The sequence below is a fragment of the Labeo rohita genome, unplaced genomic scaffold, assembly GCF_022985175.1.
Source record: "Labeo rohita strain BAU-BD-2019 unplaced genomic scaffold, IGBB_LRoh.1.0 scaffold_49, whole genome shotgun sequence".
NCBI lineage: Eukaryota > Metazoa > Chordata > Actinopteri > Cypriniformes > Cyprinidae > Labeo > Labeo rohita.
The window spans coordinates 542,848-664,954 of NW_026129410.1; the positions used below are offsets into that span (position 1 = coordinate 542,848).

Genomic DNA, 122,107 nt, shown 5'->3' on the forward strand with positions numbered 1-122,107 from the left:
GTGCGAGGTCTTGCTTTCCCGGTACAGTTACTCATCTCCCTGTGTCTGCTCTGATCAGGGAGCGCTAGCTCCGGCTGAAAGGAGCAGCATATTCCCATGACCACACGGCAGCTGACATAGATGTGAATGAGCTGCGCATGTGCAAACGGTGTTGCCACGGACCAATCACTTACCTGCTTCTCCTTTGCTTGAAATAAAACTATTTAATTTGACCGTTTCTTCTTATTTTTTCTTATTTATTTTTTCTTCTGATGCACTTATATTACTCACTGTTACAGAGCTTAAGTTCATTGCAGTTTCTGAACTCGTCTGAGATCGTTTACTGAGCTACATCTGATTGACTGTACATGATTCTACTTCATGATTCTACTCATACACAACGATAAACTTCATTAAACTTATTAAACTCATATGCACATAAAAAACATATATACGTATAATATAAATTTAAATCACTTTATTAAAGATATACAAAAAATAAAATACCAATAATAAAATATAAATACAGTATATAATACAAATATAAAAACATATACTCAATAAAAATAGAAATAGAAATACACACAGCTAAAATATTACACACATTTAAAATAGTGAACATGTCACACTCTAAAATATATTCCCAGAAGTATAGAAAAGAATGGGAGTTAATCCCCAAATTCAAGGGGTGGCTGAAGCCCTATGTGGGCAATGACACAAGGGCTTACTGTCTCTATTGCAAGACAGAATTTTGTGCCAAGCTGTCTGACATTAAAAAACATGCATCAACCCAGAAGCACACTAAAAAGTCCAAACCCTACAATCAAGCAAGTCCATCTACATTGCCATTTTTTTCTAAACAAATTGACTCTTTGAAACAGGCTGAGGCAACAATGGCAATAGCAATTGCAGAGCACTGCTCCATCCTCTCTTGTGACCATATTAAACATTTTCGGATGCACCGTACCAAGTGTACCGAAATGATTAATGGGGTGCTGGCACCATATTTTCTTAAAAGACTGGTGTCTGATATTGGGGACAGCAAATAGAGCCTCCTCCTTGATGAAAGCACTGATGTAAGTGTCTCAAAGTACCTTGGGATCGTGATTAGGTATTTCAGTGAGGACAAAGCAAATGTGGTGGCCACATACCTAGGCTTTGTTGAGCTGGAGGGAGGGGATGCTAAAACAATAGCCAGAGCAGTTCTAACTTTTCTGGAGAAATGCGGCCTCAAGCGGAAGAACTTGCTTGGCATTGGCACAGACAATGCATCAGTGATGACAGGAGTGTACAATGGTGTGCACAAAATTCTCCAGGAGCAGAGTGACCTAAAACATCTAGTCCTCATCCACTGTGTGTGTCACTCTCTACAGTTAGCCGTAAGCTCTGCCTCTAAAAACACTCTTCCACGTAGTGTGGAATTTCTTGTAAGGGAAACCTATAATTGGTTCTCTATTTCTCCCAAGCGCAGAGAGGCGTATAAGTCTGTCTATCAGATGATAAACTGTGGGGAGAAGCCTTTACTAATAACAAAGGTCTGTGCCACACGCTGGCTTTCCATAGAGCCAGCTGTGTCCAGAATTCTGGATCAGTGGGAGGAATTAAAATTACATTTCAGTCTCACCATGGCAAGTGAACACTGCTACATGGCAGATATTCTACATTCCATGTACAGTGACCCACAGAACCTCCTCTATCTCACTTATTTAAAATCTATAATTAGTGAGGTGCAGTCTGCGGTTAAGGCTTTTGAGGGAGAACAGTCTGCTGGACTGTTTAATGAGGGTTATAAAGTCTGTCTGTAGCAGAGTTATTAACCCAATGGCTAAAATTGATGTTCTTAAGGAACCAATTGATGGGCACATTTCTCCCAAGCCATACCTTGGCTATATATTTGAGTCAAAGGCAGCACAACTGAAACTTTCTCCTGAGGAGGAGGATTGTGTGCGAAGGAGATGTGTGACCTACACCATATCCTTAGGAAATGAGCTAAGATCAAGGCTCCCAGATAATGTGGAGATACTGCAGCACATGTCTTTGTTCAATGTGGGGGAGACTCTTAAGCACAACAAGAGCCTGACACAAATGACAAAACTTGCAGACCTTCTAGGATACTGCCCAGCCACAACTGACAAAATTATTAATCAGTGGAGGTCTATTCACCTTCAGAAATGGGATAAAATAACAAACACATTGGCTTTTTGGACTGAAGTTAAAAAATACAGGGATTCAGCAGACATAAACCCATATGAAGACTTGGCCTCTGCTGCAGTTTCTGTCCTCTCACTCTCACACTCAAATGCTGAGGTAGAAAGGCTTTTCAGTCAAATGGGTGTCATTAAAAACAAACTAAGGGACCGCATGACCCTGCAGACTCTTAGCTCTATTCTGTATATTAGGTATGGTTTGAGGTTGGCCGGAGATGCATGCTATGAGCACAAACTGCCAGATAAAGTGCTGCAGCTCTTTGGCACTTCAGCGGCTTATTCATTTAAGTCCTGTCCTGCAGCTGGTTCTAGCTCATCCTCTGCATCCAATATCGCCCCACAGGAGGAGAGCTTTGAGAGTGTGGATCTTGTGGATGATGATGATGAATTCCCTCTCAGCATTCTCATGGAGTGATCACAGATTCAGCAGCAATAAAAAAAAGTATCTTTTTTAAATTGCTATGTAAATATTTGTGGCACTCTTGTCTACCAGATTATCACATATATATAGTTCATTTTATCTATTTAGTTAAATGACCATATCAGAGTATTTGAATGTACTGTAGTTCAATGCCATTTTATGACGATTTCCATTTGTTAATTAAAATACTAAGTTTAATAAAATGCAAAGTTTTTTAGTTTTCTAATTTTATCATAAATAGGCACATATATGCACAATATAGTTAGTTTGTAAATAAGCACAGGCTTTTTGTAAATATGCACATAGTTCGTTAGTAAAGTGCAAAAGCTTATAAATATGCACATAGTTCATTTGTAAATGTGCAAAGGCTTTTTGTAAATATGCACATAGTTTGTTTGTAAAGTGCAAAAGCTTTTAAATATGCACGCAAGTTAGTTCGTTTGTAAATGTACACATGCTTTTTGTAAATATGCACATAGTTTGTTTGTAAATTTACAAATAGGCCTAATTCAACCAAAGGTTTATCCACTATGCGTCAGATTATCCTAATCATTCCTGAATATCATACGCTGTGTGAGAGAATAAGGAAAGCATTCTGTGGCATAAATTATATCTATTTTCATTTTACTTGTAAATATAACTGATAATATCACAACACATATGCTGTCTTTAACTTACCTAGTGATTTTGTCCAACACAGTTATAAATCCGGATTCCGGAATTATTTCATTGCAGAGGATGTAACTGCTGGTTAATATAATAATAAATAATAAATATATTAATAATAATAAATATGTAACGTCATTGATAACAGTTTTATATTGGACACGTGAGGAAGGATTAGGGAAAACACGCAGAATGCAAATATGACGTAATTACGTCATCAATATGCAAATATACGCATGACGTCATCTAGCGACATTTGGCGACTTTTCGAGCAGACTTTAGCTACTTTCCAATGAAAATAGTTGGCAACACTGTCGCACGCACACCATACTGTCAGTCTAATATATGTGAAGCTGAGCAGCGCGTGGGTCGATCGCTTCTCTCCGTGAAAAGGTCTGGTATGTCTTCATTTCTTGAAAATATGCATGATTTTCACTCTGTAAGCGTTATTGAGCAATAGCAGAACTATGCTGCGTCCGAAATCGCATACTTCCCTACTATATAGTACGCGAAAAACAGTATGCGAGGCGAGTAGTATGTCCGAATTCATAGTATTCGAAATTCAGTAGGCGAGAAGTACCCGGATGACCTACTGCTTCCGCCCGAATTCTGTAGTACGCATACCATGGACACTTTCCTATCCCATGAGGCTCCGGGAGAGGAGGCGTCATATTCGAAAAATGGCGGAAAGTGGAGACGCGGCTCATTTCAAGTGTAAGTACCTCAGGAAAAAACGTTGTTTATTGTGATTAAATTACACTTGTTTAACACAATCTAAGTAAACGGATGACTTATTGAAAGTTTAAACATTGTAAATCGATGAGGTGAGTTTGTGAATAAATAAAGTGTGTATATATTCATTCAAATTTATTCATTCTTGTTTTTTGTCCTGTGTATTCATTCATAACAATAAATTACTTTATTGTTGCTTCAAGTCAGCCTCTGGTGTTCACAGAGGTGTGTTTTTTTATTCTGAGGTAAAATTTGCTAGCTAAATAAGTAATTATACTTACGTTATTTGATAAATAATCTATAAGCTGTCTACGAAGGCGTGATCTGCGAGCAGCTGACCGACGCCTTCTCTGAGCTGTCTGTCCAATCAACGTTAAAACGCCGAACATTGCCGGTGCCGGTGTTCGTGCAGTGGAGCTGTCTCTTTAAATTTTCGCGCTGTTGTGACGACGCATGACACGTGACAACATCAATATGGTGGATGTAGTACGTCCGAATTCCATTCATACTACCCACATTCATACTATATAGAACGTACTTTTTAATGGTCGGGTAGTACGTTCATATTTAAATGTACTACCTACTTAAGCAGTATGCGATTTCTGACGCAGCACTAGACTGTGCTAGCTGTGATGACGTGAGTTAAGTTTTAATTTGAATTTTATTAAATCCATAATGGTGTTAACTAATTAGCATTTTGACCTCAGAGTGTCACCAGAATGAGAGAAGCGATGTCCTTTCGATTCACTGACGCTTTCTCTTAATTTCTTTAAGCTATGTTATTAAAATAGTTCCCCTTCAGTCGTTTCACTACGACGTTACATATGGGAACTCGCTTGAGAGTCCAATCATCTCCAAGCCTTATTCAAAAGGCCAATGAACATTCATGAACATTGGCGAGTGGTATTTGCATGCCGAGCCACTCCCCCCGTATATACGGGTATATAAGAGGGCGGCGTGCAACCACTCATTCAGACTTTTGCTTTTGGAGCCTCGTCTCTAAGCTAGAGAAAAAAAAAAAAAAAAGAAAAAGAGTTCCTGAGTTTCCACTCTCTCTGCTGGCGTGCTGCCAAACTTCTAAAAAAAGCTTTTACTAAAAGAGCGTTCGGCAGCCGCCAGCATAATCCTGCGGGCTGCCGTTTTCACGGCATCAACGCCTCCCGCACTCCAGCGAGCGCCCCGTCTGAGTGCACGGTTGTGCCGCGGTTCCTCCCTGGGCGGACCGGGATTTTAAAAAGAGTGAATTTCTCACGGCTGTTGAGGGCATCTTCCCGGTATGTCTCTCCGGCCGTGCGCTTCCGGGTGCGGCAGTTTTCTCGCTTCTGTGGACAGACATGATCGCTGTCTCACGTGCCTGGGCCGAGAGCACGCTGAGGCAGCATTTATGGATGGTACATGCGTTCATTGCGAACGTATGTCCATGGCCGCGTTAAAGTCCCGCCGCTCATTCATGAGCCGGCTCCCCTTGTCGTCTTCCTGCGGTAAGTCGTTGAGCCGTCAAGGTTTTTCGGCTACCGCGGCGAGGCACTTGGGGGACATTCAAGTGACAGTACAGAATGCTCCGTCAGCCCCTAAAGCCCCGCGGACTTCTGTGTCACGGCGCGGTCCCGTTGAGCTGCCAGAGCAGTACACCTCCCCGTACAGCGGGCTGGGTGTCTCCTTTGGCGCTCCCCAGGACGTCGAGATGTCTGCTGCAACATCAGAGGGAGAGCCAGGCGGTGAGGCTGACGACTCGGCGGATCGGTACCCCTCCGCGGTTGCCGCTCCGTCTGAGACGGATGCTGAACTGTCGGCTATGCTCCTCCGAGCCGCCAAGGAGATCGGTCTGGAGGTGCCCAAAACACCTCCGGCCGATCCCTCTAGGCTGGATGATTGGTTTCTGGGGAGGGCTCCCGCGGCGCTGCCGCGCTCTCCCCCAGTACCTTTCTTCCCGGAGGTGCATGAGGAGCTTGGCGAGCCCCGCACTCTTCTCGTCCGCGTCCCAGCTCCTCTCCCCTCGCCTCTCTCGATGGCGGTGCAGCCCGGGGTTATGAGGCGGTCCCTCAGGTCGAGCGCGCTGTCGCGGTGCCGCCACCTGGCGGGATCGGCCTCATCTCCCCTCCAGGGCGTGTAAGTTCTCGTCCGCTCTCACGGGCCGGGCTTATCACGCCGCTGGACACGCTGCCACCGCCTTGCACGCCATGGCCACCTTACAGGTGTACCAGGCCAAGGTGTTGAAACATCTGCACGAGAAAGGTTCTGACCAAGGTGCAATGGAGGAACTCCGCGCCGCCACCGACTTCGCCCTCCGGGCTACTAAGGTGACGGCGCGTTCCCTTGGTCAGGTGATGTCCACCATTGTGGTCCAGGAGCGACACCTATGGCTGACTCTGGCCCAGATGGCAGACGTCGACAAATCACGGTTTCTCGACGCTCCTATCTCCCAGAGCGGCCTATTCGGCGACACTGTCGAGGACAGTGCAGAGGATCTCTTTTCTCGGCGTGGAGCTGGACTCGGTCAGTATGACAGCCCGCCTCACCAACGAGCGCACGCAGTCAGTGCTGAAGTGTCTGGAGTCATTCAGACACAAAACAGTGGTCCCTCTCAAAACATTTCAGAGGCTCCTGGGGCATATGGCAGCCGCAGCCGCAGTGACGCCGCTCGGCCTGCTTCATATGAGACCGCTTCAGCGCTGGTTACACGATCGAGTCCCGAGATGGGCATGGCACCGTGGCACACTCCGGATTGGCGTTTCCCCGCAGTGTCGCCGCCTGTTCAGCCCGTGGTCAGACCCGGCCTTCCTTCAGGCTGGAGTCCCCCTGGGACAAGTCTCCAGGCATCTTGTGGTATACACGGATGCCTCTTCCACGGGTTGGGGTGCTGTATGCAACGGGCAAGCAGCATCGGGCTCCTGGACAGGACCTTGACTGCAATGGCATATCAATTGCCTAGAGTTGTTCGCTGTGCTTCTGGCCCTTCGTCGCTTCCGACCGACGTTGCGTCACAAGCACGTGCTTGTTCGCACCGACAGCACAGCGACTGTAGCCTACATCAACCGTCAGGGTGGTCTACGCTCCCGTCGCATGTCACAACTCGCCCGCCATCTGCTCCTATGGAGTCAAACGTGGCTGAAATCGCTACGTGCCGTTCACATTCCAGGAGAACTCAACCGTGCAGCCGACCAGCTCTCACGGCAGTCCACCCATCCTGGAGAATGGCGACTCCACCCCGAGACAGTTCAGCTGATTTCGAGCCATTTCGGGGAGGCCCAGATAGATCTGTTTGCTTCCCCCGAATCCTCCCACTGCCAGCGGTTCTACTCCCTCAACGAGGCTCCCAACAGCCTCGGCAGGGACGCACTGGCACACAGCTGGCCTCCGGGGCCCAAGTACGCCTTTCCCCCAGTGAGCCTCCTTGCACAGACACTGCAAGATCAGGGAGGACGAGGAGCAGGTTCTGCTGGTTGCGCCATACTGGCCCACCCGGACCTGGTTTCCAGAACTCATTTCCCTCGCAGCAGCCCCTCCCTGGAAAATCCCCTTGAGGAGAGACCTTCTTTCTCAGGGGATGGGCACAATTTGGCACCCGCACCCCGACCTGTGGAACCTGCACGTCTGGTTCCTGGACGGACGCGTCAGACCTCTCTGGCCTTCCACAGGCCGTGATAGAAACTATCACTCAGTCCAGAGCCTCCTCCACAAGGCAGGCTTATGCGCTGAGATGGGGTCTGTTCGTCGACTGGTGTTCCTCTCGCGGGGAGGACCCACAGAGATGTACGATTGCAGTAGTGCTTTCCTTCCTGCAGGAAAAGTTGGAGCGCAGGCTGTCCCCTTCAACTCTCAAAGTGTACGTTGCTGCCATTGCAGCGTACCACGATGCAGTGGATGGAACATCCCTACGTAAGCACCAACTCATCGTGAGGTTCCTGAGGGGTGCGAGAAGGGTTAATCCCCCCCAGGCCGCACCCCATACCCTCTTGGGACCTCTCCGTCGCCCTCCAGGGTCTGCGGGAGGCCCCATTTGAGCCACTTGCGTCAGTTGAGCTAAAATATCTGTCACTCAAGACAGCGCTCCTGACTGCACTGGCCTCCATCAAGAGGGTAGGGGACCTACAAGCTTTCTCTGTTGACGAAGTGTGCCTAGAATTCGGGCCCGGCGATTCTCACGTCATCCTGAGACCCCGGCCTGGTTATGTGCCCAAGGTTCCCACCACGCCTTTCCGCGATCAGGTGGTGAACCTGCAAGCTCTGCCCCTGGAGGAGGCAGACCCAGCCTCTGCGCTGCTGTGTCCAGTTCGCGCTCTGCGTATATACGTGGACCGCACTCGGCACTTCAGACGCACCGAGCAGCTCTTTGTCTGCTTTGGAGGTCAGCAGAAAGGGAATGCTGTCTCCAAACAGAGGTTGGCCCATTGGGTGGTAGATGCCATCTCCCTGTCGTACCAAAACCAGGGAGAGCCATGCCCCTTAGGTGTTCGTGCCCACTCCACACGGAGTGTTGCCTCATCCTATGCGTTGGCTCATGGCGCCTCACTAGCAGATATCTGTAGAGCTGCGGGTTGGGCGACACCTAATACCTTCGCAAGGTTCTACAACCTTCGTGTAGAGGCCGTATCCTCCCGTGTCTTAACATAGACATCACAGGCGAGCGGGAGCCCGGCTGGTGTCGGCTTGCTGCGCCATTCCTAATGGATCCGTGCGCTATTTCCCTCAGTTGTTCCCTCCGGCGAACCTGGGTCCTCCATGCCCCGCAGTCAGGCCTAGTGCGGAGTAGTGCTTGTCTGTGCTCCGGTTGGGTCTCCTTCGCCCAGCAGGTTGTGGCAACATGTTTCAGTATTTTTCCACGGTCAGCCAGAAGGCCGATGTTTCCCTCATATATCCCTAAAATCTATGGATATATTGAATTTCTTGTGTTCCACATGTAGAGATTTCATGTGCTCCCCCCCCCCCCAACTCCTGCTTCAGTACAACTGGCATCCCTGTGGGGCCCCCTATTGGCCCCCAGGGCGTTGGGAAGGTTACGCTCATATCCGTCTGCTGACACGTCCGCCTGTCGGCACGCGGTGTGTTGCGCCCTCTTATATACCCGTATATACGGGGGAGTGGCTCGGCATGCAAATACCACTCGCCAGTGTTCATGAATGTTCATTGGCCTTTTGAATAAGGCTTGGAGATGATTGGACTCTCAAGCGAGTTCCCATATGTAACGTCTCCGTTCCCTCCTTCAGGGAACGAGGGTTACGTACGTAACCTAGACGTTTTGTTTCATAAAGGAAGGAATTTCAGTTTGCTGTTAATGAACACAATGGGTTAACGTAATAATCTATACTGCGGTAAAGTTGGTTTTATATTCGCACATTCGGACTTCCGCGTTCAATAACTCCATGTTTTATTGTGCAATAAAGTAATTATTTGCTAATTCTATTCAGCGACATGATTTTCAACCTACTACATTTTTCACAATGGATCAAAACGGCCAAGCATTGTTTAAATGGCATACTTACCGGCAAACGTCCATTGAATGTCCAACGTAGTGTGGCAAACAAGATAGGGACTGCCTAAAAAGCTGCAATTTTTTTTCATTGCGTGCAAACAGACAACTACATTTTAGCCAACTACAGATGTACCAGCAATTATCACCCAAATTATGTCTTCTAATGCTATAGATTTTTCTTTAGCAACAGTACAAATAGGATTATAATAACGATATATATATATATAATGATATTTGATCTATTTCAGTAGGTTTTGAAAGCATGGGTCGACCGCTCCAAAGCAAGTTGGAACATGTTGTTTGGACGCTACAGAACATACTGCAGCACATGTCTTGCTTTTTTTCACTTCTGTTTCTCTGGTTTTAAGTATGATAAAGACTTAACAGTGTAACAGTGTTCTACGAAGTGTTCAATGAAAAGAATGGCTAAACTTTTATGTGTCCCTGTTGTATGAAATCTTCATTTAATATTAAACTCACAATATCACAATTTATGAGCCTTCGTTGATGTTTACAGTCCTGCAAAAATATTACTGTCCATAGTACTAATTCTGTCAGATTACTGACAAGTAGGCTACTCAGAAAGCATGACAGAAAACAGGATGTTTATTTTGGGTGAACACTTTCAAAAACTAGTGGAAACATTCTCCAAGATGTTTCATAAATAGTTTTTTTTTTTATTCTCATATTCAATTTCTTCCATCACTGTGTTTTATTGTTTTTTGTTTTTGTTTTTTTTCAGTGTCACAGCATCCAGTTCAGTAACTTTTGAAAAGAGGGTCACACCATTCCAAAACAAAATGCTAAATATTTATTTGACCCTAAAGAACATACTACAAGTCTTTAATGTACAATTATTTACTGTAGATGTTCAATTTCTGCCATCCCTTCGGGTTTTTTCATTGAGACACCTTCCAGTTCAATATCTTTTGAAGGTAGACACCAGGGTTGGGGCCATTCATGAATTGAATTGAGAATGAATGGTAAATTCCAATTCACTTCCTGGAATGGAATTGGAATTGGAATTGCATGCAGCTGACAGGAAATGGAATTGGAATGCCAGGAAACAGAATTGAAATCAAATGAATTCCACTAAATTCCACTTGAGATATTTAGGCCTGAGAGATGCAACCTTAGCGATGCCAAATTTCAGGAAATGATGATAATTCAATGCAATAAAAAGTGAATGAAATGCATGAATGAACATGACTAATTTTTTTGTGAGTTGAGACATATATTATGTGGTAATCATATATTGAATGTATAGTACATCCAGAAACTTATCACCACTGTCATTCAATTATTAATTCATAATGTACAGTTCTCATTTTTATTTACTTGCATTTGATCAACTCTATTTCATACATTACTTGGTATTTATAAAGCATCATAAATAAAGTTCAAATGTATGTCTCTAAATGCAATCACAAATAAATGCTCAGAAACAGAAATAAATGGTATTCAGTGGAATTTCCCTGAATTGAATTCCACTTCCTGTAATTCCAATTCAATTCCAACTCTGTTTCCTGTAATTGTTGTTGAATTCCAATTCCAATTTCATTTCCTTCTTTGAAATGACCCCAACCCTGGTAGACACTGACATACCCAGTACACATTGTATAATATTCATTTTTCATTAAAACACACAACACTTCTGCAACATTTTACTACAGCAAACTCTAAGATGTTTAGCTCAATTGAAAGAACATACTACAACTCTTTCTTTCTTGTGCGAGTTATTGCTTTATGCTCCCAGCGTGTTGCATTGGTTTCTTCATTGACACCTTACACAGTTAAATAGGTCTGGAAAAATCAGATCAAGTCATCCAAGGAAGATTGTAAATTCTTTATTTAGTCTCAAAGACCAAGCTACAATTCTTTATTGTACAAGTTTTTGCTTTATACCTATTAATGACTTTTTGTATAGGTTTCTCCACTGACACATTGTCCAGCTAAAGAAAAATGGGTTGTAGTGCTCCAGAACGAGTTGGAAAGTTGTTTATTTGACCTTATAGAGCATACTCTTTAGTATACATATACAGTATATGCCTTTTAAGTTTTTATCAATCACACATTATCCACTTTAATAGTTTTTGAAGGGAGTGAGCGACTGCTCTAAAACAAGCTACAAATCTTTATAAATGGTCTACAAAATACAAAACTACAGTCCAGATTTTCTTGTCTTTTCATCTCTGTTTTTGTAATATTGTGTGCTACTTTGTGTGAGCTGTGATCCTTATAATGAGGTATGCAACATCGTTGACAAGGTGTGGAATTATCAGAAATATATTATTATGTTTTGTTTATGCTGTTTTCTGTATTCATCCAACATTAAACTTACTTGCTATCATAATCCATGTTCACTGATGAATATTTACAGTCTTGCAGAATTGTCACTGTCCATGGTTCTGTTACTGAAAAACATGTTTGTTTGTTTTTTTCCCCATTTGATAAGAAGATAAGTGCATTGCTTTTTATAGCTGCACTAAAACAAACTCAGTATAGACTACCTACCACAGCACAAAGATTTGTTAATGGAAAGACTTAATTTTTCACAGCTTTTAAGCAAGCCTTGATTATGTGATTATTCACATAATGTGAAGTATTCAGCTGAATGGCTGGCATTTTTGGCCAACATGTCATTTACGTTTTAAGATGCAAATCTGCATGCTTTGCTGAAATGTGAACATATGCATGTAGTGCACCAGCAGACAAGATGACTTTCCAGGGGGCCCAGTTTATGAAATGGGCCCTCTCTAACTGCTATAGTGGAGGATGGTTTCTTACAATTTGATTGGATGCCAGTGGACTAAGACAAACAAATGTCAAAAAAGGCAATCCCAGGAGAGGGCATAATAATTGCTCCAAAAGATTCACCTTTTTACCCAAACCCTCCTTTTATTTTCATTCTAAGGCCTAGGCTAAGACGGCCATACATTCCTTTGTTTGACCTACGGATGCAGCATGCAATTTTGTTGGCCATGACTGTAACAATGGCTAGAACAAAGGGGATCAAACTTTTCACACCCCTAAAATATAATTGCTATTCCTTAGTAGTGTTTGCACAGTTTTTTTATTTTATTTTATTAACTATGACATATCTAAAGAGTTTTGAGATTTGGCTTGTGATTGCCAACACAAAATAATAATAAACATGCAATGAAAATAATAAACATCCTTCCTCCAATTTACATAATTTTTCTTATTGTATGATCCATTTGGATCATTTGATGTTGTTAAGATGATATTCCTTAGCTGGTGCCCCGAGGTAAAAGGACGGATAGGTCATCTGACACACACACACCTGAGATGATGTGGGACAAAACCCACCGCCTCTAGTGTCTTGTGTATGGCATACCACACAATTAGCACCGTGTGAAGATCACTACATATCTTTACTATCTATACATAATTGATAAAATAATATAGCTGCTAGCAATAGCAGCCTCCAAAATAACTTTAGGCCCATTAACGAAAATGAACTATGCATAAATCAACCAACCTAGGCTTACTAATCCATAGTTTCACTGTAAAATTGATAAGTTAAGAATACTCAAAAGATTTGAGGAGACTTATTGCCCCAGAACTTTTGAAAAACAAACTAAATTTTTTTTCTTAAGTTTATAGAGCTTTAAAAATTTTGTGGGGTGGAGGCTAAGAGCCACGGGAGCCGCCAAGTCTTACTTCCATGGATTTCAGTTACACCCCACTCATCACAATGATAATTATGTACAGCTTTCTTAGATACAAATCACATTCAACCAGAACTTTATAGTTAAGTGCTAATTAGCAACAGCATTATACCATGTGCTAATGTAGTTCGCTCTCACTATACACTTGCATGTAAATAGTCAAACAACATGCAGTTTTGCTTTACATCCTCAACCTAACCACATGCTCTACTATTCACCACAACGGTAACACTACAAAACCAATATAACAGAAACCACTGTAAATCCTAACATTACACAACATAAAACCCTTAATTTTATGACAAACCAAATAATCATCAACATAACAAAATATAAAAATAAAAACATAAAAAAAAAATCAACTGCACAAGGCAAATAAATAAATAAACAAGAAATGTTAACAACTTATTTTTGCTTTGCCATTATGGAGTAGGGAGTGTAGATTGATGTGGGAAAAAGAAATTTAAAGTAGTTTAATATAAGGCAGCAACATAACAAAATGTGAAAAAAATTAAGGGGTATGAATAATTTCGCAAGGCACTGTATTAATCATGGACAAAAATATTCAAACCATTGTTACCTCACCAGACTTTTATTCCCATTTACCATGTGTTCCAGCATTTATGTATTCTTATATTGTTCAGATTTAATTAAAATAAGTGCTGACCATAAATATCTAATTTTCATGTCAAAATATTCATGAGTATACACTTACTGTTCAATCTGATCTATCATAGACACAGTAATGAGTTGGAAAGAGGACACTGTGGCAGATATTGTCCAAAATAACATGGACTCCCAGGAGGACACAGCAGACCTGGAAAGAGAGAGTGCAACTGAGGATAGTGGTCTTAATTTCAATGGCCCAGAGGATACCAGAGTGAACTTGGAGGGAACTGAAACAAGTGAGTATGCACCATTGGGAAATGCTGGTCCAAATGTTTACAGGACAGTACCAAAGGTGTGTACAGTTTACCATCACTCTTAATAGAAAGGAATGGAACAAAATAAGACCTTTGAAAGGTTCCACTAAATTGAGGCCACCCTGGACCCACTACCTCTACAGTGCATTTAAAAAGGAGAATCCCTGTTGCACTCTATCTTTTAAATATCAAAACATAAAAGGTGCCCACAGCAGGAAAACAAAATGTCCATATTTACACATCGTGGCAATTTGCACATTGCCATCATGCCAGGCAAAATACAAATTCAAACTGAAAACTAAGCCTGAATGAATGTGCCAAATGGCAAAGATGTTGGGTCAGTCAACATGGACAAATAAAACATAAAAAGTGTGAGAAAAGATTTAGGCCAGCAACAAACCTCAAAAGAGGAGCAATTGCTAGAGCAATTACACGTGGACCTAGTCATTATTTCTACAAAAAAGTCCAAACCACAGCCAAAGAAGAACTTTTGTGTGGAAATATGTCCAGCTGCCTCAACAGGAATGTGCTAAAGGTAATCCGCTCAGAAATTAGCATGAGGAAACTACTCCACACTGATGTGTTGATAGAAATACATCTCATGCAGGGCATATTAAAAGGATGTGACACCAGATTTTTTAAACTACCAGCATACATTCAGCATTTTAGCATGAACCCCTTTGGTGTTCATATGTACACTGAGCTTGGAATTAGTATTCTTGTTGATCATCTACGCAGTAGGCTTCCTGTGTCCCTTTATCTGGATGCCACTGGAGGAGTGGTCTCAAAAATTGCAGATCAGCCGAAGCGAATCCTATATTACTCACTCACTCTTCCAGGAAAGGGTTGGGATACTCCCCCCTTTACCAATCTGTGAAATGCTATCAAATGAGCATTCGGTACCTTCAATCACATATTGGCTCATGCAATTTATATTGCATCTGTCCAAGTACACACAAATTCACATACACCGGCTCTCATGCAAAGTGCTCTGCTAGGTTTCAATAGGTAGGACATCACAGCCTACCTAGAAAGAGCTTTTGATATTTCCACTGGCAAAAAAACACAGGATGACATGAAGCCTTACACTGTGCTGCACATATGTTCTGCTCACATCCTCAAAGCAGTCAGACAGGCAATATCAAAGCAAACTGACACACGAGTCCATTCTGTTTCCAGGCCGGAAAACAATAAAAAGAAAGTCTGTTGTCCTTTTTTTTTTTTTTTTTGTCCCGTCTGTCATTTAAAAAGGACATTCCATCCAACAACGAAACAGGTTCTTACCATAACTAAAACCTCCTCGGCACGTCACAACAAGTGGCCTCACAATATGATGATTTTTCCCATTAGCCACCACGGCGCTAGAGCCGTGACGTCACACCCCATTCCCTATTCTAACTTAACATGATGTGTCAGTTAAATGGGTCACAAAGAATGTATGGTCAGTGAAGTGGTCACAATGATAGTGTGTTTTATAGTGACGCAGACAGTTAATTCTGGTGGTGGGGGTGTCACTTGTCTGTATTTGTGGTGAAACTACTGAAATTGTGTATCTAAGATGTATTTATATCTGGTGATCTAAAATATGTTTATTTCATGGATATCAAAGAGTCAAATTTTTACATATGTTGGCCTATGCAATTTTCCTTCTTTTATGAAATATTATTTAACACTGTCATCTGTATGTGCTCAGTAGCTTTTAGTAGGTTATTCACACAGAATGTGTTTTTTTTTTTTATTCTACTGCGGTACATTATAATTGTTTTTTAATGTAAATACGCTGAATGTCTTTTGAATGTTGTACTCGGGTCCCATGTCATTTAACATCACCTTGCATCTAGGGATGTTTTGTTACTGTATGCCCTTAAAGGGTTACTCCACCTCAGAATGAATATTTTGTCATTAATCACTTGTCATTCCAAACCCGTAAAAGCTTCGTTCTCTTCGGAACACAATTTAAGATATTTTGGATGCAAACCGGGAGGTCCCATTGACTGCCAGGTAAATACCACTGTCAATACCCAAAAATGTATGAAAGACATCCTCAAAATAGTCCATCTGCCATCAGTGGTTCAATCTGAATTTTATGAAGCAATAAGAATACTTTCTGTACACTAAGAAAAAAAAAGAGAATGATTTTATTTAAAAATTAAGCATCTCCTCCGCTTTGATTTGAACAAATTGTTCAATAAAATCTTTTTTTCTTTTTTTTTTTTGTGGATAAAAATGTATTGGGGGTAAGTGGTTAATGACAAAATTTTCATTTTGGGGTGGAGTAACCCTTTAAAAAAGTTTATATTAAACCTGTTTGAGGACTATTAAAATGTATTACAAATTAATTGTAACACTGGAAACAATCATTTGTACTGTACTGTATCTTCGAACTATTTCGAAGATAGGTGCCATTTGTATTTTTGATGTTTTATTCTTCTCAGATGTTTTATTCATCTCTGGGCAGATTTTCCAGCATATATCCTGACTCAAATAATAGTTTCTACAACAAACACTTATAAAGTGAGATCTGCTGATGATCATGTAAGGCTTGTTTCAGAAAACTGTCACTTTAAACAGAGCTTCTGAAAAGCCTCTTGATTTCATGTCAGTAGTTCTTGTTTTCACTTATAACTGTTTTCACAGTTATTATGCTGATTTCCTACGATCAGTTGTAAATTGCCACTTAAATCTTATTTCATTGGTGTCAACAGACTGAAACAAACTACTATCACTACATTTGACATATACAAGATATAAATATCTTAACGGAATTAAATTTATTATAGTCTGTGATTTAACCATGTAGAATGTAAAAGCAGCAAAAACTAAAAACCAACAGTATGAGCTAAACACTCTCCAACTAACTTTATTTTCTTTTCTATGCTACTTTATAGGTTGCTACATAAATATGTTAGAGACAGAAAGACAAAACAGAAATGTATAAAAAGTGTGTATTACCATCAATTACTCTACTTTAGGTGGGTTGTAGACATTGTTTAAATGTGAGTATAAAAACATAAATTGATTATTTTATTATTATTATTATTATTATTTCTAAAGATCTGTTGCTACTGTTACACAGCAGTTCACTTTAAATTAAATGACGCTCCTCCTACAACAGTTCATCAAAAATGCTGGAATATTGCCATCAACCTACGAGTGAATAAGAAGAGTTTGTGAAAGAACACTGAGAACAGGAGTGATCCAGAATTCTGCAGAATAAAACCTGAAGATACTGATTAACAAAGAGGTTTGTGTTTTTTCTTGATTCTTAATGATGCTAAAGAACATTAACGTTATAAAACAGCAGTTCAGTAGATTTAATGGTAGTTAGAAATGTCACATGTTATGAAATCAGTTAAAATTGCAAATAGTACACTGAACATGGGTCAATGAACTGGGAAGAAATTAGAACTACAAATTAAAATTTTCAACAAATAATCAGTGAAAGGATGTTATAGAATTTTTTATTATTATTGATTTTCAAAGCCTGGAGGTCTGACTAAATGATTTTAATTTACATCTAAATCACAATCTTTGCAACCATGTTACTAAGTTACTGAACATGCATAATTCATTTTACAACCCTGACTAGTTGGATTTTTCATTAATAGTTTATTAATAAACTATTTTCTAGTAATAAACATAAAATGTCAAACTTAAAATGTATTATTCCATGGTCCCTCTGAATACTGAATTTGGTCAAATATTGTTTAATTAATATTATATTTGTTAATTTAAATGTTTTTAGCTAATTGATTTCTGTTATTAAGTAAGAGTTATGGCACTTGCACAGTGTTTAATGTTAATTAATATATTACATAATAGTGTAGCTGTTCAAAAATATTTTGTAGTTCTTACTACAACATGGGTTTTGTGCCTATAATGTTTCCAATGGGGATGTGCTATGTAAAGGGGAAATCTCTGTGAATTAAGCAAAAAAATTGACAGGTGTCTTTCTGTTAATTTGTTTAAACCATTGCAGACAGACCGCTCCTGTCACCAGAGTCTGCTTACACACACAAGCTTTTATACATAGTAGTTTAGTATAGTGCATTACAAATTTAGTAGTGCAGTTGGTTTCACTTCCTCATTTTATCCCTCACCCATGTGTTAATATTTACCATTTCATAAGCTTCCTTTTTGACTATTCTTGTTTAAGACTGGCCTTGGGTAATTTCCTTCTGTTATGTGCACATCTAGACAAAACAAGGCCTAGACCTTGGTGACTAAGTGAAAATGGGAACTAAGTGCACACACTAAAACACACATACTTATGCATCTTTCTTGTTTGTTATATTTCTTAACATCCATATAGGGTATTGCTTGGATTGTAGGTGGGGGGAGTGAATAACCAGCATTCTCTTCCATCCTCAATATCATAACTGAGGTGAGACCCTTGAGCAAGGCACCGAACCCCCAAACTGCTCCCCGGGCACCACAGCAATATAGCTGCCCACTGCTCCAGGTGTGTGGTTACAGTATGTGTGGGTGCACTTAGATGGGTTAAATGCAAAGCACAAATACCGAGTATGGGACACCATACTTGGCCACATGTCACTTCACTGTCACTTACACTTGCAGTTATGAGGACACAGATAAGAAAAATGGATGGGATATCTAACTTGTACAAACTCTTTATGCACTCTTTATGTATTACCAACACAAGTAAGACACGTGTAATAAAGTGGTTAGTGCGCCAACATGCAGTGCAATTGCGCTCACTGCGACCTGAGTTCGAATCCCGGCTTGTGGTCCTTTGCCAATCCCACTCCCCTCTCTCTTCACCCAGTGCTTTCCTGTCTTATCTACACTTTCCTGTCCAAATAAAGGCATTAAAAAGCCCAAAAATAAATCATTAAAATCAAATTTATTACCAAAATATAGACAATAGTGATCAACAACTACTAAATACATACCACAAATGGAAAAGGAATGAAGTGCATAAGATGCATAATTGATTAAGTTGGGTGTTATGGCAGAATTACGGCAGAATTACCTTATCTTATGATAAGATAAACTGAAACTAATAAGGTGAAGAACCTTCTTGACCTTTTTTGAAGTAGCTACAGAGGCTTCGGGCCAGCTTTTAAACTGTTTTAAACTTGAATCTTTGGCAGACAAAGCGTTCAAAATGCTTTTAAAACATTGTTTCTTATTTATTTACACACTTATTTCATCGAACAGTCGTATAAATGTAAAATCACAATGGTAACATTTTTACAGTTTTCAATTTAGCCCAGATTCAACCACATTTAACAGTGAACATTTATTTATATTTAATCCACAATCCATCCTATACCAGTGAGAGATTTCAACTCGAGAGTGTGTTGATCAGTGCTTTAAGTGGCCCAAAAGAGGTGCCGGTACTCTATTTTTTTTCCGCCTCCCCTGAGGTAACAACAACTATACTGAATGGGTTTTATATACAACAGTAAACAGACAACCTTATACAAAATAATAAATCATTTTATTAGTTTGTGGATTTGCTTGAGCTAGAAAGAGCTACTGAACATAAATAAAATGTGCACAAGGTTATTGAAAAAATACCCTTAGAAAGAGCTACTAGAAAGAGCTACTGAACATAAATAAAATGTGCAAAAAGGTATTGAAATTTTTTTTTAACAAAATGTACATAAAATAAATTATAAACTAATTAGTATTTTGCTCTCTCTTGAGTCACTGCTGCTATCAGCAGCAGCACTTGTAAAGTGTTTTTTTTTACACAAAATGTATATAAAATAAATTATAAAATAATTTGTATTTTGCTCTCTCTCTTGAGTCCCTGCTGGTATCAACAGCAGCACTTGTAAAGTGTACCTGCAGAGCTTGGTAGTTCTCCCATACTACTTTCACTGTTCTCTCACTTGAAGCAACCCAAACATAATAACCATAGAACAGTAGAACATAATCTTGAGTCTTGAAGATGGTTCATTTCTTTACCCCTGAAAAATATACAAAAGCAGATTCAGCAAAATACAATCACAGTACACCAAATGAAAAATGAGAAATACTGTACAAATCATTTTACCTAGAAAAGGCTCCAGCACGTTTTGGGCTCCACTTTCCTTTCACTTTGGGCTTCGCAGTTTGTGGATGCTGCACTTCTCCTCCCTAGTGCCAGCCATGTCTGCACATATGTTTGTGCGTTAAACTGATCCAAGGGTGGTCCGTTGCATTTCAGGAAAATCAGATTTGAAAGCCTTTTGATGTCGAGAGAGTTTCTTTTATCTGTCAAAGTATCATTCATTGAGCTGAAAGCTCGCTCGCATTCACTTGTTGATACTGCAATGGTGTGGACAGCTGTAAGAAGCGGCTTCAGGGCTGCTGGTGTCTTGGAAGCTTTAAGGTCTTTATACTCCCTAAATCCTAGGACACTTTCCCTCTCCCCAACTCTGAATCTCTGACATAAACGTCTGACCGCTGCATCCCCATATTGAATATCTAGAGATGCAGGCCAGGAGTCAGACTGGAGGACCTTGATGTCTGAGAGGAGGTGACTATCTGTCTTTTCAGATGAGGTTTTACTGACATGCGAGGAAGTTGTTGGAGTCATCCTGCACTTAACATTTTCAGCCAGGCTACGGAAAAATTGGCCATGGTTGATTTTTATAACCCTCTGATTTTCATGCAGGCATACATTTCTGAAGATTTTCTCCTTTTCAGCTTCAATGGCAGTTTGTGTGTAGGGACCAGGTGTGGATACCATTGACTCAAACACCCGGATTTGTCGGTCCAGCTGCCTGTCGGCTTGATCCAAAGTCATGTCCCGTCTCTGGAGCATTCTTGAGAGGTCACTGAGTTCTGTGAGAGCGTCATACATGATGCCAAGATTGACCACAAAAGAAACAGTAGTGAGAACATCATTGAGTCCTTTGTATTTTGCTCTCTCTCTTGAGTCCCTGCTGGTATCAGCAGCAGCACTTGTAAAGTGTACCTGCAGAGCTTGGTAGTTCTCCCATACTGCTTTCACTGTTCTCTCACTTGAAGCAACCCAACGCACTGATAAAACACGGCCTATCACAAGGAGACGTTGTCCAACATTGTGAGCACTCTCGGTTAACTCCCTTTGGTTTTTTGGTGATGCATGGTAGAGGGAGTAAAGCTGATCTAAAAATATTTTAAAGTGGTTGATTCCTCCTACCTCCTTCAAAACATCACAAACTGCCAGTTCCAGTCTGTGATTGGAACAATGCCAGACAAACAGGTAAGGGAATTTGGAACAAAGCTGCGCAGCAACTCCTGCTTTCCTCCCAAGCATCACTGAGGCTCCATCACAAGCAAATGCCAACAAATGTTCCTGTAGGTAGTGAGGGTCAAAGCCATTATTATGAAGACATCCTAACAGTGCTTCAGTGATGTCCTTTGCTGTGGTCCCCTGCAGCTCAATCAGTTCAAAAATATTGTGTCTGGATTTTCACTGGAAATAGCTGACCGCAGGCACACGACAAGCACAGACTTTCCACTTATTGTAGTGGATTCATCAATGAGCACACACAATTTTCTTTCATTCATCACTATGTCATTGACTACCTTCTTTTTCATTCCAGCTGCAATGTGATCCAGTATATTTGCACATGAGTTATTAGAGTGCAAAACTCTGCCCATCTTGACACCATTTAAGACTTGCAACTGGACATCTATTGGCATGTCTGTAAAGGGACGCCCATGCTTGCCAATCTTATAAGCTGTTCTAAACACATTGCAAGTTGAAGCGTAGTCAGCCTTTCTCATATCTTCAATGTGTTTTTGCATTGTATTTTGTGTTGCCTTCTCTTTTATTTCAACTGATTTCTTGTGATAAATTGAGTCTCTGTGCTCTTTTATTTTCTTTCGTAGTGAGTTTTGCTGTGCAGCCTTGTCCCTTCCAAAAGACGAGATTAAGCACCCACTCCACTCCTGCGACACTCTCTGCCCTTGCTGCATGTCCACGCGAGCACAAACTTGACTACACACACTACAACCCAACTTTTGATTTCTGCTGATCAGCCACTTGTAATTTGTGGAGAAATACCGGACTTGTGCTTGGGACCAACATTCTGGCCACTCATGCTCGCTAACGCGGCTGTTGTCATCGGTAGAAATGGTGTCATTCTCGTCCTCGTCGCCAAAAGTGCCGTCGTCCGCGGCTGCAGCACTAGTGCAGCTTTCATTAGCTTGCGTCTGACCTGCAGCGATATCATTCTGGCTTGGTGGGGTGTCAGCCAGCGAGTCCTCTGATTCTGACCTTGTTCTTTTACTACTCAGAGTCTGAAGCCAGGAGAGCATATTAAGTGTTCTTTATTTTTGTATTTTAACCGAGCAGCTGTTTGCGCGTTTTACACACCCTCTCCGGACCACGTTGAGTTGTTGACATGACAACGGCAAAAGCGCCGCATGCGCTTTTCACTTGTAAAACTCATTGGTGTATGGGTAATGTAGTCTCTGCTCTCGGTGGGACGAATTAGGAAGCGTGCTTGTGAAGGGCGCTCTGAAAAGCGGCAGCGCAGCCAAACGATTATAACAGATGTGCAAATGAGAGTACCGGTACGCTAAAAGCATGTTCTGGGCGCATGGAGAGGTGGCGGTACTCTCAAGAGCTATATTTAGAAGTGGTGGTACTGAGTACCGGCGCGTACCGGCCCACTTAAAGCACTGGTGTTGATGACGTGCACTGACAAACAACAAGCATAAAGGACAGTAGACTACTTCTTATCCCTCTATCGAATACAGTTATTTGGGGGAGTAAAATACACTCCAAATTATTATGCAACTCACATATGAGTTGCATTTCAGTAAAAATAAACATTTAGTTTTTCAAAGATAGTGTTTATTTTAATTCTCATATCTTTTTAGATAAATGGTATCAATCTTAAATGGGTTTGTTAAATAGTTTGCAAGGTCTTCTTGGGTAAATGGAAAATTTCATGAAGTTGTTGCAAAATGTCATGGTTGTCATCTTTTGAAAGATCTTTCTTCCTCCCCATATTGCATGACAACTGTGACTTGCTTAATAATGTAAGGTTGTTAGGTATATAATACTGTATATGGTAGGTTTTCCATTTACCTAAGAAGACTTAGCAAGCTATTTAACAAATCTGTCTGAGATTGATTTCAATTATGTGAAAATATGAGAAATGAACTCTTTCTTTGAAAAACTAAAATTTAAGTGTTTAAAGTCTTACTGATATGTCACTTGCATAATAATTTGGAATTTCATACTGTTTGCAAATGTGATTTAAATTAAAGGGCTTAAAGGTTGAACATATAAAGAAGCTGATAAAAGCTTCACATATGAATTATGAAATTATATATTAGTTAAAAAGTGTGACCATTGCAATTCAGGTTACTTTTACTCACTTATTTAAGGAGTATTGGAAAGTTATGAAATGTAGTGTGAACTATACAGGTGCATCTCAATAAATTAGAATGTTGTGGAAAAGTTAATTTATTTCAGTAATTCAACTCAAACTGTGAAACTTCAATAAATTCAATGCACACAGACTGAAGTAGTTTAAGTCTTTGGTTCTTTTCATTGTGATGATTTTGGCTCACATTTAACAAAAACCCACCTATTCACTCAACAAATTAGAATACTTCATAAGACCAATAAAAAAAAAAACAAAAAAAAAAAACCCAACATTTTTATTGAATTGTTGGCTTTCTGGAAAGTATGTTCATTTACTGTATATGTACTTGGTAGGGGCTCCTTTTGCTTTAATTACTGCCTCAATTCGGCGTGGCATGGAGGTAATCAGTCTGTGGCACTGCTGAGGTGGTATGGAAGCCCAGGTTTCTTTGACAGTGGCCTTCAGCTCATCTGCATTTTTTGGTCTCTTGTTTCTCATTTTCCTCTTGACAGTACCCCATAGATTCTTTATGGGGTTCAGGTCTGGTGAGTTTGCTGGCCAGTCAAGCACACCAACACCATGGTCATTTAACCAATTTTTGGCAGTGTGGGCAGGTGCCAAATCCTGCTGGAAAATGAAATCAGCATCTTTAAAAAGCTCGTCAGCAGAAGGAAGCATCAGGACTGGCTTAACAAGAGGAATACAACTGTAGCCAAATTCCTTGACACATCTGTGTGGTGGCTCTTGATGCCTTGACCCCAGTCTCAGTCTATTTCTTTGTGAAGTTCACCCAAATTCCTGAATCGATTTTGCATGACAAGCCTCTCAAGGCTGCGGTTCTCTCGGTTGGTTGTGCATCTTTTTCTTCCACACTGTTTCCTTCCACTCAACTTTCTGTTAACATGCTTGGATACAGCACTCTGTGAACAGCCAGCTTCTTTGGCAATGAATGTTTGTGGTTTACCCTCCTTGTTAAGGGTGTCAATGATTGTCTTATGGACAGCTGTCAGATTAGCAGTCTTCCCCATGATTGTTTAGCCTAGTGAACCAAACTGAGAGACCATTTTGAAGGCTCAGGAAACCTTTGCAGGTGTTTTGAGTTGATTAGCTGATTGGCATGTCACCATATTCTAATGTGTTGAGATAGTGAATTGGTGGGGTTTTGTTAAATGTGAGCCAAAATCATCAGTTAAAAGAACCATAGACTTAAACTACTTCCGTCTGCGTACACTGAATTTATTTAATATGCAAGTTTCACAATTTGAGTTGAATTACTGAAATAAATGAACCTTTCCACAACATTTTAATTTATTGAGATCCACCTGTATATGAACTATACTGCGAGTAATGATCAAATGACAAATGAGTCAGCACTTAATGATAAAAAAAAAAAAATGTAAATATGACTATAAAATGATACAAACTGCAATGCAGAGAGAGTGCAATTTTTTCACTCGAAGTTTTAAGCACAGTGCAAATTTCTTTTCCTTAACAAATTTCTATTTAGGCCATGAGTGAATTAAACTCATAAAATGATCTGAAGTAATTAAGAACATTCTGTTTTTAAATGTTTGTTTGTAACTCACTTTATACTTTATTTTATTTCATATTTTTGTTTTTACTAACATACAGTTTTTCAGTATTTCTTGAATAACTGCCATGTTATTTATATCAGTAACATATTGTCATCTCTAGATCATACTCAACGGCTGATTGTTTTCACACACCAGTACTGAGCTGAGCTGTTCAACTGCAGTATGTCAGAGGAGCGAAGAAAGGACTCTCTGTCTGAGATGAGTCTCTCAGATAAACAGAGGTAAGACTGAGTCTCTCTCTTTGGGCCTCATTTATCAATCTAATGTAGAAATGAGCGCAGATGGGTGATGTGACGATATGTGAAAATAATAATAATAAATTAACAAAATGCTGTCATTATAAAATTCTCAGAAATTCTCTATGCTGCACGTAAATTCAGGCTAACTCGAAAACGAGCTCAGACCTGGCGTAAGATTTGATCATAGTCACCGCTCACGTCCATATTGATAAGTTTTGTGCAGAAACGACCATACACCCAATTTTCTGTCATATGCTTGTTTCATAAATGAGGCCCTTTATCTCCCTCTCTTTCTCTCTCGCTATATATATATATATATATATATATATACAGGTGCATCACAAATTAGAATGTTGTGGAAAAGTTCATTTATTTCAGTAATTCAAGTCAAATTGTGAAACTCGTGTATTAAATTCAATGCACACAGACTGAAGTAGTTTAAGTCTTTGGTTTTTAATTGTGATGATTTTCGCTCACATTTAACAAAAACCTCAACAAATTAGAATATGGTGACATGCCAATGAGCTAATCCAATCCAAACACCTGCAAAGTTTTCCTGAGCCTTCAAAATGGTCTCTCAGTTTGGTTCACTAGGCTACACAATCATGGGGAAGACTGCTGTAGAGGGCTGCAACACAAATCTCACGGGAGTGGGTGGGTGGTCAGAAAGTTTTGCGGGAGACCTGTGGGTAACTGTTTGTTTGGCTTGTATAGTCCGGGACACACCAAGCCAACTTTAAATAGCGGCTACGAAAGCCGTTGGTGTTGTCACCTTGCGTTGGCAGCGTCTGAACAAAAAGCTGTGCTTCAACACAGCACATGTGTTGCGCCTGCGTGAAATGATTTAACTGTCTATATCAGCAGGTTTTAATAGCAGATAACCATCATTCAAAATGAGAAACCGAAACAAAAATATACGAGATAAACGCAGCTATATGAAATGTAAAACAAAGCAGCTCTTGCTTACCATTCTAAATATCAGTTATGTTGATCACTTTCTTGATTTTAAGTGCTCATGTTGTTATGATAGCCTACTGGAATGCTTGGGTAAGATCACGTTACATCAAAGTCATTTTAAGGCTATTCTATAGTCTTTGGTACTATTAGAGTAGTCTTCTGCTTGTGCCGCCTTTATATACATACTCTTTTCATCACTTTCGTTTTAATTCTCCGGCACTGACGAATGCCTTCACGATGCCTTCACGAAACTAGGCATCCAATCAGAGTTCTCACTATCTCAGACTGTCTCAACGCCGATGCTTCGAGAGAAAGTCCGCGGGAACGGGCACGAGTGGACACATACATTGCGGGTGTGGGCGGGAGTGGAACACGCAGGTTGCGAGCGGGTGGTCCTGGTCAGAAATTCAGCGGAAGCGGGCGGGTGCAGGTTTAAGAAAACAGTCCCGCGGAGGGCTCTATACTGCTGATCTGACAGTTGTCCAGAAGACAATCATTGACACCCTTCACAAGGAGATTAAGCCACAAACATTCATTGCCAAAGAAGCTGGCTGTTCACAGAGTGCTGTATCCAAGCATGCTAACAGAAAGTAGAGTGGAAGGAAAAAGTGTGGAAGAAAAAAATGCACAACCAACCAAGAGAACCGCAGTCTTGAGAGGCATGTCAAGCAAAATCGATTCAAGAATTTGGATGAAGTTTACAAGGAATGGACTGAGGCTGGGGTCAAGGCATCAAGAGCCACCACACACAGACGTGTCAAGGATTTTGGCTACAGTTGTCGTATTTCTCTTGTTAAGCCACTCCTGAACCACAGACAACGTCAGAGGCATCTTACCTGGGCTAAGGAGAAGAAGAAATGGACTTTTGCCCAGTGGTCCAAAGTCCTCTTTTCAGATGAGAGCAAGTTTTGTATTTCATTTGGAAACCAAAGTCCTAGAGTCTGGAGGAAGGGTGGAAAAGCCCAAGTTGCTTGAAGTCCAGTGTTAAGTTACCACAGTCTGTGATGATTTGGTGTGCAATGTCATCTGCTGGTGTTAGTCCACTGTCTTTTTTTGAAAACCAAAGTCACTCCACCTGTTTACCAAGAAATTTTAAAGCACTTCATGCTTCCTTCTGCTGACCAGCTTTTTAAAGATGCTGATTTCATTTTCCAACAGGATTTTGTACCTGCCCACTCTGCCAAAAGCACCAAAGGTTGGTTAAATGACCACTGTGTTGGTGTGCTTGACTGGCCAGCAAACTCGCCAGACCTGAACCCCATAGAGAATCAATGGGGTATTGTCAAGAGGAAAATGAGAAACAAAAAAAACAAAAAATGCAGATGAGCTGAAGGCCACTGTCAAAGAATCCTGGGCTTCCATACCACCTCAGCAGTGCCACAGACTCATCACCTCCATGCCACGTAGAACTGATGCAGTAATTATAGCAAAAAGAGCCCCTACCAATTATTGAGTACATATACAGTAAATGAACACACTTTCCAGAAGGCCAACAATTCACTAAAAATTCTATTTTGTTGAGTGAATTTGTGTTTTTTTGTTAAATGTGAGCCAATGTGATTACACACAATGTGGTTCTACCCTGATGTAGATGTTTTGGGACTGTATTCATTTTATTGCAAATAACTGATTCCACATATGAACTTTGGTTTTTGGATCATACATTTATTAACAGACATTACAAACTGACTACACACTTATTATAATTGATGTAGGGTGACAGAACTGTGTAGAGCAGAGTGCACACATTTCTGTGGAGGATTAGAGATAGATGTGTTTGAGATACAGAGGAACCTCCTGTATTAAAGTGTTTTTTTTTCTTTGTGCAATTAGTGTAAGATCAGGCTCACATGTGTTCAGCTCTGTGTTTGTGAAGAGTGACTGTTCAAAAGGTGATGGACCAAACTTCAGGGAGAAAAAAACATCATCCAAAAAGAGGTATTTAATGTTGCTCTCTCTCACACACACACGGGGTGCTTCTCATCCTACCAAGGCTGCATCCTTCAGAGGCTTGTAGGTTAGAGTCCTCCACGGCATTAAATGCTAGAACGACATGTGACCGACCTCACTGTCACGGCATGAAAATACTAAGAAAACATACTTTGAAAAATACTTTGCATTACAAATATTTATTTTATTCGGTTTTCTATTAATGCAATATAATGAATCACAGCCATCTACAGTCTCCGAGTGGCTTACATTATTGGCAGTTTAGTGTTTAGTGAGTAATTTACACCAAAACAAAAGATAACACCTATAATTTCATGTCCGATAACATTATTTTTGTCTTACGTTTAATAATAAATTCAGACAAGCTCAGTACTGACTTGTTTTTTTGTCAGTTTATTGTTGTGAAATGGTATGTGTACAAAGGATTGTGGATGATTATTCAGCTGAATTCAGTGGAGTGAAGGATGTGAAACAAAGGCTGCCTTCCAAGGATCCTTCCAATTGAGATGGCCTTCAGCGACGTTTGATGCACCCACCCAGATAACACACATACATCTGCAAGATGTCTGTTAAAGATCACTAGATCTGGAAAGCATCTGCTGTGTAGAAACATCTGACAGACGTCTATAAGATGTCACATCTTTACATGCATTCTAAATCATTAATATCTTAAAGACACCTAATAGACGTCTATTTGACATCTGATAGGAAACGTCCAATAGACGTATTGCAGATGAGCAAACACTCTAAAAATGTCTTGCGGATGTAAATGCAGACATCAAATAGACGTCTCAAAGATGTGTGTGTGCTATCAGGGCATCCACACATGGCTAAGAGTTGTTAGCCTGTAAATCTTTGTGTGTACATGTTTTCTGCATTGCCTTGCTTTATGTGTTCTATCTTTGACTATTTATGTTTTTTTTGCTGCCTGCCCAGACCTTTGCCTGTTTTTGGATAACCCTTTTAAATGACCTTGCATGTTGCTGTTTGCTCATACTGGATCATGCCTGCCTGACTTGGTTCACTATTAAAGGGTTCATATGATGTTGCTAAAAACAACATTATTTTTACTATTTGGTGTAATGCAATGTGTTTACATGGTTTGAGGTTAAAAAAACACATTATTTTCCACATACTGTACATTATTGTTGTGCCTCTCTGCCCCGCATTTCTGAAATGCAGTGATTTTTACAATCATCATCGTTCTGAAAAGCAAGGTGTGCTTTGATTAACCAGCTATTCAGTGTGTTGTGATTGGCCGACTACCTCAATCATGTGACTGAAATGTTACACCCCCTTACCATGTTGGGTAGGCCATTGCCCAGCACGACGAGACAAAAACAATAAAACCTATTTTAAATAATGCATCCAGTGAGGATGTAATTATGATTACAATGACTCATACGGTCTTTTTATGCACTGCGATGTGTCACGCTGCGCAGTGTAAACATAACACCATGTCTGCATTTGTGACACCAAGTGCTATTCTACACTGCTCAAAACTCATGTTTGAATAGCCGGTAGCAAATTATTTAATTATGAAAACACACTTACAGGCTGTGAGTCAGAAGTGCTGGACTGTCCTTGCAAAGTTGGAATTGCCCCACTATAGTGTGCACAGCTTGCATTGTAGGCTACCCTCTCAGGTTTAGGACAGTCCTCCATAAAATGAGCTACACACACTCAAATATTTGCATTGAACTGTTCTGGAACAGTGTTGTAAATATAACTTCACATCATATGATCCCTTTAAAGCCTGCATTTGGATCCACATCTCTGTTGTCACGTCCCCTCATTACACACATAAAAAAGTTATTATTAGAATGTTTTTTCAGTAAATTGTTACAGTATTCTATTTTATTTTATTGCATTTGCTAACAGGCTTCAGTGTGAAACATTAGATTCAGATTTCCAGACTCACAGGAATCACAAGAATTTCAAAGATCTCTTATGGATCTTCCAGGTAAGGACACACATTTTCATAATAATAAAGTTCAATACGCTGACATTTATAATGGTCTTTACATAAATATGAAACCAAACAATATTGGTGATCATGTTTAAACTAGTTTCCACATATCTCTTTATAATGATCAGTTAAGGGGGAAAGTCTTCATCTTTTCAAAATATGTGATCATAGGTTGCCATGCCTTTTAAAATTTTTGGACAGATCCCTTCATTAAATAAAACATAATTTGGAGACATAATAATAATAATTATATATATTGCTGCAATTTGATGTTTAAGATTAAATAGAAACTCTAGAATTTTATCCAACAGTGAAGCAGGTAGATCAGAAAGTTGAGTTCTGAGCTTGGATAAAACACTTGAAAATAACAATATAGATTGGATTGTGACAATTGAAATTCTACTGAAAAGTCACTGAAACAAGCAAAAGGGACCTTTTGTTTTTCAATAAATTTTTTTGTACATATACCTGAGAAACTTGGGGAACTCCCAAATATTTAAATCCAGAACGAGAAATCTGAAATGGAAGGGATGCTACATTAATTTGTAAAGTTAATTGGGAAACATTCCCTTTTGGGAATGTTTAGTTCATATCCTAAAAAAAAGAAATCGGATAACTTCTCTACTATCTTTGAGACATTTTCAACTGAATGAAATGAGAATGAAACCTGTGTGGTCAGACGGAAACTAAAAATGCCATTTTCAGGCAATTATTTTCGGCCATAGAAAATTCAGTGCATCCACTAATATATATTAGGGCAATTATTAATGCATTATTTAATGCACTTGTCAGCAACAAGCCAAATGAGCTAATGGACTATTCGTAAAGAGAAACATTTACTTCATTCTTTACTTCATATATACTTCCTTCCAATTGAGATGGCCTTCAGCAATGTTTGATGAAGTGGCAACCAAGATATGCAGCCTTCGCAGGCATCTTGCACGTACATCTGCAAGATGTCTGTTAAAGATCACTAGATATGGAATGCATCTGCTGTGTGCAAACATCTGGCAGATGTTAAGATGTCAGTTTTTCAAACATTCTAAATCACAAACATCTAGAAGGCATCTAATAGACATCTATTTAACATCTGATAGAAAACGTCCAATAGACGTATTGTAGATGAGCAAACCACGTGTTGCAGATGTCTTGCAGACGTAAATGCAGACATCAAATAGACATCTCCGAGATGTATGTGTGCTATCAGGGATACATATATATATATATATATATATATATATATATGCCATCGGGACAGAAGGTTAACCTGCCGGAAGATAATGACCGAAAGCATGTATTGCGAGTAAAGGACAACACCATTAATGTTCTGGTCAGAGCTCTGACCTGAATCCGACTCAGAATTTGTGGAGAGAATTGAATACCCAGGTCAGAACTAGCCTTCAAAGAGGCTTTTACAAAGGAAGATGATGAAAACATCCTTCAGCAGCACACCTGTAAAAACCTTGTGGAGACCTACAAGAAACCTTTGGAGGCTGTCATCAAGAACAAGGCTTTTCTATTGACTATTGAACAGGCATGAAAATCCCTCACCTTTCGGCGAAATTCGCCGTTTTGAAGCCAAAATAGGTGACCCACGTGAATAGTGTAGATCCGATGAGAAATTCTTTTTGAGGGGGTGGGGGGAGGGGTCTTGGATGGTATTTATTGATTAATTAAAACTTAATATAAAGTGGATTTGAGCCATTTCAAATCGTGAAAGCTGAGCGTCCCGCGTTCGTAGACCGTGCGCGCCATCCACTGACATCCAGGGCGCCATTTCTTCCTGCGGGACAATCCGCGTGGGAGAAGACGACAGGGGAGAGATCCACAATTTAATTTTGTGGTGTGTATGTGTCACCAAAGGCTTAGTCGCCGTTCACATGCAGCGCGTTTTGCGCGCGCAAGCTCTTTATTTTCAATGGAGCCGCGCAGTTTAAAATCCAAAGCAGAAATGTTTTTGTAACTGACAGCGCCTTCATGGTTACCTAGTAACAGCAGACGCTACAGAAGCGCGAGGCGCCCAAGCGCTCTGAAATTGGTGGAGGAAGCGACGCGCCTCACGTTTTCCACGCGTTTTTAGATGCTTCATGTGAACGTACCCTTAAGAGAGTAAGTTACATTTAATGCTAAAGTATCGTTAACACTAATACAAACATTATTTTTGCAGTATGAGTGTGTTAGGGCAGAACGATGCAGCTCTATTTCATATGTCTTTAGACAAATGTCAATACAGTATTTTTTCAGAACCTGTGCTTGGCTCATCAGAGGCCACATCACCCCTCGAGCACCCTTCTCACCTTTTTCACCCCTGACCCATTTTCATGCCTGATTGAAAAGGAATTTGTATTTCAAAAGTTATGAATAATTCTGAACATGGCCATTTGCGAATATTCGTCAATAAAATACTTGTGAAATATCTTATCTCTTGAAATATCAGATTTTTTTTAGTAGTTTATCACATAATAGGAAGACATTATAAAAGTCAGTTACAGAAGACTCTAAAATACTATAAAATATCAAGGGTATGAATAATTTTGAGCACAACTGTGTATGTATGTAAAAAATTATATATATATATGTGTGTGTGTGTGTATATATTTGTAAAAAGAACACACACACACACACACATATATATACACACATGTGTGTGTGTGTGTGTGTGTGTGTGTGTGTGTGTGTTTTTACAAATTTTGTAAAAGTATTGATGTACAAATTAGGTTTATATTGTGTTTTTCTGTTTTTGTTTGTTTTTCATCGGTTTGTAGGATCTTGAGGGGAAAATAATCACATTCCTCAAAAATGAGCTAAAACATTTAATGAAACTATTACAAAAAGAGAACGCACAATACTTTGTAAAGGACTTTAATGAGAATAGACACAGTATCAAAGAAGCAGCTCTTGATCTCACACTCTACTTCTTGAGAGAGATGAAGCAAGATGAAGCTGCTGATACTCTAGAAGGTAAGAGACTGTCACATTGTCACTTAAAAGAGAAAAAAAAAATTAAGACTAAGACTTTTTTCCCTGTGTTTAGACAAGCTGGTCTTCATTCATCAGCTGAAATGTGGTTTAAAGGAGAAGTATCAGTGTGTGTTTGAAGGAATTGCAAAGCAAGGTGACTCCATACTTTTGAATAATATCTACACAGATCTCTATATCACTCAGGGTTGCAGTGAACAGGTAAATACTGAACATGAGGTAAGACAGATTGAAGTTGCTTCTAGGTGTCATGACTTTCAAGAGATACCAATTGAGTGCAAAAATTTGTTTGACGCATCTGCACAAGACAAGGAGATCAGAACTGTATTGACAAAAGGAGTTGCTGGCATTGGAAAATCAGTTTCTGTGCAAAAGTTTGTTCTGGATTGGGCTGAAGGAAAAGAAAATCAAGATATCAGTTTCATATTTCCTCTTCCATTCAGAGAGATTAACTTAAAGGAAAAACAAAAACAAAGTTTAATGGACATTATAGCTCAGTTTTTACCAGAGGCAAAAGGACTGAACCTTAAAAGAAGAAATCATTTTAAAGTCCTGTTTATTCTTGATGGACTGGACGAATGTCGTCTTCCTTTGAACTTTGAGTTTAATGAGACGTGGCATGATGTATCATCACCCGCCTCTCTAGATGTTCTCCTAACGAACCTCATCAAGGGAAATCTGTTTCCTTCTGCCCACATCTGGATCACCACCAGACCAGCAGCTACCAGTAAGATTCCTCCAGACTGTATCGACCGGGTGACAGAGATACGAGGATTCAATGATGCACAAAAGGAGGAGTACTTCAGAAAAAGATTCATAGATGACAATCTGACCAAAGAAATAATTGATCATGTAAAACAATCAAAGAGTCTCTTTATCATGTGCCACATCCCAGTCTTCTGCTGGATTTCAGCCACAGTTCTCCAGAACATTTTAGAAGAGAAAAGAAGTGTGAAAAACAATCAGGCTGATGATGCCTCCAAAACACTGCAGGAATCAAACACTGAAGATACTCCCAAGACTCTGACACAAATGTACACACACTTTCTACGCTTTCAGATCTTGCAGAGCAGGCGAAAGTATGATGGAGAATATACACCAGATGTTTCCTGGGATAAAGATGCCATCCTTTCACTGGGGAAACTGGCATTTCATCAGCTGGAAAGAAACAATTTGATCTTTTATGAGTCAGACCTGGAAGCCTGTGGTATTGATGTCTATAAGGCATCAGTGTACTCAGGCATGTGTACCCAGATCTTTAAGGAGGAAACAGGGATCATTCTTGGTACCATGTACTGTTTTGTTCACTTGAGCATTCAGGAGTTTATTGCAGCCCTTTATGCACATCTGTTTCTAGACATCAACAAGAAAAATGTGTTTGTTCAAGACTCTATGGAACCGAAAAAAAATGAAAGCATGATTGATTTGCTCAAGACTGCAGTGGACAAGGCACTTGAGTGTGACAATGGACATCTGGACCTTTTCCTTCGCTTCCTTCTTGGTCTGTCACTTCAGTCCAATAGACTTCTCTTACGAGGTCTGCTGCCACAGGAAGACTGCAAAGACCAGAGCAAAAAAGAAATAGTTCAGTATATCAAGCAGAAATTTGAAGCTAATCTTTCTCCAGAGAGATCCATCAATCTGTTCTACTGTCTGAATGAACTGAACGACCAATCTCTGGTGAAAGAGATTCAGACCCACCTCAGAAAAGGAAGTCTCTCATCTACTGACCTTTCACCTGCCCAGTGGTCTGCTTTGGCCTTTGTGTTGTTGACATCAGAGAAGGAGCTGGAGGAGTTTGAGCTTCAGAAATTTAGGAAATCAGATGAGTGTCTCATTAGATTATCGACAGTCATCAAAACACACAATAGAGCTCTGTAAGTCAATATATGTTGTCATGTTTTTAATCTCTTCTGAAAAATGCATTTTTCTACATTAAAGTTATTCTTTATTAACTTTTAGCTAAAATATAATAGAACGTTTAAAAAAATGCATGAAAGTTTTTTGTATCGTACTTGATACAAAATATGTACCGTACTCTGGTCTTACTAAAAGTCTATATGTGATCTGTGCTGGCAAAATGAGTTGGAATGCACACAAATTTTGAGCAACAGGAAAAACAAAAAATGTAACAAAAAAAATTTAAGCTTGATTTTGAGCTTGATTAACACAGCAATGATAATAACAGTAATGAAAATGATTAGAAAATACAATCTGAATAATAGTAGTATTTGAGTAGTAGTAGCAAGTATAATAATAAATACAGCAATGGAACAGCAATGATAACAGTAATGAAAAATAATCAAATATGACAATCTGAATATTAGTAGTAGTAGCTGAATAGTACTAACAAGTATATTAATAATAATAATAATAATATGAAGAAGAAGAACATTATAATAAAAATAATAATACTAAAGATGGTGATGATAACAATATTTTGTGATGACCGCAACATTAATATCAATAATAATAACAGTAATAATAGTGATAGTAATAATAATTCCAATAATAGTGATGAAAAATGTAATAAAGACGTGGTACATTAAGGAAGGGTGAGGCGCATTAAAAACGCGTGGTATATGTTGGGTCCAGATCTTTTTTAGTTATATTTATATATTTTAATTATTTATACTTAGTATTATGATCTTCATTAAACCGTTACCGTCCTTACACAACACATTATCCCATCAACACCATCTTATTACTGCTCAATGTTTCAATTATATTATTAATGATAATAATAATAATAATAATAATAATAATGAAAACACTCATAATATTACTAAAACCTTGTATAAATATGTAAAATAATATGTGAATAAATAATTAGGACAAGTGTGTTGTGGTTCCGAAGTATAGTTGTAAGGAGGTGAAAAATATTCTAGGGGTATGTAGTCTGTAAGCAAATTTTCCTATGAAAGTGTTCTATGAAGAGTCTTATACTATACAAACTGAAAGTTGGCATTTTTAGTCATAAAAATGCCAGTCATAAAAACCCTGCACAGGCCTCAAATATAGGCCCTAGCTCGGCCCTTGTCCAACAGCTTATCAGAATTCTCGGCCCGTGTCTGACCCAAGCTCGTCTTTTTCCCCCTTTTCCCAAAACAGCTTATACTACTGTTTCAGCTATTAAAATAGTTCAGTTTTATATGTAATGGCAAAGTGATTATATTCATTTCACTTTTTTAGCCTAAGTTAATTTAGAAAAATGTTTGAAGCATTTTTTTGTTCATTAAATATAAGTTTGTGTTTTTTAAAGTAACAACCGGCCAGCGGAAGACTGATCATAGTCTGTTTGATGAGTTTTGCCTTCTCAAATCATCACGACTTGCCTAAAATAAACAGTTCAAGCATAAAACAATGTTAGTTTAAATGTTAAACACCTAGATAAATGTGCACTCAGACGCATATTCAGTCATTGGTGCGGAGAGTGTAAGCTGAAGCCGCTTTGCAAGACATGGCGATCACTTGCATTTTTTTCGGTGGAAACAATTTAAAATATTCCGTCATTTTTGCTCATAAAGGTAAGAGTAATGCATCTTTCGGAACTGTAAAGGGTCTACTTTTATTTGTGTGCACTCACAATATCAACAAAATGCTGCAGACTGTCCTTTTATAAAATAAAGAAAACAAACATGATGCGCTTTCTGTCGTCTCAACAAGAGCGTTTCACAAAAATGAACCAAAACTCAGCAAATACATACCTGACAGACATAAATATATCTAAAGAAAGCTTTAAATTATTACTTAATGAAATAAAACAAATCGAAAACAAAAAGCCTTTCATTGTAAAGGTGCTTTTTTCTCTAAAGGTGCGTCCAAAGAGGAGATGGCGAGTCAGGATTGGTAACTTTATCCCTGCAGCACTGACTCAGAAAACACTATTATATTAATAAATAATTCAAAAATATCCTTACTATTTCCCCCAACACATTCATGGTAATAAATTTTGCCCGTGCTTTGCGGCAAGCTTTAGCCCATTACGTGGGCTTGAACGCAGAACTGTTCCAGCTGCACTAAAGGCTCATTCGCTGCTTTCTGACCAAGACACTAACGCCTTCCGAGCCAGTCTAGAAAGTGAAAGCGAAGTCTCGTGTTGTTGAATCTTCAAAAGCTGAAGATTCTGCTGAGCAGTCCCCCCCTTGCGGCGGCTGCACAGTCGGTGTCTCGGCTGAGATCATCAAAATGGCGCTCAAGGCTTGACGACAGGTTCCTGGGCTGTGGACGTAACTCTTGAGCCATGCCCCCCCCAGTGCCTTTCTTCTCGGAGGTTCATGAAGAGCTCATTTAAACGTGGAAGGCCTGGGTTCTTTCGCGTTTTGAGTTCTTCCTTCCTCAGTATCCTCCATGCTGGGGCAGCCAGGGGTGCATTGACATTCCTAGGAGGAGCGTGTGGTTGTGGTGCTCTGGCTCTGGTTATGGACTACCTAGAGATTCAGGATCTGTTTTTCAGGGGACACCCCTCACCCATGGGGAAGGGCCAAGGGCTTTTTCTTCGCTGCTGCCGCCACTGTCCTCCAAGTCAGCAGTACCCACCCTTACAATAAAAGAGCAATTTGCTAAGAACAATTTCATATATTTCTGGGTATTTGCTGGGCTCTGAGTGTGAGTGAAGCATTGCTTCCTCGCCGGTTAAGCCTGGGTGGCAGGACACGCTGCTTCCTCACACTCCAGCAATTTAGCCGCGGGATCCTGTGATCAAGGTAAGTGCTGCCCTCTGCAGCTTATCTCTTCTTCGGGACACTTGCTTCCTGAGTTGCGCCATTTTTTTTATAACTCCTTAGCTGCTCCACAGCTCTGCACTGTTCATCTCACTTGTAACATGGTTGTGGGCATGGTTTACGCTTCCAACCTGTCTTGCTGGCTTCAGATGGTCCGACTCAGCCATGCGATTCCCAAGTTGATGCGGGACTTAGTGTCCTGGAAACAGCGTATCCAGGAAGACCGGTGGTCCAGCCAGCCCCTGTTGTAGAATTTTCCTTGCTCAAAATAAATAGCTCTGAAGAGGTTTTAAAGTCACATAGAACTTTATTAACAAGTTAACAAAAGGCCGAGTAATGTTCGAACACCACTCCAGAGTTTCGTCTCAAGCACAGATATATACATCCTGAAGCATGCCATATATGCACTGTTGTATTTTTGGACAAGGTATTTTTTACCATATATGAATTCCTGAAGGTTGATCAATAGCTGTCATGTATTTCTAGCTCCTGAACAGGTTCGTTCAATACACAAGTGTTTTTCAAGCTTTAAATAGTTCTTTTTTCTAAGCTCACTGCACAGAGTTAATACACATAGTCAGATGACAATAGTAGAATAATATCCTCTTATGTATAGGCTTAATTCTATGTTTTATATTGGTTCAAGATTAATGAAAATCTTCTACACCCCAAGACTGGTTTGCAGCTATTGACCTGAAGCGTGCGTACTTTCAGGTCTAGTTTTTTTTTTGCCTCAACGCAGACCATTTTTCGTTCTCCCTTCGAGGGTCGAGCATCTCAGTTTGAGTCTTCCACATCTGCCTTCCCTGTTCCCCTGCACCTTTCAAAAAAAAAAAAAAAAAAAAGGAACTAATGGGGATGTCTGTCTTTCCTGTCAACTGGCGTGTTTTACCTTACTCACAAGTCTGAACTCAGGGATCTTTTTACAATCACCTTTACAATCTTGCCTTTACAATCTCACTGTGTGGCTATTGGTTCATGCAGTAAATTAAAAACGAACCAATGGATCGGCAGCAGAGCATCAAAAACCTACGATGTCGAATACCGCCCGAATAGGCAGGGCCATCTGGCTATACAAGCGGGCATTCGTCATAGGATCTCAGATAAATTCGACTGAGTCATGCAGCATCATAGCATGGCAAGGAACCCAGTACTTGTTCCTGTATCTCAGGGAACTAAGGTTACATTAGTAACCAAGTATGTTCCCTTTTGATACTTTACTCGTACTGTGTCACCAGACGGTATGGGGTACCAAACAATCCCGTTGTGCCATGAAAGACGAACGACTGACATGAACTGGTCTCGAGCAATCAAGGCTCAGAGGGACCAGTCATACACAGGGTGAGCCCTGCAGGAGGCAAGAGGGCTGAACCCACTGAGGTCAACCCAGCCTTAGATAATTGTACCAACAATTTTGTACAGCCTTAGCACTTAACCCTCTGGGGTCTGAGGTGATTTTGGGGCCCTTTAGATTTTTTGACATGCCCTGACATTTGTGCTTATTTCAGCTACTTATAACATACTACTGGCCAACATCTATTTTTTGTATTCAGCACAAATAGTGCTACAATAATATGTGAGCAAGATGGATGTACATGTTTGCATTTTTTAGAGAAAAAAAAAAAGATTATGCATGGTTAGTAAGTTTTGGGAAAATAAATGTAGCTGAAATAAGGCCATAAAACTCATACTGAATTGTCCTTAACAAGGCTTTTGAGTAATCACTCTTGTAGGCTAGAATATTTACTTCAGAATGATGTGAAAATGATTGTGCTTACTCTTTCACAGTAAACAATATATTGATGTAAATTTTCTAAGACATGTTTTGTGATAGAAAGCCGTATGCAAGGGAGGGATAATGGCCATGAATATTTAGTGATTCACACCTGAGAGACAAAAGGCTGTCATCAGTGTGACTGTCACAAATAATCTTTGACGATGGTCAAAGATTATTATTGTACTCACTGACCTAACCACAGAGATGTGAACAGACCTTGTGTTATTCCTGTTCAGCAAATAAAAAAAATCAGCAAGATTCATCAGCTGTGCAGGTATCAGATCACTAAAAAACAAAAAACATCTCTGAGCATGTTAATATCAGAAGACTCTGTATATAACGATCTTGTACTCACAGATTCACGCATACTTTGTACTATCTAAAAAGGGCATTTTATATCTGAGAAACAAATTATCGTTTAGCACGTTATAAAACTCTATTTGGGAACAGAGTATTAATAATAAACATGATCTAGACATACTTAGACTCGTAGCATTCATCATGTTACAGTGTACACTTATATTTTTATATCATATTTTATTTTATATTATATAGAACATGAAAACTTCATTGCGTCGTAAGAAATTTAGATACAATGTGTCACTCGATTTCAAACATTTTAGCCAGGAATCATAGTTTGGGAAAAACCAAGCTAGTAAATGTGTTTAAGCTTATGTCAAAATAACACGTTAACTAATGCAAAAAAAGAAGCATTACTTACTCATCAGATTGATCTCTTCCTCTGGATCAGCCATGTGTTGTGTTGTGTTCTTCATCTGCGGTGACATTCTCTGTTATTCCTCTCAGCGCGTTGTCTTCCAAAAACGAACAGTAGCCAAGAAAAACTTGATGAATCATCAAGCTTTGTTTATGATGATGTGGTCGCTAACATGCTGCACCTCGCATGTGGCTATTTATCATATCAAAAGCAAAAGCAGCTCGTGGGCATGTTCACATTAAAAGTAATTAGCTGAGGGTAAAACTGCATCACGTTGGTTTCATACTAATTACTTTAGCACAGAATATTTGTTTTTGATAAGACTTACTTTATTTAAAAGTACAGATATCAATCTTTCTATAGATATATCTCTCATGTCTGTGTGCCGAGTATTCACTGGGTTAAGGTTCATTTTATTGATGCATTTCTAAAAGCAGTTTGCAGAGACAGTGAAGACTGAGAAAGCACCCTGTATATTTTCTTTAATTTAAAGAAGCACACAGTTCAGTTTTTACTGTGAGTGTGCACAAATAAAAGAATACACTTAATGGTTTCTAATGATGTATAACACTTATTTGTGTGACCAAAATCGACAGAGTATTTTTAGTGTCTTTCGCACTGATCTTACAAAATGTGAGCTGGTCACGCCAGCGTGACAGTTGACCCCAGGGAGTTAAAAAGGGCCTAGAGCATACATGAAGTCAGGCAATGCCTGAAGCACTGACCCATTTTAGTCACGTATGTGCCCTTTAAGCAGATAAAATCTGAGCCTACAAGGCCAGAACTTCTAGGTTAAAGAATCTAGTGAAGGTGGATGGTGAGGCTCTAACTTCTGTGGGGCTCTGTAGGCCCAGGAAGGAGTATGCTAGCACCATAGCGTAAACTTACCATCAAGAAAGTCTTTACCGGGGACCCTTTAGTGTGGCCACCAAAGCACACAAGAGTTGCTCCGACTGCCTAAACAGGGTCTGCAGACTGTAATGGCACAAAGGGGGAACCCTTGAGGGCTCTCAGGACTGTGAGCAGATCCTTTGCAGGGACCATGAGGGGACCAGGGGGGGTTGAGCCTCCTGGATCCCCTCAGAAACGAACAACTAAGTTGTTCTGACCCACAGACTGTCCGGCTATAGGAGCATGGGAACAAAAAAGTGCATACAGAAAAAGCTTTTTATTGAAGATTAATGTTAATCCAGCTCAAACTTCTCACTGTATACATACTGTTAATGTAAAATCAGAAATATATATATTTTTGAATGTATTATATTTGTTCCACATCTGTGATGTTATTTATTTTCCTTGTAGGTTAAATGATTGCAACTTAACAGACAGAAGTTGTTCAGCACTGGTTACAGTTCTTGAATCAGACAACAGTCTGAAAGAGCTGAACATGAACAATAATAATCTGCAAGATTCAGGAGTGAAGCTACTCTGCATTGGACTGAAGAACATGACGTGTAAATTGGAGATACTGAGGTAAGTTGTGTGACAACGCACAGAAACTGAGCTGAGAGGTAAGGCCTAGTCTACCACACCTAATTTGCAAAAGTCTAGTGAACAAATGCTCTGTATGTGTTTTATGGCCTTATTTCAGAGACTTAATAATTGTAGTTTTTCACTAACCACACATAAATGTTGTTTTCTTTAAAACACAAACATGTACATTCATGCTGCTCACATTTTATTGTAGCCCAGTTTGTGCTGAATACAGTATAATCAGACTTTAGCCATTAATTTTTCTCACTAAAATCAGTTCACATGACTTTTTAAGTTTTAGTCGCATAACATCAGTTAATGGAAATGCTGTCATTTTGCAATACTTTTTTTAATCAACATTTATAACATATTTATATTCATAAAAATATATTAAAAAAATAAATAATAAAAAATATATTTATATTTATTTATATATATATATATATATATATATATATATGTGTGTGTGTGTGTGTGTGTGTGTGTGTGTTTATAAAATATTACATCTGTAATGGAAATGCAAAAAAAAAAATCTTAAAGAAAACAAGAAAATCCACATGGCATTCTGGACTTGGAGAAGGCGTTTAACTGGGTCCCTCATGAACTGATCTGGAGTGCCCTTTGATCACACCAGGTCCCTCATGTCTACGTCCAATGGACCCAACTCCTCTATCAGGATTCTATTAGCATAGTCCACTGCCCTGTGGGAATCTTGCCAGCTTTCTGCGTTAGTGTTGGAGTTCACCCAGGATCATCCCTTTTTCCCTTTCTATTTATCCTGTGATACGGCAACAGCAGACATACTGTCAACACATCTGTAGATGCTCCTGCATGCTGATGACATTCTACTGAAAAGTGAAGAGTGTCAGACCCTCAATGACCAAATGCAACAGTGAAAAGATAAGCTGAATGAAAATAGACTATAGACTGCAGGCTTACAAACTCACTGCCTTGGAATTATAAGGTTCTATCTGACATTTTTGTCATAATTGAGTTATTCACATATTCTTATACTATGACAACTTATTTACATTTTTTTTTTTTTATTTTATTTTTGTATAGTTGTGCACTTTTAAGACTTTTTGTTCAGAAAACAAAAAGGTTCTATTTACAAAGTCAAACTCTAACTTGGTACTATAAGGTTCTATTTATAAGCCAAACAGCACTTCGAATACACACATCAGGATCAACTTTCTTTGCCAACAGTCAAATATATTATATATATATATATATTAGGGCTGTCAAACGATTCAAATATTTAATCGTGATTAATCGCAATTTAATCGCACATTTTGATCTGTTCTAAATGTACCTTAAATTAAAACTTTTCAAGTCTGTAATACTTTAATCGACATGGGAATTGATAAATATGGATACTTTATGCAAATATGTTTATATTCATATTCAACACAGAGCCTGAAGACTAGATATGTTTCAAAGGTTATAGATGTTTTTCAAAGAACTTGTTCATGTCTTTAAGACACATTAAAAAAAAAACATAAATACCAGGTTCCTATTACTTCTCTATCTTTGCACTGAGCAATTTACTTACAAGCCTGTTTACATTTTCATGTAAAAGGGCAGCTCATTTTTTCTGAGCATGCAAAATGTACATTTATTATTACTGAAACCATCCTAAACATAGAGCTTAAAGAGCATAGATATGTTTCAATGACGGGAAGGAAGTAGGGTGACCACCTGGCAATAGGGCTGCTGCGGGACATAAATGTGATTTTGTGTGATTGAGTGATACGTTTTCTACTGTTATGCTATATAAATACTGATTACATCCGTTGTCATATGCGCTGATCTGTGTTTCTGAGCACATGCAAGCAAAGGAAAGCGCGTCTTTTTTATGAGAGTGAAGAGAATCTACCTGCAAAAGAAAAGATTTGTGCTTGGGCATTTTTAATGTGCCCCACATTACAATAATGTGCTCTATACATTTGTCATTAAACTACTGTCATAGAAACCGCCTCCAACAAACTATTAAAATAAGAAGAAAGTCGTGTCTGAAAGCTGCATAGATCTTTTTTAATTGGTTAAAATGAAGAGAATATCATGTTTTTCCATGTGCACTAGACCATTACCATCGGTGGTCACTTGATGTGGTCTGCAAATCCTTCATGGAGAAACTACTGTCTTTGGCTGCATCTCTATTTCTTAATCCACAAGTCAAACAGAAAATGTGCACTGCATTAAAATGAATGTGATAGCGTTTGATAGCGTTAATATATATATATATATATATATATATATATATATCCACACACACACACACACACACACATGTTAGATATAGCCTTGGTACGGGTTGCTTAAGACTTGAATATGTAATGACTGTCAAAACAAATTTGTATGTTTTATTGCAGTTTAAAGTTTTAAAATGTCTCAAATGTTATAATATTAAGCCTTAAAGCCAAATTGTCAACAATCTAATTGATAGGGTGTTAATTAAACCAGTAAAAGTTATCAGGTTATCTCAGACATACTGATCTCTAAAGAGAAAGCAATATTACCTGCCCCACTTTCTGTGGAATAAAGTCCTGGTCAGATGTATTACAATAACTACTTAAACAGTTCCTGCAATAATTTGTTTAATTACCCACCATATTCCTACCTAAAATTAACATCTGCACTGGACAAAATATTTAGCACAGTCTTTTTTGCTTAATGTGAACAAGAATTTTTTTTTTTCTAAAATTCTAAAATTGGAAAAAAATATCATAGGTAGCATTAAATTTACCTTTTTAATACGTCAACACATTGTTACAACACTAATTTTGTGTTTTAAAACAAATTCTAAGTAAACTTTTGTATTTCTTAAAAATTGTTGCTTAAATTAGTTTTGCAAGATAGGACCTTCTAATTTTAAGCCGAAAATTACTTTTTAGAATTAGAATTTTCTATTTGCATTTGGCCTGTTCCCAAAATCCCTACTTACAAATTCGAGATAATTTTTATACTGTATTTTTAGAATACATTTAGGGTCTCTGTCATTTTCATGTATGAAAGAGACATAATTTTTGCTACATGGAATGCAAAAACTTTGAAAATCAATATCTCAAAACTGCTCAGAATGCAAATAGAACCTTATAATTCCAAGGCGGCGAACTGTAGGTACCATCATAGTAGGTGTGCACGTGTCATTGTTGCCTTGTTTCAGGAGTCGCTGTCCTACAGTATCTCACAGAAGTGAGTACACCCCTCACATTTTTGTAAATATTTTATTATATCTTCTCACGTGACAACACTGAAGAAATGACAATTTGCTACAATGTAAAGCAGCTTGTATAACAGTGTAAATTTGCTGTCCCCTCAAAATAACTCAACACATAGCCATTAATGTCTAAACCACTGGCCACAAAAGTGAGTACACCCCTGAGTGAAAATGTCCAAATTGGGCCTAATTAACCATTTTCTCTCCCCGGTGTCATGTGACTCGTTAGTGTTACAAGGTCTCAGGTGTGAATGGGGAGCAGGTGTGTTAAATTTGATGTTATTGCTGGAAATTCAACATGGCACCTCATGGCAAAGAACTCTCTGAGAATCTGAAAAAAAGAATTGTTGCTCAAAATAAAGATGGCATAGGCTATAAGAAGACTGCCAAGACCCTGAAACCGAGTTGCAGCATGGTGAACAAGATCATACAGCGATTTAACAGGACACGTTCCACTCAGAACAGGCTTTGCCATGGTCGACCAAAGAAGTTGAGTGCACGTGCTCAGCGTCATATCCAGAGATTGTGTTTGGGAAATAGATGTTTGAGTGCTGCCAGTATTGCCACAGAGGTTGAGGGGGTGGGGGTCAGCCTGTCAGTGCTCAGACCATGTGCCGCACACTGGATCAAATTGGTCTGCATTGCTGTCATCCCAAAAGGAAGCTTCTTCTAAAGATGATGCACAAGAAAGCCTGCAATCAGTTTGCTGAAGACAAGCAGACTAAGGACATTGATTACTGGAACCATGTCCTGTGGTCTGATGAGACCAAGATAAACTTATTTGCTTCAGATGGTAGGTATCAAGCGTGTGTGGCGGCAACCAGGTGAGGAGTACGAAGACAAGTGTGCCATGCCTACAGTCAAGCATGGTGGAGGGAGTGTCATGATCTGGGGTTGCATGAGTGCTGTCAGCACTAGGGAGCTACAGTTCATTGAGGGAACCATGAATGCCAACATGTACTGTGTATGATCATCCTTATGCCCTCTCCCTTCGAAGGGCAGAGCCCTTGGAGTTTAGACTTTGGAGTGAGCAGGCCACGTGTGTGTCATTATGAATGCATTAGGCAAACAGGGCAGCGTGATTTCCTCATTATCTTCAGCTGACACGTTCCTGTGACAACGCAACACGGTGTAATGTAAATTAGCTTTTATATAGTTATAAATTGTTATGTAGTTACATTATGTAATTCTATACTTATATATTATGTAATTCTATATTTAACAAAACTTAAAAAAAAAAAAATCAAATATAGGCCCTATGTTTATTTGCAACAGTTATGCTAAGAACAATAAAAAGATTAAAACAGTGACATCTGCTGACGGACACCGTGTTGCGTTGCGTTGCCACAGGAATGTGCCAGCTGAAGATAATGAGGAAATCACGTCGCCCCGTTTGTCGAATGCATTCATAATGACACTCACTTGGCCTGCTTACTCCAAAGTCTAAACTCCAAGGATTCTGCCCTTTCAAAGGGAGTAGGGCATAAGGATGATCACTTCCATTTGGAATTTGCCCCGTGACAGTTCAGTACCCCAACGACCCCGAACACACCTCCAAGACGACCACTGCCTTGCTAAAGAAGCTGAGAATAAAGGTGATGGACTGGCCATGCATGTCTCCAGACCTAAACCCTATTGAGCATCTGTGGGGCATCCTCAAACAGAAGGTGGAGGAGCACAAGGTCTCTTACATCCACCAGCTCAATGATGTCGTCATGGATAAGTGGAAGAGGACTCCAGTGGCAACCTATGAAGCTCTGGTAAACTTCATGCCCAAGAGGGTTAAGGCAGTGCTGGAAAATAACAGTGGCCACACAAAATATTGACACTTTGGGCCAAATTTGGACATTTTCACTTAGAGGTGTACTCAGTTTTGTGGCCAGCAGTTTAGACATTAATGGCTGTGTGTTGAGTCATTGTGAGGGCACAGCTGTTATACAAGCTGTACAATCACTACTTTACATTGTAGCAAAGTGTCATTTCTTCTTGTCACATGAAAAGATATAATAAAATATTAACAAAAATGTGAGGGGTGTACTCACTTCTGTGAGAGACCGTATGTGATTGATCATTACACATCCATCTCAAGGCGAAGATTTATAAGACTATTTTGTGGCCAGTTGCACTCAATGGAACGGAATGTTGGCCTACATCCATCAAACACCAGCAGGGCCCTTCACACTATGGAGATGCGCGTGCTCAGATGGTCGCTTGGCCTGACCCAACTAGCCCGGTTTTGGAATGAGGATGTGCTAAAAGTATTGGGAGATGATGAGGGAAGCATGTCTCCATTGGTACGGCCATGTCATCCGCAGTGGAGAAGAATCCGTTTGCCAGATGAGCACTGCATCTTAGCCCTGACGGACAGTGCCTATGGGGTCGACCCAAAAAATAGATGGATGGACCGGATCAAACATGATATGAAATAAGTCAATACTGCCATCGAGGATGCCCTGGCCCAGAAGAATTGGCGAGCTACATGCTGAAAAACGAACCCTGCAGCAGTGCAGGATAAACGCTTGGAAGGAGATTAAAAATACTGTTAAAAAATGCATGCAAACTAGACTTTCAAACTGCATTATTGCTAAAGCAGGGTTTAAAACTTTGGCTTGAAAAAAACTAAAAAATACAACACAACATGATCACATTAATTTATTTTATGTTTTCTGCTGGGTTTTTTGTTGCCGCTTCACTCAGAACCTCCACTTCTTGCAGCTGTAATGGTTCAGTTGTGTATTTTCAGTATTTATTTATTTTTTTCAGGCTTAGCATGTGTGAGCTAACAGAGGAAAGCTGTTCAGCTCTTGCTTCAATTCTCAGTTCAGACTCCAGCAGTCTGAAGGATCTTGACTTGAGTAATAATAATATTCGGGATTCAGGGGTGACGTTACTCTCTGATGGACTAAAAGAGAAATGTAAACTGGAGAAACTCAGGTGAGATGACGTCTAATAAATTAAAGATCTCTGGGTCTTCTGTTTCCCTCCATATTTAGTCATTAGTTTTCGCTGGAAGAAAAAAAATAAGTTGAACAAATGCCGGCCAAAAACTCACTGCATTATATATCAGAAGATCAGAATCTTAAATTTTAGTGTTTACATGTGTTATGAGATGTAAATAACCCTTGTGCTATGAAGGGTGAACAGATATTTGTTTATTCACTCAGAGAAGAGTTACAGACAGAAACTAGTAGCCAGACAACAAAAAAGTGAGTGGCGATGTGACAATACGCACTCTGCTGGCACCGATCAACATGGTTAGTTAACCATGCAGAGAATTCCAGGCAGAGAACGGTTCCTAATCATGCTGTACTAAACAGAGCTCAAGTGGAAACACACAAACACAATTGCTCCTTACCATTCTTAGAATTGTTCAGCCTGCAGAAAAGCAGTCTTTGTATCATATTTATATATTATGAATCAGTTAAGCCAGGGGTGCTCAACCCTGGTCCTGGAGATTGACTTTCCTGCAGTGTTCAGCTCCAACCCTGACCAAACACACCTGAACCAGCTAATTAGGATCTCAAGGAGCACTTGATAATTACAGACAGGTGTGTTTGATTAGGGTCGGAACTAAACTCTGCAGGAAAGTCGATCTCCAGGAACAGGGTTGGGCACCCCTGAGTTAAGCAATATCACAACAGAGTTGTCACAGAATAGGAATATCTGAATAACTTAATTTTGACAAAATGTCAGATAGAACCATATAATTCTAAGGTGACGAAATGTGCAGATCAAATACACTGAATACAGCTCAAAAGTGTGTGACATGCTAGAACAGACCTCACTGGTTTGAGTGCATCACGCATGCACATTTCATCTTTTGGTTTTAATGGCAACACGATCAGTTAAAAAAAAAAAAAAAAAACCCACTTGATCATCCCTGATGCTTGAGATCAGCTCGGGACAGCCCTATTATTACACTTATTCTATAATTTTTTTGCTTATTTTTGCTAACAAAAACAACCAGGGTTGGGAAGGTTAATTTTAAAACGTATATTGTTACAGATTATAAAATACATGCTTTAAAACACATTTTGTGTTGGCACCGATGGCCCAGTGGTTAGTGTGCTGACATATAGTGCAACTGTGCTACCGGCGACCCAAGTTCAATTCCTGTCTTGAAGTCCTTTGCCAATCCACCCCCTCCTTTTCACCCAATGCTTTCCTGTCTGCTCTCAACTGTCCTGTCAAATAAAGGCAAAAAGCCCCATAAATATAACTTAAAAATGGATTTTGTAACATATTTCATTAGATTACTTAGTTTTAGTAACTTAAACTAAATACTTTGAAATACTTTGGAAAACTTAAGGTAGTGGCATCTTTATTCTGATGTGTTATTTTTATATTAACCACCTCTAAATAGAAATGGGTAACATGAATGCATTTAAAACTATTATTAATGCATAAATAATGCTTTAAGGTTAGTGTTATAAATAAAACATTTTAAACAAATATAAAATGATGGGAGGACATTGTTTTTAAATATGAAACTAAAACCTTTAGTAGGTAGTGGCAAAGATTTGTTCAAAAGGCCTCATTAAGCAAGTGATGTTATAAATGTAATGAATGTAATTCTCTCAGCTGATTCGTTCAAAATGGGGCTTCATTCAGAAACCAAATGTTGCTCACACATGATTTAGATTTTTTGTACAGTCTATTTGATGCTTTTCTCATTGACAGCAATAATGACTGGGGGTATATTGATCAGCCAGATTTGATTAATTACAACACTGTATATTAAAGCTTTGAATAACTTGACAGCCTATCTATCTATCTATCTATCTATCTATTTATCTGTCTGTCTTTCTGTCTGTCTATCTATCTTCTTTATGTGTTTACAGAATTCAGAAGCTGTTTTCTTTTTAGGAATCAATATTGTATAGGTCATTTCTCAAACAACAGTTTAATCAGCTAAATGTTTTATTTTAATTCATGTTCTAGACTGTCAAACTGCAGTATCACTGAAGAAGGTTATAAAGCTCTGGCTTCAGCTCTGAGATCAAACACTTCACACCTGATAGAGTTGGATCTCATGGAAAATGATCCTGGACAATCAGGAGTGAAGGAGCTCAATGATTTACTACAGGATCCAAACTGTAAACTGAAGACACTGAGGTAAGATGTGGTTAAATAACACAAATGAATTATATGCAGGTGAATTGTTTTCAGAAATATTTAAGTAATACAATGTTACATAAAATTAAATTCAAGACAAACCATTTCACAATTTTTCCATCAGAATAAGATTTAAATAAAAATTGTAAATATTTGTATACCATACACCAGGTTTTATAGAGTTACTTTTTTTTGGCATTTGTTACTTTATTATTCAGATAGGACAGCAGAGAGATGACAGTAAAAGTATTAGGTAGAGAAATGGTAGCAGGATCAGGAAAAGGACCTCGAGACAGGAATCGAACTTGGGTCGCCGTGAGCACAGTTGCGCTGTATATGTATATCGGGGCCGACGCCATACACCAGGTTCAGTTAAGAACTGAATCAAATCTTGCTTCATCTTCCCTCCAGGTTTTTAGGTCCTGCTGCAGATGAAGCCTTTCAGTATGTGACTGGAGTTGTGGGTAAAAACCCATTACTCTTGACAGAGCTGAATCTGAGTGAACGTGAACTAGGAGACACACGAGTGAATCAAATTGCTGCTCTACTGCAGGATAAACACTGTCAACTTAACACACTGATGTGAGTAAATTGTCTTTTGAGTTAGGGCTGCATGATTATGACAGAAATCATAACTGTCGATTATTCCCTTAAGATTGTAATTGCAATTATTAATTAGGATTATCTAAATTTACATTGAATGATATTTTGAATAGCTTTATACCACTGTTTGAAGCAACTGTATGCCACATTTGTATAAATAGTTTCTTATTTAAATATAAAAAAAGTAAAAAAAGAATAAGAAATTAAAACAAAAGGTAAAAAAAAACAAAAAACCCTTAAGATAACCTGCAGGAAAAATACACACACCCCCACCCCCACCCATCAGAAAACAGAATAATGAAAATGGATTTTTTAAATTTTTTAAATTATTTTATTTTATTTTTTTACATAAATGTGGCATCTGTAATTGTAATCATGATTAGAAATTTGATTAATTGTTTAGCCCCATTTTGAATATAATATTATTTGAAATTATATGTTCAGTAACTAGTTCAGATCAAGGCTGTTGTTTATTCAGAAAAGTTTTGAAAATAAACTAAAGAATGTTTCCTGTCTTTTAAATTTTTTTGCAGACTAAATAATGACAGTATCACAGAAGAAGGTTGTGCTGCTCTGACTTCAGCATTTAATTCAAACCCTTCAAACCTAATAGAGCTGGATCTGAGTGGAAATAAACTAGGAAACTCAGGAATGATGAAGATATGTTGTCTGTTGAAAAATACAAAAAGCAGATTGATGAAACTTAAGTATGTGTTTTCATTTATTTACACTTATACATGTGTAAAAACAAGTATTAAAGTATGTTTAATAAAAGTAACTGTCAGATGTGCACCATGTTCAGCAGCAGCAGCTCTTAAAGTAATAACAGCCAAATAACCTAATAACTCAGCTGCCATGATGTCTGTTAATCAAAGAACAAAATGAAAAAAGAAGAAATCCACAAGCTTTGTAGATCTAGGGATTCATTCATTAGAATTTAGTGTTTGATAACTTTATTCAGTTTCTGTATATTTGCTGAAGGGCAGAGATAAATATGGCATTTATTACAATGGGTTTATGTAAAGATTGTTTTAAGTTTGCTTAAGTTAGGAGTTTTATTTATTTATTAATTTATTTATTAGGATACACTGTAAAAACAAACAAGTTGATTCAACATAAAATAATTTGTAACATGGCCTGCCTTAAAATGTGTTAAGTTTGTTTACACGTTAAAGCTGAAAAAAGATGAATCAACTTTATACTTTGTCTAACCAACAAGTGTTTAGTTAGCCCAACAAGACAAGAAAGTTGTGCTAACCTAAATCCAAATTTAAACAACATAAACTTAGTGAGACTAACATAACAAGCTAAATCTATAGTTGAAACAATATAAAATTAGTGGGACCAACAACCGTTTAGTTGTTTAAACTAAGCATTTTGTTAAATAAATTTACAGTTATAAGTTGTGCAAACTAAATAAAAATTGGCTAAACTAATCATCTGGTTGAATCAACTTATCTAATTAAGGCAGCCATGCTACTTTTTCAAGAATAGCTAATCTTACTTGTAATGTAACTGGCTGAACTTTGCAACTGGCTGAACTTTGTAATTTGCCCACACAACTCAAGTACAACAGTGGTGCAGAAGATAGTCTCATTGACATGCAGAAGGCTATTTTATTTGATTTCAAAATTGACTGTATCCTACTTAGTATTACTGTGGTTAGTATTAAAACACTATAATATTAAAAGACATAGATGAATGTTGACATTTGAATTATTTGTTCCTTTCACTAACGCACATTTAATCAAAAGAACAGATGAGGGATTTTAAATTATCCAGCTCAACGTAAGTCAGAGTTCAGAACATGCATTCAAGTGAGTTGATAAAAAGTGAGTTGCAACATTTTACAAAGTGCAAAAAACAACCAAAAAGCCCAAAGCTACTTTAGAAAAACAACAACAACAACAAAAAACAGCCTACTTTTTGACGAATATCATGTTGCGCAGCCCATAAACACAAAGAACAGCTGCTCCCAATAATGTTCATGAAAAGTTTTTGGAGAACATTGAAAAAGTACTTCATATGTTTTGGGTAATTAATGTTAACAATGTAAAAAAGATCTTGTTTGCTACCTAATTTTGATTGTTCATCTATGTATAATGTGTCTGGCGGACATCTTTTAGGAAAGATAAGACATTTAAAGTAACATAAGCTTTTTTTTAATTCCCGCCGTTCTAAATCCATACAGTAGTCTGTTGCGTCCTGGCTTGCTCTCTGTTTGAACAGTGCTGGGCTCAAATAATACGAATAGTACTCTTGTTAGAAAACATACAGAATTGTACACATATTAAACCAATAAATACAAATATTTGCTTAGCAAATTTGTTGATTAAGAACATTTTCAAATTCTGTAGAGAAGCTCACCAAGATGACTGATGAACATCGTCTTTCTGCAGCGGTCTTCACAAGATTTTGTGATAAGTGACGTTAAGAATGTGATTTCGTTATTGAATTGATTTAACTCGTTTTTTTTTTTTTAAGTTGATGGGGCAAATAGCTAGTTTTGTAAACTTGCAAACTAGTTAAGACTGAAAATTTTAAATATTAAGTTGAACAACAAATTCGGAAGCTACAAGTTTTAAAAATGAATTTAAACAACTAAACTGCAAAATATTTTTTACAGTGTAGGACAGTACTTCAGACAGGAAGTGAGATGGGAGGGAGGGGTGTGTGATCGGGGTAGGTCCACGAGCCGGGACTCACAAAGCAACATAGCCCTTGAGTCTATTAGCGCTGCCAGGGTTTTTTTTTTTTTTTTTTTTTTTGAAGTCTAATGAATGTTAAAATTAATAGTGCTCAAATACACTGTAATGTTAGTATAGTCAACATTACATATATAATTAATGGTTAAATATTATGACATAATACGTCATCGGCACATTCCATTATGCTATTGCAAACCGAGCCAGAATGGAAGGCGTTATTATTATTATATTATGCACTTTGACCTGTTATGTTTTCTCACCAGTGAAAAGCTACGTGTTCAGCTGTACGCATACATGCTTTCAATGCTGGGTTGCTATTGCTAGCCTCTCCGAAATCACCAAAATCTATTTTTAAGGAAATTTTAGTTACACAATATTGAGATTATGTTTTACATACTAAACTAAGTACTGTCACTGTGAATTAATATGTAAATAAGAAGTTTTATGGGTTTGATTTATTTATTTAGGGAGTTATTTTTGGGAGGGGGGCATTTTAATATGAATTTAATCAATACATATCTTATTTATATTCGTGTAGAATGTACTTTTTGATAGATAAATATATAGTATAATAAACAGTAACTACTTTTCTAGACTTTCAGATTGCGGTATAACAGAAGAAGGTTATAAAGCTCTGGCATCAGCTCTGAGATCAAACCCTTCACACCTGATAGAGCTGGATCTCAAAGGAAATGATCCTGGACAATCAGGAGTGAAGGAGCTTAATGATTTACTTCAGGATCCGAACTGTCAACTGAAGACACTGAGGTGAGACATGATGAAATAATAATAATAATAAAAAAAATATATATCATTTTGCAATATATAATTATGATATAGTATTCTTAGAAATACATTAAGCTGCACAATTTGATGGTTTAAAACTATCAATATCAGATTCAATAGATCAGGTGATGTGGTAACTGTATTGATGATGAATATCAACACAACTTAGTTGTGGTTCCCCCTCAGTCAGTCACGTTCGACGTTACATCGGATTAAGTCATGGGGTCTCACTTGAGAGCCCAATCACCTCTGAGCTTAAGAAGAAAAGGCCACTGAACATTGGCGAGTGGAAATTGCATTATAAGCCACTCCCCCGTACATACGGGTATATAAAATGCTGGCGTGCATCCATTGTTTCAGATTCCTGCTTAAGAGCCAATCGCTTGCATTTGAGCACGGACAGAAGAAAAAGAGAAAAGAAAATCCTACTTGCTGTGGAGTTTTCTCGGCTGCAGGGAACCTCTAAAACCCTTGCATTTCAGCAAAGTGCCGCCCCTGGAGTGCACGCTGTGCCGTGGTCCTCTCCTGGGCAACCAGCTTAAAAGAGCAAATTTTCTCAGCTTTTCCTCCTCATCAAGAGTCTATCTCATGAGATGTCTTTCCGACCGTGTGCTTCTGGGTGCTGTAGTTTGACGCATGAGATGCACGAGGGTAGGCCTCACACAGGGTTGCTGCAGGAGCTGCATATGGCCACCGACATCGCCCTCTGGGTGACTAAGGTCACGGTGCAGTACCTTGGTCAGGTGATGTCTACCATGGTAGTGCAGGAGGGCTGTACCATCGCTGCTGCTGCTGACCTCCGGGGTCCAGCGGTACCCACCTTATTACAAAAAGAGCAATTTCATCTATCTCTGGGTCTTTCGCACTGAGTTCAAGTTGTGAGCAACACTTTGCTTCCTCAGACTCAAAGCATGGATTCGCCATCACCGGGATTGGGAGCAGAAGGGAAGTGCTGCTCTAAGCAGCTTGACTCTTCTCCAAGACACTTTGCCTCCCAGGTTGAGTCACCTTCCTCCCCTCAGCTGCCCCACCGCAGGTTCATCACCCGTTCCGTTGATCCCGCAAGCACGCAGGTTGGGGGCCTGGTTAGTGCCTGTCTCGTTAGTTGATCCGGACAGTTTGACATGGCTACGCAATTCAGTTCGCCGGGCGTCCGCCCAGGTACATGTGCGTCCTTTTCACATCTGTCCGTTCAGACACAGATGCCTCTGTCCTGTGTGCGGAGATTGCGGTTGTTCTGGCAAAGGACGCAATTGAGCCTGTCCCTCCAGCCGAGATAAAATCAGGATTCTACAGTCCCTTCAAGTTTTTCCATGATAACACTCCCTCCTAAATACGCAACAGGCTCAGATTAGTTACGCAAATACGCAATAGGCTAACAATCAACCACCCCTTTACAGTGTCATTAGAATAATAATTATCAACATGTTTTGTAATGCAACTGACATTTAATTGTGAAGTGAATTGAATTTTCATTCATCTTGTCTTCTGCAGGTTTTTGTTTCCTGCTGCAGATGAAGCCTGCCAGTTTGTGACTGGAATTGTGGGTAAAAACCTGTTACTCCTGAGTGAGCTGAATCTAAGTGGACGTTATCTAGTAGACACACGAGTGAATCAGATTGCTGCTCTACTGCAGGATAAACACTGTCAACTCAGTACACTGATGTGAGTATTATAAACGTATTTAGGATGTTACATTGAATAATAATGTTATTGTAGCTAATAATAATAATAATAATAATAATATTTCCTCAGGTGGTTTTCCCTAGTGAAAATAAATGCTTAATCAGAGAGTTAGGGAAAGTTAATTTTTAAAAGTAATGCATTACAATATTGCTTTGGTTCCTAAAAAAAGTAACTAATTATGATACTTATTTTTATGGAAAGTAATGTGTTGTTACTTTTGTGTCACTTTTCAAATCTTGGCTTGCTTGTGTGTTTTTAATATAAAAATATTCTATTTTTCAATAGTTCTATTTTTGGTAAATGTAAAAGCCCTTTCAAACCAAAAAGTGAAATGAATAAGCCTCAGGCTGAAAGAAATTCACATCTGTACAGCAGAATGCAAAGGAAGAAATTTCGACACTCATCAGTGATTAAAAAAAATGAAGAACAAAATGTTAGTTTACAGTGTCTATAGAAAATCATCATATGCTGTGAAAACCTTTACCTTTTTGTCACATTACACCCTGGAAAATCAAATAAACTAAGTCTACATTTTTGAGCTGCATGTACACATTATAACCTTCATTATTAATTCTGCAGGATTATCAAAAATTATACAGTGAAATGTCTGGTTTGGTAAAGTGATTAGCCCATTAGAGTATACCATTAAAACCTTGCTTAGGTGCAAGTAATCAACTTCCAGATTAAACACCAGGCTAATTGTCCCACCTAACATCAATCAGGGTCTCTGCAGGTTTTATGAGGGTAAATTTATCTTTTTAAAAGACCTTTTTAAGACCAACTAAAGAAAATTTAGGGGGAAAAAAAAATCAAAGGGAAAACAATACAGCAATATGTTCTCTATAGTTTGAGTTTTACTTTCACTTTCAAATTAGCAGCAATTCAGCATCTAGCAATTGTTTGTTTTTAGGTTGAGTTTTCCCTCTTTTCCTCGGTTTCCTTCAGTTTTAAGCTTATAAACAGGGCCGCTGCTGGCCAAATGGGTGCCCTAAGCAAAATTGTATTGTTGTGGCCCCTCCCTCATTATGGAAGTTAAAAAAATAAAAATCTAAAAAAAAAAAAAAAAAAAATTAAATATAAAAGTAAATTAATACATTACAATTAAATTAGATTATTTATAAATTACAGTTGTAGATCTAGATAGTTACCTATGACTATGATTTTATTAGGCCTAATATTGTCATGCTGTGTGTAGGAGGAGACGTAGGGGGACGAAATATAACAAAAAGGCTTTAATAAAATCCAAAAAGGGTAAATTCAGACAGGAACAGCAGGGAAACACACACCAACATAACTTTAAGATCAGACATCAATCACTGAAATGAATACAACTTATAAAGGGGTGCTAATGAAATAAGGACAGGTGAGGTAACTAATAAAGACTTAACAAGGACAGGAACAGGAAAAACCATATATGGGCACAAGAGGGAGAAACCAACAAAACAGTCCACAGGGGTGTGACAAATACAGTTGTCTAATTGATTTTTTTGTCTCAAGGATCCAGAAAACACACAAATGAAAATTGAGCAGTTTTACTACGATAAAACCATGGTTAATTTTGGCAAAGGGTTGTGATGTCCACATGTTTTTGTTGAAGAAATTATTGAGGCTGTTGCATTTCTATCACAACATTAAGTGGATATTTGAATTAAATGTTTGCTCACTATTAAACAAGGATTTGATCGTCCTGTAAGTGTAACAACAACGAGGCCTTGGGTGCCCTTTGCAGGCATTTGTAATAATATGTAACGTATTGCCACAAGGCAAGCAGCAAGACAGACAAAACGAGATGACCAGGCAAGAATGCTAAACTAGGGAACTAGGAAACTAGGGAACTGCTTCGTAAAGGCTGCTAGCACTAGGAAAGCGCTAAACGCAACTTACGCAATCTACAATACAATACTCCAATACTCGGCGAGAAGCAAGGTGAAGTCCGGGCCTTATATAGCATGGTTGATTGGTACAGCAGTGTGTGTCATAGCACAATGAATGATGGGAAAGGTAGTCCGGGGTGTGGTGCAACAGTCTGTGTAATGTGAGGCAGGTGCGTTGGTGGTGGTAATATTATTACCAACATTAAAAGACACCATTAATGTCAACAGCCAAAAAAGTTTCTCAGGATTATGAATGTACCTGAAAGTGATACACGGGCGTCATCTTGGCTTTTTTCATTTTCTTTTCTCGGCGCTGGACCACTTATTATAATTGCAGTCAGCCACAAACATTAGGCTACTTGAGGTGAGGGCAGGCACGGACAGGAATGCGGGAATAGTTCGTTACGTGTTCTTAGCCTACTATATATTTGTACATGTTAATATTACTATAGAACGAAAGTTTTTTTTTTTTTTTTTTTTTTTTTTTGAGCAACTGGGATAGTGCTTGTACTGCTCGTAAAAGTGTCCTGTGCATTTTACTTTCACTTTTAAATTAGCAGCATTAACGTAACGTAACAAACTTTTATTACCAAAATGAATAATACACCATGTTATATGACTAATATAAAATAATAACTTGCACAAAGTTTAATATAAATTAAATAAAATTAAATTAAATAAAAAAGAAACGTAGAGTGAATAAGAAAGCTTGGAAGCATGGCATACACCTTGCACGCTTAACATAAATGAAAAAAAAATATATAGTTTACGTAAATAAAAATCAGCGAACCAAATAAATATGAAACTTCCATGATCATCTTAGATAAAAATCCAAAATATTTTTAAAACAGGTGCTTTTGCATTTCATTTTTAAACTCTTCCACCACAGTCTTGCCTTTCTTCTTGTTGGTCATCTCGACTCACTTTACGTGATAAATGAAATCTGATCTGTGATGCGACTGTCGTTCGGCACACTGCATTGAGCAGCCACGTTCAGTAGTAATTGTATTGTTTGTTCTCACTAAACTAAATGATTTTTATTACTAGCTCTAAAAAAAATCAAAACGACAAGTTCTATGGGTGACTGACAGATGAAGCAGCACACACTACCATCTACCGCGTATTGTTTAATGAATATTAAGCAACCTAAGCCATGTAGCACAGAAATTACGCTCTCGCTTCACTTTAAAATGAAACGCATGAGGAAACAATCCCTCATGAAACTTGAATTTAAGACTTTCTGCTTTGATTTAAGACCTTTTCAAGGCCTTAATTCATGGAAAAGACTTTTAAAGACCCGTGGAAACCCTGTCAAAAGTAGTGGTTTTGATTACTTCAGAATAAAGCAAAATGTTTCGTGAAGATTCCACTGTTAGTAGTGCGTGGTACGGCAAAGAATTCACCATGGTTGGCAAAGTGCTTTCAAAAGACCTCCGGGATAAAGTTGAAGAAAGGCGCAAGTTAGGAGAAGGCTACAAAAACATTTCAAAGGCCTTAGCTATCACTCGGAGTACTTTTTAGAACATACTTAACAAGCAGAAAGCGTATGGTGCCACCAGCACATTGCTTAGATCAGCCCATCCGTCCAAAGTGGATGACAGAGCTAGGAGGACATTGATAAGAGAAGCTACCAGGAGGCCAAAGGCAACTTTAAAAGACTTACAAGGCTTTATGTCTGGGTCTGATCAGTCTGTGCATGTGACAACTATCTCCCATGCTTTACATAAAGCTGGCCTGTATGGCAGGGTGGCACGGAAGAAGCCTTTTCTAAAAAAGTGTCACACTCAGTCTCGTTTGTGCTATGCAAAAACACATTTGGAAGACTCTGATACCTTGTGGCAAAAGGTGATATGGTCTGATGAGACCAAAATTGACCTTTTTGGACTGAACTCTAAGTGCTATGTCTGGTGTAAAGCAAACACACCATACCACCCAAAACACATAAGCGTGAGAGGACCGATATTTTTACTGTACTTAAATGGAACAAATACAATTTCTTACTAAGAGTTGCTGAACAATGAATCAAAGCATGCAATCTGTAATTGTGTGCAGTTGCTTTCTAATGTGCTGTTTTACTGGTTTCACTTTCAAAATCTATCACGTTTAGCAAGGATGGGAGAGGATGAACTGGGGGCACAGCCCGTGAATCTCCCCCCAACTCTGGCACGACACCTATCCTGCTTGACGTTACATCCTGATCCCACCCCTCTCAAACCGATTACAATTTCATCTGGTTTGCACATTTTTATTCCGATTGTGGTGTTTATATGTAGCATGTTCATTTGGATTGGACTTTTAAACCAATTACAATGCTCCATGTAAACACAGTGAGTGCCAATGAATGGTGCCCTTTAAAGGTACAATTAAAGGGAAATGCTGAATGCTCATGCTTTTTAAGTCACAGGAGGCACTAATGGCTCTAAATACATAGCAAGCCTTTTCTACAGCAGTTACAGTGTGAATAAAGTTCAATAGTTAGTTTACAAATGAACCCAAGTTCATTTTCTGACCTCTGTCACTGGTCACAATAAGAATTAGGAGTCTAACGATACATAACTGCATTTAAAGTATTTAAAAACAATGTACTGATTGCGTACATGTTGTTCTGCAGCAATATCAGAAGATTTGCATCTGCTGCTACAACAAACAATAGAGAAAGAAAATGTAAAAATTAAAGAGAATAATCTAGAGTTTCAAGCACACACAGAACTAGTATGACAATATTAGTAGCAGATTATGGAAATTGTAAACAATATGAGAGACTATATCCTATACCTACTGTATATGCTCACTATGCTTACTCTTTAATAAGATGATCATCTTAAATTGAGTCGTTGTTCTTTCTCTTTCTGTCTGTAGACTGTGTGGGTGCAAGATTACAGAGAAACAGTGTCTCATCCTGTCTTCAGCTCTGAAATCAAACCCATCACACCTGAGAGAACTGAACCTTAGTGGGAATAAACTCAAAGACTCTGGAGTGAAAAACCTCAGTGATCTACTGATGAACCCACAATGCAAGCTGGAGAAACTAGAGTAAGTAACATTATACTGTACAGCAGTTACAGTGTCATGATCTGGTCGGTGAGCTGCGGACCGCTCACCACCAGATGTCGCTCTTGCGTTTTGTCACGCACGGACTGCCACACTACACCCCGGACTACACTCCCCATCAGCCATTGCACTTCCTCCTGTCCAATCAGAGACTGTATAAATACCCCGGTCTTCCTGTCACTCCTCGCCGAGTATTGGATTGTATTGTTTATCTTTCATACGAAGCGGTTCTCCTAGTTTTCCCCGTCTAGTTACCTTGCTTGCCTTGTTGTTTTGATCTCTCGCTTGTCTGACCACTCTCTTGCCTAGCCCCTCTCGGATAACGTTCGCCGCTGGATTGACCCTCGCCTGTTACGGTTTACTCTTGTCTCGCTGTCCATACACCTGTCTGCTGTTGTTCGACCCTGCCTGCCTTTGACCATGTCTTTGTCACGTCCTTACAATAAAAGTTTGCGAATGGATCCGTTCGTCTCTCGCCTCACTCCCTACGTTACAGAATACTCGGCCACTACAGGATCCAGCAACTTCTCATCCGGACGCCACGCAGGTATGAACACCACAAAACTGTTGTTAGCCCTCGAGCAGGGCACACGAACGCTCGAGGGCTACATCCAAGAATTTCTGGACATTGCCCATTACTCCGATCTCCCAGACTGTGTTTTAATAGATCTGTTTCACGAGGGCATGAATCAGCCGCTCAACTCACGGCTCCGTCGTGAGGCTCCGCGTTCTTCCCTTGAGCGTTTTCTGGATTATGTTTTGTTGTGTGTGGGATCGCCGTTTACTGTGGGTGTCGCGGAGGAGGAACGCGACAACGCGGTAATGGCGGCCACGCATCCCGCTGACGGAATGGTGGCCGCGCCGGAGCGCGAAGCCACGGACACATTTGCCGCCTGGATCGCTCGTGAGATGGCGGCCGTGTCGGAGCGCGCTCGAGCAATGGCGGCGAAAACAGAGCTCCGTCACGTCACAGCTGCCATGCCAGAGCCAAGTCACGCTGGAACTGTGTTTCCTGTGTCAAGTCAAGTCAGAGCTGTTGATACTATGTCAAGTCAAGTTACAGTTGTCGCTTCTGTCTCAAGTCAAATTACAGCCATCAATCCTGAGCCAGAGCCACTGCACAAGATGGCTGCCACGCCAGAGCCACTGCACAAGATGGCTGCCACGCCAGAGCCACTGCACAAGATGGCTGCCACGCCAGAGCCACTGCACAAGATGGCTGCCAAGCCAGAGCCACTGCACAAGATGGCTGCCACGCCAGAGCCACTGCACAAGATGGCTGCCACGCCAGAGCCACTGCACAAGATGGCTGCCACGCCAGAGCCACTGCACAAGATGGCTGCCACGCCAGAGCCACTGCACAAGATGGGCGCTACGTCAAAGCCTGCTAACGCCTCGTCAGCCAAGCCACAGCCTGTTCACGTCATGTCTTTTGCACCCGAGTCTGCACCCATCATGGCCGCACTTCCTGAAGCGGTTTCTGAGTCAAGTCACATAACAGCGGCTGTTCCTGAGTCAAGCAAAGTTGCAGCCGTGGTTCTTGAGTCCGGTCACGTCTCTCCTGACATCCCAAGACCACGGCTTATGATGGCCCACGTGCTGGACTCACCCCTAAGGGCCGTATGGGCAGCTAAAGTGGCGCTCCTTCACGTCGCGGCTGCTACCCCAGGGTCAAGTCAAGCTTCCAAGTCCGGTCAAGCAACTGAGTCAGGTCAAAGCACAGCTGCCGTTCTCCTTGAGTCAAGCCAAGATACAGCTGTCGTTCTCCCCGAGTCAAGCCCAGTCACAGCTGTGCTCCACGAGTCAAGCCCAGTCACAGCTGTGCCCCACGAGTCAAGCCATGTTGTTCCTGAGTCAAGCCACGTTACAGCAGATCCCCACAAGCCAAGTGACGTCATCGCTGCTGCTCTTCCCTTAGTGGCAGTGGCCATGTGGTGTGTGTGGGCGGCCCACTGTGCTCCTGAGGACACGCCTGTTCCCAGGTCAGCACCAGAGCTCTCGTCTGATCACAAGCCTGCACCAGAGCTCTCGTCTGATCACAAGCCTGCACCAGAGCTCTCGTCTGATCACAAGCCTGCACCAGAGCTCTCGTCTGATCACAAGCCTGCACCAGAGCTCTCGGCTGATCACAAGCCTGCACCAGAGCTCTCGGCTGATCACAAGCCTGCACCAGAGCTCTCGGCTGATCACAAGCCTGCACCAGAGCTTTCACCTGATCACAAGCCTGCACCAGAGCTCTCACCTGATCACAAGCCTGCTGCAGAGCTCCCATTTGATCACAGGCTTTCTTCAGAGGTCCCGTATGGTCTCAAGTCTGCTTCAGAGGCCTTCCCCGTCGGAGAAGCTGCGCCAATGCCTCCAGAGGTGTCGGCGCCGGCCGTAGAACCTCTTACGGAGGGGGCGTTAACCACCAAACTCTCTGCTTCTCCCTTTTTCCTGTCTGCATCCTCTGTCACTGTTCTCCCCAGGTCCCAGTCAATGACGCAGCCTCCTGTTCTGCCCCGGAGGGCTGCTCCGCCTCCTGTTCCGCCCCGGAGGGCTGCTCCGCCTCCTGTTCCGCCCGGAGGGCTGCTCCGCCTCCTGTTCCGCCCGGAGGGCTGCTCCGCCTCCTGTTCCGCCCCGGAGGGCTGCTCCGCCTCGGAGGGCTGCTCCGCCTCCTGTTCCGCCCCGGAGGGCTGCTGCGGCTTCTCCCTCTATTCTGTCTGCCTCCTCTGTCCCTGCTCTCCCCAGGTCCCAGAGCGTGATGCAGATTCCTGTTGCGCCCCGCAGGGCTGCTGCGCCTCCTACTCCGCCTCCGGCTCCACCCTGGAGGGCTCTAGTGCCACCTGTTCGGCCTCCGGCTCCGCCCTGGAGGGCTCTAGCGTCGCCTGCCCTGCCTCTGGCTCCACCCTGGAGGGCTCTTGCACTGCCTGCTCAGCCTCCGGCTCCGCCCTGGTGGGCTCTAGCGCCGCCTGTTCCGCCTCAGGCTCCGCCCTGGAGGGCTCCACCGGCTCCGCCCTGGAGGGCTCTAGCGTCGTCTGCTCTGCCTTCGGCTCCGCCCTGGAGGGCTCTAGCACCATCTGCTCCGCCCTGGAGGGCTCCACCGGCTCAGTCCTGGAGGGCTCTTGCATTGCCTGCTCCGCCTCCGGCTCCGCCCTGGAGGGCTCCCGCTCTGCCGGTCCTGCCTCAATCACCGGGTCCTCCGCAGGGCCCTGGCCCTCCAACCCTCACCCTGTCTCGCTCCCTCCCCACCACTCCCATGGACTGTTGTTCTGTTGGAGCGTCTGGAAGCCGCTCTTTGGGGGGGGGCTATGTCATGATCTGGTCGGTGAGCTGCGGACCGCTCACCACCAGATGTCGCTCTTGCGTTTTGTCACGCACGGACTGCCACACTACACCCCGGACTACACTCCCCATCAGCCATTGCACTTCCTCCTGTCCAATCAGAGACTGTATAAATACCCCGGTCTTCCTGTCACTCCTCGCCGAGTATTGGATTGTATTGTTTATCTTTCATACGAAGCGGTTCTCCTAGTTTTCCCCGTCTAGTTACCTTGCTTGCCTTGTTGTTTTGATCTCTCGCTTGTCTGACCACTCTCTTGCCTAGCCCCTCTCGGATAACGTTCGCCGCTGGATTGACCCTCGCCTGTTACGGTTTACTCTTGTCTCGCTGTCCATACACCTGTCTGCTGTTGTTCGACCCTGCCTGCCTTTGACCATGTCTTTGTCACGTCCTTACAATAAAAGTTTGCGAATGGATCCGTTCGTCTCTCGCCTCACTCCCTACGTTACATACAGTGAGACGAAAGTTTACTGTTTAATTTAGAGAACTTGGCTCAAATCATTTTTAGCACTGTACCTCTGTAATTTCTGCAACTGATAAATGCTATTAGTTAAATGGTTTTCATGTATATCACTAGGAGCATCTAACTTTAAAGCATTTTGAACTTTGTAAGATTGTTTCATATGCTGAAATCAGACAAATCTTTGCTGCAAAACAAGACATGGGAATAAGTGTGAACAGATTTAAAAAACAGCTTGACAACATTCTTACTTACATTTATACTGGACTAATGGTACTTATTATGAATGTGTATTTTTAGAGATTGCAAACTATAATTCTATAATGACTTAAACTAAACTGAGATTTATGCGCAAGAATAACAATGTAAACATTTAAAATCCATTTAAATGTTAATATTTCAGTTATTTCAATGCTGATCCATATGTCAATCTAATTTGAATTCACTTATTCGTTGAGTGAGGACATATATCCACATGTGGACTAACTACAACCCCAATTTAGAATTTTTTTAAAATATTTTGTGAAATGCATTGAAATAAAGAACCTGTGATTTATTATGTTTCTTTAACTTTTACTTAACGTCTCAACTTTTTCTGATAAGGGGTTGTAGTATCATCTAATGCTAATGTTTCATTTGTTCATTCATATCCGACATGATTTTTACATTTTTCATGGTGTATTTACCTTCCACGTGAACTTAACATGGATTTGCGTAATTGTTCTTTCTCTTTATGTCTTCAGGCTGTGTGGATGCAGAATTACAGAGAAACAGTGTCTCATCCTGACTTCAGCTCTGAAATCAAACCAAACACACCTGAGAGAGCTGGACCTCAGTGAAAATAAAATTAAAAACACAGGAGTAAAGCACTTATGTGACATACTGAATGATTCAGACTGTAAACTGGAGAGACTGAGGTCAGTAACATTTATATACAAGACTCAAAATGTTTAAAATCACTTAAAGAGTTTAAAACCAAATCATGTTATACTCAATAACTCATGATGAGTCTGACTTCACATTGCATCTGTCAAAAAATTTTCATCATAATGATTTGTTTGTAAGATCTTCCTATGTTTGTCTCTTTCTAGTCTGCATGACTGTGGCATTACAGATGTTTCTTTTTTAACTCACTCTTTGACAAACACAAAAGCACTGCAGTTTCTAAAAGAGCTTGATCTGAGTTACAGTGTGATTGGACAATCAAAGCAGGAGCTCATTTATGTACTACGGCACTCAAACTGTAAACTGTAAGTAAGCATCACTTTATTTTTGGAATAGGGATAGGTGTTTTTCAACCACTTTGTCTTATTGGCAGAAATTGAGTAGCTGATTCCCAGAAAAACAGAAAGAGAGATTGCATGCATATAAATATACGCAAACTGTGGTAAACTACCAGTTGTTTAACATTTTTTCATCATTTGTGTGAATTTGCTGGCTAACCGGTAAGCAGTGTTGGTAATTACTGATTAGATGTAATCTGGACTACATAATGAGATTCCAAAAATGTAGTACTCGTAACTGGATTATATTCCATTTTAAATGGGGGGGTGGGAGTGGAAGCACCTCGGAAGCATTTAGATCATGTATAAAATAATATTTATGCTAGTTACTCAACACTGGTGATATATAGCTGTGAAACACTTCATCATCATATCTAGTGACTTTTAGTAATTGAAGAGTTAATTTGCAAAAACGATAAATGTCACCGTTAAAAAAATGACTGACTGCTGTGCGTTATTCTCCACTTATTCCATGGTCTGCTCTGAATACTGGATTCTGATTGAATGGCAGGTATGCAGTAAAATTAATGCAGAGGTAGTTCCAAGTCAGTTTAATCACCTTTCTATATTAATGCGCTTCTTTAATTGATGCGCACATACGCGCACACACAGAGAGAGAGAGAGAGAGGTCTGAGATTACATTGTGCTACGCACATACATAAACTTGTCAATGGCGATAAATTGGCCTGGATACTACATCGCTACATTATATTCCGCAGCAACCTGCTGTTTTTGAATTAAAGGAGAAGTCCACTTCCAGAACAAAAATGTACAAATAATGTACTCACCCCCTTGTTATCCAAGATGTTCATGTTTTTTTTTTCAGCTGTAAAGAAATTATGTTTTTTTGAGGGAAACATTTTCTCCATTATAATGCACTGCTATGGTGCCCCAATTTTGAACTTCCAAAATTCAGTTTAAATGCAGCTTCAAACGATCCCAAATGCGGTTGTAAATGATCCCAGCTGAGATAGAAGGGTCTTATCTAGCGAAACAATCGGTTATTTTCATTAAAAAAATACAATTTAAATTATTTTAATCTCAAACGCTCATCTTGTCAACACTTGAAGTCTGTGTATTCTGACTCAAGACAGTTAGGGTATGTCGAAAAACTCCAATCGTATTTTCTCCCTCAACAAATCATTTCAAAATCATCCTACATCGCTGCAGAAGTACCGAACCAGTGTTTGCAAAATGAACATGCAAAGAAGATCAAACACCCTTAACAACAAAGGTAAAACAGCGATATAGGACAATTTTCAAGTTGAGGGAGAACATGAAATGGGACTTTTTCAACATACCCTAACTGTCATGAACCGGAAAAAAACAGGCAGAGTGAGACAAGATGAGCATTTGGCATTAAAAAGTATATAAATTATACTATTTTTATGAAAATAACCGATCTTTTCACTAGATAAGACCCTTGCTTCCTTGGTTGGGATCGTTTACAACTGCATTTGGGATCGTTCGAAGCCGTATTTAAATTATATTTTGGAAGTTCAAAACTGGGGCACCATATCAATCCATTATATGGAGAAAAATGCTGAAATGTTTCCCTCAAAAAACATAATGTCTTTACATCTGAAGAAAGAAAGACATGAAAATCTTGGATGACAAGGGCTGAGTACATAATCTGTGAATTTTTGTTCTGGAAGTGGACTTTAATTGTTTTTTTTGTAGAGAGAGACGTGTAACAGGTAACACACAACTGTCATCTCTCTCTCTCTCTCAATATTTTTTTCAAATAAATGCTATAATTCATTCAAATTAATGTGATATCTCCAGCGTTATTTCATCTCTGTGTCTGATTTGATGCTGGCAGAATGTTAGAGATAATGTGCTGTAACCAGTGTTGGGAGAATTACTTTTAAAAGTAATGCATTACTTTTAGTGAGTTACTCACTAAAAAAGTAAATATTTACGTTACTTAGTTACTTTTTATGGAAAGTAATGTGTTACTTTACTTTTGCATTACTTTTTAAATCTGGTCAGGGCTTGCTTTTTTGTTTTTAATATAAAAATTTCTATTTTTGGCAAATGTAAAATCCTTTTCGCACCAAAAGTAAATTCACGTCTGTACAGTAGACTGCAGAAGAAAAAAATGTCAACTCTTCAACAATAAAAAAAAAGGGAAACAAATGTTATCTTGAGTCATTTTTGCTTAATAGTGTGGGTGAATTGGATCATCGAAGGTTGGCAGCAAAGACACTGGTTAATAAAATGATATTAAATGCATAAAGGATATTTGTATTATTTAAAGTATTTAATTAATATACAACAAATTCTATTTTAAATTATTTTTTTAAAAAAAACTACTTTACATTGTAATATCATGTTGCAATATTACAGTTTTTTTTTTTTTTTTTAATAAATGCAATCAAATAAATGCAGCCTTGAGCAAAAGAACCTATATATATTAGGGATGTAACAATACATGTATTCGTACTGAACCATCACGGTACTGACATGTCGATTACCGAATCGTGAGAAATTACAACGAATACAGGCAATTCATCCTCAATCCAGAAGGGGGCCCCCACAGTAACGCAACGCTGTTTGATAACTGCCAGCAGAACAACAGCGAAGGCCGTGAGTTGCGCATTTGAAAACAAAGCCCACTAGACAGTGATCACTTGCTGATTCTGAACATGTCTCTCACTGACAAAGGAGTATAATGGTATTTTAAAGGCTTGCTTATTCAACTGTTTGTTCAAAAGTTTTTACGCTTGCATGAGGTGGTTTTTCAGGCAATTTGAAAAAGGAGTGTTCTGCAAACCTGCAATGGAAACGGCTTTCTCGCATTCGCAATTCTGTCCAAATCCCACCAAAAGCCGTTGCCATGACTTATCGCGAGAGGAACAAAATTACGTTTTAGTCGCATAACATTGGTTAATAGAAACGTTGTCATTACGCAATACTTTTTTTATCAACATATATAATATCGCCAAAGTTTTGTGCAAATCTGTAATGGAAGCGCACCTATTCCATAAATGACAGACAATTTTTGTTTAACGCGACCACTGATATGATGGTATGTTAAGCTTGCTTTCTGGAATACCCCCCTGCAGTATGATTGACATTACTTGGAATGCACAATAAAAAAAAAAACATGATTTATGAAAGTAAATAAAAACGTTGTAGTTATTACGTTATTATAACAAAAAGTTATCTGTTTTTACTAATGAACTCTTCAATTGTTGATTCTAGAAGTCAGGACAAAATTATTTTAAAACTTTGGTTGTGTAATCTATTGTTTTCATGTTTATTAAAGGCACAATAGGTAAGATTTTTGCAATAAACTGTCCAAAAACCACTTGCACAGTGTTATATATTTCATGCAGTTGTGTAGTTATGTTATCTCAAAAGTTCTCAAGGATTTGTAAATCCAGAGAAATTCCAGTGTAACGAGGAGTGACAGACGAGAGGCGAGCGGATCCATCTGCAAGCTTTTATTAAAGGGGCGAGACAAAAACATGGTCGTACAGGCAGGGTCGAACGGTAGCAAACAGGAATATCACAGGCAAGACGTAGAGAATAATCCTTATAACAAGCGATAGTCTGAAAAGGCAGGCGGCGAACAGTCGAAAAAACGGGGAGCCAGGCGAGAGAACAAAGAACTAGGAACAAGGAAACTAGTTAACGCGAACAATAATAATAACGCGTGATGGGTGATGGGAGTAGTAGTCCGGGGTGCAAAGCAACAGTCTGAGTGTAGTGACAGGGTGAGAGCGACCTCTGGCGGTGAGCGGACCGCAAGACACCGACCAGATTCGTGACATCCAGTTTTAACTAATGACTTGTCCCTGGTCATCGTTGCCTATCAATGATGGAATATATGATTTGTGAAAACAACATCTCCCAACTTTCCATGCTCCGTCATTGCGTCATCGAGCTTCACCTCTGTTATTGTTATGAAAATGCGACCTCTAGCGGCGAAAATACATATTGTGCCTTTAATGTTATGCAGGGATACCCAAATATTTATTTATTTGTTTATTTTTTGTTAGTCCAATTCATTTGACAAAAAAAAAAAATTCACAGTTCTCTGCATTGTTATATTAAAGATCTTTATTTATCTCTAATATTCAGTTTGGTTTGGATTTGGACAACAGTGGTAAAATCAGTTTAGATTTTAGCTTAAGCTCACAACCGCTGTAAGAGCTAAATTATTACATAATTGATAATTATGATCAGTGTAAATTAGAGAAACCGCCTAAATTTAACGATCACATGGAATTGGAGTCAGATTAAACATGGAGCTAGATTAAAATTGAAACTAAATGCTGGTAAATTAAGTGAACTTTGCAGAAACGCTGTGAAAGGACCGAACATGCATTAAACCTTTAACCAGGCCACTGGACCTCGCATTTGGGCCGGTGGATGGATCCTTACACCGCCCAGCATCACCTGATTAATGTCTGTCTCTTGTGTATTTTACTTTGACAAGCAACACGTCACATTACTTTACACTTACTTCTAGTTATTTACTAAGATGCCTGAACATTTTTAAACTGGACTGTTTTGTTTTAAATCAGAATGGCGTTTGTATGGTATTATGCTCCTTGTGGTTTATTAAATACACTGTGCATTCATCAGCATGCATTTCTCCACTACAGTGGTTAAGTGTGAGCTACAGAATCCACTACAATCACACAGACACAATTGTGCAAACATAATTCATGTTGTAAATATATTTTATTTTAAACACAAATATTGTTTTAGAATGTGTATGCCAAATAATGCAATATCAGTAATTCATGAATTTTATTAGTGTAATCTATAGCTATTTCTTTTAATACAAAAGTAAACTGAAACATAGCAAATAATTTGCACTTTGTTTCAATGAACACTAAATATTTTCTCTTTTGATTCCTCCTTACAGACTAGAAAAAGAACACTGGCTCACAACTAGTCTAGGTGACATTAATTTAAGCTGACCCTCAACAGGAGGGAACCAGTAACTACCATCAGGTGACAGATCTGCACAAGAGCTTTACTACAGTGTATATGTCACGAATCCTGTCCATGGTCTTCGGTCTTCCCGTCACCAGAAGTTGCCTTCCTTCTGCATTGACTCTCACACTGCACTGACTGTTACATGTCACCCTGGACTACATTTCCCATGCTCCACTCACTGATTACGCACACATTTGCAGCCAATCACACACAGTATAAAAATATGAGGCCCCAACCATCATTCAGGGCAAATTATTGTTTGCGCATATCACTGTGTTAGTGATAACAACATTATGGAGCCACTCCGAGTGTTTCCTAGTTCCCTAGACCAGTTAAGTCTTGCTCATAGTCTGTTTTCCTGTATCTAGATCATTGCCTGGTTTATCTCGTCTTGCCTGTCAGCTGCCTGCCCTGGATTTATTGCCTGTCTTGCATTAACCTTGCCATTTTGGACTCTGTCCGCCCCTGGTTTGGATTATTGTCTGTCTATTTGGAGTACCCGTTTGCCTTGCCCCCTGGATTACATTTGCTGTCGATCGACCCTTGCCTGTTTACTGGACTGCCCTTGAGTCTTTCCTGTGCTATATCTGTTTGCTGGTGTATTAAGTGGTGACACCACAACACATCCAAGATGTTTAAAAGAAATTATAAACTGTAAAGACTCTTGAACATCATGTCCAGGTTTGAATCATTTGTAATTATTATATGACTTTGTTGCTAAATCTCAAAAAAAAAAAAAAAAAAACAAAACCCACAAATAAATAATGTTTGACCAAAAGTGATTTTTATTGTTATAATTGTGCTTTCATAATATGTAGATATGAATCCAGCTGGAAAAACGTATCAAAAGATGTCTTTCAGTTAGTCAAATAGCATATCAAAAAGCAAATAGTGGAGCTCTGCAGCCATCTACTGGTTAAAGTGATAATTATTTACTGAACTTTTTATTTACTCATGGAAAATTGTCCATGTTATCAATGTGGATAAAAACAAACAAACAAACAAACAAGCAGGCAAACAAAAAAACATTACAGCATTACAAAATGACATTTTACTGACTGGGATCTCTGGAGACCCCAACATCCTGAGTGTACACCCCAAACGAATATCTTACAGGGATAATGTGCATCTAAATACTGTCTTTAATCCACAGCTTTAACCCCCTCAGACCTGCTCTAGTTTAACTAGACTACAGACTACAGGAGCAAATCATGAACTCCAGGCCCATCAGAAGCATGACTAGAGAGTCAGAAATCTGCAAACCCCAATGGAGCTGTTATTACTCAAAAACCACAAACAAGAAAAAAAGTGGAAAATAAAGCAGGAAAAAAAAAGAGGTGATGACCAACTCATTGAACAAATACAATGTTATTATGTTCCATAAAGCTGTGACAAATGCTGTTGTGTGTTATGAAGTGTGATTCTCTTGGCTCTTTCCTGCAATTTAAGTAGCTAGAAGTAAGATGATGAAAGAGCTGATAAGGAAGAAGAACCTTTAAAGAACTAGAGGATTCGCTTGTATAAGGATCATTGTGTACTTAGAGAAGAAGCTGGACAGAAAACTGACACGTCAAAGACCTCCACGAAAATCAGCAATCTGCACAAAAACACAGAAGAATAAATGTATAAATCTGGTTGTTTTAATGAAGCAAATTCATTTACTAAAATATGAAAAAGGTACATTTTAAAACACAAAGTAGAAAACAGAATCACTCAAAAATAACCACCTCTTGTCACTGGCATATAAATTAATTACTTTACAGCCTAATAGATAATGTAACTCTAAAATGTTATATTAACACAAAACCTTATATATATATATATATATATATATATATATATATATATAAAGATAATTTCACAACTGATTAAATATATATATATATATATATATATTTAATCAGTTGTGAAATTATCTTTTTGTGGAATCTATTAGGCAGGCAAAAATACGAAGTAATAATAAGTAAGTAAATAAATAAATGAAAGTAATGGAGCAGCAGTGAAATCAATCCGCAGGACAAAGGGTTTTTTTCTGACCGATTGCAGAGCTGCAGGCTATGCACACATCAATGCAGTTCAAGTTTGGGTCCAGTCGGGTTCAAAAATGAATACCATTGGGTTGGGTCTAATTTCATTGGGTCTGTCTCGTGTTGGCTTTTTCTTTTAAAGAATTCATTTATTCACATCGGGTTCAGGTAAGAAGTGATTTGGGTCGGAAAGACTCGGAAGAGAGGAGCTGCAATAATGTGAAATATGTGAAAAATGTGCTTTTGAAACAATCAAGAATGAATTCCTTTTCTAGTACACCACAAAAACCAATTTAAGACTTCGTAAAAAGGCATACCGGACTCCTTTAAGTGGAATAAGTCTTTGTGTGTAACGACTACAGTACCTCAGTTTCAGAGATGAGCCGATTGATCTTCTTACAGGTGTAAAAAGAGGTCACTTCAACATGGCCACATGCCAACCAGCGTATCTCAAAGATCTCATCATGTTTCTTTAAAACATGTACATTTTTGATTCTGACAGCGTGAAACCATTAACATATTAAAGGACATTGATTCGAGTCAAAGAAATGAATAAAAATCATAATCAAATGGAAATTACTGAAAAAGCTACAACTCAGTCAAAGATAAAGTTATCTTGTGCATATTCTAGTTCATTCCACCAAATATCATGACAACATTTTCAAAACATCTAAGGCTAAACCAATACTGCAGACAAAATAGGCCTGTATGCATTTTTTTTGCCACATTTAAAAAACAAGATTTGAGCAATAAATCAGAATTGAGCACAAAGGCTTGTCAACTGTAGCCTGAAAGTGTTCTGCATGAAGTCAGAGCTGGTATTTTACAGCTAGTAGACCTCACTGAACAGCAGCTGCAGGTCCTTCATACTGTGATGTTTGTTTGTGGCTCGGCTGTTCTCGTTTTGTGTCTAAGAAACGACTGCAGCTCATTCTGCCGCTGTGCTTCTGCAAGCTCCTCTGTGTCATAAAAGAACAGAAACATTGACAAAATCTGATGCAGCTGAATGGATGAAACTGTGGTACGCAAGAGAAAAATTAAAGCCAAGATCAAAATGTAAATGGACCATAATCTCTTTTCTTGGTCTTATACAAAAAATCTTATTTTACTACGAAGCTCTGCACATGACATGAGGAAAAAAACAGATATTAACTTGTTCCTACAATTTACAACTCACAACTTTTTTACAATTTACAACTCAAATCGAGCGCACCACAACACACTCTGACTCAAACCAGAACTGCACACGTTTCGGATCAAAGCAGATGCAGGAATCTAGTGTGAGCGTAGAGCCTGGGGATAGTGAGACTAATGGATTTCCCGAGGGTAAAATCTGTTTAAAATATGCCGATCCTATGCATATTTGTTGTAGGTTCCAATATAACAATATGAACTGAAAAAGTTATGTATATTGTGACATTCTAAGAGCAGGCAGCCCAGGCCCTGAGACAGTAACCTTTTGTCTTTATGCAGTTCCTGAACATCTAGGAGGTTTTCCCAAGTTAAGTGTGAATTCTAAGCTCAAGGTACAACTGTGCCTTTTGTTCAAGCACCTATGCATTTGAATGACACTTGTATGCTAAATAGATCAAGGCTGGGAAAAATCTTTAACTGAGCTGTTTTCCTGTACCACATTTGCATGCTTTGTTTAGATTGATTCCACCTCTATGTACTCCTCCCCCTTCAAAACTATACTGTGCTGTGCTGAGATTTTATTAGATGACTTTGATGACTGCAGCGCCAAGCAGCGGGTATCTGAATAAAGAGAAACTTCTGCTTCAAGATATCCAAAATGTCTCCTGGTCTTTAAGAAGAAACAATTCACAACAATCCCAACCCTAACCCTAAACCTACCCCTTACAGAAAACATGTTTGCATCGTTACATTTTCAGATAAACATCATTTACTATTTGTAATAATTTTTTAACATTGTGGGGACCACAGGCCAATTTCAGGTTTTACTATCCTTGTGCGGACATTTGGTCCCCACAATGTAGCAAAAACAAGTACACACACATTGTGTTTCCATGTTTTATGGGGACATTCCATAGGCGTAATAGTTTTTATACTGTACAAACTATTTTTTCTGTTGCCCTACACCTTTAAAATATCCACGATGCAATTATCATGCTCACACACTCTCACACAGAGATATACTAGGGATGGGCGGATCGGTCCTGAAATATCGATACTTTCGATACTTACGTTGTATCGAAAGGATCAATCCTCACATAAAAATATAGACTCTATAGTGCATTTTTAACTATTAATTTTATTTATTTAGCAAGAATTTCGGTGCTAAAATAATCCTCTAAGAGGAACAACAGACTATTAGCAAATTATTGTGTAGGATAGAACTATTTCTCCTGCTCATCGGAACACAAGCAAATGCTGTAAGACAGAACCAATCAATCACAGATAGCGTTCGCTGCTGACACTTTACAGTGCTTGCTGAAGTAGAGCAAGAGAAGCAGCTATTTTCAACATCGATAATAATGAGATATTATGTTTGTTAAGTAGCAAATTATATTAGAATGATTTCTGAAGAATCATACGACACTGAAGACTGGAATAATGATGCTGAAAATTTAGCTTTGATCACAGATGCTTTTTAAATTACATTTTTCAAAATATTAAAATAGAAAATGGTTATTTTAATTGTTATATTTCCCAATATTGCTGTTTTTATTGTACTTTTGTTCAAATAAGCACAGCCTTGGCTAGCATGGTTAAAGACACATTACAAAATCATACTGACCTCAAACTTTGAAGTGTAGTGTACATGAAATATTTAGTTAATTATTTGTGCTAAAGTTTAACCTTTAAGGGTACAACAGTCTGGCAGCCTTGTACAAAAAATAACCATGGTTTTACTACAGTAACCACAGTTTTCTACATATTTGTGGTAAAACTACAGTAACAACAAATTTACCATGGTTAACACTCTCTCTCTCTCTCTCTCTCTCTCTCTCTCTCTCTTTCAGCTTGCTTCCTTTTACCACTGTTAACACTACAGGAACATTATTTTAACCATAATATTTGTAGCAAAAACCATGGCAATAATAACTAATAATTATTATTAAACATTTTAGTACTTATGTAACACCATGGTTGTTTTTCATCAGATACCCTCAAAGGTACACCTTTCTACCTTATCTGTCCTTAATGCATGTGTATTTGTATGGTACTAGTATGCTTTCTGGCTTTTAGGGGTAGAGAAGGTGCACCTTTGAGGTTACTGCCCCAGTAAAAGAGCTAAAATACAATTTTAGTACATTGTATTTCTGACAGTGTACACAAAAAAGGGCTTAATGTTTAAAACACATGACTTTCAAATATAATGTTAAGTGAATATAATTACCAATTGTATTCTTTTAATAATTTAAAAGATCAGTTTAGCTTAGAGGTATCGGTATTGATATTGGTGATACTGGGCCTGAAAATATCGGTATTTGATTGAAAATAAAGTAAGACCATCCCTAGAGTATACACAGTGCTCTCTTATAATTTGTCTTATTCCACAGCTCTGTGGAATACTTAATTCTGATTGGTCAGTCACTACATTCCAAGGTATGTTTTGTTTTGTTACCTCAGATTACAATATGAACAATTTTTAAGATGAAGAGACAGTGTAACAGCATTATTTTCACATGATATCATCTGAGAAGCGTTTCTGTCAGGACAGTGTGTTTTAGGGTTGGGAATCAATTCCTTTTATGTAATTTGTTTTAATGAAATAGTTCAAAACAATTCAGAGGTTTAGTGAAACTGGCACATGTTGTGAACAACTATAGGTTTTAGCAGCATTCAGACTAATATTAAGAGATAATAGATGCTGAATGATATCTTGGTTTGGGGCTGTGCCCCTTGATATAAAACACAGTTGCTGACCATATACATGTACTTGAACACATTTAACACTTGTCCATTCTTCAGCTATTCTGCATTCGATTACATCAAGCTTACAGGACGCATTTTGTGAGGTAAGTCTCTTTTTACTTTCTACCAATTGAATGGTCTTTAGAAGTTATAATGTTACAGCTACTTTTTTCATTTTCTGCTCACCAAGCCTGCATTTATTTGACCCAAAGTACAGCAAAAACAGTAAAATTTTAATTTTTTACTATTTAAAGTAACTGTTTTCTATTTAAAACAGTTTTCTATATTTCTATTTAAATGTAATTTATTCCTGTAATAATGTCTTTAATTTAGTCTATAATATATATTTAATGTACTGCAATTAGTAAGTTTATTAGTGTATATTTTTGAGAACTTTTTCCTCATTTCGGCAACAACTAGGCCTATTCACTGGATATGTCACTGCATGTGTTTAAATTCTAGAATTGCGGTGTGGTGTCATGATGGAGGTGGATGACATCTCGAAATCTAAAAATGTTTAAACGTATGCATACTTGTGCAAAGTCTGTTATTGTTTTGGACCCATGGATACATGCTTTCTTGAGTCTCTCAGAGCAAGCCCTTTGCTGAAAATGTGACACCCAGCTTCAGATCCTTCAAACATGGTCCTGCTTGAAGCAACAGAGAGACGCAGGATGATTTTATGGAGAAACTCTTGGAGATCGAAAAAATCTGTCGCATCCAATTCTATTCTCATCTCTGACCTTGCTACGAGGGTCGACGCAAAGTCAGAAGATACAGCTGCTAAGTCTGATAAAATGGACTCTCAGATGTTTTCTTTTGCTACAGAAAACAAACGCTTACGGGATAAAGTGGATGAGCTGGACACCTATAAGAGACGATGGAATCTAAGAAACTCAGGTATTCCGGAGGCTGATGGGGAGAATGTCAAAATGGTCATAATGGACATTTTTCTACATTAGAAAGCTCTAATGTTATTTGGAATTAAATGTAACAATTTCTGAATTAGATTGTCATCATAAAGCATTTTATAAGTGGAAATTTAATTACCCTTTTCTTTCTACTATTAAAATATGGACCGGTATTAATACGTTTCTGTTACCTAACAAGATTAGAGAACATCACTATAAAATTCTTCATATATATTATCCCTCTAATTCTTTACTCTCTTCTCTTTTACAACTTTACATCTCCTCACAATGCACATTCTGTAACTCTAATTTGGAAACAATATCACACTTAATTTTTGAATGTGATTATGCAGTTTTTGGAAAGAAATGTCTTGGCTTGTTTTCTCTGCTTACAACAAACTTTTTAGTTTTGAAATAATTAATGTACTGTTTTTGATTTGAGAGTTAGGATCAAAGGAGCTGGATGATATGTTAAAACTGTTAACTCTTTCGTGGCTTATTCCACCTTCATAATTGTACAGGTATTGATTGTATGCCCAACTTTAGGATTTTTTGTATTGATCTGAAACTATTTTATGAATCTCTCTGCTCATCATTTAATAAGCTGCTAAAACAACTGTATTGATGGGAAAAAAAAATAATGATTTCGAAATAAGGGTTACCTCCTACTTATTCTTAGAAGTTTAATTTTGCAAGTTTAACATTTTTATTTACATTTATTTATTATTTTATTTATTAATTTATTTATTTTTAAAAATATGTTTATGGTAAATTATTTATTCATCTTTCCTGTCTGCACTTTTTTATTATTATTATTATTATTATTTAGGTATTTATTGTGTTTGTATTTTGGTCGTGTCTGTATTTTATTGCTTTGCTTCAATCTGAGTCACACATTGTTCTTTTAGAAACTAATTCTGTTGTATCCCCTGTCAATGTTATCTGTTAAAAAATAATAGCTTCAAACGCGGCTCAACGAATCAGAATCAAGAACTGGAACTATCAAGTTTTATACAGATTATCTTAATATTAATAAATATTAATACATGAATTAATAAATTGATAAAATGTTAATATTAGAGGAAAAACACGCTGATCTTTTTTTCTGTTTGTAGTTTAATATATTGTTGGCATTAAAGCTTTCTGCAACAAAACATTACAACTGTGACTTTTACACAGAATCTCACACTCTTTCGTGATTTCTTAATATTTTCAGCACATCATTGGACAGCATGCATTTAATTATGCATCAACTCTGATTTCTTCTGCTGTATTGTGATTTTGAACGGGACATTTATTTTGGTCTGGTGATGTGACGTCATAAGTCTGTGCCGCGCTCCCGCATCTGTTGTGATTGGGCTGAAGAAAGGTTTGTGTTTTTAAGCGTTCACAGTGTTTACAATGATACAAAATGTTCAGCCAGTTTTGTAGTTTTTACAAGTGATGTAGAGTGGCATGTTTTATTGAATTTAACATTGTAATACTTTAGGTAACATTTATAGTTTGTATAAATAAAGTGCATCTGCACATGAGTAAATTGTGCGTCTTATTTCGCTCCCTATATAAAGCACCAGTTTACCGTGATGAGAGAAACGGAGCTTTTCGAAACTCCGAGTTAATGGAATCAATTGCATCACAAAATGATTCAGTGATTCGAAGCGTTCGAATCAGCGCACGCTGACCAACTCCTGCTGATCAAAACAGTGTAAATGCAACGAGAACACAAGAACAAACGTGTAAAGACAACAAAAGACCTGCACATGTTTTCATGGAAGTGGAATCAGTTAAATATAAATTATTAAGTACCAAATATGAATAATGAATTCCTAAATAAGAAATATCTATATAATTTGTGTGTGTTCCTTTATTAATATGCAGCTCTAATTTTGAGTTGTTTTTAATGTAGTTTTTTTTTTTTTTTTCAGGAAGCTTAAGACCATTCACTGACTCCCTTACCAGTGGAAGCTGATTGAGACACACCAAGAGATTTAGTTTGGATTTATTTTTCTTTCTGTTAATTATTCTGATCTTAAACAGGACAAAGTACCCAAACACACAGAAAAACTCCTGCTGGAGCAACTGAGATCCACTTGACACTATTATAAAGATGGTGTTTATTAAAGAGGAGAGCGAAGACATGAAGATTGAAGAAGCATTCAAACATGAAGAAACTGAGGAAAAACATGAAGAAACTGAGGAACAAACAGGTTGGTTTTTTATTCTCAGAGTTGAACTCACTCATTTGATCCTTATTAAAATGTCCAGCTCTACAGAAATGATGTTTTTGAAGAATATCATGAGTGTCCTAATTAAAGCGGTTTATGTGACATTGTGTTCACATGACAAGACAAATACTAATGCTGCCTTTTACTGAACCTGAGAAGATCCTACTTCATTTGATATTATTGGGGAAAATACTATGCAATTCCTAAACAAATATATTTTATGTAACATTAAACCCAATAGCTATTTCTGAATTGAAAGCCATCCATTTCTATCAGTTAATTTGTGGCTCATCTGTATGGGCATGTGGGCAGCACTGCAACAAAAGATATGTACATACTGAACAATCTTGCATTTAAACCATAAATGTGTTCAGCATTATTAAACATATTTTCCAGGTTTCTAGGCTTCAGCAGACACGTTGGCTATTGTTAGATTTTGCTGTATTTGGCTGGTCAGTCATTTGGGTGGGTATATAACAGTGGAAGGTTGCTTAAGTACTGAGGAGTTACAGCCATTAAAAGCCTTGTGTGTAATTAGCAGATTTTTTAAATTGACTGCTTGAGAAGTGATAAGAAGCTTTGTCAAGATGTGCGGGAAAAAAAGTGTATTACTTGTATATAGGGCTGGGCGATATGGCCAAACAATTATCACAATAATTTTTCATATCATTCCATATCGATAATTGTCACAATAAATTTAGAGTTTAAAGGCAGATTTTTGCTGCAATGTGAAAGTTGTAAAAACCAGATTATTAAAAATGGCTTTAACTTATTCTTAATGGTCAGAAGATGACAAACACTTCATGTTCTTTGAATTCACACTTTTTCCAGTCATTTTTCCTTAAAGGGGTCATCGGATGAAAAGTTCACTTTTACATGTTGTTTGTAATGATAAAAATCCATGCAGTGGTTTTTAATTAATCTGAAAAATAATATTCCCTTTTTCAAATCGAGCCATTCTCAGATGCCTGTCAGTGTGGCGTCACACCAACAGAGGCCGCTCCCATGATAGTTGATTGACATGAGCGTCTTACCTCAGATCAGCTGTCACAGACCGACCTCTTTGTTTCGATGCTGGAGCAGGGATGTAAGTTAGACAAGAATATCTCCGATTGAGCGATCGAGGTGTTGTGTTGCTGGATGTAATAATGAACGTAGTGGTCGCTATTTACTCCCGACATCTGAGCCGCTGAAGATGCAGTAGATTATGTTTGTTTGTGAATGGAATGCACCTCCCGATCTACATTTATCCGTCTGTGTTCATGTGAATCATTCGTGATCCAGCTTCACTTACAGCAGAAGTGTGTATAAGGGTTTTTTTTTATGAATCTTTGCAATCGTCTTGCCTAATAAAGTGCTAGTTAGCAAGTTTAGCAGCTAAATGCGGGTAAATGCAGCTAAAGTAAACAGGCTCATTTTTCTACAGAGAGAAGAGAGGGGCGAGGCGAGCAGAGCACATTTGCATTTAAAGCAGCCTCGACCAGAATGAGATTATTTTTGCAGAGCTGATTTTGGCAAGGTAAAAAAGGGTGTTGTTTTACACTACCATTGAAAATTTTTAACCAAAGTATTTTATAGACTTATAGACTCATATCTTGCCATCTTTTGTATGCGACTTTATTTGGAAATGAAAGTGATTTCCATATTTTATCCATTTAAAAGACGACAAGCGATCCCAGTTCTGCACATAAACGTAGTGCAATGTAGAATAAAAACAAGGCCGAATATTTGTGTCTGTGTTTCACTGCCCAATACCGTCTTTTGTGATTGGCCATAATACCAGACTGCAGCTAATAGAAATGCTTCTCTATTGATGCACGTCCTGCTTGTCACAGCACTGATCGTGAAAGCAGACTGCAGTTTTTGTAATTCGTTATAACAAACAAAGTGTAGAGACGATGTAAATAATAGATGTGTACAGTGTACAGTGTAGAGAGCTTCATTAATTAAACTGCAAGTTTGGGAGATCGCGATGAACTACGATAAGTGATAGTTTTTAAAGATTATAAAGAGAGTTTGCAAAAGAGAAATTGATTTTATACAACAGTTTTATACATTTGTGATTTTATACAAAAGTTAATATTAACTGACTGTTGTCTGATTGTGCTGTATTTCAACAAAAATAGTTCCAAACAAAGTCACAGCTGAGCTGCTGTGCATATATAGTATTTGACACAGCACTGTTTCATTTATGAATGAATTTACTTTTTTTAATCGATTGGATGAATGATTCAGTCACAAAGACTTTGACTTGCTGCCACCTACTGGTGGTTTCAGTTTTATTTATTTATTTTATTTTAGTAAGTGTAAATTGAGTCATTTAAACTGTTTAATATTTCTGTATTCAAAACTTTATATTTAAAACATTAATCTTATAACACTGTTATTATGAAATTCATTCCTCTGAATCTTGTCAAAAAATTTCATTTGACTGGTAACTTGTTCTTCCTGATTGTATCATATTATTTTTATTTAATGTATTGTTTACATTTTTTTGTCACAAAATATGACATATTTAATAAAGTTAGAAAAATGGCATTAAAAGTAAAAAAAAAAAAAAAAAAGGAACAATTCAACAAGTGAAGTATTGCTTTTTTTTTCTTCTTCTTTTTTTATACAAAGTTTTGGAAAAATAAATAAACCCAGAAAGTTTTGGAAAGTCATGGAAGTCAATTCCACAAATCTCTTTATAATAGAATTGTTTAATTACGTCTTGAATTTCAGATTGCACATATGGCTATATCGCATAGTTCTACTCATTCCTGCAGCTTTCGACTTTAAAATTATGGATATTCACACACTTATGCAGTAGCATATAGCATGTAGGTTTGAATTTCAAGTTATGTTTTAAAGTAGCCTAACGACCAAGTGGCAGACAGTGAGTTATGTTAGATCAATTTAGCCTTATAAAAACTAAAATAAAATCTATATATAAATTACTTAAAAAGCATATTACAATGTCTAAATGTTTAACCTAGACAAATGTTCAATTCAAAATTCAATTCAAATTTATTTGTATAGTGCTTTTCACAATACATATTGTTGCAAAGGAACTTTACACCAAATTGACATTTTTACAATATATGTAGTAGTAGCTTGATGTACATATGGAAGAGATGTGTGGTAAAGATCAATTAATGATGTAATTAAACAGACAAAGAACACTATAAATTAGTAAAAGAATTCTGTATGTTGTTTCAGGGTTGGTATCATCTGAAGTCCTCTGTGGGGTTGGCATCATTTCTTCTTAAGTGTTCTGGATCCAGACTGGAGCTTGTGAATTCCTAGGCAGAAACAGAGAACAAATAGGAACATAATTAGCGTAGCTGCTGTTCAAACTAAGAAAAGGAAGATTTGTTAAACCAGAGCTAAAAGATTAATAATGAACATTTGATCAGATATAACTGCAGGAAAAGTTTATGAGATGCATTATTTGAATGCTTGGCTAAAAAGATGTGTCTTTAATCTAGATTTAAACACAGAGAGTGTGTCTGATCCCGAACATTATCAGGAAGGCTGTTCCAGAGTTTGGGTGCCAAATGTGAAAAAGCTTTACCTCCTTTAGTGGACTTTGCTATCCTAGGTACTACCAACAGTCCAGAGTTTTGTGACCTTAGGGAGCGTGATGGATTGTAGCATGGTAGAAGACTAGTTAGGTACGCAGGAGCTAAACTGTTAAGTGCCTTATAGGTAAGAAGTGCTATTTTATAGCTGATGCGGAACCTAATAGGTAGCCAGTGCAGAGACTTTAAAATTGGGGTAATATGATCATATTTTCTTGACCTGGTAAGGACTCTAGCAGCTGCATTTTGGACTATCTGTAGCTTGTTTATTGAAGATGCAGGACAACCACCTAGTAGTGCATTACAATAGTCCAGTCTAGAGGTCATGAATGCGTGAACTAGCTTTTCTGCATCAGAAACAGGTAACATGTTTCGCAGCTTGGCAATGTTTCTAAGATGGAAAAATGCTGTTTTTGTAACATGGGAAATATGATTTTTAAAGGACAAGTTGCTGTCTAATATAACACCCAGGCTTTTGACTGTAGTTGTAAATTGTAAGTCAAAAGATTCTGTGTATTGTTTTTTGGTCCAATAAGTAATACCTGTCTTATCTGAATTTAATAGCAGAAAATTATTGGTCATCCAATCTTTTAAATTTTTAACACACTCTGTTAACTTCATCTGGTCTTGTTGACATATATAGTTGAGTATCATCAGCATAACAAATGTGTGCTCTTTAGGCATGTATTCAATCATTTGTACCGAGAGTGAAAGCTAAAGCGCGCTTTACAGGGCGAGGCGGCAGCACCATCACTTGCATTTTTTTTCTTATAACAGTGAAAACAACTGTAATTTTTTGCTCATAAAGGTAAGAGTAAAATATCATTCGGGACTGTTACGGGTCTACTTTTATTTGTGTGCACTCACAATATCAGCATACGTTGTGCTGTTTTTAGAAAACAGGATGCACTTTCTGCCTTCTCGGACTTGAGCAGAACAAAAATGAGCCTAAACTTAGCGGATATTCTGTTTCCCCTGGACCCAACACATTCATCATTGTAATTTACATTTTTTTGCGGCAAGCTTTATTGCATGCACATTAATGCGAAACTCTTCCAGCATTCGCTGCTGCTGGCAGGATACTAAACACCGTCAGCGCCATTCTTGACAGTCACGGTAGTCTTCATGACCATAATAACTGATGGATATCTAAAATATAAAAATAAGGAGGACGACTGAAACAATCCCGATGCCCAGCCCGCAGGCTAAAATGCAAGGTGCAGCTTGTTGCGTTTAAGCGGCAAAAATAGCCTACACATAAAATGACATTAAAATGACCATCCTGGCAAGTATTTTCATAAGCATTGTCGGGTTTTTCTTAAGTAAATGTAAACAGTTGCAAAAGAGAAGAGTTTCCAAAATGAAATTCAGGGGCCGGTTGCACCAGCTGGGCGTACACCCAGTTGTAAGACTAGGCTGGACGTAAATTCGCCTTAAGTTGTGCGTAGAATTTATACCCGTTGCACCATCTCGGCGTAGTGCTACGTCTGAGACCAAATATTACGCCTTTTCAAAGGTAGGTGTAAAGTGAAAAGCATCGACTTGTTTGCATAGTGATAATAAACATTGTAAATAAAAACAATAAAAGACAATGGCGCATCTGATATACAGGCTACACGATCGGCGGGCTTTCAGGCGTGAAAGAATAAAGAGAGACCGCATTAATCCTTTAGATATATATGGAGACAGAGAACTTATTGAAAGGTTTCGTTTCAGCAGGGTTGAACTGTTAGAATTAATCAACGAGTTTACAGCATGTAACAGACAGGAACGGAGCGCTGTCCCCAACACTGCAGGTGCTGATATCTCTTCGATTTTATGCCAGTGGATCTTTCCAAAATACATGTGCTTATATGGTATATGTAAGTAGAAGTACAGCCTGCCGGGCGATACGATGAGTGTCTCTGGCCCTTCAAAATTGGGTTCAAAAACACGTTCGTCTGCCCACCCAGGAGGAGGCCACACGCACCAAAGACAAATTTCGAAAAGATTCCGGCAAATTCGGTATTTTTGGATGTATCGATGGTACTCACGTGCGCATTCAGGCGCCATCTAAGAATGAGTATCTTTTTGTAAATAGAAATGGCTATCACTCAATGTGCAGGTTGTGTGTGATGCAAACATGAAATTAATAGATGTGGTCACGGGGTGGTATGGGTCTGCACATGACGCACACATCTTGAGGGAAAGCACACTGGCAAAATTGTGTGATGAAGGACGGCTTTCTGACATAATGCTGGGCGACAGTGGCTACCCTTTAAAGAAGTGGTTGATGACACCTGTCATGGTACCCCAAACGGAGCAGGAAAGGCAATACAACTATGTGCACTCATAAACGAGGTTGATCATTGAGCACTGCATAGGAGTCCTCAAGTGCAGGTGTGTGGCTAATGTGTGGTTTAAATATGAAACAGGCTTCAGGCCAATTTTCACGTCATAGCTCTATTTTTAAATGTTTCCAGTGCAAGTGATCGCGCTGGCGCCTCCATTTCGTGTGAAGCGCGTTTTAGCTTCCACTCCCCGCACATTGGATAAGCGTCTAACAGTGCACATTTATTTGGGTTTAATGTTTAAACTAACATTGTGATATGCTTGAGCTGTTTTATACCTATAGATTTAATTTTAGGCAAGTCGTGATGATCTGAGAGGCTAAACTGATCAAACATTACTGGCTGATCGACTCACTGCCTGCCGCTGGAGGCTTGGTCGTTACTTTAAAAAAAAAAAAAAAAAACTTGCATTTAACAAATAAAAAAATGCTCCAAACGTTTTTCTAAATTAACTTAATAAAATAACGAAACGAAATACAATCACTTTGCTATTTCATATACTACTGTTTCAGCTATTAAAATATCTAATTATTATAAGTTGTTTTGGGAGAAGGGGAAAAAAAATACAGACTCGGGCCAAGAATTCTGATGAGCTGTCGGACAAAGGCCAGGCCTAGATTTTAGGCCTGTGCAGGGCTCTAATTAAAGAGTAATATTGGAGATTTTACCAGAAAAGATTTAGAGAAAATATTAAATAAGTTTAATGTTATTATAGATTACAAAAGGATTTATAATTAAATACAGCCGAAAGGACATCTATCCCCATCCCCCCTCCAAGCTAGAGACCCCGCAGTGAATTTTGGCCAATTTCATCACTGGTCATTACTATTATTATATTAAGTGGAATAACAATTTTTGAAATTTGTTAAGATTGAACAACTCTTGTGTACAAGTTGTTGGTTTTGATGTTTGTTGCTTTGCGCCATTAAAACTGGTTTTAACTTGCATTTGTCTTTTTTTCTTTAGAATTTATGTCACTAAAAAAGGAGATTCAAGAATTTGATGAAAAGGAAGATAAAGATCATGATTTTATAACTGGAGAAATGCCATTTAGGTGCTCACAGACTGAAAAGACAGAAATAAGAGCTCATAAGACTGCAAAAAGAGGTTATTTCACCTGCCAACAGTGTGGAAAGTGTTTCAAAAGATCTGGAAACCTTAATTCCCACATGAGAATTCACACTGGAGAAAAGCCTTACACATTCCTTCAATGTGGATTAAGTTTCACTCTTAAAGAAACTTTAAGAATGCACATGAAAGTTCACACCGGAGAAAAGCCTTTCACCTGCAAACTGTGTGGAAAGAGCTTCAATCGAAAATCAAGCCTTAGAAACCACTTGAAAATTCACAGTGAAGAGAAGCCATACACATGCTCTCAATGTGGAAAACGTTTTACACATAAACAACATCTTGATGTCCACATGAGAATTCACACTGGAGAGAGTCCCTTTACCTGCCAACAGTGTGGAAAAAGTTTCACTCAAAAAGGAACCCTTAACAGGCACATGGGAATTCACACTGGGAAGAAGCCTTTTTCCTGCCAACTGTGTAGAAGAAGCTTCACTCGTAAAATAGTTCTTGAAAGGCACGTTAGAATTCATACTGGAGAAAAGCCTTACACCTGCGGTCAGTGTGGGAAAAGTTTCTGTCAACATGGAAACCTCATAGTCCACATGAGAATACACAATGGAGAAAATCCCTTCATCTGCCATCAATGTGGAAGAAGTTTCAATCATAAAGGAAGCCATAACAGGCACATGAGAACTCACACTGGAGAGAGGCCTTAAACCTGCCCCCATTGTGGAAAAAGTTTTGACCGACATGAAAACCTTAAAGTCCATATGAAAATTCACCGTCCAGTTTAAAGGCTTTTTTTCCTGGATGTATTGTAATAACACTAACTGCACCGTGGTTTAGCATAAATCCCTGCTGAAAAAAACCCCAGCTTGAACCAGCCTAGGCTGGTTGACTGGTAGCTGTTTTAAGCTGGAAGTTGCAGCTAAGACCAGCCTGAAGTTGGCCAAAACCCCTCTAAAACCAGCCTGCTGACTAGCTAAGCCCAGCCTGGATGAGCAGTGAAAACCAGCCAGCCAGCTTAAGCTGGTTTTAGCTAGTTTTTTCCGCAGGGATATGAAATGTAAATAGAACTTTATTATATTAATGTAGTCATGTATTACTGCATTAAAGAGGTTCTTTCACCACTTGTTAACACTCCAATCCATCTCAGATCCCTCAGAAGTGAATTGAACCGAGACCAACTCAGGAGGTGATCTTTCATTTGAAGGTACGGTTCGCTAAAAACGTGCATTGTAAACATTGGTCATCAAATGTCTCCATAGAAATCAGCTGTTCAAAATGGCTGCTGCTTCTGGCAGATTTGAACAAATTATTCACTCACAACGTACTCTCAAAACTGTAAGAGAGACGCAGATGTGTGCCTTTCAGTTTCAACTTTTTAGAGATTTATTTTTGGTGTTTTTGCCTTTATTTGATAGGACAGTAGTTAAAGGAGAAGTCCACTTTCAAAACAAAGATTCACATATAATGTTCTCACCCCCTTGTCATCCAAGATGTTCATGTCTTTCTGTCTTCAGTCGTAAAGAAATTATGTTTTTTGAGGCAAACATTTCAGCATTTTTCACCATATAATGGACTGATATGGTGCCCTGATTTTGAACTTCCAAAATGCAGTTTAAATGCGACTTCAAACGATCCCACATGCGGTTGTAAACAATCCCAGTCAACGAAGAAGGGTCTTATCTAGTGAAACGATATAATACAATTTATATACTCTTTAATGTCAAACACTCGTCTTTTTTTTTTTTTTTTTTTTTATGAAAATAACCGATCATTTCGCTAGATAAGACCCTTTTTCCTCAGCTGGGATCGTTTGAAGCCGCATTTAAACTGCATTTTGGAAGTTCAAACTCAGGGCACCATATCAGTCCATAAAAACATTTTTTTATGACTGAAGAAAGAGAGACATGAACATTGAGCATAAACTAAATCAGTAGTTCCCAAACTTTCTCTGCCGGGCCCCCCTTTTGCAGAATAAAAAAAAAGATTAAGCCCCACCCCCGAATTTACACATACACATAAACACAACTTCAGAAGGATTTATTTGAAACTTAATAATTAAGATTCAGTGTGTCATAACTTACTGAAAAAAATTAAATAAATAAGGAGCTAGTCACTTACAGAGTAGAAACATTAAAAGTAAAGCATGCAGCTTTACTATGTACTATTTTTTTTGTACTATGTAACAGCATTCATTGTTTTTTAAACAGATTTTCTCATATTTTCTTCTCTTTGTTGTAGTTGCAATCTTTGAAGTAGATTCACCTACTTTACGTTTACCTGGCACTTGTTGTCTTTTGAAAAACTTGTCTGTGCTTAGAGCAGAACTACTATGCATCATTCATTCATAATTTTACTTTGCTAATGGCAGTTCTCATTTCTGATATCAGCTGCACCATCTAGTGGTCTGTTATTTTACGACAAAAACCGCTACAACTGATTACAGACAGCTGTAGCGGGTACTGCAAGTCTTGAGGTAATAAAATATGATGAAATTCATATTTTGTGTTGAATTATTTACATATGTGGCAAGTAGCCATATAATAAGCAAGATAATTTCACAGTGGGGTCTTGTATCACCCTGAAAACGTTTATTTTTACATAAAAATCTAGGGATGTAACGAAATGAAAATTCTTGGCTGAAACTGAAACTGCTTTGTAATATTTATTATTTTATTAATTAATATAGTCATTTTGTAAGACCTTTTAATTTAACTCAATAATATTAATGATACTGAATAAAAAAAATCACAAGCCAATAAAATAACCACGTTTATTGAAAGTAGCAATAAAATTGGATAGAAAATACATGGATATTAAATCTCAATATATTATTTTTATTCACTTCAGTGAAACAGAATCAGATCTAACTTTTTTGACTAATTATCAAAATATTGTATAGTCCTACAAAGCTATTATTATCAGAGCATGTGAGCAGAGCATACTGTCACGAGAGGGTCGCGTCATTTTACCAGCGTTGTCCAGTACAGCAGTACTACAGCATGTTACAGCACAGTATGCAATGCTATTGCAAACAGGAAGAAGTATACATAGACATTTTCTGTCGGCGCGTTATTTGAGCGGTATTTGTATTTCTGTTGAGCATAAGCGGTACGCGAGTGGAGCATTTATATGGGCCGTGAGCAACTCAACGGAACGTACATTCATAGGGCAGAATATTGAGCGGAGCATCACACATTGAGTGGTGTGCACTGAATACTGCCGGACTGCGCGGCAGATATTTTCGGCCGTTTATCTCTTTCGAATTTCTATAAAAATCGGCTGTACACTAGCCTTGCTGCACCCCCCTTGTCATAACTCCGTGCCCCCCAGTTTGGGAACCACTGAACTAAATGAACATTATCTATAAATTGTTGTTCTGAAAGTTCTCCTTTAAGAATGTGTCAATTAATGTAGACTGTCGTTCTAATTACTTTGTGTAATAATAAATATAAACATATTTTGGTTTACAAACTGTGTCGTTTTAATCAGTTAGTGACGTTATTGTTTTGGAAAGGAAAAAAAGGGAAAGATGGTGACGTGTGGCGACCCATATTCTGAATTTGTGCTCTGCATTTAACCCATCCAAGTGTATACACACACAGTAGTGAGTAGTGAACAAACACCCGGAGCAGTGGGCAGCCATATTGCTATTGCTGTGGCACCCAGGGAGCAGTTGCTCCAGGGACTCACCTCAGTTTTGGTATTGAGGGTGGAGAGAGCGCCAGTTATTCACTCCCCCAACCTTCAATCCCTGCCAAACCTGGGACTCCAACCTGCAACCTTTCGATTACAAGCCCGACTCCTTACCCATTAGGCCACGGCTGCCGCGTTACGTTAAGTGTTTACAGTTTAACAGCTAAACTTTAGCAGTGGGCACAGTTTACTTGCGTAAGTCTTAAACAAAATGTTTTATGTCATTATTTTAAGAACAGATTGGAGCATTATAGTATTGTTTTGGTGTCATGCTTTGTCAATGGTAGCCAGGGTGCCAGCTTCTGACAACCCGCCCAAAGCTAGCGCAATCGTGCTTTGAGGGGGTCCCCCATTAAAAATTGTGTTCTAGAGTGTAAATAACACATTTTTTGTTGGGGTTTCTCTGGTAAATTCGCATTCCAGGGGCTAAATATGACATTATTGGGGTTGCTTCAATGCACTCTTAATAATAAAGCCTGCATTTGGATTCCCAACTTTGTTGTCGCCTCCCTCATTACTCAGTGAATGCTTTTGGTTCATCCAACAAACTTTTTTACTGGCAAATGTCATAGACTCTGTTTAGACATGAGATTACATGCTCTTTGTTAAATGCAAGTAAAACACTTTGCATTAGAGCCCAGCTATAATTGGTTTCCACCTGCAGGGTGTTTTTTTGCGTCTATCATAAAAAATGCAGTGTAAACTGCATCAGCCAGAATGTAATGGGAGGAAACTAATGTATATTGGACAACACTGGAGATCATCCTGTCCTCCTCCTGCAAGTGTAAGGAAGTAGTGTAGCACATTTTCTGCTTGATTTGAATTTTTTTTCAAACAAGTCCTCCAATAGCATCAAGGCAGAGGGTGACAGGATACTGTCTAATACGTGATATGTGCACATAATATGTGTACTAACCCTTCAGGATATGATACTACAACTTTTAAACAATTTATTTCTGCTTTTTCAATATTTTATGTTTATTTAAATTGAAAAACATTTCCAAAAGCCTGGCAGTACACCCACCATCTGTCAAGCACCTTACCTACAATGAAGAAGTGTTATTGTGAAAAACCCATTCTCATATTCAGGAAGGACATAGATGTTTCACACTGGACAAAGACTCTATCCATTTGCAGAGGAGTCACATGGGTAAGTGTAAAACAATTCAGTTTTTTTGCCAGAACACTGTGTGCTTCCATCTATCCACCTCTTTTAAAGAAAGAGGCTTCCTGGCAAACTCTTGGGACGTAAAAGAACAGAGAGCAAAGTCTATCCCAAATCCTACACACAGAAAAAAAATGGTGCTTCAGCGGTTCTTTGGTGTGATTGTGGTGCTATATAGCACCGTTAGTGTATAAAGAACCGGTCAAGCCCCTGTCTGGTTCTTCAGCGGTTCTTCAGTGGTTCTTTGGGGTCGTTAAGGTGCTATATAGCACCACTGCCATACAAAGAATAAGGATCTCTAACTCTCTCTTAAACTCTTCAGTTGGGGAAAGGATTAAAAACAACATTAACATACAGTGTATTTCCTGAAGATCTTTTTGCCCCTAAGGCCCCCATAAGGAAATATTTCCCACATAAGACCTTTTGACCTTAGAAAAGCATAAAAGTGATTCAAGACATTTTGCCATTGTAGTAAATATATTTACTACTATTGTAGTAACACAAGCCCCTATGATTGTTTCTATTGAGCACCATTTTTGTTGAAGTAATAAAATGCTATACACAGCAAAATCCCCAGTGTTAATTTAACACTCTGAGTGTGGACACATATAAACACTGAAGCAGTGTTGAAGTTAACGAGATAATTAGGTGATTAACGAAGTGATGATTGATCATTATTGAAGACACCTGATGCTAATAAGCAGAATCACCAAAGGAGAAAGCCAAATTTTTTAAGAAACCATTATAGTGGTCAGTGTTTGCATTAGTTCAGCTCTTGACCCTTAAATCATCAAAATTAGGTCTTGTTTGGCTGCAATTACTGAGTTATAACAGCCAGACAAGCCAAGAGCAAAAGTCAATAAGATGGCATTGACTGCGCTTGACTTAATCATCGTATAGTGACTTGAGTATTTGACATAGAATTTCCTTACAGATTACAAAAAAACTGTGAACAAAAGATCAATTAGTTTTGCCATAATCAGACAGATGATGAAAAAAAGTTTATCTTAATTTAGACACACAGACAAGAAGAATCAGTGTGAGAATCACAACAACGGTGACCATAAAAAAGCGTGTTGTAGCCAATCAGAACTCATCCATGACTCCCATCATGCATTGCGGCATGAATAAATTATGAGAGTTCAGAGTTGATCTGTTTATCTGAATATGCCATTTGTCACCATTGTTGAGATTCATGGGCTGGTTCTTGATGTCTGTGTGTGCCTAGGTGAAACACTTTTTTTTTTTAAAAACAGGTTGTAAAAAGAATCTTTCCAAAATGTATAGGAAGTGCTGGATCTTCTGTGGATTGTCAAGGCTATTACAATAAGCAAAAAAAAAAAAAACCTAACTTAGAGATTAGACTCTAGGTGATTTACGTCAAACAATGAATATGTTAAAAAATAATCACCTGGTGACTTGAGCTTTTGGCTTGTCTGGCTGTTTCAACTCAAATACAGCAGCCAAACAAAATCTAGTATTAAAGATTTAAGGGTCAAGAGCCCAACTAATGCAAACACTGACCACTATAATGGTTGCTTAAAAATTTTGGTTTTCTCCTTTGGTGATTCTGCTTATTAACATCAGGTGTCTTCAATAATGATCAATCATCACTTTGTTAATCACCTAATTATCTCATTAACTGTGTATGGTACATCTGATGGTTCTACATAGAACCATTTGACAAAGGTGCCATATAGCACTAAAAGTGGTTCCCCTATGATTACGAGTCAAAGAACCACTTTTAGTGCTATATAGCACCATTTGTTTTTAGAGTGTAAGTATAAACTGTTTCTATACACATTTGTATGCATCTCCTCATCACTCCATGACAGTTAATGTGCATGTAGTCTACTAGGAACTGTTTTTACATTTTTACTAGTCCTGTCAAGGGGTTTAACAATTATTTAAATGGAGTTCCTCACTTCTCATCATTTCATAATCCATATCTGAAGGTAGAGGACTATCTGTTTTAGAATATGCCATTTTATTGGACCATAGTCCAGTCTGTAAACATTTGTCACAGAAAAAAAAAAGCCATTGTGAGACTTCATGTTTAAATGCTCGTTCAGTGGCATCACAAACAAAGGAGAAGACAGTAACTTTAAACCGAGTACCATTCCTTACAATGCATACCTTAATGCAGAACCACTTTCAATTCTGCAGTGAAAGCTCTCAAATACTCCAAGACAAAGTTTGGTTTACTATTGCCACATAACAAACCAGCAGTGACTAAAATATGTGGTTTTAGGTGTAAGAGTGACATATTTTCATACTTTGGTCTAGATTCTTTTGGATAGTTATGTTTGGCCATTGGGTTTGTGTTGTTTAGCAGATTTGGCAACCCTGCAGCTGGGGATTGAAGCGCGGGCACACAAAGCCACTTGTCAGTATGATAGTACAATTTCACTTATCTTCATATTAGTCTATTTAATATCAAGCCTACTGTGTTGTTTATGCCTTTTAAACTGTAATGTGTTGGTAAGTTTAAGCAGGCATGTACACTTAAAGCTGCATGGAAATGTACTATTTACACACTATGATATGGAAAAATCTCTATTTGACATTTTACATTCTTGAGAGAAATCATCATATTGTCCAGTTCTGCCTAACAAAGTTTGAACTGAGTTTAGCAACCCATGCTTGGTCACAATAACTGATCAGACCATTTTATTTTTTCTAATTGCATTTTGAAATTTGGCATATTACTTTTTCATAAACGCATCATTCACACTGCGGTCACACAGAAATTGCACTACTGAAGACCCCATTTTACCACTTTTGTTCTACTAGAGAGAAATAAATATAAACTGTAGGCCAAACTCAAAAAAGCAGTGGGAACTATAAAAGAAAAATTTAGAGGTGGCGGAAGGGGTGTTTCACCCAGTGTGCCATACAAGCTAGAACTGCTGCTAACTGCTGTGATTTGAGTTGCAGCCTTTGCTTTTTTCAGCTCTTCCTCCTATCAGTTCACACATACACCCTATATCTCTTGTTGCTTTTGGAAGAGGGCCTTCTCTCTCGGCTGCTGTCTCAACTGTAACTTCCTTATATTCAGCAGCTCTTCCTGATCAGGCCGCACATACAAGTATGGAGCCCATCTCTTTTGCTGCTGTTGAAAGTAGGCCTTCTCTCTCAGGGCAAGGTCAGGTTCAAGTCCTCGCGTAAACTGCAGCCAAAATTCTGGTAACACATCACTCTGTAACAGGGACGACTCCCTCACTGTCAATGAGGAATGCAGAACCACCGGACACCAGATCCTCTCTGGCAGCAAGGAACTTGGGGTTGCCGGTGACCTGATCCTCTGCAGCAGTGAGGGAACTGGGGCCACATATGACAGGATCCTCTGCAGTAATCAAGAATTTGGAGCCCCAGGTAATGGACTCCTCTGCTCCAGGCTTCAGGTTCACCCGTGACAGAAACCTCTGTAGCAGTGAGGAATTCGGGGTCACCGGTGATCGTGTCTCCTGCAGTGGAGAGATTTTCAGGGCCACTGGTAAGAGGTTCCTGTGTAGTCATCCTCAAAACAGCCTCGACTTCAAGGTGACCATTGACAGGTTCCTCCAGTGATGAATCTTAACTTCTGTCATTGTGGATTTCTCGATCTAAAGAGGAAAATATGAATTTTTAGATTGTTTTATTCAAACAATGAATTAAATATTGCATAACCATATTATTGGTCCTCATATTACTGCAATTAAACTTGCTTTCAATTATGACATGATTTTGCGGGCACTGACGTCCACTTTTTCATTTGTCATTTTGTTACATTTGTCAGTAACATTTAAACAGTGTAAACTAAATATTTAAACTTTTAAAAATGTACCTCAAGATTTCAGTTCCACAGAGTTGCGGAGTGTGAATATTAATTAATTAGGTCATCCAAACGTTGATTGAAATTTAATATTGTGTGAGAAAGGATGTTGACATCTTCTGTAAAATATATTTAAATTATGTATTTAAAAAAAAAAACTTCTGCTGGTTTTGATTGCTTGTGTTGTCCTTGTTTGTAAGTCACTTGTAAGTCTTCTAAATGACAATTGTAAGTCTGCTAAATGACTAAATGTAAATGTAAATCTCCTGTGTCACAACTGAGAATTATGTAGTAAAATATTCTCATAAAATTGACAGGTTACTTACCATCAGTACTACCCAGACTGAGTTGGTCTTCTTGACTTTGCTTTCTCTTTGAAGAAGGGCAGTTAGACCCAGTGTGGTAAATAATACTATTTCGTAATGGTTAAGTAATGTACGCTGCAAGAATAAGGCTCTAGTAATTACACCTAGTGAGAAACACTAGAATGAGCAACTAACTGCAAGTGATGGAGACTGAGAAAAGGTAGCGGCATTATATCTGTGACCTCACATTCCGAATATTACATTGATGCTTGGTGATTAGTCTGTTTTGTGCTGTGCGTGGGGCTTCTGAGAACCGCTTCAACTGCTGTTTTGCTTTGTTGTGCTGTTTAGTGAATCAGTGCGTTGTTATAAATTGGTGCTGAATGAAGTTAAAGGTAAGGATGGTCTAATATTAGCATGTCTTGTCCCATTAATTGTGTTTGCAGTGTAACTGCAATTTTTTTTGTGATTGAATACATCGTTATTCGTTATTGTTATTATCTGTGATTGCTGGATTAGGCTAATTGAAACCAGGCTTGTGCACAATTCAGATTGAATTTCAAATTGAATTGAATCTCACATACAATTACATTAATTTTGTAATTTAATAGCATAATTTCATTACACATAACTAGTCACTCCCTGCATACATTTTGTTCCAACATATAGATAATGATCAAATTCTTGAAATAATTACTCCCTCAATGTTTGATTAGTTTTGTTCAAAATGTTATTTTCATTTCAAAGTAATCAAATAAAGTTAATGTAATCTGTACAAGTAGTTCAAACTAATATCATTTATAGAACATGTAATGAAATCATATCTGACATATATTGTAAAGCTTCATTGTTAAACACTTCACTTATGTATATGAATTTCTTTGAATTTGTATTAAATTGCAATTCTGCTTCCCTTAATTCAAATTCGAATTGTAATTCTACATCCTGTTTTTGACATCAATTCAAATTCAATTCAAATTCAAGAATTTAATTGGAATTTAGGAGTCATTCTCAATTCAATTCTGAATTGGGCACAAGCCTGATTGAAACAATGCACAGACACTCACAGACATCCATTTTCAGTCATTTCAAAGACTAATTTATTTACATAACTGCACAGTAAATCATTTAAATTCGCCTGATAACACTGCTCTATGTTATTAGGCTGTGATATTAATGTTATCAGAGACTTGCTAGAGAAGCACATGATAAGGAATCTACTGAGCCCTGGTAGGGACATGGTGGTGGGGAAAAAAATCAGGGTGGGTCAAGATTTTTCCATTCCCTCCCAAAACCAATTAAGTTCAGACAACCAGAGGTCACCTTACCATTTTACATTACACAGACTGTTGCACCACACCCCGGACTACATTTCCCATCATCCATTGCGCTGATGACACACACACAGCTGCAACCAATCAGACACATTATATAAGCCTTAGACTTCCTTCTCTTATCGCCCAATATTGTTGAGCGTTTAGCACTCACCTGGTGTTAGCCACAATTACAGAGCCCTTCCCTAATTTCCATGTCAAGTTATTTCTCGTGTTCTGGTTTTGTCACTCTGTCTTGTCTTTACCCTAGCATTGTTGTCTTGGATTCTTGCCCGTCGTGGATTTAACCCTTTGCCTTGTCGTTTCGGACTCTGTTCGCCCCTCGTATAAACACTAGCCTGTTTATTTGGAATACCCATATACCTCGCCCCTTGGATTACGTTCACTGCTGACTGACCCTCACCTGTTTAACGGACTACTCTTATGTCTTGTCCTCACATACTCGTTTTCCACTGTTTGACCCTGCCTGTATTTGGCCATGTCTTTGTTTAATAAAGCTATGCATTTGGATCTGACCGTTTCCCGTCTCTCTTGATGTTAATTATTCACTATTATGATTATTCAAATAAAATCTAAACATTTTAAAGATTATTAGATTAAACGCACAGACAGACTGATGAAAACTGCCAAGTACAAATTTAACATTGGTCTATCTGCTGTTCCTTTCATAAAGAAAGCAAAGTCCATCAAGAAAGGCAGCAGAGATTTCAATAACCGCACCATCAACCTCACGAGAAGTGTCAGAACCTGTCACAGAGGTACGTTTTGATGAGTATTCAAATAAAATGTATGCAACACATTTAAGATTAAAGACAGACAGATAGATAAATAGATAGATAGAGAAACAGAAATAGACAGACAGATAAATAAATAGACAGATAGACAGACAGACAGATATAGATAGATAGACAGATATAGATAGATAGACAGAGAGATATAGATAGACAGATAGATAAATAGATAGATAGATAGGCAGACAGATATAGAGATAGATAGACAGACAGATAAACAGACAGATATAGATAGATAGACAGACAGATAGATAAACAGATATAGATAGACACACTGTAACAAATACTGGCAAAAATGCTTGTGTGAATGGATAAATGCATAAATGAAATGGACCTGTTGTTCATCTAACAACCTATTAAACAACCTATTGTCAAACTAACCTGAACACTGCACAAATTGTCTGCCCTTGTTTAAGTGATTTCATACAGACTGTGTGTTTGTGAATAATATGATAATGGTGTGTCAGTGAGAGTTTCACTCTGTAATCTGTATAATGAATTACTGTACAAGTTTAATATCTTTTTATTTACCAAAGGTGTTTAGAAACATGGTGGTTTATCTGCCAACGTTGAGCAATATTGTTGGCTGACAGCTAGCTAACTTCTGTTTGTAAGTTAAGGTTAACAACACATTACTGGATCCTCGTGTATCTAATCTGTATGAATTGGCATGAAGTTCTTTTTTAGGTGTTCATTCTTAATTATAATAAAAAAGTACATTTATAGCTAAAATATGACGCCTATAATGTTTTTCTCCCACAACATGTGTTTATTTACACATGTAAATATAGTTGATTCCATAATTTATAAAGCGAGTTATGTCTCTTAAAAGTGTATTATTATTTGAGAATCTCTCTCTCTCACACACAATGAGACTTTTAAGATCAAGTGACTTTTGTAACAGAATTAAAACAATACAGGAAAACCCAAATGTGACACGAACAAAAGTAAAATGCAATTCACATTTCGATACAAAATTCAAATTCAAGATAAGTGATTCATTTTACACTGAAGACATTAGCTGTTCATTTCTATAGTTTATAGTTTAGTTTTATTTGTAAAATCAGAATATTAATAAAACATGTATGCCTCATTTCTGAAAATACATTATGCTATTTATATGAGTATATACAGTATATATTATAGTACAATGTTTATACTGTAAAATGGGCCTTTAAAGAAGAAGCATGTGATTATTTTGGAGCTTTCCAAGCTCAACACAAACAAAGATGTAATTGTAAAGTTGTAAATTGTAAATTGGAGTCATAAAAAGTCATAAAATGTCATAAATTTAATAATAAGGATTTTAGGTCATAAAAAGTCATAAAAACGTCCGGATTTTCCATATAAGGTCCTAACTTACATTTAGCCAGGTCATAAATTACATTTAGCCACGTCTTAAATTGATATGATTTTTCATTCATTGGTTCAACCGTCGCCTTCCCGCTGTTGGCAGCGGCATTCATTCGTTCGCCGCTTGTAGTTCTTTCTGAGGAATCTGTGTGGTAACACAGCGTTCCAGAACTACAAGGTCCATGTCACGTGGCAGTACAGCAAACAGACTTGTGGGAATGAAAAAAAAAAACTCGCACGAATTTCCAACTCTCAAACGTCGCCTACTGTTCGTCTCCTCAGCTCGTCACTGTAAGTCGTTGCTTAGTTTAACGTTAACTGTTTAGTTTAATTATATAAAAAATGGGAAAGTGTACATTTAACGAGCTATGGCTCCAAGACGGTGCTTTTAGTTTTCGGCTTAAGCCCGTCGTAAACAATCGGCATCAAGCCTATTGCACACTGTGTAAGAAGGCATTGGAGCAATGTTCCCAGACTCTGACATATCAAAGAACTTTATGTGCGGGAAAGATAAGACCTCATACATCACCCGGTTTGGCTTGGCAGAATTTATTAAAAAAGACCTCGTCTCCAAAGTCTTGGGGCCTTACGTTCTCATGTTTGATGAAAGCTTTAATCACACAAGCAAGAAGAAACAGCTGGACATACATGTTCGGTTCTGGGATGATGACAAGGTGCATTCCCGGTACCTGGGATCACACTTCATTGGCCATGCCACGGCCCAGGATTTGCTAAAGCATTTTAAAGTAAGTAATTAAAGTTTAATCTTTAAACAAATATGATTTCTAATTCTGCATGTAGGGCTGGGCGATATGGCAAAAAAAAAAAAATCTAGATTTTTTCATAAAGTTTGACCGATTTCGATTCACGATTTCGATTTTTTTAATGTGTCACTAGTCAACTTAAAACATTACAAAAACATGACTGAAGTAACATTCTCTTTGTATGTAACTTGATAAAAACATCTGGTTAAGGAACATTGTATTTTTAATGGCCATGCCATACATAAATTGGTCAAATAAAAAATGGTGTAAATAAATGTAAATGTAAAATCCAGCAGCTCAGCGCTCATTGACAGTTCCCGTTTAAGACTCATTTATATAAACATCCACACGTTTTGATTTTAAAGCTTGCCATTGAATAAATAACACAAATTAATTAATTTGTGTAATAAAAGTGCTCACAAATCAATCACTTACCAATCACTGCCGCTCCCATACACTTCATGCGATAGTGAATTGAAAGTGAAAGTTAAAAAAGTCGAAATCGAACGCGATTTTAAAACTCAACATATTGATATAGGAACACTGATGCCTGAAAATACAACATAATTACCGATCTATATTTGTGAGAGAATGTAAAAGCATTACAATATATTTGCAATAAATGCAATATTAAAATAAATAAATATAAAACTAGTGGCGCTATGGTGAGCTATTTTTAGAAAAGGCTCGCGGGCGACTCATGGGGTCCTTGCGGGTGACCTGTGTTAGTGACCTTTGATGTTGCCTATTACTTTCCATCATAGAGTGCTCTACTCTCACAAGTGAACAGTTAATTAGGTGCGCCATCATGTGGTCAGACAATATTGCCTCTTAATTATTCTGCCATTGGTGCAGTTACAATGTATCTAATATTTTTTATAAAAAATCGCGATACCTCGATTTAAGAAAAAATTACAATTAAAATCGTCTGAAAACGTAAATTTGAATTAATCGAAAGAATCGCCCAGCCCTAGCTGCATGTAATATTTTAAATAATTTAATCTGCTAACCTACGACTATAAATAGCCCAAAACATGTGTTAGATCCATTCATTCAAACCAATTTGCAGAGTAGGGAAAACGCAATATCATGTAATGGGCTCTACTCTGCCCCACTCTAGCCATACTGTTTTGAGAAAATAGAAAAATAACTAACTTAGCCCAATGTAATCTAAATTGTTTAATTTGTTTCATCAACTGCACGGCATGGGTGTATGGTGATACTTACTTGAACTTGAACTAGAAAAGTGTATGTGCATGTGTGTGTTATTAATTAAGTGGTATATTTATACATTTATCCTCTTCTTTTTATTGTTTTCCCTCAAGGAGTGTGTGGATCAGCTGAATCTCAGCAGGCTGGTCTCCGTATCAATGGATGGGCCCAATGTAAATTTTAAGTTCGTTGAGCTTCTCCAATCCGACTTAAATGAAATGTATGGGGGTGCTCAGCTGGTGCTTCATACACCGCACAATGCATTCAAGACAGGTTTCTCCATGTGGCAGATGGAAAAGCTGTTAAGATCAATGCATACATTCTTCAACAATGCTCCAGCGAGGAGGGAAGACTATGTGGAGGTCACAAAGTCATCAGTGTTCCCGCTAGCATTCTGTGGGCATTGATGGTTGGAGAACCTGCCTGTGGTAGAGAGAGCTCTGGAGGTATGGCCTTCACTTCAGCTGTATGTGGATGCGGTGAAAAGAAAAGAGCTGCCAAACCCTGGTACACTGTAAAAACGAATCTATAGAATTTACCCAATAAATGTGAGGTAACAATTTGCATCGATTTTGGTGGGGTAGATTTAATCCCATATATTGAGTATAAACTATCTGAAGTAAAAAGCTATTAAATACTTGCATAAATTGGGTAACAATACCTCACATTTATGTATATATTCAACAGCTACTTACTCACTAAAATTAGGTAAAAATTATCCCTTCAAATCAAAGTTAATTAATATCAGTTAATAACAATTACTTATTCAGAGAAGGTAAAATGTACCCCCCACAATAAAGACATTCAGATGGTTCATCAGATCAATGTTTTTAATCCAAAAAATCCTATGAAACACTCAAAATATAGTGCAGCACAACAGCTTTGCACAACATTTCAAGTAATGAACCTGTTTTATAACTCACTGATCTATCAAATGTTGTTTCAATAATGTTGGATAATAAAACATATCCCTGTTTTAGGACATCCAGATCAGAGTGGAAAAGAGAAGTGAGGAGAGAAGGGAGCAGAGAACAGAAAATGAAAGGAGAAGTGAGGAGATCAGAGCAGTGCTGGATGTCCAATCACATTAAGATTTTCTTGTATCTAAACTCTTAGACTAAACTCTTTGTGTCTCTTCAGATTTACACAACAGTGACTGACCAAATCTGTGCTCCAGGTACATTCATATAACAAATAACCGAACAGCCTTGTTTACATGCAGCAATGATGCACCAAATTATCAAAAAAACACAGAAGTGCTAAATAAAGTACAACAGCTTCACACAACAATGAACGAATTGACTTGTTTTGTAACTCACTAAGATAACAGTTTCAAATGTTGTTTCTGGATAATTGGCTGCTGCAAACAACACATGCCACTTATTCTATTTTAAAAATCAAAAGCACACACAAACTCCACATGGTTGTTTCTGTGCATGTACAGTATCAAATATCTGGATAAAGAAAACAGAACACCAACATTCTTTAGTTTTTGAGCTTGATCTCACTCTCAAAGATAGGATGAGAATAAAAGAAACAAACAAATGGGGAGGGAAAGAGGGTAGAAGGAGAGATCAAAATTCTTCAGGCCACTTTCTATTGGTATTCCTTTTCTGTCAATCTGGGGGAAATCACAGAGCAATGGAGTGGGCTGAGAGAGAGTGGATGGATCTGTGTCTGTGTGTGGAGCAAATAAGAGAAAAGAAGAAAAATATAAAACTACGCTCCATTACAACTCCATTAAAAGTATGTCCAGACAAAAGATCCTCCTCGAACAAGAGGGGAAATGTGTGTCTACTGCATGAGCTTATTTTTGAGGCTGTGGACCTTTTTCAGTAGTTTTGCCCCATCAATTTCCAAAAAAAGTTTTTGAAAAGCTTCAAACGTGTTCTTCAGCTCCTTTGGATATTCAATGTTGATTGCATAAATGAGTCCCATCAGCATTATGCATGCCTTTGTTCGGCTTCCACATCCTTCCATCACTTGGTTTCCCTCGATCACAATAGACAAATCTGATGAATCCTCCTCAGCCATGACATTGTGCTTCACAATCACCTTCATCGTTTTGTCTGTGTAGTCCACACATTCCTATATGTTAAAAAGAAACAAACAAAAAGCATACACATTTTTATTTTATTTAAGATGCTGTTTCAATATATTTTAGTTTATCTAAAAGGAGAGCAGAGGGGGAGTAGAAGGCAAAAGGAGAAGGTGGATACGAGAGGAGAGGAGAGGAGAGGAGAGGAGAGGAGAGGAGAGGAGGATCCCTTGAGTTAATCAAAAATCTGTTATCAATATGACATACCTGGCAGTCATGGAAAAGATCTTCTTGTCTTTCACCGAGGTAGTTAATGAGGCAGCAGACAACAGCATCTCTTTTTTTCTCAATGTTCTGTGTCTGTAGGGAGATACAATTTAGTGATAAGACTGTTAGCGGAGTGGGGAGTGATTTACATATACTAAGACCGAATTCCAGCCCTGCAACAGACTGGCGACCTGTCCAGAGTGAACCCTGCCCCTTCGCCTGATAAATGCTGGGTTGGCTCAAAAATCTTGTGACCCGAATGGACAAAGCAGTAAAGAAAATAAATGGATAAGACCGAATTCACACATTGATGTTAAAAGGTAGTTTAAGTTGGTAAGGAGCTCAACTTTGCACACAACAAAGCAATTGTTTACAAATTACTTTACTTTTAATTCACTCATATCAATAATTACATATTTGTGAAAAAATAAAATAACATACGTCATTTAAAGTGTCCAGCAGAGGAGGCATCTTGCAACCAGCTGCTCCTCCTTTGGCACGCATTAGCCGCAAAAGACCTGGTGTGTACTCATCAAGCTTCCGCATGAATGTCTCCTCCAAGGAAACTGTTGTGATGCATCTAAACTCCTCCTTGATCTAGGAAGTAAAAGGACCAAAAATTACATTTTAAATTAAAGAACAGCTCTCATAGTAATCACATGAATGTATCCTAGTGGGACGAAAAAATTACAAGACATTCTCACCTGAGCCTCAGTGAATAATGCTGGCCACCTTTCTTTAAACACACCCACAGAGGGGCTGAGGCTGACCACTTCAACTCTTCGGCTAGAGAAGGTTTTATTCATTTTATCTGCAATTATCTTTGCATTGTTTTTCTTTGTAATTTCACAAATTAATTCAAGCCTCTCTTTCTCCAGAGTCTCTTGGCTTTCACCAGTAGGGTGCGGAGGGAGGTAATTAACCTCTGCTTTTTTGGGCTTTTTTATATTTTTCGAAGGCACTACATCACCTGGATGCTTCCTTTTTAAGGTGTTGATTTCAATTTCCGGTTAAGAATATTTTCGAGATCTTAGCTTGACACGGTAATTGTGCATCTTGTTTTTTATGCGCTGCTGCCAGCCATATAAGCCTGCAAATGATCCCGGCTCCCTAAGACACGGAAACTTAGAAACCAAGGCTTCAGCCACTGAGAGGATTTGCTCATTGGTTGGGTAAGCAGTGTAAGAAAAAATTACTTTTGCAAGCTCTTGCATTATTGCTGATTTAACACTGGCATCCATGAAGTGTCTTCCAGTGGCATCATATGAGTTGTTTGCCTCTGCGAGGATGAGTTCTATGTCTCGGGAAAACTCCGGTACTTGGAATGGCACTGGCCATGCAGCAGAGCGACATGAATCAGGGAGAATAATGGTGTCACTGGAACTTGACGATGCATAGTTTGACACCTCTGAGGATGCATCATGATCTGCAGGGCAGATGTCCGTTTCAGTAGTACTTGCAGGATAGGTGCTCACTGAACTCAATGTAGATGATTCAAGTACTGGGTGTAGGTCAAGGGTTATCGTCGGCTCTTTTAGGATCACTTTAACAGTGGCCTTGTCATACAAGTCAGCAGTTTAGGTGACACTGAAAAACTCATTGTCAAAGTGTTTGTCTTGGTATAGTAGTCCAATTTCCCCATGCAATTGAAAAGTTTCAGTAACTATGGAAACAAGATCTTCCACTGTATTTGGAATTCCTGTTGGAAGTTTTAGCTTTTGAATGTTGTGTTCTTCTAAAATGACTCTTAAATGGACCGCCATTGTTGTTTGGTGTGTGTTTCCTCAGCCGTAGAGACAGAGAAAGAAAAGAAATTGAGACAGGTTATTAATAGTTGATGAGCTTACTTGCATAGGTTTGCTTCAATATTCTTCTGCCAAAGCAATAAACAGATATTTAGTTCAGTGGAAATTTCAATAAATAATCTTTGATTGTCATTATTATTTTAAGAAGAGGTAGATGAGGAAAGGAGGAGAAGAAAGGAGAGTAAGTATGCATCACATTTTCACTTGAAAAGTGCACACATATTTGATTTGACAACATAAATAAAATCAACCCATTACACTTACTCTGATGTGCAAATGAAGTGTTTAAGGGTCACCATACGGCCATCTGCTGTATTGTATGCAGCCAAGGGGTATGTTTCTTTTAATTCAGAATGTTTAAGGATTTCTGTCTCTCCTGTTGGCTCTACTTTGAAACTCCTCAGGTGTTCACAATACCAACCACTAAGCAATTTCAGAACAAAGACAGGAGTTTCACGCACAATGATTATTTGCTGGATTTCTCCAAAGTCAGGTAGGCCTCCTGTTGAGCCAAACGGCAGCATCATGCCAATATTATAGTCTGTGCCTAAAATGGTTGCTTTATTTGTCATGTTCACAAACTCTTCCCCAGGGAACTTCCTTGCGAAGGACTCCTTAATGCCATCTTTAAGAACATCAACTGCCACAAGAGTCCTCTGGGACACTGACAGTGCTGGCCTTTGGTCGTTGCAATTGTTGGTATGATACGCAATCATTGATTGGTGTTTTCTTGCCATTGTCATGAGAATGTTTCTAAAACACCCAGTCTGCCTCACAATCCTTTTAAAGAATCGATGTTTGGCTTCAAACCGCATAGTCCAGAAATGTACCAGTGGCCCGTAAACAGTTGTAAGCCATGGATAATGCTCGAGAAAGTGGAGTTTTGGTCGAACTTTCTCCTCTGGGAACACTTCAAAATATCTGTAACGGTGTTCTGAGATCTTACTTTGCATGTATCCTATTGTCTCATCTGTGTGGAGAGGAGCCATGACAAGCTCCACAACATCTTTAAGGGTCATCAAAACCTCCCAAGCAGGCTCATCTTCTGGGACTTTGTCACCAATCATGAGTGGCATCATTCTTAACAAACACCAGTTTTCTTGTGTGTTACCTCCTACGGTTTTTCGTAAGTTGAAATTCGGGGCAATGGGTTGTGGACAGTTTCTTTTGTCACTCCATTTGTAAGGAAAGCAACGTATGGAATGGTTGAGCTCCTGAAGAGAGATTTCTTTCTGATTAACACATCAAGACAGAGTGATATTTCCACAGGTACAATTTATTCGAGCAAATCATGCAAAGCATCAGGGGGATAACCTGATATAGCATGAAAGTTACTGAGTCTGTCTGAGATGGGACACTGTCTTTTAACTCCGCAGTGGTGACCTTCTGCTGGATCAGACAGTGCTGCTTTGACATGCATGGCATAGTTGGACTTAGTCCGTGGAGGAAACAGTCCTTCTCCTACTTCATGCTCCTGGATCTGTGACCGTTCTCCAATGCAAAAGCGACAGAAATGTGAAGCTGAAAAGCTCTCAACAAAGCCACCTATTGAGTGAGCACCAAGATTGTCAGCGACTACAGCAAGTACAGTGACCTTGACCACTTTGCCCAGACTCGAAACAAAAATACCTTCATCTTCAAAGGACTTCAAATCTCTGAGCAGTGGGTCCAAAACCTTTGCATAGCCATACTGGTTGACATAATTTGCCTTGCACAAAATGGTTAAGTAAATGGAAGTCAGTGTAGATCCCAATGTGGCATGTATGTCTGCGAACACCCAGTACACTGCTGTGACTTTGTGCTTCTTGCGGGATGTTCCCAGAGGGTTGCATATCTCAAAGTCATCTATATATAATATGAGTGGGAGTTTAAGTTCATCCTCACATAAAAAGCTGTTTTCTCTTAGTAAAGATCCATCATTAAACGATCTGTATCCAGAAGAGGCATCAGATGGCTTTTTGTTTTGTAATATTGTGTTTTGAATGTGGCTGTTGTTCACAAGTTGAGATAATAATGGGAGGATTGGTATATACTGAAATGATTTTTTCTGTGTACTATCAAGTATGTACTCAACTGGTTCAATCGATGAGAGATGCTCCTTACTAAATTGCTCTGTCCTGAACTTACTGCTGAAAGGCCCATCCACTCGTAAAGCAGCACAGACAGGGCTTAGCTGGCAAAGGTCTTTGACCAGTTCTGATATCACTGAGTCTTCAAATGTACAGCCATGTTTTCTCAAAGTACTCAGAATGATCTCTTTAAGGACGGGACCAGATGCAGACGCTGTAAGGAAATGAAATTCCTCTACTAGTTCATTAATGCATGAATTGGAGACATTAAAAATGTTCTCCATTTTCAGGAGGAGCAACCCCACTCTTTTAGTAATAATTTTGTTTAAGTCCTCATCCTCCTCAAGGACTAAGCCACAGTCGTTTTCATCCTCAACAAAATCACTTTCTTCATCCGGGTTGTTTTGGTGTTGATAAAGAACATTAGTCTTGAAATCTTCCAACAAATGTGGGTTATGTTTTCTACTCTTGTGGCTGTGGAATGTTGTATATTTGTTGGTCTTATAATCACAACCCTCAAAAACACATGGCACAGTTTCAAACTTTTTTAGATGGCCACCAAGATGTTCAAAAAAATGCCTCTCATTGTCAAAAGAGCATGAATTACAGACAATGCATGTAAACGAAATGATGTTTCCTGGCTGGGTTGACTGAGAATGATGCCTTGACAAATGTGTCCTTAATGCACCCCATGTCTTGACTGTGCAAGGACAATCTGCATAGAGGCAGGGTATGGAGTGGACTCGACCTAAATGCTCATGTATTAGTCTGCTGTGTTTCAGCAGGTCCAATTTTTTTGATGTTGTGAATTTGCACAACTTGCATTTCCAGTTCATTTTCCCATAACTGAGGACTTTAGTTAAGGTAACTATACCTTTAAGGACAATGTGATTTATTTTATTTGGAAAACTTGCATACCTGTACAGGATACACTTGTGGTGGGGACGTGGGTGGATGTGTCAACACTAGAACTGGTAACAGTGGTCTATCAGTGAGTCTCTGCTTGTGGAGGACAGACAAGAGGAACTGAAGAGAGGGCAAATAGTGAGTGTCCACATACACAGACTCTGCCTGCAACAGAAATAAAAACAAAAATTACACAAAACAAATTATCAGACAAGTACCTGGGTTAGATTTTGTACAGATGATTTTAGGTTAAACAAACTAACGCCGAATACAAGTGAAGTGTAATATTGCATAATTAAAAAATATATATACAGCACTCCTATGTAAATAGCTTACCTTCACTTCTGCTGTTCGATGGCAGCCAGAGAGAGGATCCAGCGTCGCCCACACACACTCAAAAACGCGGGCTGACGCATGCGCAATTTAAAGCAAAAAACCTCACGGTTTGGGGGTATATTTTACTGCATTTTTCTATGTGATGGTTCTTACTGTTGACGAATGGATAGCATATGTAGAATTTACCCATTACTTTAGAATTTGTTGGCTGGCTGCAATAATCATGTAAATTTTATATGGTTTCCACAGATTATATTTACCACTCTCTAAAATCACTTTTTTCAGTGTACAGGCTCATATGATACAATAGAGGCCGCTCAAAAGGATCCCCTGATCTTGGCAAAGTTGCATTTTTTCGCAACCATCGCCGTACCTTTGAGCCCTTCCTGAAGAGGTACCAGATGGATGAGCCAGTGATGCCATTCCTTCCAAGACTTGGCTGAGTTGATGAAGGTAATTTAAAATTAACTTGTGTGCTTGTCTGGCTCCTCAGCTATTATGATGTATTAAATATGTGTATGAGTACGATGTATTATGTACACTGTGTTTAATGGATGAAATACTTCAACCTTGTTAAAATTTTGACATTGTTGCATGAAAAACGGATATAGGGCACTTAAATTTTTCTTCTGACAGAGTGTACTGAGGCGGTTTGTGACACGAGAAGTCCTGCAGGACATTACAAAACTACAGCTCACCAAGCTGGACTTCGGCCTTGGTGCAGAGAAAGCCCTGAAAGCACGGTGGTCAATTTTGTTGAAGTAATATTATAAATTATGGTCAGGATACTAGAAGCAAGAATCATTGTTTGTACATTCTACTTATTTGTGTTTTTATTGTACATCCCTCTTCAGGACACTAAAATATCAGATCTCAAGGTCCTTGAGTTTAGAAGGGACTGCATGCAGGGGCTGGCTAATATAGTCAGAAAAATGCAGGAGAAGAGCCCACTCAAATAGTCCACAGTTAGGCAGATGGCCTGTCTGGACCCCTCTAACATGTTCAGAGACCCAGACAGGTGCAAGGAACAAATGAAATGTCTGGTGCAGACCTTTCTACAGGCTAAGCAGCTGACAGGAGGTGTATCTGTTGGTAGGAGTAGTTCTGGAAGGGGCTTTGACCGAAGTTAGAGTACCATGCTAAATTATACTCTGAGTGTTTATTAGACTGTGTTTACAGCATTATAACTGTGCCATCTTGCATGCATTTGCACCATTTATATACATTTTCTCTTATATTTTCTCCTATAACTTTTTTTAGGGCATTCTTAGCGTGGCTCTCTAGCTTTTGTCATTTCCTTTTGTCCTGCACCTGTTCTGTGTGAAGTTGCTCATGATTTAGGATTATTTTATATAGGGTTTTCCTTGCTTACAGTATAAAGTGTTTTTAGGAAGCACATAAACCTAAGAAGTGTAACACATTTGATAAAATAAATGTAAAAATCTGAAGGTAGCTTAATCTCAAATGGAAAAGTATCCTGAACACAGTAATAAACAAAACAATATGGATAAGCGATTAGGCAGGTGTTACAGATTAAATCATTTTCTGGTCATTAGTTTTAAATTGTATTTATCTGAGTTTAGTGGAGTTTGTATGCCCTCTGAAATCTTAGGGAAAACCCGGAATTTAAACCATAATAACCAAATGTTATGTTGTTGTAGTCTTTATAGAGGTTAAAGTAAATATGTATTAATACAATTCTAATTTATTCCCTTTGTAAGTTTATTTTTATTTTATTTTTTTAGGGGATGTCATTCTACAACAATTTGAGGCTCTCCTGACTCTTGAGTGTAGGACTGAAGAGTTTCTCTCCTTCCAGCCGATGATAAAACGGCTGGACACCTTCTTGTGCGGCTGGTTAAGCCGTGCCTATCCAGTGGCTTGGGCATTTTGTCAGAAGCTGCTCCTCCTTTCCCATGGCCAAGCTTCAGCTGAAAGGGGGTTCTCTGTGAACAAGGAAGTTGAGACTGACAACATGCAGAAAGAGACAATAGTTGCACATAGACTTGTGTGTGATTATGTACATTTGCATGGTGGGGTGACCAAAGTTCCCCTCACAAAAGAACTGCTGGTATCAGTGGGTGCAGCCAGGTCGAGGTACCGCATTTTCCTTGATCAGCAGCGTGCAAGAAAGGAGAGTGATGCACAGACACAGAAAAGAAAGCTGGCAGAGGAGTATTTGACCGACCTTAAACGAAAGAAATCCACTGTTCAAGAGGTTTCCACCTGTCTAGCCAGAGAGGCCGACATGCTAGCAGAGGAAGCAGAGGGCAAATCGGGGTCAAAGATGGCCCAGCTCCTTTCAAAATCAAACGCTCTCAGGCGGGCAAGCAGGGAAAAACTGGCTGAGCTGAAAAAGGTTGAGGAGGAAATCGCAATTAAAGGGGACGAACTGAGAAAAATGTAGACACTGACTGAATGACTGACTTTTAGTCAAAGTAATGCCGTAAAATAATTGTTACAATTTACAATGCTACAATGTTACAATTTACAATGTTCCAGTTTACAATTGCAAGTTTTGTTCCTGTGTTCTTGACACTAAAAAAAAATGTAACCTTTAAATAATAAAACCTTTTATTTTCATAATTTGTGTAGGTCATAAATTTAAATCATAATGGTCATAAAAAGGTCATAAAAAGTCATAAATTTGACTGGCTAAGCCCTGCAGAAACCCTGTTGTTACTCTCACGTAACTGTAAGAAATAAGTCACATGGCTCTCTCAAGTTCTCTCCCAAGTGGTTTCATTGTTGCATTAAGTCTAATTATGATTCAGTCAAAAATATATATATATATTGCCATATTGGTATAAATGTACATACAACACACATGTGCACTTACACGCATATATGTATGCATATATAGATAACGCACACATACATACAAACATACATACATATCCAAATCAATGGGTTTAAAAAACATTTTAAATGCAAGAACACATTCTGTGAGAATGCCCCATTAAGCACAAACAATGCTTTGGGTTTTGCACATTATCTAACGCATTTATACAGATGTTTGGTTTTTCCTGGGAAAGTATACTGCATCTGATTATGCAAACACATGTGGATGTTACAGACTAGAATAGCTTCCAAGATAGCAACGTAGTGTCGGCCCAGATCCAGCCCACATCTGCCACATGTGATATGATGATCCGGCCCACATGTAGAGTGGAATGATGGCACTTGGGTGGAATGCTCCTGTCTGCCAGATTTGGGCCACAAGCAGGCCATAGCAATGCCACATGTCAGCCTAACCCAAAGAAATAAATGACACTGGACCGTATCTTCACACGGCCACAGAATCTTCATATATTATTTGTAGAGTCATCTCAGCTTGTCTAAGCTTGTTAATAAACAAAATCACTGAGGGAAAGAAGAGAACACAAAAAAAGAGATAAACAGAAACTCAAGAGCTACAACTGACTGCAGCCACAGCCTTCGATGAAATCAACTGAAGATACAAGGCATTAAATCTCTGAAGATCTCAGCAGAGGAGAATTAAACAACTCCAAAAACAGCATCACCAGCTTCACTTATTACTGACCGGATTCACTTAATTTCTGTTAAAGATCTACAAAAGGTCTTTTGAGAACCATATAGTGATTTGTGTTCTCACTAGTTGAGCTCTTAACTCTTACTACAATTAGTTTGTCTTCACTGAGTGCTCTGATGGTGTGTATATCAAGACGTTTACAGTGATTCTGATTATATTTCTTCCAAAAAGTTAAGGTCCATATAAATGCCTTTTTACTTAATATTTGTTAAAACTGTAGCTGTATTTAGCTGTTTCCCACCCTTTTTTCTGTCACAAGTGTTTGTGCTAGGCTGATTAGACATCTGCATTTTTTGGGGATAATCTCACTTTTTGGTGTTCTGTCTCAGACTGGAGCTGTCCCCGGAAATGTCCCTGTTTTATAATGAGTTCGCATTTAAAATAATCCACAAATGCATTGCAAAAAAAACAGACCGACATCCAGCAGCCTGCTGGTTATCAGAGCAATCGTGTAGTGATTTTTTTTCTCCAGCAGAGGGTGTTGACAGCTATGCTGACTCTACTTGGTCATGTGCCATAGCAAGCAGGCAATCTGTGAACCATAGACATTGGCTCTGGCTTCAGCCAATTGTTATTGGCTTATGTTTCAAAATAAAACTTTATGAACTTAACATTGTTTCTATTTGTTTTAAAATAAAGCTGAATATGCTACATAAATAAATATGCTTAGTAAGAGCAGAGCCCAAAGCTTGTGACCAGTGGTGTTCAGACTGGAGTTAGAACCTCCGCTTAATGATATAAACAGGAATCCCCCACAGCGCAGCACAGGGGAAAGGTTTTATCTATCGCTTTGTTTTAAGAAACGGGGGCATCCCGGGACTTGAAATTCGCAGGGTAGGAGGGAGTAGTGATGCTGGGTTTAACTAAAAATGTCCCATTGTCTGGTGAGGTCCAGCTGGGGAGTTACGGAACGGCCCGGCAATCTTATATTGCATCATTTTATTAACTGTCTACCATGCTATTCAGTGCCAATCCCACCGTGCAGTCAATTTCACTGGTTAAGGTTAGAGTCAGGTGTGGTGTAGGAAATCAACACTGTGATTGACACAACCAGTAAAACCTTTAGAATCAGCTGTGGGGTTTGCACATGCATGTCATGTGCCTGTCTGTCAGTGGGAAGAAACCACGCCTTATTTTGGAGTTCCCACCCCGTTTTGGAGATCTTCAGACTGCAGTTATACCCTTCTCAATAGGATGCTGACATATTGTGCTGATTTGGGACCAGAGTCTGTGCAGTAGAGAGCAAAGTAGAGCCGAGTCCTGCCCACACTCCCGCAGAGACGAATGCAAGCACACGCCCCTAATTAGCCTGACTGCTCCCATTTTTGTCTGCTTATTGCTGTACCGGAGGCTTTGTTAAAATAAGGTACATAAAACCACAATCTCTTTTTGAAGATCCTGAAAGTCAGTTGGTGCCTCAGTTTACTCAGAGAATCTGTCAATCTCATCTGTCAGTAATCAGACTGCCATTTTTATAGCATCACATAACGAAAAAACCAAACTTATTTAAAAACACTTGAACTTACATCAGTGTGATAAAAACTACATAAAATGACAAAAGCCATCTTTGGAAAACAGTTATTTGAAGTGAAATTAAATTATTTAGTTTGCTTCATGTCCCATTAGATTACATGAAGAGCAGCCACCTGGGGGCGATCAAAACGATTTGGCTTCACTTTTCAAGACTTGTGCGGCACACTTGCTGTGAACAGTCTGAGGGGATGCCGTCAGTTGTGGAGACTAAGAATGTTCCAGTCATTACAATCACTAAAAATTGTAATCACATTATCTCATGTCTCCTGATCCAGCTCCTAAATTACTAGTAGAGTCTCATCCTAACACAGAAGGAACTCATTTTTGTGTAAGGTGAACACAATCTGAAAATGAACATTAAAATACCTATAAAAAAAATATTATATGTGGATAGACGTTCAAAGCATCAGTGACAGCTGAAATTCTCCCACCTCTTTGAAGCTGAACTGTTCACATTTTCTCCGGTTCTGTTTTCTACAATGCCAGAGTCTGTGGTTGTGATTACGCACACCTCTCCTTTCTAAATTTCAGTAGGCTCTGGGGTCTGTTCTTTGTATGTGGATTACTCAATTAGCTGGATTTTATAAGTTAATTTGACATGATTGTTAGGTTCTTCAAAGCTCATCCTGGAGTTGCTGTCATAGCAGCAGGTCTGTTAGTTCAAACAGCAGCTCATTCCATATAACAGGATTAGATCATTTTAAAGTGAAGGTGATAGCGAAAGTCTCCCCCAGCCAACTGCTACTTTCTTACAAGAGTACCTTATTAAGCCAGGAAAAATCATTTTAAAAAGTCTTCATTTTAAAATGATTTTGAAAATGGTTAAAATGTTTTGTAAATCTACTGTATAACAACAGACATGACCAGTGTTGCTCATTGCGACAATATTTGTGAAAGAATATGATCTCATAATTTTATTGCAGTCATACACACATACAATTTGTCTGAGTCTTGCATTCATTTGATGAGCGGGAGGCCTTTGATGCGTCGCAGGAAATGCAGACTATCTTCTCAAACCTTAAAATATTTTTATGATGCTCAATTCATTTAAACACAGTCAGTTATGTGTTAAGGTGGATCTTATGGATTAAGAAACGTTTATTAATGCTGTCACATATAACAAATCCACTTCAAAATTAAATGAATTGTATATTACAGTACTCTTGACATCATAAAATGCAAAGCCTACAAACAAATTCAGTTCAGTCATTACATTTCTGTCCTACCACCAGCCAATCACTGCATTGCTATATCATGGTTTAGAGTATTGATCTGCTCTTTCCCATGAACATGTCAACACACAGTAATATCAGACAACTTAATCCAGGTATTTTAATCAAATCTACTAACTTGTTTGAAGAACCAAATTACCCTGAGATCAGTTATCACAATTAAAAGATCTGGCATCTGTCAAATCATCTCAGCTGTTTTAAGCGAGGTGTGAAGAACAGACCCCCTGGTCAACTTTTGGTGGGTTGTCATTGTGTCACATCCACGATGGTGAGGAGAACCACAGCGTCAGCCGTCTTACTGGCATTGTCCTTCTGAGTTGCCTGTTTTTACAAGGAAGCCCCGTTTAGAAAATATATACAAACAAAGCACTAAAATCTCTTCAGATTCATGAGATCTGTGTATTGGTTTTTGTGAATATCTTCAAAAACTTCTGATACCTGTATGAAAACAACAATCTGCTCTGTTTCCTCTCTGTCTAGTGCTGTTGTCACAGAGATGACCCCATTGTTTTGGTCAATTTCAAAGCTGTTCTGATATTCATTTGGAACGACTGGAACAAAAATGTCAATATATGCTTTATTATCAGAAACTTCATTCAGATTATGAGAACATTTCTTTATTATTTATTGTTTAGATTATAGGATGTATGTTATAAGTGTGTTGTAAATCTTCTGTTAATGGTACCTGTTGTTATGCTGTAAACTACAGGCTTGTTGATGCCCCTGTTGTCATCCTGAACTTTTATGGCCTCAGGAGTGACATCTGAAACGTGTCCTATCTGTGCATGGACAGAAAAAAGGGCTTTATTTGTGTGCTCACACATGCATTTAAAGCATCAATCTTGACGTTATTTACCTTATTTTTCTCAATGGATGCCTTGTAAAGTGAGTGATCAAAATAAGGGTAATCTTCAACTGTTATTGTAACTGTTGCTGTGTCACTGAGTCCTTCTATATCCTGCAAGAAAACAAAAGCACTTAAAATGTTAACTTATCTATTGGTTTAGTAGAACATTGTAATTTATCTCAACTATAGATTAAACTTTACCCAACCACTAAATGTACTTTTATTATAATCTTTTCATGACATAAAAATAAGTAAAGAAATAAATTAATAATAAAAAAATAAATAAAGGAATACTCATACCCAACTTTAGAATAAATCTTAAAATGATAGTTTTAGTCCAATAATCAAGATCAAGACAGCTGTTCCTGGTCCTAATCTACTTGTATGGCATGGCTTTGACATTCTGCTAAACATTTCTTTTTGTGTCCCACGTGTAAGCACATGATCACAGAATTTTCAGTTTGGGATGAGCTATGCTTTATAGAGCAGTACAATGATGTATAGTAATGAAAGTAAAATGCATGCAGGACTGGTAGGATGTAAGAGAATTTGTTTTTACTTTAGCTTCCACATTGAAGTTGTACTGTTGAGCATTGTTGTAGTTCAAAGGTTTAGCCAACTTGATGTTACACGCATTCATTTGTACGTCATAACTCACTTCAAATTCATCTGGAGGCTGTTAACAGAGTGGAAGTGGTGAATTAAAACAGGGACATGCATAAATTCATAGATACAAACTGAGCTTACACAATATTATTTCATTTTCTTTTGTTTCCTTAAAAATGAGATGCATGCATCAATTCTGTAAACTTAAGATTAGACATTCAGTGTTTCAATAGATTTGAATAGATTTATTGGTATTAAATCTGGTCTGATGAATTAAAACCCAGATAACAAGCAACCATTGAATCAATGTTAAAAGTAGTCAATTTGTCAATGTTAATGACACTAAATTAAAATAACTTTTGTACCCACTATTAATGTTGAAAAAATGTTGAAATTTAAACAAACCACCATTATTGTGATCAGTGTTTCGTTGGGCTCTTGACTCTTTTGTAAGTTAGTACTAGATTTTCTGTCTTTTGTAACAATGTGTTAAAAACGCAGTGGCTGAGACAATGAAAATTTAAATCCACTGGTTTCAGATGACAGTGTTTCTAATTATTGTGAGGTTATATAAATAATTGCTAATAAGTGTGTTGGTTTTTTTAAAGGGGTCATATAATACGATTTCACATTTTTAACTTTTGTTAGTGTGTAATGTAGCTGTGTGCTCATAAACAAAATCTGCAAAGTTGCGAAGCTCAAAGTTCAATGCAAATGGAGAAATTGTCTTTTACAGAATTAGCATAGCATCGCCTACAGAGAATGGCTGGTAAGAGACTACAACAAAATATTTCGGGTTAATGACATCATACACCAAGATAACCCCGCAAAGCAGTGTAAAATAAAGGTAAAATATTTGAAAAATAATGTGATTTTTAAAAAACGAAGCATGAAGACATGTTGCTTTGCACCCCATAAACACAATCAAGCCTTCGAAAAATCCATTAGACCACCCCTTTAAAAATGTGTGCTACTAGAATGTGAGATTGAAGCAGAGGTACAGCTACCATACTTCAATGAATTAAAAAAAAAATTTTAAATTAATTGTCACCATTGTTGAGGTTTGTATGATGACTGTTCATGTCTAAATCTTTCTGTGCATTACCATAGATTTTTCTGCATTTGTGATACAGAACATTTACATTAGTAATGAAAGATCACCAATATTGTTTAGAATTATTTCTCAACTTTGTTGCAGCTTGACACTCATAACAAAAAGTAATCCACTCCATTTTAAAACATCTTGTTTTTCATAAGTGTGTACACTGAAACACTATTGTAGCACAGAAAGAGAATTAACTTAACGGCAAGAGTCAAGAGCCCAACTAAAGCATTCACTTTACAACATAGTGTTGTATCCGAGTCCAGTGTCGAGTCTTAGTTTTTAATCAGTTCAGCAGAGGTGAGACTTTCAAAGGGTTAATGAAATAAAATTTAATGAGATAATTAAGTGACTAATTAAATGATGATTGTGCATTAGTGATGAACACCTGCTGTTATTGAGAATTAGAGAGGATCAGATGTTGGTTTTATTGGTTAAAATTATGGCACCATCAAAGAGATCAGTGTTCGTTTTAATTGGGCTCTTGACCCTTTCCCTAAATCAAAATAATTTGTAGTGTTGTTTCACAACAAATATTTGTGCGTTGTTGAACTGAACCTTGAGATAGCAGATGAGCTTATACTTTGTCTGTAACTCATAAATGAACATTTTGAAGTGGTCTCTGCAAAAACTGAACAAAAAGTCCTATTATGATACTTAAACAGTGAACTTCAAAACTTCACATGATCCTCAACTGAGGAGACAATCATTTTTCATACGTTGCATTGATGCGAGTTTTTACTATGGTGTTACCCAGCATGCATTGCAGCATTAAGCATTTTGTTGATTGTAACCATTGTTGAGATTTATATGCTGGTTCTTGATGTCTGTGTGTGTCAAAACAGTACTGGAGTTAAATTTTTATGCCTTACATAGATTTAAAATGCATCCATAATATTATTAATAATAATTATTAGAGCAACAATTTATATACATTTTGTAGTTTTACAGGGCTGATTATGCAAAACTTAAACAACAAAAACAAAATCAAATGATTATAACCATGCTAGCTCATGATGACTATCTCATCATATGAAAATAGTTAACAGCTGGTCATTGAAGTGCACTGATCTCTCTGCTTTATAAAACCACATACATTGCTACAGAGAAAAATGTAACAAGAAGTCAAGGGTCAAGAGCCCAACTAAACACTGATCCACATGATGGTGACATAATTTTAACCAATAAAACCTCAAACATCTGACTCTATGTAATTCTCAGTAACAGCAGGTGCACGTCACTAATGCACAATCTTCATTTAATTAGTCAATTATTTCATTAATTTTTATTTCATTCACTTTTTGAAAGTCCCACCTCTGCTCAACTGATTAAAAACTAGGACTCGACACTGGACTTGGATACAACACTACTGATCACAATAATAGTAGTTTGTTTCAACGTTTTTTTCAACATTAACTGAGGGTGCAAACGTGACATTAATTCAATGCCATTAACACTGACAAATCAGCTATTTTTAACATTGATTCAATGGTTTTCACCTGCTCTCTTGCTATCTGGGGGAGTCTTATGAGAGAGTGACCAGATGATCAGGACATAAAAGTGCAATGGTATTATTTTTTTTTTTTTCCTTTCATTTTCAGGATGCTATAGGGCTATAAGGCTGCACGGGAACTTATTATCAACATCAAAGTCCAGAGTTCCTATACATGTCAAGAGCGCTGGGCTTTTAACATAGTCAGATCAGATGGAGGATGCAGTTTCACTCATTTAGTGTATGTAGAACTTTCGCATTGATCATTAATGCAGTTTTGTGGAAGCCTATTGCGTAAATCAAATATATAAGAACCATTCATGACTCACCAGTATAGAATATGTAATTCTTTTGTTGTCCATATACACATCTGCATCTCTAGCCGTGACACTGAGCACATTTGAACCCACAGCCATTGCCTGGAATGAAATACATTGTTTACTAAGAGATGCGAGGGTCCTTAGAAACCAAACACTCTACAGCTGAAAATGTGAGATTATACACACCTCTGACACTGTGGCGCTGTATGATTTGCTCTGGAAGATTGGAGAGTTGTCATTGACATCCAGAACGTATAGTGACCGGGCGTTTTTTGCCTGAAATGGAAAATGAAGACTTTATAATCAAAGTTTATTTGCTGAATCTTTATTTCTATAATATGTTTTCTTATTTAATGATTTTTATGATGTTTTAAATAAACATACCCCTCTTACGCAGGAGACAAAATAATACAAAGCATCTGCAGACTAGAGGACATAAAACATACAAAGAGACATACTATATGAAAAAATGCAATACAATCTATCTATTGGAACTGGATCAGTGAGGGTAGAACAAACCTGCTTTATTTCCTCAGCATCCAACGGTTTGATGGTCCGTACAACAGCGACTGAGTCTCCATCAGAGTAAACCAGCTCCACAAATTTCATAGAAACGGAACTCATATATGGCTCCAGAACCAGACGAACATCTGGGCTGATATTAGTGATAACCTCTATGACTCCTGTAAGCCAGATCAAATATACATTTAAATACATATTCTAATGCACAAACATTGTTTTTGCATTGCAACTGTGATGCTCCTTAAAAACCAAGGTCCATTTAAGTTCTTTCAGCTAAATATTAACAACATATTAAAATGAATGAAAACATCATTTTATATGAATCTTATAATAAAAATATATTATATTATATATGTGGGCATACCTTCATATCCCTCCTCGATACTCCCTAGATTGGTATTACTTCCACTTACACAATTTACCTCTGTAGAACCTGGAACAGCTAAAATATTTGTAGATTCAAGATGTCTTTAAAGATCTCTTGTAACACACACTATGTTAGATGTATAAACATCTTAAAGACATCTATAGATGTCTATTTGACATCTAATAGGAAATCCAATATATATACGTCTTGCAGAGACAGATGTAAATGCAGACGTCAAATAGACGTCTCTGAGATTATATAATGAAATCATTATATAATGAAACACAAATCAGACAAATTAAGCATTGCTTGTAAAAACTGGTCTGAAATACTAAACTTTTGCTGAAATGCTAGTGGCATGGCTCAGCTGCCAATCTCAAATCTTTCCTTCAATTGTTTGTTGCCTCAGCAGCAAATCAGAGTTACTGAAACCTGACATAATCAAAACTAAAACCTTAAGAGCATTTTAAGATTTTTGAAATGTAAAGAACATTTTCAGAAATTTGACTTACCTAAAGAACTCCTTACAGTGTGCATGCAGACAAGCTAAAAAAAATAAAACGTAGAATAAGCCCATCTTTTCCATAATTCACACTCAGTGCAGGTTGTACTGTGAAGTCTGGCAGTGAAGAGAATGGCTACCCTTGCAATATATATCTCTCTGAGCTGTAATTAATTGTTTGTCATAAACAGTTATGGCTTACTGTAAGCAGGTATCAAAGGTGCTTCAAAGATAACCAATCTTGCCAATAATGCAAGATTGACAGGACATGGGACGGACTGACTGGAAAGAGTTTCAAGTTATTTGACATTTTGAACGTTTATAACTGAACTTTACTTAATTTTTGTTCTGTTATTCATGCAGTGGTTTTAAGATTATATTATATAGGTTATAGTTTAAGATTATATTAGGTTAAGATATTTATATTAGGTTAGGTTAGGTTAGGAAGAAGCCCACCTTAAGAACAACAACCATATACTGATAAACTAACACATTTAACACATGAGTTTAGCATGGATATGATTGATATGCATCACCCAATGGATTATAATGGGAATCAAATGTAAACAATTGACATTTCAGTTGTAATGGCACAAAAATGAAAATTATTATTTATTATTATTTATCCCAATGATTATATTTTTGGAAAATATAAATTTGTAAAATAGTGGATCTTGGCAGTTTAGTTGGAATACGTTTACTGAAACTGAATGTTTCACATAATGAAAAAAATTTAAAGTACGGAAACGGTTACAGAGAAACGGATCTGAAAGACAATTACATTCAACACTTTTTAACCTGAAAACATATGATACACCAACAGTCACAATGTAAGACTGAATTATTACACTTGGCTGTTAGGTTAACTGCACATTTAGATTTTTATTGTCTTTGAGGTTTGCACACATTCTTATTTTATCATTACCAGCATAATAACTTTCTCTCAGACTATTTCATCCTGAAGTGGAGGTGAGCTACAGCAAACTCTCAAACACTTTTAACACTATATGTTAAACATTTTCAAGTGACTTACCAATTATCCCCAGAGGCTCTCTTACTTTCTTTCCTCTGATCTAACTAATTATTCTACCCTCAGTGAACAATCATACAAATAAACTTTTCAAATGCAATGTAATATATATATATATATATATATATATATATATAATATATGCTGTAAAAAATGGCCATATTCTGACATTAAAATCCTGTTTTGTTTAGTTTTTTCTTGAAAACAGTACAATCCTGAAAAAAAAGCAGTGCATTCTGGGTAATATTTGTTGTTTTCAAGAAAGTACACTGT

At 38.3% G+C, this 122,107-nt stretch overlaps 3 protein-coding genes across 6 annotated transcripts; 2 read left to right on the top strand and 1 right to left on the bottom strand.

Moving 5' to 3' along the window:
* Positions 1-16,981: 16,981 nt before the first annotated feature.
* Positions 16,982-71,597, top strand: LOC127160883 (NACHT, LRR and PYD domains-containing protein 3-like). Of its 3 annotated transcripts, XM_051103524.1 has the most exons (19): positions 16,982-17,089; positions 17,209-17,337; positions 18,406-18,555; positions 25,112-25,232; positions 28,041-28,145; positions 30,039-30,120; positions 32,892-33,087; positions 33,161-34,982; positions 41,627-41,797; positions 47,781-47,951; positions 49,959-50,132; positions 50,544-50,714; positions 51,269-51,442; positions 54,038-54,211; positions 55,724-55,894; positions 60,649-60,822; positions 65,366-65,539; positions 65,714-65,872; positions 70,788-71,597. In XM_051103524.1, the coding sequence occupies exons 4-19, from the start codon at positions 25,174-25,176 to the stop codon at positions 70,840-70,842; spliced, it is 4,032 nt and encodes a 1,343-aa protein (XP_050959481.1). In that variant the 5' UTR covers positions 16,982-17,089; positions 17,209-17,337; positions 18,406-18,555; positions 25,112-25,173; the 3' UTR covers positions 70,843-71,597. The 3 variants fall into 3 exon arrangements, with proteins under 3 accessions (XP_050959481.1, XP_050959482.1, XP_050959483.1); XM_051103525.1 differs by lacking the exons at positions 16,982-17,089; positions 18,406-18,555 and having other exon boundaries at positions 17,269-17,337; XM_051103526.1 differs by lacking the exons at positions 16,982-17,089; positions 17,209-17,337; positions 18,406-18,555; positions 30,039-30,120 and having other exon boundaries at positions 25,213-25,232.
* Positions 71,598-78,990: 7,393 nt separating this feature from the next.
* LOC127160888 (gastrula zinc finger protein XlCGF8.2DB) lies at positions 78,991-88,620 on the top strand. 2 transcript variants are annotated; one of them, XM_051103533.1, is made up of 3 exons: positions 78,991-79,047; positions 79,604-79,885; positions 86,763-88,620. In XM_051103533.1, the coding sequence occupies exons 2-3, from the start codon at positions 79,786-79,788 to the stop codon at positions 87,581-87,583; spliced, it is 921 nt and encodes a 306-aa protein (XP_050959490.1). In that variant the 5' UTR covers positions 78,991-79,047; positions 79,604-79,785; the 3' UTR covers positions 87,584-88,620. The 2 variants fall into 2 exon arrangements, with proteins under 2 accessions (XP_050959490.1, XP_050959489.1); XM_051103532.1 differs by lacking the exon at positions 78,991-79,047 and adding an exon at positions 79,147-79,461.
* Positions 88,621-115,014: 26,394 nt separating this feature from the next.
* LOC127160885 (cadherin-11) lies at positions 115,015-120,937 on the bottom strand. Its single transcript, XM_051103530.1, has 11 exons — positions 120,815-120,937; positions 120,300-120,368; positions 119,933-120,096; positions 119,798-119,839; positions 119,600-119,689; positions 119,423-119,512; positions 116,453-116,569; positions 115,903-116,004; positions 115,732-115,825; positions 115,485-115,597; positions 115,015-115,367 (listed from the first exon to the last, which is right to left on the bottom strand). The coding sequence occupies exons 1-11, from the start codon at positions 120,837-120,839 to the stop codon at positions 115,293-115,295; spliced, it is 981 nt and encodes a 326-aa protein (XP_050959487.1). The 5' UTR covers positions 120,840-120,937; the 3' UTR covers positions 115,015-115,292.
* Positions 120,938-122,107: the final 1,170 nt, after the last annotated feature.

Excerpts from the sequence above, each read along its gene's own strand:
- LOC127160883 (XM_051103524.1), top strand. The coding sequence starts at position 25,174 with ATGTCAGAGGAGCGAAGAAAGGACTCTCTGTCTGAGATGAGTCTCTCA. Across the intron at positions 33,088-33,160 it reads AGCTGCTGATACTCTAGAAG|ACAAGCTGGTCTTCATTCAT; the intron begins GTAAGAGACTGT and ends CCCTGTGTTTAG. Across the intron at positions 41,798-47,780 it reads TGTAAATTGGAGATACTGAG|GCTTAGCATGTGTGAGCTAA; the intron begins GTAAGTTGTGTG and ends TATTTTTTTCAG.
- LOC127160888 (XM_051103533.1), top strand. The coding sequence starts at position 79,786 with ATGGTGTTTATTAAAGAGGAGAGCGAAGACATGAAGATTGAAGAAGCA. Across the intron at positions 79,886-86,762 it reads AGAAACTGAGGAACAAACAG|AATTTATGTCACTAAAAAAG; the intron begins GTTGGTTTTTTA and ends TTTTTTCTTTAG.
- LOC127160885 (XM_051103530.1), bottom strand. The coding sequence starts at position 120,839 with ATGCACACTGTAAGGAGTTCTTTAG. Across the intron at positions 120,097-120,299 it reads TATCGAGGAGGGATATGAAG|GAGTCATAGAGGTTATCACT; the intron begins GTATGCCCACAT and ends TCTGGCTTACAG. Across the intron at positions 119,513-119,599 it reads ACAGCGCCACAGTGTCAGAG|GCAATGGCTGTGGGTTCAAA; the intron begins GTGTGTATAATC and ends ATTTCATTCCAG.